We start from the raw sequence: 141350 nt of genomic DNA on the forward strand, positions 1-141350 counted from the left end.
CCCAAGCCTGGGTTTGGGAGTCGCTTTCTACAGAATGACTGAGGGCTTCAGACCAAAGTCTGGGGTGGAAAGAAACTTCAGGAACAAGGTTTTTGAGTTTCCATGGAACCCAATACAACTATCTTCTCAGAAGGTGAGACTTAGTGACATTCAAACCCAGGACATTTGAGTTTGGTGAGGCTAGGCAGTTTTGACTCTCCCCAACCTTACCTACTGGTTTGGGTGCTGTATTCCGTTAGTCTGCTCCCCAGCCAAAGGACATTACCCTATTTTGAACCCACAGGCTGCCTGGTAGGAGGTAAATGGTTGAGTAGACAGCTAGCTTCCTGGCTCACCTGGGAGGTAAGAAAGCAGTGAAGAGTTGGCAATGGAGCCAGGGACACACAACTAAAAGGCTACATTTTGGCCTCCTTTGCAATTGGCCCAGGCTAGAAAGAGGTTTAGGCCAAGAAATTCAGAGCAAAGTGATAGAACTGAGAATGATCTAGCTGGAAGCTGAAAGGAGGGTCAAATTTTACCTTGCTCTGGGAGCAAGGACCCTGCCTAACTCCACTCAGACTGAATTAGTAAAGACTCCCAGGAATAAGAAACTCATTGTCGTTAAAAATCAGCTAAGCTAGTTTTAAGAAATAACTACATTTGTCTGAAAAATGTTTGTACTTCTCAAACAAGCCCAAATCCTTTGGTTCTGTCTCCGGCTCGTCCCCAGATCCTTGGCACTGGTGGCTACAGATGCACACTGTGACCTGGATGCTGGCTGCCTTCCCACAGACACTTTGCTTTTAGTTGCTGGGCAAACATTAACTTTGGTATTTGATGCCTGTTGGGCCCCAGCCCTTAATTTTCAATAAGAGGAAAACCTCAAGTACTTTGGTTGTTGAGGTGTCATGGCTAATCATTCTTTTCAACCTGACTGGGTTTTAAAGCACCTAGAAAACAAACTTGTGTCAGAGCTGTTTCCAGAATGATTTAACTGAGTTGTGAATGTGAGTGGCATTATCACATGGGCTGAAGTCCTGGACCAAATAAAAAGACCATAAGTTGAGTGCCGGCATTCATCTCTGCTTCTTGACTGCGGGCCCTCACTCTTGGCTCTGTTTTCCGTCATGATGGCTGCACCTTCAACCTATGAGCAAAATAAATCCTTTTTTCCTTGCTTTGATGGGGTATCCTGCCTTAACAAGAAAAGTAACTAATACAAGTTGTGATGATGATATGAAAACACAAGTTGCCAGCCACCTCTACCTTAACCCATGTGGCTGATGTTTACATAGACTCACATTTGGGGCTGTACCTCGAGTCCATCCTATAACCGAGTTAAGTTCACAGCATGCTTACTGCCAAAGATGAATGCGACTTCTGTATATGTACATTCAGACTCCTTAGAGCACCTTTCTTACCTGGAGCAGGCAGAGGCTGCACTTCCTACTGTCACGACAAGGCAGGTTTTCCTTCCCAGCCCTGGGAAGCTACCTCTGAAAGCACTACACATAGGATCATAGGATAAATCCCCTTATACAGTCCGCATGGCCCACCAGCCAGCATACCTCTGCCCCTTCCATTCATTCAAGTAGCCCCACACCCTCCTCTCTGCAGTAGCACTCACTCCCTGGCAGGGCTTGCTCCACATGCCTCTATGGCAGGTGGAAGAGGAAAATCCTCATCTCCCTAGTACAGAATTCTGGATATAGCAAAGTAAGAAATTCTAACTGGAGAACCCAGCCCCTTTCTGAGCTGGCCAAGCATTTCATCTCCCCTACAGTGTTTCTGATCTTCCAACATCCACATTCCCATCACATCAACTGTTGGCTTCTTCAGTTTCATTTGCTCTTCTTTGTCTTGTTTGGTCCTGGGGCTTCAGTTAAGTCTTTCACATACCTGCTCATCTTCAAGGACAAGTTTGGTCATATCCCTTAACTAATGCTTGTTCACTGTTTCCTCCCCATTTCTATGGCTTATGGCTTAACAAAAGACCCTTCACTGAGTAAAGAATCCAAAATGTTGGCTACAGAAGGCAGGCCTCTGGTTTGAGATCCTTCCAAATGATCATGTGAGATGACCATGTTTCTAGTACTTTTCCCTAAGGACTCCTCCTTTCAAGATTTGGAGTAAGAATAGCTCATCGGTGCCTGCATAAAAGGGCCTGTCCAGCTGGCTGGAGCAGACCTCTGAAGATGACCTTCCACCCTGAAAAGTGATTAATGACACTACTGGGACAGAGCAACCCTTATATCCAAAGGCACACTATAGGCTCTATCCACAGATGAGTGACTCTCAAAATATGTGCTATTCCTGTACTTCCAGCTGAAGGCACCGCAGTCTCTCTAGGGCCAAAGGAATAAAAATAAAAATTATAACTAAAAAAAGAAGAAAAAAAAAAAAAGATGCAACAGGAGCTGGAGAGATGGCTCAGCTGTTTAGAGCATATATTGCTCAGAGCATACAATGCTCTTACAGAGAGGCATTTTGGTTTTCAGCAACTGTATCAGGCAGCTCACAACCACTTATAACTCAACTGCAGAGGATCTGATGCCCTCTTCTGTCCTCCACATTCACTTGCAGTAATATATACAAACCCACATATAGACAGACACACACACACAGTTTAAAATAAAATCTTAGCTGGGTGTGGTAGAGCATGCCTTTATAACATTTGGGAGACACAGGTAGGTGGATCACTTTGAGTTCAAGGCCAGCCAGAGCTACATAGGAAAACCCTGCCTCAAACAAACAGGCAAACAAACACACACAACATGAAGCAGGGAGGCACTGGGTGGAAAAATGGGACCTGGAGCTGGCTGTGCATCATACACAGTGGCTGTACAATGAAGACAGAAAAGGCAGCCCAGGTGGCCTCAAGACTGCCTTATTGCTAGCAGAAAAAATCAAAATAACTGCTGTGCTTCTAGAATTTCACTATCATCCTTGGAATCCCACTCAAACCAATCACGAACAAAGGCGGGATACTATATACTCTCCAAGAAGCAAGACCTTGACTACAGCTACCACACAGAATATGCATGTCACTTAGGTCTGCAGCCAATGTGGAGTCTACAAGGGGTGCTGGGCAGCTGGGCAGAGGAGAAAAGTAGACCCAAACACATCTTTCTTCTTAGATTCTACTTTATTTGGTAAAATTCAGAAACTAACAACCAATTCACAGCCCCCTACCTCCTTCTCTGTGAAGAAGGGAGTTCCCCGAGACAAAAGGGCTGTGGCTTGGGAATTATCCACCATCCCAGGTTTCCACTCAGGCAGCCCATAGCCTGACAGGCCTCCAGGCTGATGTTCTCAGAGGCAAAAGAAGAAAGCAAAAGGAAGTTCTCACTTCAAGACGAAACCCTCTCGACCCTCTTCCCCCTAACTCAACCTCCCCACACCCACAACCTACATAAGACAGTAGAGGACAAAGCATGAGTGTGAGATAACACACACACACACACACACACACACACACACACACACAAAGGTGCACAGAGCTGTTTCTTGGCCGAAGAATGACAAAAGTCCTCCCCGGAAGGAGCCAATTGGTAACACCATTCAAGGCTTGGTGGTCCAAGGTGATGGCTGGTAAAAATCCAGGGAGAAAATATTCCACTTTCACCCCATTTCTAGGTCTCTAGTGAACTGGTTTTAGTTATAAAAAGCCCTGTTTCCACACAGGTCAGCTGTGGCTCTAGGGGCAGGCGGCTTAGGAAAAAGCCTCCCATGCCAAGAAAACAAGGGTGGGAAAGGAAGGGGAGGCAGGAGGGCAGCGCCTTTAGGGAGGGTCAGGAAAAGAGCTCCTGCCCTTGGCTAATGGATCCGAGTTAGCTCCTCCACGACTTTGATGAGGTCATCTGCAGTCGCCTCTCTCTTCATACCACTGCCATCATCAAACTGAAACGAGAGAAGAAGGGCCATGTAGACAAAGTACTCTCACCTCAGCAGAGATGCCCACTGGCTACCACTGCTGCAGCAAGGAAAAGGATTTCAGCAAAAACCTGGCCTTTAGGGATCTGGTAAATCAAGCTGGCTCTGAGTCCTCTACTACTGAATATTCCCTCCCAAGAGCACCCTTCCCAGTGAGCCCTCCAGAACTCCAGAATTGAAAAACCTTACTTCCTGTAGGAACCCAACTCTACCTTCTTTCTACCTTCCAGTTTTGCTCAGGCCTCTTGCTGACGTGAAGGGACTAACTTGAGAAGAGTTCTCAACACAGGAAGTATCCATAAGCCTCAACTACACCACCTTTCCCTTTAGATTCCTCTTTAGGTGGTGAGCATTATGGAGGGACACAAAAGGCCACTGGGTCCATGAATTCTAAGAGAAAAACCTGGAGTCATCAAGTCTCCAAAAATGACACCTGTTTAAAAGGCCTAGTGTGAACATAGCACAACTTACCTGCAGGTTTGCCACAACTTCCTGCATCTTGGGGCGGCTGATATCTAGGAAACTTTCAATCAGGTCACCGTCGATGAAGCCTGTGGCTGGTTCTGTCTTTCGCTCAGTGTGAAAGGATCTCCAGGTGGACAAGAGAGTTAAAGAACATAGCTTATCTGCAAATACCCCTACTCTCACTCACCCCCACCACTGAGCAAGAGGGAGACAGAAGTAAAATAGGAAACAATCTCTGTTTCTACTAATACTCATCCTACTTTTAGACAGTTTTGGAATTCAAAGTCATGTAAAAACAATTGCTTAATCCAACTGTTATCAGAGTAGCCTTTAAAAAGTTTTGGAAAAGCCCAGACAAATATGGACTCAAATTGCTCCAGGTGTATTTGATGTCTTACAGCCCATCCAAGTCTAGCCTCAAGAGCCCTGAATAAAACTAATGCTTAGACAGAGAACAGGCTACCCAAAGTCCTGAAAGTGAGCAAAACAACCAGACAGTGCTCTCCCTGGGCCAGTCACCTAGGTAGGAGCTTTTCCATGCCTTCCCTGAACTGCTCCTGTACAGGAAAGGAACCTGGTATCCTTCAACTGCTGATCCTTGTAGTTTCTGGGGTTACAGCCTCTTTACCCTCTCCTGCTCCTACAGGGACCTGAGCTCTCAGGTAGGCCTGGTAGAAGAACTTAACATAAGTGTACATGCCAAGATGGAGCCTCACAGCTTGGTGTGACTCACTACACCACTACTGATTCACCACACTTTACTACTGTGTGCCTGAAATTTTTTACACACAAAAATTGCAAAGAGAGGCTGAGGAAACAGCTTGGTCTGTAAGGTACTTGCTGCATAAGCATGAGGACCTAAGTTTGACCCCAACACCTATGTAAAAAGCTGCGCATGGGGAACAGGCTTGTAATCCCAGCACTGGGGGGAGGTGAAGACAGGAGGATCACTGGGGCTTACTGGCTAACCAGTCTAGCCTACACAGTGAGCTTCAGGTTCCAGTAAGAAATAATGTTTCAAAAACCATGGCAGACACCTCCTGAGGAATGATACCTGAGGCTGACCTCTGCCCTCCTTATACACACACGTACACATTTTAAAAAACAAAACAAAAAAAGCTAGCCTGTGCAAAAACTAGTAAAACATTTCCAGAAACAGCTCACAATAAACACATTTGCTGGAATGAGCTTCCTAGCAGACAGAGATGCTCTGGGAAGAAAGGATATAAGGAGTGCTCGATCTTGCCCACACTTTTGATGACCTTATTGAGTCGGTTCTGCATATCTAACAGGAGGTTATACCAGCTCTCTGAGAGGGAGGTCACCAGCCCTGAGAAGAAAGAAGATAGTGAGCTACAGAACACTTTGGAACCTAGACAAGCCAGGGATGAGCTTTGCTGCAGGTTGGCGTGCCCTACAGGAGTGACCTTACCTATCATACCGTTGACTGTGCCAAAGAGTACCGAGCCCTGTGTAGGGGTAGAAGTCTCGCCCAGATTCTGCATAACTAGGGAGCCATGGCAGAACACATTGACAAACTCGCCCAGGTGGAAGAGACCAACCTCCTGTAGGTGCTGCCGCTCCTCATCAGTGGTGGCAGCACTGAAAGACATGAGATGTCACTTTCTGAACCCATCTCCCTACAGACGCCTCAACACAGGACCACAACTGACAAAAGATACTATGTGCTTGAGTATCCTGGGAAGACCATCTGGAGGTCAATCTAGAAAGACTCTGAGTCTTACAAAAGAAATTCTACCTATCAAGGGGCACACTTGAGACCCATATATGATCCCAAATGCCCAACCCTACAGACCCAGAGGCCTAGCCCTAGCCATGTTCCTGCAAAGGCCACTCACCTGTCCTTCTGACACACAAACAAGTTAAAGGCATTTTCAGCTCCCAGAAAATTATCATCATCCAAGATTTCCACTGCACTCATCCAATTGGGATTAAAGTCTCGGGCAATCTGAAAATAGACAAGGAATAACTACAGTCTTCAGTATGCCTGGAATCAAATTCTGAGATTCATCAAGCTTTTGGTCAGAAGCCAAGGTCCTACCCTACAGAAGACGCAGCCCTGTGAAAATTAGACACCTTAGAGATTACCACCCAGTCCCACCTTCTCCCTACCTCACCCCACCCTACCCTACAACTAGCCAACAAAGGCCATTTGGTTGTAATTTCCCAGAGATAGAGCCTATTTGATTTCAAGATGAGCAAGGTGAGGGTAGGGAATCTCAAAATGGACAGAGCGTAGCTAAGGGGTTACACTGTATGCAAGAAGTCTGTGCCCAAGTCCCTGCACTACCTCTTCAAAGTTTCCTTCCATGGGCTTGTAGGCAAGCAGCAGCACTGAGCGCATGAGGTCGCCCACCAGGATGAAATCACCCTTGGTCTTCAGGTAGAGAGCCATGATGTTGTTGTAGTGATTACACTCAGTTCGGAGCTCCTTTTCTGTGGTCCACTCATAGAGCCGCACCTGGAAAGGCACGATGAGTAAGCCTGGGGGCTTATTAGGCTTTGGAGAAGAACTGTCCCCCATTTAATCCTCCACTCCCTACAGAGCAGGGTGGGTTAGAAAATATCAGCATAGAGGGTTAAGAATAGAGTAATAACTCCTCAGTTATTGTATTGTGAAGCCTATTATTACACAAATATAAAAGTGTCAACTGTTTGTGTGATGGCCAGGTTTAGAGAAGAGACCCAAACAGTTTTATAAAAATAACTGTAACAACTCCTTCCTAACTCATCAGCACTAAGAAGGAGCACCTTCCAAGCTGCCCCTCAGCTGTTTGCTCAGATGTACTCCCAGTGCTGAAGCTTACATCCTGACACACTTTCAAATACTCAGCTAACTCTCACCCTACCCCATACAACAGGGCTATAATCCTTGCTGACTTTACATCTTTCCTAATAATACACTAGTATTTAAAGGACACTGAAGATAACATGGGTTGGTTCATTTTGTTTAAATGAAATATTCTTTTGATATGGTACATCTCACTTCAGAGGCCCTTTGCTTAACCTCCACAGCACTCAGGATCTAATAAACATGGGGGTTCCTAGACACAGCATAGTGGTGCATGCCTTTAATCTAAGCACTCTGGAGAAGGTAGACAGATCTCTGTGAGTTCAAAGCCAGCCTGGTCTACATAGTGAGTTCCAGGACAGCCTGAGTTACATAAAGACCCTGTCTCAAAAAATCCAAATCCAAAAGTAAAGCAAACCATGGAGGGTCCCATAACCCTCTAAAGCCCAGTTCAACTTCAGTTCCCTAATTTCCAGATTAGAGTCCATTCTCTACTACCACACTACTCTGTTGACCCTAACAAACATGCAACCCCTAGCAGCATTAACAGAGAGATGTTTTACAGACAAGAGTGTACAACCTAAAGTACGAGACCATATGTTATGGACCTCACCGTGCTATTAATGCTGGCAAGCAACTTCCCATTAAACTCCACCATAGAGTACACAGCCCCTTTCACTTCCTTTTCAGCTACGGTCTGTAGTTTTCCTGAGGGAAAGGAGGAAAAATACTCTTTAGTCTTTTTATAAGCCTACATCTTACCTAGAAAAGTGCATACCCTGGTTGCCCCACTGGCTTGAATTTTGACCCAACCCTCGCACTTGAGAAACCAAGAGGAACTGGGAGGAGGGGAGAGAGGGTAAACTGCAATTATAGGATGTAATGTATGAGAGAAGAGTAAGAGTTAAAAAAAAAAAAAAAAAAGAAAAAGAAAAACCACAGAAAGTCATCATGTACTGAGATGAAGCACTGCTTGAAGCACAAATCCCAAGGCAATGGGAGTATCTCCAGAGGGTCCTAAGATATGGTGCCCATTCCAAGTCGTTTTGTTTAGGCTCTGAGATCTTCAGAAGCTACCTGCTTTCCCAGGATTTCATACCCCTCATAACCCAGACTGCCCACTCACCATCAGAATACTGGAAGACCACAATACGACCCTGCTTGGGCTCCGCCTCTTCAGGATACACCATGGCTGTACCCACAATAAAGTATGTGTTGGGGTCTTTACCCAACTTGCAGGAGACCAGGCTGAGGGCATACTCGTTTTGTAGAAACTGATGGGCATGAAGCACTAGGAGAGGAGAGAGGAGAATGACTGGTGATACTTGCCCCCATTCCCGCTCACAATCACATGCTTCTGTGAGGCTGTGGTTAGGCAGTTTAAGAACAGGAGCCACTTGCTGCCCTTGACTCTTCAGACTGTTCATCCCCACTAGCTTGTGCCAGCGAGGATACCCAATGCTCCTGATTTACTGCAACTAATACGTATCAGTGGTGTTTTTCTCTGCCCCATCCCCAATTTTGCTTTTTCGGAGTCTACCACCCTGATAGGCTCCAGAACATTCTGAACCCAGAACAGGCTATCTTATAAAGAGGATGTAGGTGAAAAGGACAGAAAAGCTCATCTGCACCTTCAAAGGTGTGCTGGTCAATGATGAGGAGGTTGTGCACCTCCACCTCTTCTCCGAAGGAGGTCTCGTGAGGAGCAGTACTGCTAGAGAATAGCTTGCTGGAGCTGACGCTGCTGGACAGGGCCTGCCAACAAAGAAAAGGCATGCCATCCCTCTTAAAGCAGAACAGGGACTGGAGGTGCACAAGGCAGAGTGTGAACAAGGCTCATGCTGGCAAAGCAGCAGAGCCAGATGAACAATTTTTCATAGAGTACACTGGGATCTGAAGGTAGAGAGCCAGGTCACACATGACATGCTGGCCCCAAATCTAAGGATCATGGAAAACAATTCAATAGCAATGCTACCAGTAAATCTTGCAAAACTAAAAACACTAACTCAAACAACCTCCATAGTAATGGACTCCACCAACAGAAAGAGTCATTTCATATAAAAATGGAGTGAAAAACGAAACAAAACAAAAGAATAACAACAACAAAAAAAATAAAATGGAGTGAACAGGCTAAAGAGATGGCTAAGCAGTTAAGAGTACTTGCTGCTCTTACAGAGGACCCAGCATCCACATGGAGGCTCACAACCACCTACAACTCCAGTTCCAGAGGATCTGACATTTCGCCTGGCCTCTTCAGGCACCAGGCACACACAATGGTACATACACCTATGCTCAGACACTGAAGACCTGTGTCCTCTAGATTAAGGGAGGTAATCCTATCAGATGTGTAGAGAAAGAATGGAAGAAAGTGATCCACCGCTATCTCCATGGAGTTAATTACCTACCTCTTAAGGTCACCTATTACAGCCCTTGTTTCACAGACCAAAAAAAAAATTTAAAAATCCTGAAGGCTAGTTTTGCAGAACTAAGGTTACACAATTAACAGTAAACCTCAAGTTATACCACTCTGTCCTCAACTACACACACGGTTCAGAGCATTCAAACTGATAAAAGAAGAAACTGCTAAGGTTGTAAGGTTATCAAGTAATAGCTGTCAAGTCTGGGATGAGGGTCGTTTCAAGCCGTGTATATGGAATTAGGCATGGAGGCCAGTGTCTATACAATGTAGTCAAGCATTCTTCCACCAAGTTACATGACCACCTATCTACGTAGAGTTTTATCACAACTCAACTAACCGCACTGTCTTTGAGGCTACAGCAGTAAAAGTGGATAGTTGGGATAGGATCCATATAGCTTGCAAAGCCAGAATATTTTCTATCTCACCCTTTGAAGAAAGCCTGCCCATTGCTACTGCTACCGTTCCTTGACCATTGTGCTCACCTGGGTGCTGGCACTGGGCCTCAAAGCAGTTGTGCCTCCACTGGTATCCTGGACTTCAATGCGGCTGGAAAGGACCCCAAAGCACTGAGACACTTCCTGATAGCAGATCTTCCTGCAAAACAAGTATGGAACTATGCCACTCAGAAAAGTCTGAAGTACTATCTACCAGCTCCCTCTGCAGCTCCCCTTGTCTGCCCTCACCTGGGAGATTCGTAGAGGGGAACTGTGCGAATATGGAGTTTCTGGATCTCGTCAATGGTGCCAATGGTGAGGGTGCTGTTATTGGCCAATGCCAAACTGTAAAGAAGAGTTGCAGTTTAGAGCAACTTAACAAGGAAGGATCAAGACAGAATTAAACCAGCTTGCGCCAAAGCAGGGCTTTAACCCCAACTCATGCCGACATTCACTTGAGAAGACCTTTTTTTTTTTTTTTTTTTTTTTTTTATAATGTATACAGCATTCTGCCTCCATATGTGCCTCCTCACCTGAAGAGGGCACCAGATCTCACTATAGATGGTTTATAAGCCACCATGTGGTTGCTGGGAATTGAACTCAGGACCTCTGGAAGAGCAGCTAGTGCTTTTAACCTCTGAGCCATCTCTCCAGCCCAGGAAGACCTAATTCTGATGCCTGGGTCCACCAATGAGATAGTCATATAAAACTAGTCTGGGTAGACTTAACAGCTTTTGCCAAGGTGTAGATGAGAATCACAACTCTGGGTAGGAGAGTGAATCAATGTCTTACTGGCTGGCCCAAACCCTCAGTGTTTTTAGCAATGCATTTCTATCAAGCACTCTCCACTATGGCTGCTGAATGGAACTAAGTACATACTGATCACTAAATCTGGAGTTCTAAATGAAAATGCCAGATGTGGTGGCGCATACCTTTAATGCCCGCATTCAGGAGGTAGAGGCAGGTTGGATCTCTGAGTTCCCTGCCAGCCAGGGACACAGAGTGAAACCTTTCTATACCTCATGCTCTTCCCAGAAAAAGACCCTATCTAAACTTAAATAATCACGTGACTCATCTGAAAACTCCTGAAATGTACAGATTCCAGTTTAATAACCTCAGAATGTGAGGACTCAAAAAACCCTATACTGTACCTTTTAGAATTACACTACCCATTATACTACCTCACATATATACTTACAGCCTTGCATAAACCTTCCAGATGTTTCTAATAAAAACCCCTGTTCCACACTTCCCACCAGTTATTTTGACACTAGGGTGAAACCTAGGTCAGGGTTGGTGGGTGGGCTGAGGAGGGTGGGAGAAGCAACATGATGCCCTCAGTCAGTGACTCCTGCTTAGGAAAGAAAACAGGCTCACCTGTCAGGATATCCATCAGAGTTGAGGGGACACATATAATTCACCTCCTTGAGGTTGACATTAGAGAAGACCAACTTGTGGTTGCTGCTATAAATGACAGTGGGCCGGTCCGAGCAAGCAAAGACGTTGGTGGTAGAAAGAGAACGGAATGTCCTCAACACCGTAGGCTGGGTGCCCAATGTCACCTTTTTACGGTCACTCAGTAAGCCTACAGAAAGTATGGCATGAGAAGAAAAGAAAACAGAACAATAGTTGCCTGGTTAAGACTCAAAGCCACACTCCAAGACGAAGAACACTGTGCCACCAACACTCCCATATTTCTGAAAGAACCCTCACTCAGTATTTTCCTCACCTGTCTCGATATTGAGCCCAAAGTAGAAAAGCGCCCCATCTCCCAAGGCACAAAGAAGGTAATGGCTACTCTCAAAAGTGGTCATCAGAATAGATCGAGGAATGATCTCTGTGGGAAAAGAGGGACTTTAAATTCTTGTTCCACATTCTGATTGGGATCCTAACCCAGGACACCAAAAGCACATACCTCCACCCAGCATCTCCTTGTGCAGTAGTTCAAAGGATGGGAGCTTCAAGATACGGGCAGAGATGTCTGTCCAGAGGCCAATAGCACAAAGTGGAGACAGGCCATTGCTATCCCCTAATGGGGTGATATCCAAGCAAGCCACTTCATGTTCCATTTCTGTGTGGCTGAACAAAGAGAAATGAATATGGCAGAAGAAGGAATCTAAGGACCAAAGAAGCTCCACAGAACAGAGAGGATACTAAGCAGACATAAAGATATTCATGCACCTGATTTGCCGGAGCTCCTGAGGATGGATCTGAAGGTAGTATAGTGCCCTTCCCACAGCAACAACCACCTGGTTGCTGTTGCAGGAGGCCACACTGATGTTCTTGCCCTGAGGCTCTTTCCACTCACTGACCAAAGCTTTGGGCTCTTGAGAGACCAACCTCACAGATGCTGAAGTGATCTAGAGAAAGAACAGACCTCTAAATATCTGCAAGGATCTTTCCAGAAGTGTAAAGGGGGTTCAGTGCTGTCCCCCAACTGCAACACCAATAAACTACAGTTCTTCTACCATACAGTCAAACCACTGGTTCCAGGACCCTCAAGGATACCAAAATCTGCAGATGCCCAAATCCCTCCTATAATGGTATGGTATTTGCACATTAACCTATGCATAGCTTTCTATATCCTATAAATCACTCTGGATTAGTTGTTCTGAAGCTCAGGATTAAACCCAGGGCCTTAAATGTTCTGCCACTGAACTATGTCCCCAGACCTCTAGATTACTTTATAAGACCTAAGACAATGTAAATGCTATATAAACAGCTGCTATTCTACATTGCTTAGGGAATAATGATATTACTAGCCCACCCATACTACAATATGTATGTGTGTGTTTAATAGGAACTCAATTCACAATTGTTTTTTGTTCAATCCACAGTTAAATACATGAATACGACTAATGAACATGGAAAGCCAAATCTATGTACTTTTCCCAAAGTCTCTCAAAAATTAACTATAACAGACATCATCTTTACTGAAGGAAATAGGCCTAAAGCTACTTAATATGCTTATACGTTGTACGTATGTGTGTGTGTGTGTCTATTTCAGAAGCTTGCTGGAGCGATGGCAAGTGCTACCCTCAGCAAGGTATCAATGGGCTCAGATGCAGGGACAACCAGGCTCAGTTTTTCGTAACACTAAAATCACACCTCTAATATATACATGTATTTTTACTGATCATGAGTCAATAAAATTATTTAAAGTAGCAATGCCTGCAAAGCTATACTACAGAATATTTTGTGGTGCTTGGGTCTCATGCATGCTTAAGCACACACCACCGTTTAGCTAAACCCTAATCCCTAAAATGTTGCATAAAATTATTCCACTACTGAAACAGAAAGAATGACATTATTATTACTAATTCATCTTACCCATCATGACTAGAAATGAAAGCTTTTTAGTAATAGATGAGCTGGTCTATCTTCACACCAATATTCAGGTAACACCAACAAAGCAAGCACTCATATCTGTGATCCTCCTACAACTGGCCCACAAACCTACAGAAGTTCTGCTCTGGATTTTTACCAGCCAGCTGGCTAAAGAAAAACCAGTGGGTAAAGATAAATTGCTATTTAATACTAAGGTATTAAAGACCCCTGAGAATGGCAAAGAGAAAGAGTACAAAAATTGAAAGGGCACCCCAAACTTGAGAAGATGGATGAGTATTGGGAAGATGCTCAGAAACCAAATTTTCACGGAAAACAAGAGACAGAAGGTCTTTTGCCTCCTGAAGACCTGTCAAGCAAGGACCAGCATAGAGCAAGTGCTTTGCATAATTAATAAGTGCAAACACATGCCAATAGTCATGTGGGTGTTAATGAACGACTGTTGTTTTTTTTTTCCAATTTATTGTGCTTTGCTATCTTCCAAATTCTTTTCAAATATTCTCACATAGGGCTGAGTGTAATGGCACATGCCTTTAATGTCAGCCAGGTCTACATAGTGACTCCCAGGGTAGATAGGGCTATGTAAAGAGACTGTCTCAAACAAGTAAAAACCATTATTTTTGTGTCGGTGTTACAATGAAGACAAAAAACAGTGTCTCAAAAGAAATGACATAATTAGAGCTACAGACAAATAAAATTATATTCATCATAATCCCAGTCTATAGAAGAAAATGTAAATTGATATCCTGGTGCTGATAAGAGGAAAATAAGGCTAAAAGGATTTACTTAAAAGAGTTACCTCTTTATAACAAGAAATCAGGTATTTTAAGGCTTTTTTTTTCCCCCTCACCTAAAACTTCTACATTATTTTTAGTGCTATAAAAATGGACTAATATAAAATCTAGTAGCAGCTACTCCTGCCTTCTAGGTCTGCATTCTAATTCATGGTCATTTGTCCCCTCTAAGCCTTTACCTGGATAAGTTGCTGATGAGCCACATTGCCACAAAAGAAAGTCTGCTGATCATCCACAAAGCCCATCAGTTCCGTTTCTTCCACTTCCTCTCCGTTTAGCATGAGAACTCTGCAGCAGGAAGGAAGACTCAGATCAGCCTGGGACCAGCTTCCCAACCTTGTACCTTCATCCCATAAGCACAGCATCACCAGATCTGGGCTTACCTTGTCTGGCCCACAAAAGACAGTACCAAAGTGTCATCAGTCTCCCGACTGGGGTCAGACCGCAGTGGCCATAAACCTGGAACAAGGAGTAAAGCATAAAAAAGTACACCATGGACCAGCACCCAAGAGGTGTACTAATTCTATGACAGGAGAGGGGCAGAGAAATCCTTGAGTCATAGTCCTGAGTTGAAATCCCTTGTTCCCTCCTGCTCTTTAGACTGGATCTTAAAAATTGAGACTAATGTTTTCTATTTTTACCTTGACTCTAGATAGTGTACTATTTTCATGGCACAAACTTAAAATCTGAATTTCAGGCTGTGAAATAAAGCTCAGTGGTACAACATTTACCTAGAATGTGAAGCACCAGTTAAATCCCAACAGCAATATTTTTCAAGTCTCACCTTAGCTCTTATGAACCCCCATTTAGTAATCAGCAGGAGTTATTGTTCATACGAATGTTTTCATTAGGGAAATAGGATTCATATTACAAGCAAATACAAATGTGAAACTGCTTATCATACAGTGTGTTACACCTTGCCTTTTAATTTTACACGCTACAGCTCTACCAAAAGACTGTAACTGGAGAGATATATGTATCAATAAGGAGTAAGTTTCCATTTCTCTCAATTTATGTACATGAAGGCCATGGGAAAGCTGTAGGAGAATCACCAAACTCACCTAGGTGATAAAAGTCCCTCTCTAAAGAGTGTAGGAGCATGTTTTACTTCCTATTGCTGTTTCTTTTGGGAAGAGCCTGGGGCATGCCAGGGACAAGGTCTCACTGTGGAGCCCAGGCTGGCCTCACATTCTCCATCCTTAGGCCACACTTTGTTTGTTTTCCCCTTTGGTTTTTCAAGACAGGGTTTCTCTGTGTAGCCGTAGCCCTGGCACTCACTCCGCAGACCAGGCTGGCCTCAAACTCAGAGATCCACCTGTATCTGCTTCCCAAGTACTAACTAGGATTAAAGGCACGTGCACCACTGCCTGGCTGCTCATTTACTCTTGTTTTGTATCTTTCTTTTATTGTAGGTGAAGCCTATTAAGTCTTTTGCCAATCTGGGGACAAGAATTTAATGTTCTTTTTGTAAAAATCTTTTAATTTACAGAGATAGGGTTTCTAAGATGAACTCCAACTATTTTATCTAAATTGCCATTTCTAACTTAGCAAATTGTTTTTGTTTTGCTTCTGAGCAAGTCTTGATGTTTCACAGAGCTGAATTTAACAATCTTTTGCTTCCGTATTTGTTGACCATTACACATGTGCAGAGATGCAAGTACATGAGTATGGAGAGGCCAGAGGTACATACTGGGACCTTATGTGAGGAGAGTGACTTCTTCACTCTCCCAATCTCTTTTTTGAGATAAGATCTTTCAAGACTGGAATATAACCAAGGGGAAGAATATTTGTCGAGTAGTGTAGGTAAAGCCCAATAGTCAATCTCCAATATTGCAAATAAATACATAAATAAATAAATCTTTCCCACTCCAAAATTATGAAGAAATTCATAAACTTCTTTTCCTAGCTCTTTATATAATAGACTCAAAGATTATCTTTCCCAAATGGCTACAATCATCCCAGTCCTATTTATTGAAGTCCCAATGGTGTCACACTTAACTGGAATGCCACCACTGATTACACATTTTCATGTGGAACTGTGTCTTGTTTCTAGACTTTTGAATCCCAATAAGACTCTATCTATGCACCAAGCCAACCATTTTAATTTTAATGGTTCTTCTTTGTTGCCCAGGTAGGCTCTGACAACCTAAGGTCAAGCAATCCTGTGAGAGACTTGGAGCAGTTGGAGCACCACGGGTGTGTACCACCTTTTGCAGTACCAGGGGTCAAAACTAGGACATCATCTATGCTAGCAAGTACTCTCAGCAAGTACTCTACTACTGAGCTGTATCCACCCCCATCTCCTAACTACAGCTTTCATTGAGGCTTAGAAACATGTTTTAGTATGCAGGACAAGCTTCTTCTCATTGATCTTTTTAAAGTTTTTCCTCACTACTCTCTTTCTCTATGTGGACTAATTTAGATCAACACAGAAAAAAAGCTATAGGTATCTTTACTGAGAGGCATTAAGGAAAAAAGGCATTAAGTCAAAAGAACATGTTTATAGTTTTTCTTTGTAGACTTGGCATATCTTTTTACTGGATCACTCCTCTTTTTGAGTATACGCGTATTTATAGCCAACAAGAGTCCATGTGCTTACTTGTGCCTTCAGAAGATTGAAGTCAACACTGCAATCTTTCTTAATAGCTCTCTACCTAATTTTTCATTTTTACTGAGCCTGGAGCTGGCCAATTCCTGCTATTCTAACTAGCCAGCTTGCTCTTGGAATCCTGACTTTGCCTCCTGTCAAACCTACCTTTTCATAGGTCCCGGGGATTTGAACTCACACACACAGGACAAGTGCTTTCTTCACTGCGCTATCTCCTTCGATCAACCTACTTTTCAATCCTTTAGGAGTCAAGTTCTTGTAACAGCCTTCATATATTCCTTGGGTTTGGGGATGTTTCTGCTTTGGTGCACGGGGGAGGTGGGTAGTGGTGGTGGTGGATTTTGTTATTGTGAATTGCCTCTTTTTCTCAATTCTAATGAACTGTGCTCACATGAAGGCTGATTGTTTCAGCCTGTTCTTTTCTTTTCTTTTTGAGACAAGGTTTCTCTGTGTAGCCTTGGCTGTCCTGGATTTGCTTTGTAGACCAGGCTGGCCTTGAACTCACAGAGATCCACCTGCCTCTGCCTCCCAAAATCTGTTTAGAATATGACTTGCTTTTTTAAAGCTATGTCTCTTGCACACATCTCTGAGCTGGTTTTTGCTGTATGATTTAGTAATCATTTTTCCTTTGTAACAGGTGACACTAGCTCACTTACACTTGCTGATGAGACAGCTGTTTAAATTAGTATCATGGTTTTAGGTTATTCTCTTTCTCCCTTTTGAAACAAGGTTTCTCTACATATCCTGGCTGTCCTCGAACTCTCTTTGTAGAGTAGGCTCACCTCAAACTCAAGAGATCCCACCTGCCTCTAAATTAAAGGTGTGCATCACTATGCCCAACTTGTTTATATCCAAAAAGTGTCACTATGTAGCCTTTCCTTTTTCCATTGGTTCCCTTACATTTAGTTCCTGCTTCTACATTCCTCTATACTAATATCCAATTTTGATCAATACTTTAAAGTTTTCACTTGTACTTTAAACACGAACATCTATGCATGATCTGTCATTATGACTTTCCTTACTCCTCATTTGATGTTTTCTTTTAGCTCTCACCAAAATGCCTTCACAACATGTAATGAAGCCAAAGGCCAAAGTCACTCAAGTAAGAGCTGCATCCTTTGTCCACCAGAGGCTACCTTTGATGCCTGGTAAGTCAATGCTGGCATGCTCATGGATTCCAATTCCGTTCCGGATGATCCGCAAGGAACCTTCCTTGAAAGCCCCAGAGCAAGTGACCAGCTGCAAGTAGAGAAAAGGTTTCTCAAGAACCCTTCAAGAGACTTGGGCAGTTATACCATGCCAGCCCTAAATCCCATGACCCTTACTGTGGAACCAGATTTGAGGCTGCAGACTTAGGAGAGGTTGATCTCCAGAGCCTCTCAAATTTACCAAGCAGATAAGATAACCTAGTCCAAAAAGCAAAAACTTCCTATTGCTGTTCCTAGCAAGCTTGCTTAGATCCTGGAACCTGGTTTACTAGAAATAACTGGAGTCAAACATAACTTTCTACTAACAAGGTGACCTTGGGCAAATTACTACATCTTTCTCAGTTCTAAGTTTCCCCACTTCTGGGATAAGCAAAAGAACATCTAACAAGGTGCTCGTGAAATTACAGGAAATGAATGTACAGTATCTGGCACACCAAGACAGGCACACAGTAATGGTAGGTATCCTTGCATCATCAGGATTAGTAAACAGGCTTCTTATATTATCTTCAGTGTACACTCTTTTTACATAAGCAAGCAAGGACAGCTGAATAGGCAACCAAGCATCTATTTCGAGGACATCCCCTTACCTGACCCTGTCCCTGCCTCTCCAGGTCCACCACACACATATCCACAATGGGTCCTAAATTGGTAAAAGTTTCCATGGCCACTACATAAGAGCCTTGTTCATTGCTGTCGACGTTGAGCTAAGAGGAAAAAAAAAACAAAAAACAGTATTAGTCCCAGAACATCCCCAATAGAGCCACATTATTAAAAAAAAACAAAAAGCAAAAAACCCTCTCAATCCTGCTAGAACTGTCTTTTGTAGTCCAAAAGATTCTTCTAGGATGGGACAAAGCTGTCTCCACTAACCAGTCAAACCTAGAGTCCCATGCATAGGGATCACAGAAGCAGTACATTTTTCAAAATTAAAATGTTTAGGCTAGGTGTGTTGATGCATGCAGGCAGATCTCTGAGTTCAAGGCCAGCCTGTTCTAAGAGTGAGTTCCAGGACAGCCAGGACTTCTTAGAGAGACCCTGTCTTAAAAACAACAACAAGGGACTGGAGAAATGGCTCAGTGGTTAAGGGCACTGTGTCTGCTCTTCCAAACTCCCAGCACCCACATGGCAGTTCACAACTGTCTGTAATGCCAGTTCCAACGAATCTGATACCTTCACACTAATGCACATAAAATAAAATTAAATAAATTATTAAAACAACAACAACAAAAAGAACAAAAAAGAAAAAATATAAATTAAATTGAAATGTTTAAAAGCATGTTCCCTAAGGGGATTGTCTGGAGTTGGTCTATAACAGAGGGAACAATGTTATTACGTTAGACCTTTAACCACTGGTGGGTGAAAACTGGGTCTTGTTCATCATTCAATGTATAGGGACCTTTACTCTGCCAGACATGTTTACTAGAAAATTATTAAGACACAGGTAAGAAGTTAAATTAATAAAGTAAAGAGGTAGATAGTGTGCTGAGAGAAAACAAACAAATTTAATGAAGAGACTAATGAGCACGATGAAAAGAAAACCATGAAGATGTTTTCTTACCTTTACAAGCTGGGAGTCACCTAGGCGAGACCCAACAAATACAACACCATTATCGAGGTATGTTAAGCACTCTGCAATGGAGGTCTAGAAGAAAGGCAGCAGATCAGGGAAATTAGAATCAACCTTTATGGTCACCAATATTGTCCTACCCAATCAAGTGACAGCTGGGAGACTAGCCCCACAGCCATAATTCACTAAACAATTCTTTAGATCCCTAGGACACATTAATCACGTCTTAACACTGTGACTGTCCACTTCTCAGACTGTTCCACCCAGAAAAACCCGTATTTTGTAGGTGATAGTTCCAAACAGTAACTTCAAACCCAACACCTCTATTTAGCACAAAATAATTAGATACCTCTCAAAGTCACTACTTAAGTATTAAGCTTTGCCAGAAGAGGGCTGGGGGAGAGGCTGAATGAGCAAGGTACAATGACACATATGTATAGCTTTTAGTAAATGTAGCTTTTTAGTCTTTATCTTTAGCTACTTTGTTTGTGGGTTCTTCATGGGTTTTTATGCTTCAGATGTCACCTAACAACATGTAATATTCTTCAGTAGCTAACTCATTCAAAAAACAATCTTCTGCCAGGTTGTAGCATACATTCTTTTAATCCCAGCACTCAAGAGGCAGAGGCAGGCAGATCTCTGAGTTCAAGGCCAGCCTGGTCTACAGAGTGAGTTTCCCGACAGCTAGGAATACAAAGAGAAAGCCTGTGTGGAAAAAACAAACAAAAACCTCTGCAGTAGAACTGACAACCCCTTACTAAGTGTTGTGCATCCTAGTTCCCCAAGTGCAGGACCACACATCTGGGTGACTATGCACTTAGAATAAGACAGGAGCAGGGACAAGTCCTACCTCTCCAAGTAGTTCCACTCGGAGATCCTTGAGGGTGACAGTGCCGTCCATCTGCTCCTCCTTCTCTAAAAGCAGCATGAAGAGCCGTCCTTCCATATCTCCCAGAAGGTATCGTGAGCCATTAGGATCCACCCGGTTGTGGCACACAATAGTGCTTTGCTGCCAACCAGGAGGAAGCAGTCATTATAGTCAGGATCTTCCAAGCCTTTAGAGTGCTTTCCAAACCCCTGGACCACTGCCTTATCCAAACTCAGCCATTTTATCCCCAAAGAAGTCGGTCATATTATAAGACGCAAAAGACAGAAAATAGGCAGCCTTTATACTCTGAAGATAATTTTTTGAAGAGGTCAATCAATACACCTTAAACTTTACTCATATATTCTATGGAAAACAAAAACACATAGACCTGGAACAAAAGAACTGAAGTTATAACTCAGTGTTCTAGCTTTCAGGCAGGATATGTGAAATGTGCTGGGGTAACCTTCAGCACAGAGAAGGGGAAAGAAGAAGAAAGGAAAAAACCATGTATGCAGAGAGAGATACAGTAATAAACAGCCACATGTACTCACTGCACTACAAATGCTACCACAGACTACACCACACCCCTTGAAAGCCAGAAGAGGCATCAGATCTGGAACTGGAGTTATAGACAGCGGTGTGTGCTGAGAAATTTGGATGTTCTGAAAAAGCAGTCAGTGTTCTTCAACCACTGAGCCATTTCTCCAGCCCTCATTAGGACTTGTTTTTTAAAGTCGACATAATATATCAATGTATTATTTGAACCCTAAAAATACTACATTCAATAGCATTTTCTAAAATTCTTTTTTCCTTGGTGGCTGGGATTAAACCCAGAGGCTCATACATGCTAGTTATGCACTCTACCCTTGAGTACATTCTAGACCTCAAACTTCCCTTCTAAAAAATTACAATGTTTCAAAAGAGTGAACACTATTTATCCTAGTTAGCAAGCAAGCTAAGCAAAACCAAGCAAAACTCACTGTATTTTTGAAGAGTAACTAACATTTTATATATAGTGGCCAGTGTGACAGACATGTATGAATATCTTGACAGATGGAGAAAAAGGGAGGACAGTCAAGAACAAGGAAGTAAAGATACAAGTAAGAAAAGGGTAAAATACTTGCTCACCTTGATGATAGGAGGGGCAATTGCCAGGTATTTGTCACCATTGTGATAAGTGATTGATTCCTGTCCAATGATGATGGCTCCTCCAAAAGGCTCTGGGACTGCAGAAGAAAAAAACAACACCATTAAAAGACTCAGTACTTCTGAACTGCCAAGAGGCAGCAAAGACACACAGTAATTTTATTTCCACTCTTGGTGCTTTGTCGTTCAGGAGGGTAGGGGGTATTTTCAACGCTTTCCCCTAAGCACTCCCACCCCTGCCTAGCCCAGTTTCTCCCCTGCACTTCTGACCTTTTCTAACAAAAGGCTTTTACTTGTTTCCTTGTTTCTACTTATGTTCCTTAGCTTGATTCCAAATACTCTCTACATCAAGGCCACCTTTAAGAAGATAATATCATTTTAGAACTTTAAAAACTTTCCTATTGGGTGAAATGGACAACATAATGTAAGGGAGAAGAGTATAAGATGAAGAGTGACAGGCATGGATCCTAGCCGAAGCTTTGCCTCTTATGCACAGGCATGGGCAAGTCCCACTGGCCTGTTTCCTCATCTGTGAAAGAAGTCAGATTAGATAAGCTCATTAGCTCCCTTCAGTGGTCACATCTCCACGTGACACTCTGCAAATCCCTCTCAATGTTTTATAGACAATGCATGCACCCCAATAGCAAAGTTACACTTTTGGGGGGAAGAATACAAAAAGAAAATCTCAAAGTCAGAAATGGAAAAGCCATTAGAAAGGAGACTAAGGGGAGGTAAAACCACATAAGCTCAACACTGTGTATGGAAATAGCAGAAGAAGATGAGGAAGGGAACCAGATCAGACGCATGGAACACCATTTCCCCCAAACCCACCAACCTGCGATCACCATTGAAGCTTCAGCTTCTACATTCTCCTGTTTCCAAGGGCCCTTGTTGAACTCCTTCTCTCGAAGAGACACCTCATAAGTTTTCACATGCCGCCCCTGAGGATCCTTGGGTGGAAAGTGTGGAATGGTTAGTTAAGGCGACCCAGACTGTACAGGTCCTGTAAGGGACAAGCCACCACCTCCCACAATTTGATAATCCTGTCATATCAACTTTCCTGTTTTTATCTGTCAGGATACTGACAGTCACCTGCTGAGCCTGTGATTAATTTCTGGGTAGACTGCAAGGTCTAAGATGTTCTGTTTCTAATAATTCAAGCAACCAGTAAAGTTTTAAATCGAAAACTGAACCTGCCACACTAAACACGTAGCTGAGAGATATACCCTATATGCTCTTCATTTGCCCTCAAAGAATACCAAATAACTAGAGGGAAAGACACTGAAGGTAAATCTAAGAGATTAAAAAGAATTATTTTGGCAATTCCTTTCACCCCCATTTTCTATGTGTACTGGGAGGGGCACATACGCATACATATGTGTGCAAGTACATGTGGAGGTTCAACACTGATGTTAGGAAACATCCTTCAATGCTCTTCCACCGTAATCATTGAAACAGGGTCTCTCAATCAAACCCAGAGGGTATCTATGTAGCTACCTTTGCTGGGTAGCTTGCTTCTGGGGAGCCTGTCTCTACCTTCTAAGGCTGGAATTATAGGCACCTCGCCACACCCACCAGTTCTTTAGGTGGGTTCTAAGGAAAAGAACCCTGGTCTTCATGGTTACACAGCAAGCACTTTAACCACTGAGCCATCTACCCAGACCCTGTTTGACACAATTCTCAAGAGTATTCTGAAGAGGTGACCGCAGAGACAATAGAACTTATTGCTCCCTTAAAGGTAGTCAAAAATGCTTCAGTCCCGCCACTGTCAACTCCATCTTCCTCTCCTTTTTCTGAATCGTGACTCTTCCCCTCCTTTTTTGGAATCATGACTCACATCAGTCTTGGGGCTGCCAAAGTCACCTTTAAGAGGCTAAAGAGCAGGGGAGAAAACGACATTCAGCCAACAGAAGATGGCTTCAATCAAGCTCAGACCAAAGTCTAAGAAATCATGGAAGGAATTTAATCACGTGTTTCAAGGCAAGAAGCACTTCTCAGCCACTCTGACAGTCCGTGAAGTGCCTAGCTGAAGCACCTTTCATACTGCAGGTGCCCAATATTCATCAAATTTAATTGTTGGCACAAAACAGTCACTTGCAGTTGATAAAACTTTTCCATCAATGAGTAGGGAAGCACTCATCTTCACAAAAAGTTCAAGTGAAGATGAATTTGGGCCTCTGAGACACAGAGAGAAATGACGAGCATTCACAATTGGCAGCCCTGACCTGGGAACAGACAGAGCCAGAGCCAGCCCCATGTGGTCAACACTATTTTTTAATGACCTGTTATTTACAAAACTGAAAAAAGGAAAGAAATTCAACGTTTTTTGTTTCAGTTCTGATAGTTGATAAGATCAAATAAAATCATCCTCAACTACTACTTTCAGCTTTGCTCAACCTTATGTTAACCAGTCTCAGGACTATAGCATTTATGGTGATACCAAAAAATATATACAAAAACACGACACATTTCCATTACTCTGCACAGCTACGTAAGTGTTCCCAGGCACACATACTCCACCATTCTGTGTGGAAACGGACCATCATTTTCTTCCATCATTTATTCGACTACAGGCAAGTAACCTGACCTCATGCATTCTGGCCCTTTGTTAAATGCTGAGATTTTACCGAGATGTTGGCATGTTAGTCTGAATCTCTGTGCCCCACCCCCACCTAACAAATCTGAACCAGAGAACAGCTGTCCAGGATCAGCTCTGCTAAAATTTTAGGCACAGACTAAAATAGAAGTCAAGAGCCAGCAAGTCACCAGAAAGTGAGTGCTAGACAAAACATGAACTGCTTTTTCAAAGACTAATGTAAAGCACTATCAAGATACTTTCTCTTGGCCTGTAAAGGCAAGTTCTGAATCACTTTTCTACAGTTAAGTTTTTATAATCCTCTAACATGCTGGTAAGAGACTCAAACAAAGGATAAACTAGGTCACCCTATAAAATCCCCAAGGCCTACAACTGGAGTATAATCTCAGGATTAAAACCTGCTATAAATCTGAGTGTACTTGCTGCCCCCAAACAAGTACTAGTATAACCAAAATATCAGGAGGGAAAACCTGACCCTTATTAACAGTTTTGTTCAAAACATTTTAGAAAATAGTTAACACTTCTCCCTATCCTGCTCCCAAATCCAGACAGACATTCCTTTGGTTAAAAATCCCATACCCATTATTCCAAACCAGTTTCTCCCTCTCTCCTCAGATCCTGTACCTGGTAGACAAAGCAAATGGTAGGTGCTTGACAACCATACAGGAACTTGACATCAATGACATGCAATTCTTCTAGGCGTATATTAAAGGCCTTGAGCTCTTTATTGTCTCGGTCTAGTGGAATGACCTTGAAAAGGCCATCGTAGAGTCGAAGCCCAATCATCCGGCATTCAGGGTCAATGATGCCAATGATGCCAGTCTCTGACGGGCGACCAATACGGTCCTGGGGGGGGGGGGGGAACAGAATTAGAAAAGAAACTCAATAGTCAGAGAAGGAAGCAGAGGATACTGGGTACAATGCTTTCCATGGCAGATGAGGTCATAAGATCACCCAACAAGCCAGGGGGCCCAAACATCAGCACATTTGTTTTTTCCCATGAGGTGAATTATTCACTTTCCCTTGGACTATCAAAACAGTTCAAGCCATGTGGGCTTTCCCCATCTCTCTGATCACACAGAGTGATGCCCTAACAGTTAAATGTTCATCACTGAGTCATAACAGCCCTACCAGAAAAACTGACCAGCCTGAAGCAGCCACCTCACCTGGACATTGCCATGGGCTCTTGTAATGATATCAATGCTTTCGCCACTCTGCTTATACTCCAGGATGCAGGCATTGTACTTTGCAGTCAAGATGAACAGCAGGTCTTTGCTCTCTCCCTGGAATCCAACATCATATTATCAAAGAGGTTCTTTCAAAAACAGGAACAACCTATTCAGCCTTTTAAACATCATTCTTTAAGAATGCTAAGCTTTTAAAGAACTTTTCAAATTCTACTCTCCCTGTGACATGTACTAAGCTCACACACCCCCTAAGGGTATGTACAAACGGACAGGTCAGAGGCTGGTAAATAACTAGGCCTTGTTATCACAGTTCTCTATCTCTCTGCTCTATAAGGTCCTCTTAAATTCATCTCACTGTATTCAAGTTCTGAAAGAAGAATGCAATGTTTTTCCCTTACCTAAGTATGTGGAGAGAGAAAAATCTGTAGTAATAACAATGAAAGCTACAATAGATCTTTAAAGTCTTACTAACCCAGTCCTCAAAAACATTTGCGTTTTGAAGCAATTTGGATAGAGCTGAATAGTTCTAATAGTGAAAATGTTAAGATAATAGGATATGCTAGCCATGTGCCATGCGCTGTGCAAATAAATCACTTCATCTTCACAGTAATCCTGGGGAGTGAGCCTTGCTACCCCCTTTCGTAAACAGGGAAATCCTGCTTTCAAAGGTGCTTTAAGTGAGAATGAATAAGGAATGAAGCTAGGACCAATACTACAGCCTACCCTCTGCATCACTAACAACGAAGCTACCCACATTCAAACTCAAGTTCTCCTCCCTAAAGAAACCAACTTTGTAGTTTTCTCCCTAATACCTCTCTTTCCTTATAGGAAACTTGTAAAAGACTGCTACTCCCTCTTTAAGAAGAGTTTCTCTGCTCATCCCAACAGATCATGTAAAATGGGCAACCAGGGGTTCTTTCATTGCCTAGCCCAACCAGGACCACTTACCTTGGGCCTGAAAAGCTCCATGACTGCAATCTTTCCATACATGCCCACCTCTTTGACCGGCCGAAGGCCCTCTGCAGTGACCACATAGATCTCTAATCTTGTGTTTTTAGCAATCAAAAGGTTCAGATCTTCCGCTGAAGTAAAGTGTCCTGCAAGAAGAGAGCCTCTAATTTTTGTAGCTGGAGGATGGGCCTTTTGGGTACCTCTAATACAGCTACATAAGTACCTTGCCCCCTCACCAAACGCAGCACCTTATCTTGTTTCACACATTCAACAAAGCTACATCCTTTATCAGATTTTTAAACATGTCCTAAGACTGGGCAACGCCCTGTCCTTCAACAAACTATGACCACGAAAACTCTTCCAATGGCTTTCCTTTCTAAAGTACAACTGTCCACTGTTGTAATTTAGAAGCTAATGGAGAAAGTGTGTGTTTCCTTGAGTTCCCACCCAAAGCCTCCTAGATCTTTCACCAGAAAGTGAAGTTTAAAAAAACAAAAACAACAACAAAAAACTTCCCAGAGCTTTCCGTGTTGTGCGTACACACCCCTTCACCTCCCGAGGATTCTACACTACCACTCAGGCCTCTGCAGGGCTTTGAACAAGAAACTTTTGTTCTGAAATCATGATTAGCATCAACATAAATACACGAATTTAAGGGTTGAACACTTAAAAATAAGAGTTCAAGATGAATGTTCTTTGGTTGGGGATGTGAATGCCCTTAAAGGGCCATGCACACAAACAAACCAAAGCCTGAACGCTGAGCGGCCAACCAAACCTAGTTCTCCGGCAGCGCCCTCGAGTAAACAACAGCTCCAGGCAAAAGGGTGGGTCTGGAGAGGGCCTTTCACCCTCGAGGCGGGTGCAGACATCGCTCAAATTCCTCCACCTCCTGGACACCCACCGGAAAATTCTGACTCCCAAACCCCCATCATGATCGCCCCTTTCCCCTGACCACAGGAGGCCAATTTCGGGGCTCAATCAACCATGCACATACAGCTCATACTTCGCTCTCTGTCCCACCGGGCCTGGGCCAGTCCTCAATGCCAAGTGACCTCCTATGAGCAAAAGAGACCCTCAATAGCAGCTTCCGCTGCTCAAAGGGCGCGTGCTGGAACAGCTCCTTTGAGGCCGAGAGCTGAGGCGGACGTTCCGCGCCTGCCAGCGCCTTCCATTCCCGGAGCTCAAGTTTTGCGCCTGTCGCCCCCAGGGCCGCCGGCCTCCCTAGGCCTGGGTTCCCGCCCCCGCCGGGGTCTCTGGCCGGGGCAGCCTCACCAGTCACACAGCCGTTCACTGCGGTAGGCTTCTGCGCCGTTACCACGTAGTTGTACGACATATTGAGGTCCTGGGCCGGCCCGTGGGGAGCCTAGAGCGACGATAGAGATACGGGCACGAGCGAAAAGACAGCGAACACCGACTCTCAACACAGCCAACTCCGTGGCTACTGCCTCCGCCCCTGAGACACGTTGCAGGCCAGAGAGGCCAGGCGCAGAGGACCACGGGACGGCCTCACCTGGCCTCTTGGAGGACTTACGGAGCCCGAGGCGGCCAACCAAACGAGGCTCCGCCCCTGAGGCCCCGCCCTTTCTTTACCGCCAGAGGCCGCAGTACCCGGATGAGAGCGAGAGTTCGGGTACGCTAACCGGAACGGTTTCCGCTAGTGGTTCTGGACGGTTGTTCGACCACGAATATCCCTCAGAGGCCGCCTCCGGGCTCTTCTACCCCGATTCACGCCCCTTTCTCTCGTCAGATTCTGCCTTCTTCCCTCCTCCATAGCCCCAGGAATCCTTGGAGCTGTTTAACCCCCTTTTGGAGCCGAAAGGGCTGCGGAGGACTAGAAAGAGGAGAGAGGTGACAACCATCCGTGCACATCCCAGACTAGAATCCTCCTTTCCTTTGCTTAGCTCTTCCAGCTCCTCCAGATCCATCGAATGCCCTCAGCTGACCTTACAGCAACCATCCGTGCCTCACACCTCACCTGGGGGTCTTGATGCTTTACCTCTTTTAACTGTTTAGAAACAAAAGGGCTCCCTACCTAAATCGCTTGCCCGTACTGTGAACGCAAACACAATGCTAGGATTTCACAGCAAGAGCCTTAAAGACGCTGTTGGCCAGAGCAGTCAGTCCCGCAGTTCCAGGCCCCAGGCTTCATCAGACAGCCTCCACGCCCCCACCTCCTAACCCCCTACAAGGCGCCAAGGAACAACAGAAGTTGAGGCCTGAAGCATCCGCAGAATGCCAGAGAGGAGCTAACTCCCTATTTTACAGATGAGGCCGAGGCCTAAAGGGATCACTTTAACTAAAAGTCACCCTAGTAAACTGAGGTAGAAATGGGTGGGGCTGGGGCCAACAATGCTGCTGAACCAGGTGGAACTGAAGAGTGATTTATACCTCAGATTTCCCCACCTTGGACTCTGCCTGACTTTGGAGAACTGGATGATTAGTGGGAACAGTAAGCTTTGTATCAAGATTAGACATGAGCTCAAGTCCCGACTCTTACCAGTACCATCTTGGACAACTCAGTCTATATTCCAGAAGTGAAATAGGGTCACAGAGCTGGCTCATTCCTAGTGTGACCAGCCAGCAAGGTGAAGATCCTTGTACACTTTGTCCATTAATGGTATCCATGTAAGATAAGAAGTTACTCTGTGGGTAACTTTGCTTCTTGATTAGGACGCCTCCCAGGCGGAGAGGCAGCTCTGCCGGACGTGAATTGATCTGCATTCTGGCCAGGTGTGGGTGTGAACCTTGATCAGGCCCACGCTGCTCTCCATCCCTAGCTCGTGTACTAGAGTTTGGACTTGGATCAAAGTCTGGGGCAGCTCCCTAATTCTTAAGGCTCTGGAGGCATGATTATACCATTTGGCTGCCCGTGGCTCAAGTCCTTACCACCCCTGCAGGTGCTGCCACCTCCTCTCCTTCAGACCTGGTAGCACTCAGAGGACTGTCCACCCTGCGGCAGCTGGGAGCGGACGTGTGAGCTCAACTTGTTTCAGAGCCTCCCCACCATGGTGAGTCCTGTGGGGATCCCCCTTCTGAGAACCTGGGATCTCTCTATTCCCCAACTGAGATGCTACTGCCTCCTGGGGTTCAGAAGACGGAGAGTTTTACCTTGTATCTCCAGGCCTGGCCCCTGTTCCCTCTTCTGTGGCCCCAGCACTGAGCCAAAACAGGTCTGAGGTTGACCTGAGGCACTCTGAAGCCCCTGTGGCTAAGATCTCAGTCATGCATTTAGGTCAGAAAGCAAGTTACTTGCTGTGTAATAAGTCACTTCACTAGTCAAAGAGGGAACCAGGAAGAATCCGATCTTTGTTTCTCAGGCCAGGCATGTGTGGGCTGCTCCCAGAGCAGAGAACAGCAATGTGGAAGGCTCACAGTGTCCCCAGGCTTTGCTTTAAAACTGATCTTGAACAGATCTGGACTCAGATTTCAGCCTAACCTCCACCACTGTGTCACCACTACAAAGAAGGCTTGACGTCCCTGAGCCTCTCCTCTTCCCCACCCCTGTCTGAAATATGGCAGATTAAGACCTGCCACCACATGGCTGTGCAGTGTTGATCAGACTAGAATCCTAGTGACCTCACTTGGTATCTCCCTTTTCCTGCTTTGTCTTCCCCTTGGGTTAGTGGACACAGGAATGGCTCTACTGTAGGAATGGTTAGGAATCTCTTGAAGGGTGGTGCAGGAGGCTGGGCTTGGAGTTGACACCAACAGACAAGTTCACTGTATATCATGAGATCCCCCTTTCCCCACACTGTGCCCTTCTTAGAGCAAGACCTCTGGCACCCTATATCTGTTTCAGCCACTTGGGAAAACAGCATGTGGCTGGGATGAACCAGGTAGGCCTAGGCACTGGCTGGCTGTGTGACTTTGACCAGGGGGAATAATCTGGTCCTTGTTCCTCAGGCCAGGTGTGTGCGGGCTGCTCCCAGAGCAAAGCACTGCAGTACGGGAGGCCCACTATGTTGTGCTTCATTTTTTCTTTGTGTTAATCTTACCTCCAAAGGATTATTGGGAAAATTTAGTCATGTTCATAAGTTCATAGAAATAGCTCTGGTTCTTAGTGCTTGAGAAATGAAGCTCAGCTGGGCGATTGTGGTGCATGCCTGTAATCCCAGCAATCTGGAAGGCAGAGGCAGGCATATCTGGATTAGCCTGGTCTACAGAATGAGCTCCAGAACAGCCAAGACTACGCAAAGAAACCCTGTCTCAGAAAAAGAAAGAGAGAGAGAGAAAAAAAAAAGAAACGGAGCTCATCTTATTTTGCTTGCTGCCTATTGACGAGGGCTACTCCCTTCATCCTTAAGCAGGTGTTGTGGGTTTGGCCCTTGTTAAATGATGGAAAGCTGGACTGCAAGACCTCAGTGCTGCATTTTCCATAAAGGCCCATATGGGTACTGAGCAGGCTCAGGAAAGAGGCAGGAAGTGTGCTTTGCCGGGACCTGGGTCAGCTGCAGAACACTAGGTGGCGCTAGGATCCCCTCCGATCCACTGTGAGATTCACTCTTCCTGCCTCCTGAGGACAAAGGCAAGGGGCTGCTCTTTTTTTAGTGAGCGTTTTCCATGAAACTGTTACAGGCTGTACTCTAGTAAATCACTGTTTCCCAGAGGAAGAGTTGAGCCCACAACAGATGTTTTCTTTCTGAGTTCTCTCATAGCTAATTACAGGCAGGAGTGGTATTTGATATCAGGTTCCACTGACTGCTTGAGCTCTCACTTTCTCTGGTCCCCACTTAGCTCCCCTCTGCACACCCTGTAAAGACCCAGCTGAACCCAGAGGTATTTTCCATAATTTTTGGCCAGCCATTGTACACCTCCCTCCTGAGTAGGCCCATAGCTCATAGTGCACTACCCTGGCAGGAATGAAGACATTCTAAAGAGAGACATTTGCACCCCTTCCTGTTAGCTATCAGACTGTTAATGCTCCCGACCCCAAGGAATTGAAATTTCCCCAGGAATCTCATGCTGGAGGCAGAGACAGATGGGTCAAGAGCCATGCCTTAACCAGGACTGATTAGGCTTTTTATTTGTTTCAGCTTTTGTTTGTTTATTTGTTTTGTTTTGGTTGGTTGGTTTTGGTTTTTTTTGAGGCGGGGTTTTCTCTGTGTGGCCCTGGATGTCCTGGAACTTGGTCTGCAGACCAGGCTGGCCTGGGGATCCACCTGCCTCTGCCTCTTGAGTTCTGGTAGTAAAGACATGCACCCCACCACCTGGCTTGTTTCAGTTTTTATGTGTCTGTTTGGGATACATGGGTCTCTTGTAGCTCAGGCTAGCCTCAAACTTTATATGTAGCCGATGCTAACCTTCAACTCCTCGAGCCTCCACCTCCCAACTGCTGGGATCATAGTCATATGCTACCCCACCCAGCTAGAACTGCTAGATTATATGTACCTCTTGCTGTCTATTTAAACCTAACCTTGTATCAAGTGCCCTGAAGATGGACTTGGACACACAGTTGTTCCTGCACCTCTTTATTTGCTCCTCTTCCCAGTGAGGATACATTGATAAATTGGTAAATAATAAATAATTTGATAAACTAATAGATTATAATTTATTGTAAATAAATAAAAAGATAAATCTTCTTTCTCTGCTTTTTACTATTGTTTCTTTAATTGACCTATTGAGTATATGTAGCTGAGTCTAGTTTGTTAGGCTCGCAGAGCTGAGGCTTTGCCCCTAATAATTCCTTTTAACAAGATTCTCCCTGTGGCTTGTGAGTCCCCTGCCTTGCTCTCCCTGCCAGCCATATTTCTTAGATCACTGATGCTTCCTGGAACTACTCTGCTGTTGCACACCTCCATATCATAGCTTATGTTTCCTCCTGCCCAGAGCACCCTCCACTTCCCAGTGCCTACATATCTCCTGCTTGTTCTTCACAAAGGCTTCCCAGATCCGTTTGGGAGTCTGAGGTCCTTCTATTATGTGCTGCCATACACATGTGAGTGTCTCTCTCATATAGCATATAAAAATGATATCCTGTTTCCACGGAGGGCAGGAAGAGCATTCTACTCTCTGTGAGCATACAGGGCCTAGTACTGGGCCCTGCCTCCCTGCATGAGAGGTCCAGCTGGAGCACAGACAGCTCAGTTGTAGCATCAGTCAGGTGGCTGTGGGGCTCAGGCTCTTCCCTGTCACAGCCTAAAACTTACAACCTCCTCAAACAGAAACAGACTGAGCCCCAATTTCTTTTTCTTTTTTCTTTTTTTTTTTCTAGTGAGGACACCAACTCCCCCATTTGCTTTCCATCAAACCTGTTTTTCAGGATATATAGAAACAAAAAGGCTTATAAGTTAAGCACTGAATGAAAAATTGAAAGTTGAGAAGGCACAGGCACATCCTCTTGGTAATGACACAACTTGAGGCAGCACTATGTCCTTAGAATTCCTAGGTGGTTTCTGTAGTTCCTCTCCATGCATGAGATTCCTGGGAAAATTGATGCAATAATGTGTCTGAGCAGGATGGGGGTGCCTGGTGACCACACTTGGAACCTCTTCTTTCTTGCTCCTGTTCCGCAGACCTCCAAGAAGCTGCTGAATTCTGTGGAAGGGTGCGCTGATGATTCCCTTGCTGGGTTTGTGGCCTGTAACCCTGACCTGCAGCTCCTGCAAGGGCACCGTGTGGCCCTGCGTTCTGACCTGGACAGCCTCAAGGGCCGGGTGGCACTTCTGTCAGGTGGGGGCTCGGGCCATGAGCCTGCCCATGCTGGTGAGTATCTTGTGTTGATTGTGAGGGGTGCTGGCCAGAGCAGAGTAGGGCTCCTGGGACAACTTCAATGCTTTCTGACAGACAGACAATGCTGAGGCCAGAATTAAGACTGGGCCCAGTCTCCATCCTCTCATGCCCTCCAGCTACCCCACAACCAGTCACAGCCTGTCTCTGCACCTGGATTCTTACAGCCCTAGAAATGCAGAGTTGCTTGAGATAACCTCGGAGGCTCTGCCAGCCTCAAGAGTTGGTAATTTCGAAAGTCCTCCTGACCTGTTTTTTTCAGGTCAGCTGACCCAACACCTCCAAAAAACTTTTCTGACTCTGCAAGCACAAATCAGGACCCCTCTTCTGTATTCCTACCATGCCTTTTCCCACACTGGAACTATCCTAGCTGGTTTCCTGTTTTTTGCCAGGGACATGAGCCCTCATTAGGAGCCCCTACAGAGGCCTCAGACTTCGTGTCATTTGCACCTTTCCTATCCACCCTCAGTATTGTGTTTATTCATTCGGCACATATTAGAGAACCTACTGTATACCTAGCCCTATACAGAGCATGCATCTGAATCAGGAGAGATCCTGCCCCTACAGAATTTTAATTCCCCACTCTGGGAAAACAGATGTGAATAAGCAGTTCAGAGAGCCAGAGGGTTATAGCAGGCAATAGAATAAACAATGAGGTGCAGGAAAGATGACTCAGCACTCAAAAGCTGAAGAAGACCTGGGTTCAGTTCCCAGCACCTACATAGATGCTCTCAGCCAACTGTAACTCCAGTTTCAGGGGACCCACTACCCTCTTCTGACCTCCACAGGTACTAGGTACACACATGGTGTCTTACAAGTTATATATATATATATATATATATATATATAACTTGTAAGACACTCAAAACATGTTTTTTCAAAAGCTTTATGTAAAAAAAAAAAAAAAACAGAAAATGGTAGGAGTAGATAGAGTTCTTCAGGGTGGGAGATCAGGGGAAGTACCTCTAAGATGATGTCTGTGGAGGGGATGAACCATAGCACAAGCACACAGTAGGGCTTACCCAAACATGGAGCTCAGGTGTGTGAGAAGCCCCAGGGAGAACAGGCCTAGATTCTACCCAGCATCTTTACTTCTCTCCATCTCCAGGCTTTATCGGGAAGGGAATGCTGACAGGAGTCATCGCAGGATCCGTGTTTGCCTCTCCAGCTGTGGGCAGCATCCTTGCAGCCATTAGAGCTGTGGACCAGGCAGGCACAGGTCAGGCTTGCAGGTGGGAGAGAATGCTGTGCGTGGGCACTTTGTGGGTGGGTGAGGTTAAGGCCTAATGACACAATGTTACTGCTCCTACAGCGGGCATCCTCCTCATTGTGAAGAACTACACTGGGGATCGGCTCAACTTTGGATTTGCCATGGAGCAGGCCAAGGCCGAGGGCATCCCTGTGGAGATGGTGGTAATTGGGGATGACAGCGCCTTCACTGTCCTGAAAAAGGCAGGCCGGCGTGGCCTGTGTGGCACAATTCTTATCCACAAGGTTAGCCTCCCCTCCCCGGAATACCAGCCATTTCTTTGCCCTGACTCACCAGTCCCCACCATTACCTCAGCCATTAAGTCCAGAATACAGGCATTCTCCACACATGGTCAGTCACCCTCCTAGCACTCCTTCCAGTGCAGCGCACTCCTCTTCATATCCTTCCCTAACTACCTTCACCTTGGATGCTACTGCACTCGCTGCGCTCCTGTTTGCTTCTTGCACTCCTGCCTTGTCAGTCAGTTGTCCACACTGCCCCCAGAGGTGTCTTTTTTAAATTACATAAGGCTGAGACTGGAGGGTTTTGAATTTGAGGCTAGCTTGGATAACTGTGTCAAAATAAGAGAAAAGGTATATATGCCCAATTTTCATCTCTCAGAGAACCCCTTGTGTTCCCACAGTCAGCTCAAGCCTCTTGGTTGGGGGTGCACATCACACTCTTTATTTATTTGAGGGGTGGAAAGATGGTTAAGTAGTTAAGCACACTGGCTGCTTTTGCAGAGAAGCTGGATTCAATTCCCATCACTTACATGGTAGATCACCATGGTCTGTAACTCCAGTTCCAGGGGAAGCCTGAAGAGGGTGTTAGATCCCCTGGAACTGGAATTACAGAAAGCTGTGAGCTGCCATGTAGGTGCTAGGAACCAAACCTGGATCCTCTGCAAGAGCACAGAGTGCTTTTAACCACTGAGCTGCCTCTCCAGCCACTCCACCACCACACTCCTGTCCCCCCTCATTAACTCCTGGTTCTACTGCCCAGCATTCCTCCCTTTCCCTTATGCACTGTAAACACTGGGTCCCTCCCTGTACCTGCTGGGCTGGAGCTCATCTCTGTGGCTTTACATCTGCCACATCTCTGCCATGCAAAAATCCTTTCCTTGACCAGTCGTCTGTGGCCTGGATCACTCCTGACATTCTGTAGGTGGTGCTGCATGCGGTACCCTGCCTGATCTTCTCAGCACCCTAAGCCACCAAGAAACTCCTCACCCATGTGCCACCCTGCAGTCATTTTCAGTGTGTCTCTGCTTCTCTTCTTCAGACTCCAGGTTCATTGAAAGCAGGACTGTGATTCAGCCATCCTTCTTCCTTTCCAGCTCAGTAGCAAATAGCTACATTGTATGCTATGGGAGAAAGGTCTAAGAATCAGGAAATTGATCAGCAATGGGCTGTGTGACACTGAACACATAGCCTCCCTCTCTAGGCCCCTTTTTCTCTCTTTGAAGTCTGTTCCAGCTCCACAAGACTGGGAGGGAGAGGAAGAGAGAGAGAAACAGAGAGACAGACAGACAGACAGAATATGAATGACTATATTTTGTATGTGTTTTGCTGGGAATGGGCTTGATGCATGCTAGACAAGCCTTCTACTATGGATCCACACTCCCATCTCCAAACACAAAACTCTTGAAGACTCTCAGCAGGTATGCTGTGAATAAGGAGAGGACATTCTTCTACTCTAAATGTGATAGACCAGGTTTATTGTAGAAATCCTGAGATTCTCCCTCCCAACAAGGACATTCTTCCCATTCTCTGTTTGGCAACCATTGATCCAGCGACTTCTCTACCCCCTCCCTGTCTCTCTGTCTCTGTCTCTGTCTCTGTCTCTGTCTCTCTCTCTCTCTCTCTCTCTGGGTGGTTACAGGTGGCAGGCGCTCTGGCTGAGGAAGGTGTGGGGCTGGAGGAAATTGCAAAGCGAGTGAACAAGATTGCCAAGGCCATGGGTGAGTGCCAGCCACTGGGATGGGAGGATTGTGGCAGACCCGGGGACTTAGAGCAGGCTCCTGCCAGCTACACCAGGAGCTTTTTTTCCATGTTATTCCCAGGGGTTGGGTGAAGGTCTCCTGGGAGGCCCTGGAGCCTAACAGCCTTGAGTACCAGAGTTTAGACTCTCTTCCTCACTAAGATGAAGAGTTGGGCAGCCTACTTAGAAAGAGGATGCCTATGGCCATGGTATTGATGCCATCCTGGCACCTGCTGCCAGCAGCAGAACCTCCATCTCTTTTATGATTCATTTTTTTCCAGGTACCCTGGGGGTGAGCTTGTCTTCCTGCAGTGTCCCTGGCTCCAAACCCACCTTTGAGCTTGCAGATGATGAACTGGAACTAGGCCTGGGTAAGCCCATGGCCACCATGCCCCTGCCATTCCTGTTCTTTGCCTTGAGTTTTGCCCACCTCTAAGGTCCTGGAGTTGTGTACCTGGTCCTCCCTGTTTATTTGATGTCGCACAGGTGGTCTCCGGATTCATACGTGTACACTTGAGGCACAGCCTAGACCAACCTACCTGACTTTATCCACTTTGCCATTTTGCCCATAGAGCACCGTGTTCCTCCTACCTCACTTTTACCCACATCATTCCATATGCTCCTGCTCCAACCCCAATGTATAGCCCTTTTGGTCCTAAGGACTGACAAGTTCACCTTTTCCCTGTGTGTGTCTTAACAATAGGCATTAGTGTCCTAGGCCTCTGTGACTTCCCAGGTAGCTCTACTGCCACACCATCTGCTGCCCTGTTTTTGTTTTTGTTTTTACCAAATGTCCATACCCATTGTGCCTAGCCTAGTTCAAGATAGCTGAACACTTTATGTGTAATTGATAAAAGCATGAGAAGTAGCGGGCCCTGGGCCTGCCAGTAATGACCATGTCTGTACAGGAATCCACGGGGAAGCTGGTGTTCGTCGGATAAAGGTAAATAGCCTCCCTGCTCAGCCCAGCCAGCCCCAAGGCCTCCCAGGCAGCGCAGCTCACCTATGCTTCTTCTGACAGAGGGCACCTGTTGATCAGATTGTCACTCTCATGCTTGACCACATGACAAACACCTCCAATGTATCCTATGTACCTGTAGAGTCAGGTGAGTATCCTGTTGTCCCAGTCTCCAAGACCTTCCTGCCCCTTTGCACAAAAACCACCAAAAGTCTCACTGAGGGTATCACATCTATCAACAGGTTCTTCAGTGATACTGATAGTCAACAATCTGGGTGGCCTGTCTTTCTTAGAACTGGGCATCATAGCTGAAGCTACCATACGCTTGCTGGGTGAGCAACTACAGGAGGACCCTTAGCCCTTTGTTTATTTGGTTTTTTGAAACAATGTGTCATTGTTTCATAGTGCTGGCTAGCCTGAATTTACTATGAAGACCAGATTGGTCTTGAACTCAGAGAAATCCTCCTGCCTCTGTCTCCATGACTAGCTCCCCTTTGAACCTGGTTTGAATCTGGGCATAAGAAAAGCAGCTGAGGAAGTGTCCTATCATAGCCCAGAACATCAGTCACACAAGCTTGAGCTAAACTGTCAGTTTTGTCACTTAGCTGCTGGGGTCCTGAGTCTGGAAATAATCATAGCAATACCTGCCTTTATAGTGTAGTTATGAGAAGTAAATGAGATTATATATCATATCATAAGATTCCTGGTGCCTACTAAGAACTCAGTAAACAAGTTCTGTTACTCATCAGCTGTATCCTCAAGAAGGGATACATCCAGGAATGTGGTAATGGGCTGTTACTGAGGGATGCTCTGAGGAAATCAGGCCATTTCACTACTCATCAAAGGCCTCAACCTTTTAGGTCCTTGTTTTACTTTGTTTGGTTTTGTTATATGATGCTCTGAGTAGTGCCCTTCCATGCTCACAGGCCTCTGTGCTTGGCATTGCAGAGGACCGTGGGGTGCAGGTTGCCCGTGCCCTGGTGGGGACCTTCATGTCAGCACTAGAGATGCCTGGTGTTTCTCTTACCTTGATGCTTGTGGACGAACCCGTGCTGAAGCTGATAGGTGAGCCCTGGATCCTTGAGGCATTGCTAGAAGGAATCAGCATCCATCCACAGGTTCTATCATAGGGACCACATAGGGCTGATGGTGACACTCTGGGCTGTAGCCCTATGAAGAGGCCTTTTCTGATTTTTTTGGCCTTCAGCTTTCACCTAATTCTGAAAAGTCAGTGTTAGTGTCTTCCTCACATCTGCCTTACTCTCTCCCCAGGGCATGCCTCTGCCCCAATATGCAGTACACACTCATTATATATCCTTATTGGTTTGGACTCCCTTCTTGCAGACAGCTTAGGGAACCAGTCTTTGTGGCCAGGAGGGGAGTCCAGGCCCCACCCCCACCTGATCTTATCTGAAAAAGTTATGTGGCTACCTCTAGATGCTGAAACTACTGCAACAGCCTGGCCTCACCTGGCCAAGGTCCCTGTGACTAGGCGGAAGCGGATCCGGACAGCTCCCAGAGAGACTCCAGTAGCCCCTGAAGCTACTGCAGTAGGAGGTACTGAGCCCTGATGAGGAGGGGCAAGCATCCTTGGTGTTCAAGACTTTGGCGTGTGTGTGGTGGAGGGGAATCTTGACACTTATGCCTCCTACACTGGTCAAGTTTGGCTGTGAGAAGGTCTGACTGGGCCTCTGCATTCTGTCCTCCCTTTCTAGGTGTAGCATCAAAGCAGATGATGCTTGTGCTGGAGCGGGTATGCACCACCCTGACTGGTCTGGAGAAGCACCTGAATGCCTTGGACAGGGCTGCTGGAGATGGAGATTGTGGCACTACCCATAGCCGTGCTGCCAAAGGTTGGCCTCTTTGGGATGCTCAGGAGCACACTAGCTCTTAGATTTGGACATTCCATGAAACAATTTCCAGAACATTTAGGAGCTTTCATGGTGTTCTTGCCTCCCTTCACCAAGTGAAGCCATATGCACACCTTGGCACACCCCTCACCCTGTTTTCCCAAAAGAAAGAGTTTCTCACACTACTAATGGGAGTGATTGCGGAAGGAAACCCCATCCTGCTGCCCTTAGCACTCTCCATTGCACACACCACCAGAAAGTTTTGGTTGTCTAGCTGTTTAAGAAAAATGCATTCAGCTCAGTGGTAGTGGCACGCAGCCTTAATCCCAGCACTCAGGAGGTAAAGGCAAGCAGGTCTCTTGAGTTCAAGGCTAGCCTGGTCTACAGAGTGAGTTCCAGGACAACCAGGGCTACAAAGAGAAATCCTGTCTTAAAAAGCTGAGAGAGAGAGAGAGAGAGAGAGAGAGGAAGGAGGGAGGGAGGGAGGGAGGGAGGGAGGAAGGGAGGGAGGAAAGACAGAAAGAAAAGAAAGAAAGAAAGAGAAAAAGGAAGGAAGGAAGATGTATTCAGTACCTAACTCAAGCAAGCAGCTCTCCTCTCTCTATGGTTACAGAAGTAAATGAAACCAGGCAATGGTGGCTTATGAGAATTTCCAGACTGACTTAGGGTTCTGGGAGAGAGAAGAAAGGGAAAAAACAAAACAAACAAACAAACCCAAGCACACAGAGAGCACATCCCTCAGTAAATAAGACTAATCAGGAAAACACTAGCAGAGACCAGGGAGAGAAAATGAAGTGGACAGTGCCTCTGAAGGGCTACCTGTGTCTATACCTGCAGCCATCCAGAGCTGGCTAAAGGAAGACCCAGCTCTAGACAGCCCTGCCCAGGTACTCTCCAAACTGTCTGTCCTGCTGCTGGAGAGGATGGGAGGCTCATCTGGGGCGGTGAGTAGCAACAGGCCCTGGAGGGACGGACTGATGGAGAGGGATGCAGGCTTGGTTGGGTACAGGCCAGCTCTATGTACTCAGCATTCTGGTCCTCCCCAGCTCTATGGCTTGTTCCTGACTGCAGCTGCCCAGCCCCTCAAGACCAAGACTGACCTCCCATCCTGGTCTGCTGCCATGGATGCCGGCCTAGATGCCATGATGAAGTGAGCCAGGGCCCCATGTCTTTACACCAGGGGTGTGCTGGAGAGGTGATTGATAGATGTTACCTGCTCCCAGCCATGCCCTGTCCTAACAACTAATGTAACCACCTTGCTCATTCTGTCAGGTATGGAAAGGCTGCACCAGGAGACAGGACAATGGTATGTACTCAGGGTATAGCCACCCCCTGATCCTTTAGAGTCCACAAGCCCTAAAGCTACCGTAAGTAGGAGAGCTTCTTCTCAATCCCCATCTCTGACCTTGTCCAGGTGGATTCTCTGTGGGCAGTAAAACAGGAGCTCCAAGCCTGGAAGAGTACAGGGGCCAGTTTCCTTCCAGTCCTGACTAAAGCAGCTGAGGTGAGTGAGGCTCAGCTGGACAATCAAGGAGCTACCAAGTTCCAATCTCTAGGTGGCCTTAAGCAAGTTAATGGCCTATTTTCATCTTCATTTTCACCTATAGGGGTGAGTACCTAGCTCAGAAAGTGCTAATGTGGCTAGGAAGATATATTGAGCCTAGCCTAGTACCTGGGCTTAGGAACAGCAAACATGGGCCCCTTTCCTTGCTAGAAGCAGATGAGAGGTGACCTTTCCACTTGGTGATGGTACAGAGATTATGGCAAAATGGAACAAAGGGTCTAGGCTCAGATTTCAGGGCCCAGTGGGAAAGGAAAGACTGAGTGTCATGTTCTGAAGCCTCCTACCACACTTTCCTAGAGTGCTGAAGCTGCAGCCATAGCCACCAAGAACATGGAAGCTGGTGCTGGAAGAGCTAGTTATATCAGCTCGGCACGACTGGATCAACCAGACCCTGGAGCAGTGGCAATTGCCGCCATCTTCCGTGCCATCCTGGAGGTCTTGCAGACACAGGGAGAATGACTGCCTTTTTCCTTCTCAGCGACTTTCCCTATGTGTTCCTTCCTCTCACCTTCAGATGCTCACCTGTCCCTCACTCAAACTAGTGCCCATCCTCTGTGTGGAGCAGGACATCGTCCGCCACACCTCCAGTACTGTTCCATGAAGATAGTGCCTGCCTGGGTTAGTCACATGCCCCACCAGCACCGTTCTTTCCCTCCTCAGGAAGACGAGTCCCTCAGGTCATATCCACCCCACTGCAGCCAGCTCTGGATGTCCATGATAAGGTTCTTCCTGGGTACAACACAGACTCTAACTGTGTATATCATTTTGGTTTCAAGACTCCAGGCCTCTTCCTCTGGAAGGCCACCTTTACCTAGTCAATGTGTGAAAAAAAAGCTAATAAAACCCATTAAAGCCATAAACTTCCACCTCATCTTTGGGAATTTATTCCTGGTTATGGTGACCATGAGCCATCTCTTGGCAGGCAGTTCATCACCCCGGGGGCTCCCCTGCCCTGCCCTGCCCTAGCACACAGCATGCCAGTATATAGCAGAGTGGCAAAAAAGGCTTTTCTAAGTACCAGATCAACAACTGAGATTCTTCAGAAATTACACAGGCATTGGGTCTCCAGAAGAAATGGACTCGTGTATTGACGCTCTGGTACAGCTCATACACAACAGTCATAGCAGCCCCAAGGTCTCGAGAGCAATCACTACCTACTCCCTGACCGAGAGGCAGATGACTGGTGTCTGGGAGACACCATACATACAGCTTACACCAGGCATGACTTCAGTATAGAGAGGTGATTCAAGGCACTAGCAAGTCATATCCATGATATGAAGTCTGGTTCTGTTTTAAGCCAGCAAGATGGTTCAGTGGATAGTAACCCGAACACCTAACAACTTGAATTTGAATTTGATCACCAGATCCCATTAGACGGCTGGAGATAAAGTTGTCTTCTTGTCTGCACATGTGTCGTAGCCATGAGTGTGCCTACACAAAGTAAGATTTTTTTTTTTTTCAGAATGGTAATCATCTCAGGGATGTGAAGACTCAGCTGCAGAGAGGACGCTGAGCAGCCTAGTGTTCTAGTGCTGTCACCAGAACAGGGTTAGCATTGGTGTCAGGCACACTCTCCTCCTGCTGTGTCACCATCTACAGCTGGTCATACTAAGAAAGTGACCCCATCATCTATGTTACTCAGATTAGGCATTGAGATCCTTGGCTTCTAGACCTAGAGCCCCCTGTTAATCTACTCCATCAGAAGGTGTTGGCAACAAGGCTGGGTATCAGCATGTACAGACGCATGTGCACAGCTGGGGAAAAGGCTGGTATCAAACACTGACTTGTGGATCCCAACTCTGCCATCACCCAGCAGAGTGACATCAGGTCACTCTAATTGCCTGGCCCCCTCCACTCCTTTTTGAGTCTTGTTTTCTAGACTTTAAGGCAGGGAACACTCCTTTTCCTAACATAGTGCACAAAACCATCCCCCAACATCCTAAAACCATTCATTATGAAGGACAAACGCAGATTTAAGTAGCATACAATTCCAGGAACACAATTATGGATTTCTGGTTGGCCTTCTCTGCTTCTGTAAGGGTCAAGCCTGTCCTGAGGCCTTTGTAAATTGCTGAAACTCATTTAAACCACAATGTCCTGTCAGCAAAGAAGGCTTCTGTGTTCCAACAGAACTCCTAAGCATGAAACTTTATCCCTAATGTGATGGGAATAAAAGGTAAGGCCTTGAGCCCAGTCTGGTGGCTCACACCTCTAGTCTTAGTACTCTGGAATGTACTAAGATGCAGGTGGATCTCTGTGAGTTCGAGGACAGCCTGGTCTACATAGCAAGTTCCTGGTCAGCAAGGGCTCCATAGTGAGACTCTGTCCCAAAAGTAACAACAAAAAATATGTAGGGCCTTTATAAGTGATCAGGGGTGAGGGTGGGACCAGACCCTTCTGAATGGGATGCATTCATCATTTATAAGGGTCTAGGAGCATCATGTGATGCCACAGTACAAAGATGATAGGGGAAGTGGCCCTCACCAGACACATGTTGTTGCCTTGGACATCTAGTCTCCAAAATATGAGAAATAAGTGTTTTTGTTATAAAACATTCTTTAAAAACAGTCGAACAAAAGAAAACACATTTAATGTTTAAAAACATTTAATAAAGATCAGATTCATGAAGTAAAATACCCACTCGTGAGTGAGCCAGGGGAGCTGGTCATGTCCAAGGTGCCCAGTAGTCATCCCAATGGTGTTCAGGCTTCAGTCAGAATGGGCCAGCCCTCCTTCCAATTTCTGGCAGCGGAACTGAAGTTCAGCCTGATCACTATCTGCAGGGAGTGCAGGAACCCAACTCCTGCCTGCTAAGGGGACCTGGCAGGGCTTATCTGAAGAAGGCATGAAGTGCCACAGGCCAACACAAAGGAGCGAGCCAGACTCCTCCCTCTCTAATCAGTTTCTATTCAGGAGAAGAGTAAAGTTCACACTCTGGCATATCATAGAGGGAATATGGGTGGCCTTTTGGGGAACAGAAGCACCCAGTACTAATAAGGAACACCTCTGAAGGCAGCAGGGGTTCCCAGGACTCTGCCCAGTAAATTGCTTTCATAATGCTGATTTTAATTTCATAGTAGGCCAGGGCCCTGTCAGGGGAAAGCATAACTAGAGGAGGCAGGAAAGCCCATACCCACAAGGAGACAGAAAGGAAGGACACAGAAACCTCTGTCACTCATCACTTGGAACTCTAGGGGCAGGCTGTTTGTTCTTAGGAGAACAGTTTGCTAGGGTTGGTAGGGCTACCTGAGGGGGACAGGCATGTAAGTCACAGGGAAAGGGCAGGATCCAGGCAGCAACTGAAGCAGCAACTAGAAGAAGGGGAGCCACATGGTCACAATAACACAGCACAGTGCATCAAAGTGAGCAGAGTAACTGGCACCTGACGTTACAGCAAGTGCTTGTCCTGCTGCCGCTGTCCCATTAGTTACCTCCCAATGCTGCTGCCCACCCAAACACATACCCAGGACAGAACAGAGGCAGAGGAAGCCTGCCTAATGAGACAGATGCTCCCACAGAGAGCAGACTTTATATCTTGTATGTGTAGGCTACATTTGAGCCTCAGCTTTGGCTTCTACCACATCCCTAGGAGTGGTGAGGAGAAAACAGCCCCAATTCTACAGACCAGCAGACCAAGGCAAGGAAGCCCTTGTGCAAATGGAGGACCAGAAAAATGCCAACAAGTCAAAGCCATCAAGGAAAGCAGATGGACAGCAAGTGGCTGGAGAGAGCATGCCTAGAACTGGAGTAGCAAGTTTGGACTCTGGCCCAAGAGAAGTCTGTTGCTGAAAACAACCAGGAGCCCAAGTACAGCAGAGCTTCTGAGGGAGCAGAGACCACATCGCCGATGGTTCCCAGGAGCCCCTGCCCGCTTCACTCCCTGTCATGCAACAGGGGCTGGAAAGAAGGAAGATGCATAGGGGTTAAAGACATGACTTGGAAAGAGCCCCTGAGCTTTAGGAGGCACAGCAGGCCTGAGATGCTCATATAGACCCTCAACCTGCAGGTAAATCCAGTCCAGCCACCAGATCTTTCAAGGAAGCCCAAAAGTTCCTGAGACTGGTCCATAGCACATTTTCCCACACCCGCCAGGTCCCTTAGTGGGCCAAGAACAGGCAGGGCCTGCTTTAGGCACCTGATGTGTCATGAAGCACTTGTCCCACCAGTCTAGCCACTGAGCTGGCAGAACCTTACCAGGCTCGAGCCCCTCCATGTGTCATCTCACAAAGCCAAGAGATCTTACAGGGGAGTGGGGACCTGGGTTTGGCTGCTCTGATGCTGGAAGTCCCCATCAGCCATTCGGTCTCTGCCTTCAAGCTGCTTGGCTTCCCACCTGGCTACAGGGTCAGTCTTCTCAGCAAAGTCCTTCCTGGGTCCTTTTCTAGACCCAGCCTTACCCCACCTAGAATGGGAGACAAGAATCCATACCTGTCTATCAGTCAGAGCTTCTGGATCTGGACGTTTCCATGAGGAAGCCAGAAGAACATAGAGAACCAGCACGCCAAAAATCACCACCAAGAGCCCAGTGCTGTTGGCAAAGACAGCCTCACTAGGCAGGCTGGAGTAGGGCTTGGTGGCATTTTTCCTGGAAATGACAAAATGATATGGGCCTTGAAGAGAATTTTCTAACTCTTTTTTTTTTTTTTTTTTTTGGTTTTGTTTTGTTTTGTTTTGCTTGTTTTTTCCAGATCTGGGGACCGAACCCAGGGCATTGCAAGCGCTCTACCATTGAGCTAAATCCCCAACCCCGAGACTACATTCTTATGACCTAAAATTAACACACTTTCTAAGTCCCTACCATAACAACAGGCAGGAACTGTGTAATGCTTTACCCTTGAGAAAAATGAAAATCCTAGCGAAATGAACCTGCCCACATTTACATAACTAGTACATAGCACAACCGAGATCTAAACCCCAGGGCTCATTTTCACTCTTATTTGCTGTTTACTCTACCACACTGTCTCAAGACTCAGGACAACAGTGGGTACACAGAAAGCCTAACTCAGTTCCCACTTGTGCTGTTCACTGGCTCTGTGTTTTTAGATAAGTTTCTCTGTGCCTCACCATACATTTTTTTCTTTAACAAGGTCTCATTATGTAGGCCTGCCAGGCTTGGAACTCACTATGTAGTTCAAGCTGGCCTTGAACTCACAGAGATCTGCCTGCCTGTGGTGATAGGATTAAAGGCATGCACCACCATGCCTAGCTCATTACACTCTCTTGTGTCAACAACACCAAATGGTGTGGGGTGCCGAGGAGGATTAAGGGTGAGGTACTTTGAGCAGTTTCTGACCAATGGAGGTGCTGTATCACTTGGTGCTCAGCATTGCCAGTTTACCCATTTCAACCTAAAGACAGCTAATTCTGTCATCTTCCAGATTAAGAAAGGACTCAAGCCCAGAGGCTCGCCTCTGCTGGCTGAGTCCTGTGATTATAGGATACATCTCCTGAAGCCCCTAGCCCCTCCCATAAGCTTTGGTGTTAGAGACCCCTTAGAACTTACAAAACAAAGAAAACCTTCTCATTTATGCCGGAAATAACAGATGTGATGGACAGGGAAAGGATGCAGGCTCCAAAGAAGACGTGCACAGGCTTCAAGAGACTTCGAAGCCACTGGGATGCCCACGGCAGAAGAAAGACGGCAAAGCCCAGGAACCACTGTGGACACAGGAAAGAAGGCCCTGGAGCTACAGGGTGACCACAGTTGTGCCCATCTGTAGCCACCCTACCCCCACCACACAGTGCCTCCTGCTGGCTACTGTCCTTTGGCCCTTCTTTTTCAATTCAAACATTCCCACAATGCACAGCCATGACCACACACCACGCCTTACTGTGGTCTCCCCATTTCTATTACACAAGCAACCAGTGTGTGAAAGGCTTGGAGCAATACACTCAGAAAACCTAGCCATCCTCTTTAGCCTTGGTTTCCTGCAGTCCTGACCCATAAATAATTAAAGAACAGGACAGGAACTAGAATACTGAAATCACATCTAGAACTGCTTTTGTTTCAAAGAGGGAAGAGTGGAAAAAGTAGAAAAAAGGCTGTGCTGGAGTCAGCACAACAGATGAGATGACAAAGTCAGGAGGACAGAAGAGCAGTGTGACAGGTAGAAGAAACAAGGTAAGTGCAGAAACCCCAACTCTCACAGCCACTTAAACAGCCAAGTCTACAGGATATGGTGCTCTTTCCAGACAAAGGGTAGAGAAAATACTTGGAGCTGAGGCTAGTGAAACCATACCCATGCCCACAGTGCCTACATGAACTCAGAAGGAAAAGGCAGAGGGTACCTACCTGGCAGGCGAAGAGGATGACGGTGGTGATGCCCAGCCAGCTATGCAAGGAGTAGAGGTGTGTGATTTTTGAATGGTTGTGAAACTGAAAGACGGCAACCAGTCCCACCACAGTGAAGGTGAAGACCAGCAGGTGCAGTGCTGCATGGAGGATTTTCCAGGGCAGCTTGGGCCCCACCCATGAGGAGGGCAAGCGGTACACCAGGGAGGCTGCAGAGAGAACAAACCACGGCCTAACAATCCACGGCCCGGCCACATAGTCTTCCACTCCCCTCATGTGACCCGATACAGCCTCTCAACAGGAAGAACTAAGTGCCAGGATATCAATTCCTGTCCTGGTTGATTCCTTGTCAACTTGACACAAGCTAGTTATCTGAGGAGAGGAAATCTCAGTTGAGAAATTCTCCCCTCATCAGACTGCCTACAGGCAAGTCTTTAGGGCATTTTCTTGATTAATGATTGATATGGGAGGACCAAGCTCACTGGAGGTAATATCATCCATGGGCTGGTGGTCCTAGATGGTATAAGAAAGAAGGGCTGGAGAGATGGCTCAGTGGTTAACAACATTGCTCTTCCAGAGACCTGAGTCCAATCCCCAGCACCCATATGATGGCTCACAGCCATCTGTAACTCCAGTCCCAGGGGGATCGACACCCTCTTCTGGCCTCCAAAGACACTTGATACAAGTAGTCTACAGACATACAAGCAGGCAAAACAACCACACACATAAAAACAAAGATTAAAAAGATTTTTTAAAAAGAAAGAAAGCAGGCTGAATAAACCCAGTAAGCCCCCCTCCTCTCCAGCTTCTGCTTCAACTCCCGCCTTGACGTCTCTTTCAAGAAGATTAAAAGTGCTAGACTAAAAGTATAAGGTGAAACAGATTCTTTTCTCCCCATGTTGCTTTTGGTCATGCTGCTTTATTACAGCAATAGGAACCCTAGCTAAGACTGCTCAGCACCTACTACCTCCTCTTATTTTTGGGAGGCAGTTGGCCAGGAACTAACGCAAGAAGGGCCAGTTAAAATGGGAGGAGCATTTCCTGGACCACCCTGTCTTGATTGTGAATGCAGCTTTGTGGGCTGATGAGGACTGCCTCTCCGTGGACTCCACACAGCCAAGGCTGGTTAAAAACCCAGGCATGAGAGCAGAGGGTATAGCACAGTCTCCTCCTGTCATGTGCTGAGCCCTGGCGTCAGCTCCACTCCTGCCACCACCAAAAGCTCAAAGTAGAAATCGAAAGAGCTCAGGCAACAGGGGTTCAAACCTAGTATCTGGTTAACCGTTTGCCGCCTTCTTTCTGTAAAATGGGGGTGACAACAGATCCTACCTCACAAACTGGTTCTAACAAAATCGAAAGCAAGCATGGTAGTACATACCTACACACTCAGAAGGCTGAGACAGAAGGATGCTATGCTGGTCAAAGCCAGGCTGGGCTATGTAGAAAGACCCTGTCTCAAAAAGAAGAAAGGGAGGGGGGCTATTGACATGAGGGATGGCTCAGTGTTTAGAGTGCTTGTTGTGTGAGCATAAGGACCCAAGTTCAATCCCCAGAACCCACATAAAAAGCCTGGTCAGGATAGCACACACTTGTAATCCTAGACCTAGGAAAGCAGAGATAGGATCCCTAGACCAACCCCAGGCCAGTAAAGAGACCCTATCTCAAGAAACAAAATGGGGCTCTCAAGATAGATCAGCAGGTAAAAGTACTTGCCACATAAGCCTGGTGACATCAATTTGCTCTCTAGAACCCACAGTGAAAAGAAAGAACCAACTCCTAAAAGTTGTCCTGACTTCCAGATGCATGTCATAGCATGCTGTGCCCACATCCACACAGACAGACACCACTACCACACCAATAATAAACAATATAGAAACAAATTTATGGCAGGGCATAGTGCAGAGGGGCACAGAGGCAGGTGGATCTCGGTGAGTTCAAGGCCAACATGGTCTACATACTGAGTTCAAGGATAGCCAGAACTACATAGGAGGACCCTATCTTGAAATTTTTGAAAAAAAAAAAAAAATTTAAAGGTACAAGGTGCTTAATAATAGATGACACCAAGCTTGTCCTGTAGCCTTCACACACATACACAAATGTACATGCACATTCATATATCATATGCATCATTAAAAAAAGGCAAGAGCCAGAGAGGACGAGGTGTGAAGTATACATGGTAAACAGCTTTTGCCATCACTATCATCACTCTCATTCTACAACTGGGAAAATGGGGTTCACACAGATTTGAATGCATGGGCAAAGATGGATCCTCAAACCAACTGTAATACAAGAGGCTTCAATTTCTTGTTCTCTAGAGCAGAAGCCAAACTATAGTGCCAGGCCAAATCTAGCCTGCTGCCTAGTTCTTTAATAAAATTATACTGAGACACAGTTACACTCGTGTGTTTTATGTACTGCTCCCATGATATAATGGCATATCTGAGTAGCTAAAATACATATTACAATTATACCATTATAGAGCTTGAAAAAAAATTATGGTCTGGTCCTTTGCAGAAAGTTTTGCTGCCCCTGTCTCTGAGTATCTGGAAAGCTGTCCCCATGCTTTCCACTTCTTCCCCCTAAATGATAGCTGGTCCTAGGGACAACCCAATTCACCCTATCATGGTAGCCTTAAATTCAACCTCCCAAAAGATAATCCTCGGTGAGGGTAAGTGCTGCCCTGCCCAGGCCTAATCATGCCTCCCACACTGTGAACTTACTACTCACCAGCGCCATAGAGCACCACCATGCCAGAAATCATAAGTACCGGGTGCCAGTTGAACATGTGCACACTGCCATCCCAAGCAAAGCCGCCACGCCAGTACTGCATCCAGTAGATGGTGAAGAGGATGCACATTGATCCCAAGGACCCCAGGACCATGCAGGACAGGTAAAACCTTCCTGAAGCCATTCTGATCAAGAACTCCTAGAAGAAACAGAGGTCACATGTCCTGGCTGACTGTGGTGAGCCCACACAGTAGCTAAAGGAAGTAACACTGACCTCTCTTTCTGCTTGTGGTATGGAACTTTTTGCTTCAGTTCCCCTGTCCCCAGTGGCCTCAATGTTGAGGTAAGCTGACAATGAGTGAGACCCCACCCCTGCACCTGGCAGAGCACAGACTAAGTATAGTGCTCTAATGAGATGACAAGGCCCTGGGCTCACAGCCTTGGTACTGATTAGCCTGCCCACACAGAAGCAGATGAAAAATGACTGCCACATCCAACCCAGTAAAGGGACAAATATTAAAACCCTAACCTGCCTAGACCACAAATTCCCTGGGTTCCAACATGAGGCAGGAAACCTACAATCTAATGGTGTAAACACATTCTAGGCTGGGTACATCTCGGACAAAATGACTGGGTGCAGGGGCTGCAGAAACAGCTCAGCAGTGAAGATCACTGGTTGCTCTTTTTTCCCCTGTGTAGCCCTGGCTGTCCTGGAACTCATTCTATAGACCAGGCTGGCCTTGAACTCAGAGATCTGCCTGCCCCTGCCTCTGCCTCCCAAGTGCTGGAATAAAGGCATGCACCACCACATGACCACTGGTTGCTCTTATAGAGGACCCAGGTTCAATTCCCAACACCTATATGGTAGATCCCAACCACCTGTAACTCCAGTTTTAGGAGACCCAATGCCTTCCTCTAGTATCCATGGACATCAGACATGCAGACTAACATATGATGGCAAACTATCTATCTATCTATCTATCTATCTATCTATCTATCTATCTATCTATCTACCTACCTACCTATCTAATTTTGTGGTTTTTTTTTAAATTTTTTATTAATTACACTTTATTCATTTTGTAATTTTGTGTTTTGTTTTGTTTTTGGAGACATGGTTTCTCTGTGTCACCCTGGCCATCTAATTTTCTCTGTAGATCAGGCTGGTCTTGAACTCAGAGATCCGTCTGCCTCTGCTTCCCAAGTGCTGGAATTAAAGGCAAGAGCCACTGCCTCCATATGATCTGGTATGGAAGAGTTGTAGATGAAAAAGGGTTTTAGACTTGAGAATGTTTGTATATTGTATGTTTTGAACAACCATTTTGGTGACCAAAAGGTTTTAGGTCTGGCTAGGCATAGTGTCACATGCCTTTAATCAGAGCAATCAGAAGGCAAAGACAGGAGGATCTCTCTGTGAGCTTGAGACCAGATGGTCTACCAAGCAAGTTCCAGGATAGCCAGGGTTACAATTAGACCCTATTTCAAACTGGCTTAATAAAAAAACAAAACAGAGGCAGGCAGATCTCTGAGTTCAAGTCCAGCCTTGTTTACAGAGTAAGTTCCAGGACAGCCAGGACTACACAGAGAAACCTTCTCTTGAAAAACTAAACAAGGGGCTAGAGAGATGGCTCTGACTGTCCTTCCAGAGGTCTTGAGTTCAATTCCCAACCACCACATGATGGCTCACAACCATCTATGAGATCTGATGCCCTCTCTGGTGTGCAGGTGTACATGCAGACAGAACACTGTGTATAAAATAAATAAATCTTAAAAAAAAAAAAAAAAGAAAGAAAGAAAAGAAAAACCAAAACCAAAACCCCAAGTTTTAAGTTTCAGAATCTTGTGGACTTTTGTGTGGGGATGCTCAGCCCCCTAGTATATGTCCCCTGTGAAAAAGCTCTATGTGCTCTATTTCTATCTAAAAAGGCCTTTGTTGTAGAGGATGAACTCCATGGGGCCAGACCTCAAGGCCAGAACCCACCATTCCTCTCCTTGAACAGAGGGCATCCCTTGGCTGTTTCTACACCTGGGACTTACTTCTGTTTTCTGTTCTCTAGGGAAAGTACAGAGGAGAAAAGAGGAAGTAAGAACTCATGGTCTAGAAAGTGATTATTTTTAAGTTTCCACCAGGAACCAACTCGGCTTTCTGGCATTCTATGGTGAATATTTATGTCACAGACAGTTATTCTTAAAAACAGGAAAGGGGCTATATTTGTAGCTCAGTGATAGGGGCAGTCATGAGTTAGATTCCCAGTGACACACACACACACAGAGCCAGGCATCAAAAGGGCAAAAACACAGGGCCTGTCCTGCTTCCAGTAAACATATGCACCACCACACGGCCATATGACCATATGACCCCGTCTGCTTCCTGGGTCCACACCAAGAAGGTAAGAATATGATTTCCTGATATTAGTGACTATCTCTGTGAACCATCTAATAGGAAGAATAGCCAATAATTCCCAAGAAGGAACACTATATAAATCCTTATGTTTAGATTCAGCAGACAGCTCACAGCAGGGTGTCCTGACCTTGATTTTCACAGTCTGGGCATCCCGAGGAAAACACTTAACATTGCAAGACTTGTTCTCTGAAAGAAAAACGTGGCAACAAAATTATTAACAGAACACCAGCTATGAGCACTAGAAACTGAAACACGGTCTATGAGGACTATCACCCCAATCCTATACATGAGGAAACTAAATCTCAGACACACAGTAACCAGCATCAAAAACCCAGAAAGTCCACAGGAGTTTCAAACCCTTGTCTATTTAGTGTCAAAGTCTTAGATCTTTTCCCTTAGCCACAGGTTATAAGATCAAGACCAAAAAAATGCAGGGACTTTATTGATAGTCAAGTATTATAACTTCAGTTATTACTATCCTAGGACTTGAGAGAGTGAACTCAAGTGTGTGTGTATGTGTGTGTGTGCATGTGTGTGTATGAAGGTATGCCATGTGCTGTGTGTGCAGGCATCCACAGAAGCTAGAGAAGGGTGTTGGGTTCCCTGGAGCCAGAGTTACAGTCAACTGTTAACCTCCCAACTTGGGTGCTGGAAGCCTGTGGAAGAGCAGCAAGCATTCTTGCCCACTGAGCTATCTCTGTAGCCCCTATCACAGGATTTTACCCTAACCACTAACAAAACCTAAAGCTAGATAGGCAAGGTGGTACCTATGCCACTCGCTACTTGAGAAGCTGGATCAGGAGAATCATTTGAGTACAGGAGTTCAACACTAGCCTGAGCAACATTGTGAGACCAGCTCCCCCGACAAACAAAAACCTGAAGCTCATGGTTCCCATGCCTGGCCAGGCCTCTCAGTAGCCTTGATTACATCTCATGCCATGCCAGCTTTCCATCCAAACAGCAGCAGATGCTGAGCTTGCACAAAGAAGGAATTCAAGTTAGTAGCAATCTTTGAGAAAGGGCAGCAGAGGGCTAGGAGGAAAAAACAAACAGCAACAACAACAACAACAAAAAACTCTCGACCAAGCTACTAGGTCCAGAGATTTGTTACCCAGCCTCAGAGCTGCTTCCTTAATTCACAAAAGAGCAAAAGAGGTTTTGGGGTTATCACGTATCTGCCTAACACAACCTCCACTCCTCCAATGAGATGCCCCAGTCATCTGATAATAAGAGAGCAGTCCCTTTGTCCATTGTTCACTCTCACCCCTTGAGAATGTGTTCTATACAATGTTCTTTCTGAACACTGTCTACTTCATTCCTTGAGCATGCCCCCACTTCACCTTGCAATAAACTCCAGATATCTTCTATATTGAAAGGTAAAATTGGGAGTCATTGTACAAGCCTAAAATTCTAGCATACCAGAGGTAAAAAGCAGAAGACTCAGAAGTTCAAGGTCATCCTCACCTACATGTATATATTTGCGGCTAGCCTAGGCTAAATTTAAAAAAAGGCAGGGGGTGCCATATAAAAAGAAGGCAGTTAAGATGCATATTGGTCTTGCAATACACCAGAGGTAAGTTCCCAGGACCCAGACTAGACAGCTCACAGTTGCCTATAACTTCAGCCCCAAGGGACCAAATAATTACTTCTAGACTCCATTGGCACCTACACACATGTGATAGTCACCACACACACACACACACAGAAGTATCCGAGGAAAAAAGAAAAAGGAAAGACAGAACACCCCAAAGAGACTATATTACACACACATACACACCCCTTTACAAGTCCCAGATTAGCACTTTGTGGCAGACTTAGAACAGATGGTTGGGGCACTTTGGCGACAGAAGGCAGGAAAGTTAGTTACATGGCTGCCTACAGTTCACAAATAAGCCCTCTCTTTTCCTAAAATAGCAAATGCAAGGGAAAGAACAAATGCAAATGCTGACACTCCACTCTCACTTGCACTAAGACAGCAGTTTGGACTAAGACATCAAGACATGCTAACCACAGCGGGGTCTCTCGTCCTCACTCTGCGAGCTCCATGCTCAGGAAGGAAACTCTTTAGGCTTTTTAGGGCTTATAGTCTCTGTCACAACTGCATTCATTCTGGGATGATGTAACACAAGAGAGCAGCCAGGAGGAGTATCTTAACAAATGAACATGATTGTGCCTCATTAACACTTTATGGACACTGATGTCTACGTTTCATATGATTTTCACACGTCATAGAATACAGCCCCACCCCACCCCAATAGTTTAACTGTGTAAAAATCACTCAGGGTTAGATGTGGCCTATGGGGTGTAGTACTTTATCCATCCTGATTTAACCTCTATTTGTTTTCCTCTATTCTCTGGGTAAAAAATTCTCATAGGCTGAGCTAAATCAGAATCAGTCCCAGGGATAGGAAATAAACCTTCCATTCAGTCTTTATCTCTCAGGAAAAGGTTGTACTCCAAATGCAGTTATTTTTAGAAGCTGCGAACAGACCAAGGGGCAGTTTGTGGCTCCCTCCTCAAAGACAGAGGGGAGAGTAAAAAATTCTGGGGACCAGAGTTAGAGTGCAAATCCTATAAGCCCGTATCTTACAATTCAAAAGTACTGCAATATTGGGATCCAAAGGAAAGTGACTTGGTCAAGACAAATGGCAAGCCTGGTACAGGCACCCAGGTCCTGTCCTCAGTTCCCAGAACTCATTTCCAAAGGCAGCCCCTCCAAACGGCAGGACTCAGGAGTGAGCGACATAGAATATCCCACTTAGGAATGTGAAGAAAGTCCACCTTAGTATAAGTGCTCACAGACCGGTCGTTGGTCCTTCGGGACAGTCGGATCTATTCCAGGAACACGGCTTTGATCAAGTTGGTCCTGGCAAGTCTTTCGATAAAACGCCTTTTGAAAAGCATCGAAGCCTCTACAAACACCACCTGCAGTGTGGAAGGGGAACGGCAAAGTGTCCAATTCTTAAAAGAAAAAAACAAGCCGAACGCCGGGTTATGACAGCGGAAAGGAAGGAAGGAGCGGAACCACCACTGGAACCCATGTCCCGGCTCTCCCAGCCCGGGCTCTTCCTCACCCCTAACCACACAGTGGGACACCTTGGGGGCAGGTCCTGCGACCTGCCTCAAGCGCAGGAGCTGCCACTCCCCAGGTTCCTCTTAGACTTTGAAGAATTGACTTTCTGGCAAACCTGTAGAGACTGCACGCAGGACCCGCTACAGAGGGCGCTGCTACCTGGGCTTTTATAGGCTCAGAGCACTTCCGGTGGTGAGCTAGGGCGTCTGGGAAATGAGGTTTACGAGCTATGGGGCGATTTCTTGGCCCAATTCCTAGGAGTGATGCGTCCAGTCGGTCTTGTCTCTAGCCCCAACCCCCAACCCGAGGAAGGCGAAATGCTGGAGTTACCAGCCTCTCGCCTACGGTTGGCTGTCAGCGAGGCAAGCTGGGAGAACGGGTCACAGGGCGCCTAGGAGAGGGAAGGCCCAACCGTGGCGGGCACAAAGCCATCTGCTTCCGGAATTAAAAGTAGGCTTCCGGAAGCCGAGACGGTGTCCCCATGACAACCGACGTTGGTTCTTTGAGGTGAGTGTAGATGATGAGCCCAGCATAGATGGCTGGAAGTCTTTTATGTTGCTGTTGCTCTTGCTGTGAACTTTTTGCCGAGGCATTCCGGAGCCTTGGGAAGGGTGAGGAAAACTGCGTTAAATTGGAGGGTTATTGTCCGCGAAGCTAGAGCAAGGGTCTTTTCTATCGGATGCTCACAGTGGCCCTCGATGTAGCCTTGCAAAGTGGTGCCTTTGGCTCTACTCACTTGTGATCTTGAGGGAATGACTCTGTGTGTCCTTGCCTGTAGCCAGAGCGTAATTCTTTCCTACCATGTAGATTGTTATGAGGATTAAAGAAAATTCTCTTGGTTAACAAGATTATCTTGGTGCTGGTACCTAGGAAAGAGATTATGAGTGTGAAAACTCACTGTCGGAGAAACTACATGATTCATACATCCAAAAACATGCAGCATTTCTACCATGGGTGGTAGACGGGGCCTAGACCTCTCAGAACCTCTGCAAAATAGGTCTTAACATGCATTAAAATGGCTGCTTTTCAAGTCCAGGGATTAAGTAAAGTTATAAATATGCACCCCTTACATGATGCTGCTGTTTCTGTCATCACCTTATAAAGCTCTTTTTCGGAGAGAGTACTGCGTCCTCTCAGCTCTTTCTGTCTGTGACACTGCCCATTTCTATGAGGACATATCCCCCACCTACTTAGATAGCTCTCCATCAGTTATGAAGTAGGCTAGTCGTATAGTGCTCCATCAGAATACCACTCTGCCATTTATCAGCTGTGCAGTCTTGGTCAAACTAGTTCACCTTGCTGGGCCTTAGTTTTCTCCTTTATGAATTGGGGAAAAATAAGAGTTTATTACCTTCTCCATGAGGTTATTGTAAGATTTAAATAATGTCTGTGATTGGAACAGTTCTCAGAGTGTTGCATGTAACATATAAGGCTTTATTCCGACAACTATTACTACTTCCATGTGACCAGGCTGTCACTTCTCTGTAGTACCCCTAAATATTCTTGGTTAGACTTGTCCATTTGTCAGGTGTGGTGCTGCATTCCTGTAAAACAGGCACTCAAGAAGCTGAAGCAAGAGGATTAAGAATTCAAGACCAGGGAGCTAGAGATATGGCTCACCTGGGTTTCAATTCCCAGCACCCACATGGCAGCTTACAACTGTCTGTAACTCCTGCTCCAGAGGATCTGATTCTCTCACACAGACATATATGCAAGGAAAACACCAATGTACATGAAATAAAAATAAATTTAAAAAATTTCAGCTAGGTAGCAATATCTGGTTTAAAAAAAAACACGAAGGAAGGAAAGAAAGAAGAAAAGAGCTGTGCATTTAGAAGGATCATGGTGCAGAGAAAAAGCTGATGTTTTTAGTCTCAAGAAAGCATGACAAGTTCAGGAGCAGAGTTTGGATGGGTTTTGTTTTGTTTTGTTTTGTTTTGTTTGGAGAAGAGTCTTGGCTATCATAACCCAGACTGGCTTCAGACTCTCAATCCTCCTGTTTCAGGCTCTTGAATATTGTGGTTACAAGTGTGTGCCACTACACATGGCTTTAGCTGGGTTTTTGTTCTTATAATTGTTTTTCATTCATATATCCTAGTCACCTAGAATGGTATTTTGCTGATGCTCAGTGAATGTTTATTGCTAGACTTTCAATATTGCCTTCCTTATCCTTCCTTTCTTGCATCTCTCCCCTCCAAGCAGGTCCTTGCATTAGAGTCAGGGAAACATCTCTGATTTGGAAAAAATAGACATCTCTCACCAAGTACTGGGCAGAGAACCAGAAGTCATTTCCTACAGAACTGTGGAATGTGCACTTGGAAGTCCCCAAAAGCAGAGAGAAGATGCTCCAGACCAGTAACTACAGCTTGGTGCTTTCCCTACAGTTCCTGCTGCTGTCCTATGACCTGTTTGTCAATTCCTTCTCTGAGCTACTCCGAATGGCTCCTGTCATCCAGCTAGTGCTCTTCATGTGAGTGTAAGAGACAGGCCTGAAAAGCTGAATCCAAAGAGTTTGAAGGGCCTGACAGTGGTAGTTGTATATTTTAAAGTTATTAGTGTGTCCAGAAGTCTGTGTTGCCTGGGTATTTGGGGTGACTATATCATCAAGACTTAGGACTATCTCTTTAGGGCTGTCCTCACATAGCCCCCATTGGCTATACCTTGTTTTCTTTGTCTACAGAATCCAGGATATTGCAATCCTCTTCAACATCATCATAATTTTCCTCATGTTCTTCAACACTTTCGTCTTCCAGGCTGGCCTGGTCAACCTTCTATTTCATAAGTTCAAAGGGACCATCATTCTGACATCTGTGTACCTTGCCCTCAGCATCTCCCTTCATGTCTGGTTCATGGTAAGAGTTAAAGCTCTGAACTCCTACATATTTAATTTTTAAAAATTTTATATCGCTGTCGTGTTGTATCTATGTGTAGGTGGATAGAGCTGTATATGAAAGGATAATTTGTGGAAGTCTATTCTTCCACCATGTAGGTTCTGGGGATTGAACTGTAATCATCAGGCCTGGTAGCAAATGCTCCCAACCACTGAATTATCTCACTGTCCCTTTCACACTTTTAAAGAGCTAGAAGTAACTGGACATGGTGGCTAACACATGTAATTCTAGCACCCGAAAGCAGGAGGATTACCACAAATTCAAGGCCATCCTGGATCTACACAGATAAGTTCTAGGCCAGCCTGGAATATAGTGTAAGACCTATCTCGAGGTGGGAAATAAAGTATAACATAGCAACATATACCTGTAGGCTTAGTTCTCTGCGGGCCGTGACAAGTTCATTCTCGGCTACATATAACTTCAAAAGCAAGCCATGCTGAGCCACTCCTCCAACTCAGAACTTTGAGTCCACAATGAGCACATGACAGTTCAGATGTTAGGAGCACATGCTGCTCTTACAGAGGACTTGGATTTGGCTCCTCACACCCACATCTGGTGGCTCACACCCTTTGTAATTCCAAGGGATTCAACTCTTCTGTCCTCTACTGGTGCTGGTACATATGTGGTACCCATTACATACAAAGGCACTCAGACATACACATAAAGTAAACCAATTGCCAGACATGGGTGGTACCCATCTGTAATCCCAGTACTTGGGAGGCAGAGCCAGGAAGATCTCTGTGAGTTAGAGACCAGCCTGATCTACAAAGATAGTTCCAGGCCAGCTAGGACTACATAGTGTTAGACCCTGTGCCGATAAATAAGTAAATAAATAAATCTTTTGTTTTATGTTTAAGAAGCATATGAAAACACATGAAATACACAAAGAGATGGCAGAATAGGGAAGCAGAGGTCAGAAGCCATGAATCACATGTGATCTGGGGCCTGTGTAAGCTGGCTGCTTTGTAGTCAGGCTGTTGATCTGATTACATTCTAGTGTATAAAGCCTTGACACAAAATGAAACAAAACACAACACAACAACAACAAAAAGCAAAAGCAAAACACCAGAAAAATAATGGCAAGGGCTAGGGAATACAGCTCAGTGACAGGACATTTACTTGGCAGGCTCCGTGCCCCGGGTTTGATCAAACCCTGTCCTGTCCAAAGAAAATCCAACTACGAGTTTCTAGCCTCTGGAAACCCTGTCATTCTTTGACATGCATGTGACATGTAGAAAGTAGGTAAAATGAAGGTGTCCTGGGCCGGAGTATAGGCATGTGACAGTTCATAAGACACTTTTACCCAGCTCTCTGTGTTCAAGAATCCAGGGACTTGTCTATTTGTAACAGTAACCTTTGCCCCAAATAGGCCTACCAGAATTAAAGCAGGAAGTCGGGATGGTTTCACCATCAGTTATGTGGGTAGGTGGTGTTGACAGAGGGTATATTTAGGTGTTAGTGTCCCATGGTTAATATTACAGGCATTGGGTGTTTCAGGGAAGCAGCCATGCAAGAGTGTTGTTTTCTTTTATGACCAGTGTGGAGTCTCTATCTTTACACCAGAAACTCAGTCCCCAGATGTTTCTCTTTAGTTTTCCTATAAGCCCCAGGTCAGATCCAGTTCTTATGACTTCAGATTACTTTTTTAAGAATATAATTTGAGGCGCTGGAGAGATGGCTCAGAGGTTAAGAACACTCACTGTTCTTCCAAAGGTCCTGAGTTCAATTCCTAGCAACCACGTGGTGGCTCATAACCATCTATAGTAAGATCTGGTGTGCGGGCAGAATGTTGTATAAATAATAAATATATCTTAAAAAAAAAAAGAATATAATTTGAGGGTCTGGAGAACTGGCTCAGTGGTTAAGACTACTGTCTATTTGCCCTTCCAGAGTTCCTGAGTTCAATTCCTAGCAACCACATGGTGGCTCACAAATCATCTGTAATATGATCTGATGCCCTCTTCTGGTATGCAGGTGAACATGCATATAGAGCACTCAAATACATAAAATACATAAATCTTAAAAAAGAAAAAAATATATATATATATATGTAAGCTGGATGCTTTGTCAGGCTGTTGATCTGATTATATTCTAGTGTATAAAGCCTTGACACAACACGAAACAAAACACAACACATCAACAAAAAGCAAAAGCAAAACACCAGAAAAATAATGGTAATTCATATATATATATATATATATATATATATATATATGGTGCAACCTTTAATCCCAGTACTCAGGAGGAAAAGGTAAATGGATCTCTATGAGTTCAAGGGCAGCCTGATCTACAAATCAAGTCCAGCAAAGCCAGGGATATTACATAGAGAAACCCTGTCTTGAAAAGCCAAAAAAAAAAAAAAAAAAAAAAAAAAGAAAGAAAGAAAGAATACTATTTGAAAATATATGTGAGTGCATATGTGAATGAGTGTGTGTGCATGGATGTGCACCTGAGTTTGTTAGGTACTCTAGAAAAAGGACTTAGATCTATAGCTGGAATTACAGGGGGTGTGAGATACCCAATATGAGTGCTAGAAACTGAATTCTGGTTTTCTAAAAGAGCTGCAAATACTTTTCTTTAATTTTTTTTATTTATTACAATTTAATTCACTTTGTATCCCAGCTGTAGCCCCCTCCCTTATCGCCTCCCAATCCCGCCCTCCCTCTCTCCTCTCTTCCCATAGCCCTTCCCCAGTCCACTGATAGGGGAGGTCCTCCTCCCTTTCTATCTGGCCCTAACCTATCAGGTCTCATCAGACTGTCTGCTGCAAATGCTCTTAACTGTTGAGCTATCTCTCTAACTACACTCTCCTTCCATTTTTACATTTATATGAGTTCTGGGAAGGCCTTGCAGGCCCTTATTTGTTTCACATCTGTTTTATGATTTCTTCCATCTCTTTGGATAGTTCATGTGTCCCCTATATGCATATTTTGATGAAAGTCATTAAAATTCATGACTCTGAGTATGGCTCATGGGTAGAGCTCTTGCCTAGAATTTGGGAGGCCCTGGCCTTTGTTCTCAGCACCACATCAAAACAAAGCAGAACCTTGGTCTCTAGTTACTGTTTTGCTTTTCATTGGACCCACTGTCTGGGTGTCCGAGTGCCACAGAAGAAGCAGGACTCACAGGATAGCAGTGGGGCAATGTACAAGGGTCAAGGGAGCATCCTCTATCAGACTCTGGGCTCTACTTCCTGGAGTCCATATCAGGCTGGTGATGTGATTAAGCCCTGAGCCTAAAGGCACCCTGAGGGCTAGACAGCGAGCAGAGAAACTTCTGAGGTCATTTCTCCTTGACAAAAAAATACCTCAGTTCAGGCTTAAAGGAGATTCCTTTGAGACAAAAAATCAAAAGGGGCAGGAGATGCCTGAGAGCTGCCAAGATGTCTAAGCAGGTAAAGGAACTTCTTGCCAAGCTTGACAACCTGAGTTTGATCCCTGGACCACCTGATGGAAGGAGAGAATTGGCTCCTCTAAGTTCTCCTCTATCTGTGCATGCAGGGTATGGTACACACACACAATTTTTTTTAATTAAAAAAAATTTTTTTGGCCAGGTATGGTGGTGCATACCTTTAATCCCATCATTCAGAGAGGTCTTGAGGCCAGCCTGTCTACAAAGTGAGTCCAGCATAACCAAGGCTCCACAGAGAAACCCTGTCTTGAAAAACAAAACAAAACAAAACAAAAAATGTTTTGTTTTGTTTTGTTTTGTGTTGTGTTGTGTTGTGTTGTGTTTTGAGACAGTTTCCTGGCTGGCCTGGAACTCATATAGGCCATGCTAGCTTCAGACTTACAGAAATCTGCCTGTTTCTGTCTCCTGGGTGCTGTGATTAAAAGGTATGCCATGCCCAATTAAAAATTCTACTTATTTTATGTGTACAAGTGCTGGCCTGCATATGGGCATTATGCATATGCCTAGTGTCCACAGATGCCAGTAGAGAGCATTGGATCCCCAGGGACTAGTTATAGGAGGTTGTGAGACATCATATAGGTGCTAAGAACTGAACGTAGGTCAGCGCTCTTAACCACTCAGCTATCTTTCCAGCCCCATTTAAAAAAAATTTTTTTAAAGGAGGAGTTTGAAGCTCCCTTGAGAAATACACTCGGAGCTTTTGAAAACAAAGGAGGTTAGTATGATTATCAACCAAGTGGCTTTGCTGCAGCTAAGCAAGTTGGAGATATAATAGCCTCACGTAGCTGTTAACTGTTCCCTTTCTACTCATGTCTCTTTAGAACTTGAGATGGAAAAATTCCAGCAGCTTCATTTGGACAGATGGACTTCAAACACTGTTTGTATTCCAGAGACTAGGTGAGGATAGTACGGCTTTAGGTGCACTCACATCCTGCTGTGTCTCTGGCAGCATAGCCTTGATCCTGGCTTTCCAGCTCCAACAGGACGGACTGGGATGATTGGGTCAGCCACTCAAAGGAAAGAGGAAGGGCTGCCTCTGCTCTTTCTGGGAGACAGCAAGAACCCCTGGGGCAGTGCTGGGCTGGCTGGGCTTGGTTTTCCCCTGAAGGGAACACTGAGGACGGTCCCTGAGGCTGCTCTCTGCTTTTGTCCTCAGCCGCAGTACTGTATTGCTATTTCTACAAACGGACAGCTGTGAGACTGGGTGATCCCCGCTTTTACCAGGATTCAGTATGGCTGCGCAAGGAGTTCATGCAAGTCCGAAGATGACCATGTCATGTCACATTGATGAATGCCTTTCCTTCCTGGTAGAAGCCGCCTGGGCTACTCTCCAAGGAGGAGGAGCCCTTGGCGCCAGGAAACAGTTGGACTTCCTAGGACATGCTTAGGCCAGCTGTGCTCAGCATTCAAGAAGGAAGACATTTCCAACCAGGCATGGTTGGAAATGGAGGCAGGAGAATTGCTGTGAGTTTAAGGCCACCCTAGGCCTACCTAATGAGTTCTAGGATAGCCTACAGTGGGCTTTTTGTCCTGTCTCAAAAAGAAAGAAGGCCTTCCGTATTGCAAATTAAAGTGTTTTCCCCAGACTGTGGTACAAAGTGCAGTCTTGCCTCCTACCTCAGTCCACCCACTTCCTTCTCTTGCTGCTCTGTACCACTCACTTTCTTTCCCTTCCTCCTTCCTGAGGATTCTGCAGCTCTGAACTCCTGCTCTTCGAAGCTTATAGTTGAGCCTTTTAAGCAGCAGCCTCCCAGCCCAACCCCTGTTCTGCTGATAGCAGAGTTGAGTGACTAGATGTAGACAGTGACAGGCACGTCCTACTGCAGTCAGTCAGTCACCTTAGCCATTTAGATTTTATATCCAGCATACTTTTTTATAGTTCTAAAAGGAAATAAATTGAATTCTTTTTTCGTGAATGGCAGAGTCTGTCTGTCTGTCCAGGTGTCTTCATGGTGAAGAGGTATACCAAGTCAGAGAACCTCAGGATCTCTTTGGCCCATGGGCCAAATTGAGCTATAAACTGGATACACACTGTGCCCATTTTGAGTCAAAGTGCTGAGTGGGTGGCTCACACTTGGGGAGGACTCAGCAAGAGGGCTACATAGTGAATTCTAGGCCAGCCTGGACTATCATATGAAGACTATCTCAAATGAAACAAAACTTTTGGTACTTCTTTGGAAATTCAAGAATTCAAAGAATTTCCAAAGGTGATCTGATGCCTACCCTAACCCTGAAGTTCCTGATTTCTGTGTTTCCTTCAGATTCTATGTTTACTAATAACTGAAATTGCCCTCAGGAGAAAAAACAAACAACAAAACACAACACTTCAGAGCTTGTTTGGTAAAGAAAGTCTCAGAATTCATGTGCTACTCTCTGTTGCTACAGTAACACATAACAAACAATTACCAAACTCAGTAGCATGAATCACGTGGCTAGCACGTGGTGGGCTTAGCTGATCTGGGCTGGTAAGGGTGATTTCTGGGCCTCCTCAAGTCTGTCTGTGGTCAGCCATGATAATCTTGGACCTTTAACTTGGTTAATCTAGGATGACCTCAGGAGGAATAGCAGTTTCCTGGGCTATGGGTCTTAGGATTCATCTGTCAGATGACTACTCCAGGTCTCTGTGCATCATGCTGGCCTAGAAGTGTGTTCCTTTGCATTCATACGTCAGTCCTCTGTTTCCTTCCCACTGGGCTTGTGACCTAAAACAAGGTCAAAGTAGGAAAAAGTACAAAGTTTCAAGGAAGAAGGTTTGGAAAGGGCTGGGAGTGTATGTAGCTCACCGCTAGAGCATGAGTACAGCATGTACAAGGCCCTGGGTTTGATCCTCAGTACCAGAAGAGAACATGAATACAGGAAAGGACAAAGAACTGACTATTAACCAAATCAGTCCACATCTCATAGCTGTGTGAAACACACAGAGTGTATAAGCACAGGGCTAACATACTGAAAAGGCCAGGTAGCAAATACTGATACTGAGGACTACTGGACTGTGACACTGGAGCAAGAATGAAGCCAAAGATGCTACAGTACCTGCATAAAAACAGCTATGGTAAAACTAAAAAATACACTGAACTTTTAGGTTTTTTTATTATTTGCATATATCAGAAAATACTTGGGGCCTGGAGAGATGGCTCAGTGGTTAAGAGCACTGTCTGTTCTAAAGGACCCAGGTTCAATTCCTGTCACCCACATGGCAGCTCACAGCTGTCTGTTAACCCCAATTCCAAGGGATCTGACACCTTCACACTAATGCACATAAAATAAAATTAAATAAATTTATTTAAAAATACTCCTTTTCATTTTTTTTTCATATAAATAAATTTTTACCAAGCCAAGCAGTGATTTTAAAAGCCAAGTTTTTAATACCAGCACTCAGTTGGCAGAGGCAGGTAGATCTCTATGAGTTCAAAGCCAGCAGCCTGCTCTACAGAGCTAGTTCTAGGACAGCCAGGACTATACAAAGAAACTATCTTGAAAAACAGAAACAAACAACAAAAACAAAACAAGAAACAAATTACCAAAATTTTGAGGTTGTTCAGCCTGGGCCTGAGCAGGCCTGATAAGCAATCTAGGCTCAGCCACCCATCCGAAGTACACCAATTAAGGAGATAAGTAATAGTGAAAAGTAAAGATGAGATTATCCAATGTAGTCACACTGGAAGAGGATACAAAAAGGGGTTCAGTAGCCCTCTAATTCCATTTTCAGAATATTGGATATGGGGTTTAAATTTAAGTAGAAAAGGAAGGCAAGATGGTTCAGCAGTGAGAGGGCATGCTGTTCTTCCAGAGGGGCCCAATTTGGTTCCCAACTCACAACTGCCGATTACTCTACCTCCAGAGGGATCCAGCACCTTTGGCCCCTGAAGGCATGACTCACACACGTACTTAACATTTTTTTAAGTTTAGAGAGCAAGAAGTGTATATAACAAAGCAGTCTTGGTCAAGGTATGTCCCGTGCATCATCAACCCATTACTGTCTTGCTCTAAGTGTCCTGTGTGGAAGGTAGTCTGGCAAATTGGCAGAGCTGTGTGGACTGTGGCTCCAGACTTCAACCCTTCTCTTCCCTTTGCAGGAGATTCTTGGGGGAAGTTTGATTCTTTGGAGTTCATAGTCTGAAAACACAAATGCCTCTTTAAAATTACTCTCCTGAGCCAGGCAGTGGTGGCACATGCCTTTAGTCCCAGCATTCAGGAGATAGAGGTAGGCTGATCTCTGTGGGTTTGAGGCCAGCCTGGTCTACAAAGTGAGCCCAGGGAAGCCAGGCCTACACAGAAAAACCATGTCTCAAAAAATCAAAACAAAATAAAAAATTCCTCTTCTGTGAATTGGTTATAAAAATGTCAAAGGCCATGTATGGTTTCCAGCACCCACACCAGGGGTTCATATATTTTGTAATTCCAGCTCCAGGAAGAGACAGTGTTCTCTGGTCTCTGTAGTCACCTCCATGCACAAGCACATAAATTCACACAGGCACACACATAAATTTTTTTAAAAGGTAGGAGAGAACTAATTCTCAAAAAGTTGTTCTGTGACCTTCACACATGTACACTTTCCCCACCCCTCTTCTCACATGCACACAAAATAAAACCTAATAAATAAACAGGCAGAATGTATAGACAAATTTCCAAAGTAAAAACAAAATTGCCATACCAGTAAACCCTACCTAACTACTTGGAGCCTGCTCATGTCTTGTAATGCCTTTATAGAAACATCTAGAGCTTAATGCCTAGTGACCCGTGGCCTTATTTATCCCCAGTGTTCAGTCTCAAGGAAGATAACTAGGGATGTAAAATTTACTACTTAACAAGACCATCAGATGTCTACCTACCTCTGCAGACTCCGTATAAAAGGCACAAGAGATAAGGGCAAGCAACTCCCCTTAACTGTATAAAGGAACCCCTCACTCCTGCTCCCTCTTTAGTCTTTCCCATGTCAGTGAGCATGATGGTGCACACTGTCACAGCATGGGAGTTGGGAAAGACTTGAGACAAGGCCAGCTCAGTAAACATGCTGAGTTTCAGGCCAGACTCAGATTCAGTAGGGTACTGGGCTGTGACACAGAGCATTCAGATACAGTGCGTAAGGCCTTGAATCCTCCAATTGGACCAAATGGTCTTAACACTAACCAAGCTACCACCTGAATTCATCATGCTTTGTCTGTGGGAGAAAAAGAAGGAGATAGAGAGGAGTGAATAGCCTGGTTTTGAATCTTTTTATAATAGCTCTCCTGGCAGGAAAGGAGATACTCTAAAGAGAGATAGTTGTTCCCCTTCCATGGGCTATTGACACAATGGACCCTAAAGAATTAAAATTTCCTCAGGAATCTCATGCAGAGAAAAGAAAAGGACTGAAACCAAGAGGAGGCACCTGCCTTCCAGGAAGAAGTTTCACAGCTTTCAGACCACCTTGCAGGATAGACTGCATCAGAGACAGTGGTGGATCAAACCACACCCTGACCAGGACTGCTTGGTTAAACAAACCTCTTGCCTTCTGTTTAAACTAAAACCTCAGTTCAGACTTGGAGGTCACTGGACCCTTTTATTTATTCCTCTTCTTGGTATGGGCCACACTGAATATTGTGGTGGCTTAAATAAGAATGGCCTCCATAGGCTCATATATTTGAATGCTTAGGGAGTGGCACTATTTGAAAGGATTAGGAGGTGTGGCCTTGTTGGAGGAAGTGTGTCACAGGGGGTAGGCTTTGAGGTTTCAAAAGCCCAAGCCATGCCCTTCTCTTATGCTACCTTTGGATCTAGAAGTAGAACTCTCAGCTACTTTTCCAGCATCATGTCTGCCTGTGTGCTGCCATGCTTCCTGACATGACAGTGAACTAAACCTCTGAAGCTGTAAGTCAGCCCCATTAAATTATTTCATAACAGTTGCCTTAGTCATAGTGTCTCTTTATAGCAATAGAACACCGACTAAGAAAAAATATATCTCTGTTTTTCATCATTATTAGTTTTTTGTTTTTGAAATTTAATCTTAGGTGCATGAGTGTTTTGTCTGCATGTGTCTGTGAACCATGAGTGTGCAGTACTCACAGAAGCCAGAAGAGGGTGTCAGATCCACTAGAAATGAAGTTATGGGTGATTGTGAGCCACTATGTGGGTGCTGAGAATCGAACCCAGATCCTCTAGAAGAGCAGTCTTAACTGCTGAGCCATTTCTTCAGCCCCTATTACCAGTTTATTTAATTTGTATGTTGGGGACAGGACACACAGGCTACTTTGTTGGAACTACGGGAGCCCAGGCTTTGAGTCTTCTTAGTGGCTCTGGTAACAAGCAGTTATAGAAATGTTATAATCCCTTTGCTCATCACAATCCCTTAAAGACAGACAATTTTCTTTGTCCCCCAAATGAATCAACTGCATTGTTTACAGCAAGTGAGTACAACCAATTACCTGCTTCTCCCAGCCCTGTGACTCTCCAGGTGTGTTTGTGTGTGACTATTTCCCTAACAGTGTTGAAACAGGAAATGGCATCTAAGGGAGAACAGTCTGGTTCCATAGAGATAGGCACTGAGGCAGCACAGGCCTGCAGCCAGGCTGCCCCTAATTCCCCAGCACAGGTTGGGTGGGAGTGGAAGAAGGGGGTATGGGGAAAAACTGTGTGACCTTACCTCAAAAATGTGGGGGCAGTAGAGAAGAGAGATATGTCTAGTTAAGATGTGCACATTATGCTGGCAGCCCTCTGATGACTCCAAGCCTGGCAGCCTCAGCCTACATACTTTCTTGGGAAGTGAAAATTAAATGGGAACACCTGCTCTTCTCCCAGAATCCCTCTACCTGGGGCATCTGTTAGAGGGTTTCAGCTTCACTGACAGGCACTCATCTGTAAGAAAGAGGCTGCCGAAGTGGGCGGGGCCTGATTAGCCCCTAATAAACTAAATATTTAGTTAAAAATATTTAGACACTCACCTGGTACAGAATGCAAGTTATAAAAACATTTAATCTAGGCACAGTGGCACACATCTGTAATATCAGCCACTTTGAAGGGATAGGCAGTCTAGTCAGTATAGCAAGATCATGTCTCAACAAATAAATACATGCACGCATGAATACATACATATTTTTAAAGGCTTGAAATACAGCTCAGTGGTAAAACTAGCTTCATGTGTGAGGCACTGGGTTCTATCCTGAGCCCTGCAAAAATGCATAAGAAGGAATACATCACAATCTCCGTTAAGATCCCCAACCCACTTGAGTCTTTAGTCCCCCTCCTTGACAATCTGTATCTACTTATATAACCCCATCCCCTTTTGTTAAAGACAGATTTTTCTGTGTAGCACAGACTGGCCTTAAACTCAAGAGCCTGCTGCCTCAGCCTCCTGAGTGTTGTGATGCACCACCATTCCAGGTTTATTTATAGCCTTCTTATAGACAATACAGTAACAACCAGAAATATTTTACAAAGGAAAAAGTGCTAGGATGCTGTCTCAGTCATTTTCTTCAAATCCTTGACACTGTGCATATTTTATAAGCACTTGTGGTGTGGAGAAGGGCTCTTCTCCACAGTTGGTCTCTGCCCTGTTTCCTGACAAATCCCCTAAGACCCTTAGAATATCCAAGGTGATGTCATTTTGGATGCCTATGAGCTGGGGGTGTCTGGGAACTCCTGGATTGCTTTACTGATGGGGTTGGCTGCTTGTGGAACTCTTGTGATTGGCTGGTTGGATTACCAGCCCCACCCTGACCTCTGAGGAAGAGAGGAGTGCTGAAGATTGGGCCACTCACCATCCACCAATAATTACTTAGTCATGCACATGTGGTGGACCCCTCAGAAGCCTTAAATGACAATTTAGAGAGCAGCTAAATTGAAAACCACATCCAGGTACTATGAGGATAGTGCCCCACCTGGAGAGGGAGTGGGCGAGCCTCACTCCAGCACTTACTGTCTGAGTGTGTTGTATTTTGTTTTGTTTGTAACAGGTTCTTTGTAGCCCAAGCTATCTTGGAACTCACTGTACCTCTCAGGCTGGCTTTAAACTCTTGTTGAGTTTCCTGCCTCAGCTTCCTGAGTGCTCGGCTCTTAGGTGAGTCAACACACCCAGCTTCTGACTCCATTATATTAAACTAGTAATATATGGAGTCAGCTATTTGCCTGACATCTATAAAGGTAAGACACAGCAGAAACAACAATAGAAGTTACATCAGAACTCTCCAAGCAGGTACCAGCTGCACAATTCATAAAGATAAGATGGCAAACACTGGGACACTTATGAGAAAAGGGCTAAGGGAAACTTGAAGTAACAAGCTACCAGGCCAGCAAGATGGCTCAAGAGGTAAAGGCACCTGCAGCCAGAACTGAGGACCTGGGTTAGATCAGATCTCCAGGATCTATGTTGTGGAAGGAGAGAACTAACTCCCACAAGCTGTCTTCTCCCCAACCCAACACTTCTCCCTCATCTGCCCTTCTGTCTCTGTCTCTCTCTCTCTCTCACACACACACACACATACAAATAAATAATAAATGTTTAATGTTTTTAGGAAATAATCTGTTACTGTTGTCTAAAGAAACATATGTATCTGGTCTGGGGATGTACCTGAGGACAGTGCTTGTTTAGCATGCCCAAAGCCCTGGGTTTGATCCTCAGCATTGCATAAATTGGATATAGTGGGCCCTTGCCTGCAATCTGGGCACTTTGGAAGTATAGACAGAAGGATCAGAAGTTCAAGGTCATCATCAGCTAAATAGTTGGAAGTCAGCCTGGGATACAAGAAACCCTTTGTCAAAAAAATAAAAAAATGTTTATCTAGTTCTACTTTTAGTAGATTAGAGTTGCTTCTAGCTGGCCAATGCTCCAGCCAGGAACTAGGGAAAAAAAAAAACAGATAACACACAAACAAATATTTTCCCAACAGTCTTAGAGAGAGATGTTTGTAGCTTGGTGGCAAAGTGTGCGCTCAGCATGTACAAGCTCTGGATTCCATCCAAAAACTCCATACCCCCAAACACACACTCCCCCCCACAAACACATACACACCATACATACACATGCCACATCCACACATACACTCACACTTATACACACATTCACACATGTCTACTCACACCGCACATACACACTAACACACATACCACACGCACACATAGAGTCATCAGGCAAGATATTCCAAACAGACACTTGTACCCTTCCCTTTGGCTCTCAGATTATTTAAGCAATAGGCCCCCAGATAGTAAATTTCCCTAGGAATCCTATGCTGGGGAAGGGGAGGTCTGTAGTGCTGGTGCCAGCCTGAAAATTTTGCCTCTCCAAAAAAGATTTTGCACAGTCTGATTTGAAGGACACACTGGAGCAGAAGCAATGATGAGTCAGTGATGGCCAGGACTGCACCTTGACCAGGACTGCTTAGTTATGCACACACTCGCCCCCTCTTTACGCCTAAATTTTATGTCAGATCCTAAGAGATGGGCTTTTGGAGAATCACTGGGCCTTCCCCCCCCCCCCCCGCCCTGCCATTGTAACCATACTGAATAATTTTTTTTTTTTTTTTTTTTTACTGTTTCTCACTATTAACTGTCTCTTTAATTGGTATATTGAGGATGGATGTCCCAATGTAGCTGGTTGGTATTGCCAGAGCTCAGAATATGACTCTAACAACTACAGTAACAGACACACATATATTCTATGTGTATGTGTGGTCCCAGCCACTGCTGAAGTCAGAGGGAACAGAGCCTACCATTGCAGAGCAGAGCTAATCACAGAAAAGTGAGCCAACAATTGCAGGAGCTTTTTCCTGGGGCTTATTTGCTATTCTGAGTTTGAGAAAGAAGATAGGAACCCAAGGATGCACCTGGACACCAAACAAGCCTGTTGCACTGAGTGGCCCCAGGACATTGGAGGGATAAAACTGGGGACTTGAGGAGCTCTGAAGGGTAACAAACTTTGCCTTGAGATATTTCCAAATTCTAAGACTAGAGTAAGGCCAGAGGCTGAAAATATGTAAGCTTCAAGCCCCGAAAAGCAGCCAGGGTTTAGGCTGATAGTGATAACTAGAATCTGTCAGCAGTCAGGAAGAGGAAGGTGAAGGCTCAGGTCTTCTAACTGGGACAAGAGGACACATAGAGAGAGGCGTGTTCAGACTGCAGTGATGGCTGCACATGTTTGCCAAGCACAAGCATACAAGACATCCTTGGTTCCATCTTGGGAACCATGGTTTAGGAAATGTGGCAGTGTAGCATCCATCCTGTTTGGGTTAAGGTGATTAGTTCTCGTCTTCTCTAGTAGAAGAAGGAATGGGAGTGAAAAAAGTCAGGAGATACTGTGTTTTTATGCATCAATAAAACTATAAGTTTTAATGTATCTAGCATAGGTTTTTATGTATCTACCTATTTTGGAAGGCTAGGGAAGAAGACTCAGTGGATTAAGACTCCTTTTGGCAGATGGGAATCACCTTCACAAGTTCCAGAGAAAAGCTGGCTTCTATCTAACCACCAGAAACCATCCTATAGTCCAGTTTGAGCTTATTTCTGGATATTTGGACAGCCTGAGATTTAACTGTGCCTGTAATCCTAACACTAAAGAGGCAGAGGCAGGCGGATCTCTGTGAGTTTGAGACAGTGAGTTCTAGGACAACCAGGCTACATAGTGAGACCCTGCCTTAAGAACCAAAACAGACTTAAAGAAAAGAAAAAATGGGAAAGAGGTGTGGAGATCTGAGTTGAGGTACAGCTCAGTATCAGAGAACTTGTCTGGGTTTTACCCCCAGCAATGTAAAACTTAAGCCATGGAAAACTAGAAGACCTCAGGATGGTTTATGCTGTGACCCAAACAAGCTAATTGTCTGGTAAAGGAAATATCACTTTTTGGAGAAAAATAACAGAGGCCAGATGACTTTAGAATCTAGTAATTAATACTGCTGCCATAAAGCCGGGTGTGGTGGTATATGCCTCTAATCCCAGCACTCAGGAAGGTAGAAGCCAGCAGATCGCTGTGAGTTCAAGTCCAGCCTGGTCTACAAAGCGAATCCAGGACAGCCAAGGCTACACAGAGAAACCCTGTCTCAAAAAAACAACCAACCAACCAAACAAACAAACAAAACTGCTGCCATGTAGAATGATTTGATTCAGATACTGAAATTAATGAAGATAGTAAAAGCCTTGGTGAAAGCATGCTCTCAAGTGAGTAGAAAGATAGGCAACCTCTATAGAGAACAATAAATGATTCTTGAAATCCTGGAAATGAAAGTTACACAATGAGGGCCTAGAGAGATGGCTCAGAGGTTAAGAGCACTGGCTGTTCTTCCAAAGGTCTTAGGTTCAATTCCTAGCAACCACATGGTGGCTCACAACCATCTACAATGAAAGTGCTACCAGTTTTTTCGCTCTTAAGTACAATGGAGCAGGTCAGCACATAGAAATGTAATTGGATATAATGAGTTACAGAAACAGTCTGGGGCAGAAACACAGCAAAGCCTGCCTACTCATTCTGAGCCTTCCATTGCTGCATTCCCTCCACCCCACCATGAAGCAAGGCCTCTCTGGAACAAGGGTCTTAATTTGATGGCCAGCTGTTGCAAGAAAAAGCTAGGGAGTGGTGAGAGGAATATTTTTCTGCTTTATAGCTGGCTTTGGGGAATCAGAGTTCTGCTTTCTGCGATCTTCAAGAAGAAAATTCTAGTTTCTGTGGCCTGCCCTGGGGGCACTATGAAAGGTGAAAGAGAACACTGAAGAGACTTTTTGCTTTTGAGGCCTTCATTTTGGAGTTTTGTTTCCTGAGCCCTGATACTGTTAGTGGCTCTGCTTGCTCTGTAAACACTGAAGGTTTTATTTGGCCAGATAGGAAATGAAAACTGAGAGAGTCAGGTCCTTAGAAAGGAATATAGAATACTGTGTCCATGAGAGGCTCTGTGCTGTGTGACTTTTCTATGGATATATAAACTAACATCTACCCCATCAATTCAAGAATATTTCATTTAAGTTCATCTTTGTTGTTTTAAACAGGGTTTATTTTATTCTACTGTAGCTCTAGCTACTCCAGAACCTGCTATGTAGATCAGGCTGGCATCGAACTCAGAGATCTGCCCGCTTCTGCCTCTTGAGTGCTGGGATTAAAGACACATGCCACAACTTTTGGCCCTCGAGTTTATCTTGAATAAAATGAGTTTACTAAGGGTTACCTATGGAGATACACAGGCAGCTGCATTTTCTCAAAGTCACCAGCCCCTTTTCCCTTAGGAAGCTCTAGTTTGCTTTCATTTTTAATTGATTTACTTATTTTGTGAGTTGGGCATGGTGGCACACATCTTGGAGGCAGAGGCAGGTGGATCTCTGTGAGTTCCAGCCCAGCCCGGTCTACAAATTGAGTTCAGGACAGCCAAGACTACAAGGAGAAACCCTGCCTTGAGAAAAACAGAACAAACAAACAAACAAAAAAAAAAAAAAAACTGCACTAAATGGCTGCAAATCTAGGTTCAGAGCGCTACCTAGTGTTAAAGTTCTAGAGATGATTGCAGGATCAGACAGTATAAGGCACAGACAAAACCGGAGACTGGGAAAGTTCAAGGATTTGCTTTGCTGCCCTCTGACACACAGAAAGATTAAATGGCAGGCTGCTGCAAGATGGAGCTACTCTGCCAGAATTCAGAGGACCTTGTAAGTCCTGGGTTCAGTTCCTAACATATTAAAGCAAAGCAAACAATCCCAAAATACAAATGGCATCAGGAAGGAAAAAGAGATGTCCCTCTGACTTTTACAAATAATCAAGAGCATGATGAATGTGTGAAAAACTTCACAGCCATGATATTTGAAATTTTGTTTTAAAGAATGGGAAGCTTGGAAAAATAAGTGTATCTCAGCCTTATTCGAGAAGTAAAAAAAAAAATTCTAAACTGTGTTAAATACATTAAAAGAACTTAGAGACATTAGCAAAAAATATATATGTATGTATGTATGTATGTATGTATATATTCCAGATTTGGCTTTGCCAGTGAAACTTCACAATTATTTAAGGGAAAAAAAGATACCTACTATGCTTAATCTCTTTCAGACACTAGAAAAAGAGAAACTTTTGCTTCATTTTATTTATTTTTAAAAAGTTCATTTTTACTGTTATTTTTAACTATGTGTAACTGTATGTATCTACATGTGGATGTGAGCTACCTGACTTCAGTCCTCTGAAAGAGTAGTAAGGGCTCTTAACTGCCTAGTCATCTCTCCAGCCCCCTTATTTGTTCATTTTGAGACAGTCAAGCCCATGATGGCCTTGAAGTCAGATCATCCCACCTCAGCCTCCTGAGTACTAAGCTTACAGGCATGCATCATCATGCCCAGAAATACTTTTTTTCCCTCCTTTCTGTGGCTGAGGATTGAACCCAGGGCCTACCATATACTAGGCAAGCACTGTGTCACTGAGCTACATTCTCAGACCTTGTGTCATCTTATGAAAGCAATTTAACCTTAATACACAATTTGACAATGTCCGTACAAGAAGGTAAAGTTACAGACCAGTTTCTTTCATGAACATAAGACCTGGAAAAAACATTTATCGCAGCAGAAAGCCCTTTTAAAAACTCTATTTGGGGTGTGTAGGCCTCTACCTCCCTTCCACCAACCCCCAACCTTAAGCAGGAGAGAGAAAAGGTTAGTGGAGAGAGGGGACCCAGACCTCTTTCCTTCTCCCTGCTAGTCAGGGTCAAGGTGTACTTTTAGGGTTCTATACCAATCTCCGTCAACCACAGATGCAGCCAGCAGTCTCCTCCACGATGCTGCTCCCTGAAGCGTTTCTCTCCGTCTGTCTGCTCCAAACCACCACACCGTCTCTGGTCTCTCCAAACTACTATACACCAACACCAAATACCACACAGAAAGCCCCCACTTCTCTTTCTCCCTCTCATATTTATATCCTCAGAGTCCTAGACCATGCCCTTCCCTGCCCAGCACCTGGAAGGCCATTACCAGCTGGCAAAGATCATATCACACGTGTGACAATTAACAGGTGTGGACAAACTATAGCCCAACTAAAATCCCACACTTGGGATTAAAGCAAAAGTATATTTACATAACACACACAAAAAAAACCCCAAAACCTCCACTACACATTAGTAAATGAAATTCAGCCACAGGTACAGAAGAATGAATCAGTCTGGAAAGATGACTCACAACACTTAACTGCTCCTTCAGAGGACCCAGATTTGGTCCCCAGCACCCACAGGAAGTTCAGAAGCATCTGTAACTCCTGTGCCAGGGTATCCAATGTCCTCTTCTGGCCTCCTCAGGCACTGCATGCACATGGCGCACACACACAAAGGCAAAAGCATTCATGTACATAATATAAAAACAAATCTTTGAAAAGATGACATGTCTATATCAGGAGTCCCCAAGACCACAACTAGTTTCAATGGTTCACTAAGAGAAAGCACAGAACTTGTCACTGCCCCCCAACACTCACGAAAATAAATATTAAAAAAACTTTTAAATCAAGAGTTGACTGCTATACTCCTGTTATCCAATCCCTAATGAGGTAGAGACAGAAAGATTGGGACAGCCAATCTTTGATCACATAGCAAGTTCAAGGCCAGTCTGGGTTATATGAAAGCCTGTTTCAAAACAAAAAAAAAATCTACTAAAACCTATTCAAAATAATAGGTGTATTCAAGGTTCTCTGGAGAAACAAAACTTATAGAATGAATATCTATCTATCTACCTACCTAACCTACCTACCTATATCTGATTTGTTAGAATGTTTTACAGGGAGGGTGTGGTCCAACAATAATTGTCTACCAACAGAAGGTTTAAGAATCCAGCAATTGTTCAGTCTATAAGGTCAGCTGGTCTTCAGCATACATTGGAATCCCAAAGAAGTAGGCTCTAATGCCAGTAACGGAATGGACTTGCTAGTGAGAGTGAGTGCGAGCAGACAAAGATGGCAAGCTTCCTTCTTTCCTGTCCTTTATACAGGCTGCCAGCGGAAGGTGTAGTCCAGATTAAGGTGTGTCTTCCCACCTCAAAGATCTGGATTAGAAGTGGGTCTTCCCAATAAGCCACGCTGGGCAGGGAAGCAGGTAGGCTAATTGTAGTTCTTCCCCCCTCTCGCTCTCTGTTTCTCCAAATCCAGTTCCTCAGCTTCATCCCCAGCTCTGCAGCAGAACACATACTTCAGCCTCCCTTCCCCTTCTGCATCCATCTCCAGCGGGTCACACAGATCTTCCTCCATACCCATTGCTTTGTCCCAGCCCCCAACTCTAGCAGGCACTCCCTGGGAATTCATAGGACACCCTGACTAGGAAAGCAGGTGAGCTAACTGGAGATCTTCACCTCTCCCTCCTTTCCTCCAAGTCCAACCCCTCAGTCTCATTACCAGCTCTTTAGCAAACTTTCTGCTGTGGCCTCTCTTCACTCTTTGCTCCACTTCTCAGGGTACTAACTAAGCAGATCCTGTTAGGACACCCTGATTTTCTCTCTCTTGTCAAGCCCCTTTACCACCCCCAGCCCTTCTTTGTTTCTAAATCCTGATCAGGTCCCTATTCCTGATCAGTCCCTATTCCCAGAAACACATTTTACCTGGAACCCACAGTGTCCACACCCATTAGGACTCCAGAAGATGTTCCTGCGGGCAACACACAGCCACCACACACCAAGGAACAAAACACCCACCCAACAAAGACAAGACCAGACAGTGGCACCTGGAATGACAATCCTAGATGCCTAGATGCCATAGTAAAAACACAATAAATAATAGCCAGGATAAAATGTCTCTAGAGCCCAGCAAACCTACTACAACAGGCCCTGAATATTCCAACATAGCTGAAGCACAAATAAAATACCTTAAATTAGTCTTTATGAATATGATAGAAGTCATTAAAGAGGAAACAAATAAATCCATTAAAGAAAACTATGAAAAAATAAGTAGCAGAAGGAAATTAATTAAGAAACTTATACTTGAAAGTAGAAATAGAATCAATAAAGAAAACACAAACTGGGGCTCAGTGGTTAGGAGCACTGGCTGCTCTTCCAGAAGATCCAGGTTCAATTCCTAGCACCCACATGGCAGCTCACAACTGTAACTTCAGTTCTAAGGGATCCAACATCCTCACACAGACATGCATGCAGGCAAAACACCACATAAAGGCACATAAAATAAAAATAAGTGAAATCTTTTTTGTCTTTTTTTTTTTTTTTTTTCTCAGAGCTGAGGACCGAACCCAGGGCCTTGTGCTTGCTTGCTAGGCAAGTGCTCTACCACTGAGCTAAATCCCAAACCCCAAGTAAAATCTTAAAAAGAAAGAAAACCCAAAATGAAGGTAATCTGTAAATGAAAAATTTAGTAACTTGAACAGAAATCACAGAGGCAAGCTTCAACAGAATACAAGAGATGTAATAAAGAATCTCAGGCATTGAAGACACATTAAAGACATGGATACATCAATTTAAAAAAATGTTAAATCTAAAAAACTCCAGACACAAAACACCAAGAAAAACTGGGACACTATGAACAGAATGAATCTAAGAATAATAGGAATAGAGGAAGAAGAAATGCAAGTCAAAGGCACAGAAAATATTTTCAACAAAATCATAGAAGAAAAATTTTCTAACCTAAAGAAAGAGATGCTTATCAAAGTTGAGAAGCTTATAGACTCCTAAATAGACTGGACCAGAAAAGAAAGTCCTCTCAGCATATAATAATCAATACACTAAACATATAGAACAAAGAAAGAATATTAAAAGCTGCATGAGAAAAAGACCAAAAACCATATAAAGGCAGACTTCCTAGAATTATACCTGACTTCTCAATGGAGACTCTAAAAAGCCAAAAGGGCTTGGGCAGAGATATGTTGCAGGCTTTAACAGATCACAAATACCAGCCCGGCTACTATACCTAGCAAAAATTTTGTTTCTTCCTTCCTTCCTTTCTCTCTTTCTTTCTTTCTTTCTTTCTTTCTTTTTCTTTCTTTCTTTTTCTCTTTTTCTTTTTTGTTTGTTTGTTTCAAAACAGGGTTTCTCTTTGTAGCCCTGGTTGTCCTGGACTTGCTTTGTAGACCAGGGTGGCCTCGAACTCACAAAGACCCACCTGCCTCTGCCTCCCTGAGTGCTGGGATTACAGGTGTGCACCACCATGCCTGGCTTCCAGCAAAACTTTCAGTCACCATAAATGGAGAAAATAAGACTTTCCATGATAAAGTCAAATGTAAGTAGTATCTACAAATCCAGCCCTACAGAAGGTGCTTTGAGGTAAATTCCAAGCTAAAGAGGATAATTATATCGAAGAAAACACAGAGAATAAATAATCCCAGATCAACAAAGTCAAAGAAGGGAAGCACACACATACCACCACCAACAACAAAATAACACAATCATTGGTCACTGATGCTTCTCAACACCAGTTGTCTCAATTCCCCAATAAAAAGGCACAGATTAACAGAATGGATTTGAAAACAGGATCTATCCTTCCACTACATCCAAGAAAGATATCTTAATATCAAGGACAGACATCACCTCAAGGTATGAAAAAAAAAAAAAGACATTTAAAAAAATGGACCTAAGAAACAAACAGATGTAGCCATTTTAATACCTGACAAAATAGATTTCAAATAAAAACTAATTAGAAGAGATAGGAAAGGATACTACATACTTATCAAAGGAAAAATCTATCATGAAGACATTTTAATTCTTAATATCTATGCCCCAAACACAAGGTCACCCAAGTTTATTAAAAAAAAAAATACTACTATAGCTTAAATCACATATTGGTCCTCACACACTGATAGTGGGAAACTTTAGTACCTCACTCTGGCCAATGGACAGGTCTCCAGACAAAAACTAAACAGAGAAATTCTGGAGTTAACTGAGGTTATAAACCACATGGACCTAGCAGATATTTACAGAACATTTCACCCAAACATAAAAGAATATACCTCCTTCTAAGTACTTTGTGGAACTTTCTCCAAAATTGACCACATACTCAGACACAAAGCAAGTCTCAACAGATACGAGAAAATCAAAATAAGAGTCTCTTAGTTCACAAGTCGATGCACTAGTCCTCTCCTAGGTTGCTTAGCCACCTGTGAGGTCATCATTGGTCGCTGCTGCCAGGGGCCTGGGATAATAGGACCTCTGCCTCTTACCTCTTCTCTCTCTCTCTTTCTCGCTTTCTCCCCCACCCCATGGCTCATTCAGGCCCCAACTCTCCTGCTTCCCTTCCTTCGAATAAACTTTTTCATATAAGATTGGTTGTGTACATGGCATTTTTTTAATATAAATACTAACAGACTCTGCATCCCATCTGAGCAAATTAAAGCTGGATATTAACAATAGAAACAACAAAAAGCTTACAAACTCATGGAAACTGAACAACTTTCTACTGAATGAAAAATGGGTCAAGACAGAAATAAGAAAGAAATAAAAAACTTTTTAGAATTGAATGAAAACGAATACATGATATACCCAAATTTATGGGACACGATGAAGGCTGTTCTAAGAGGCAAGTTCATAAGTGCTTACATTAAAAAGTTGGAGCTGGGCAGTTGTGGCACATACCTTTAATCCTAGCACTTGGGAGGTGGAGGCAGGTGGATCTTTTTGAGTGTGAGGTCAGCCTGGTCGACTGGGCAAGTTCCAGGACAGCCAAGAATACACAGAGAAACTCTATCTCAAAACAAAACAAAAATTGGAGAGATCTCATAGTAGCAACTTAACAGCACACCTGAAAACTCTAGAACAAAAAATAGAAATCATACCCAAAAGGAGTAGATGTCAACAAACAATCAACTCAGGGCTTAAATCAATAAAATAGAAACAAATGAACAAAAACAAACAAACAAAAAACCAATACAAATAATCAATGAAACAAAGCGATGGTTCTTTGAGAAAATCAGTTAGATTAACAAACCCTTATTCAAATTAACTAAAAGGTGGAGAGAGAAGATCCAAATTAACAAAATCAGAAATGAAAATGGGGACATAACAACAGACACCAAGGAAATCTAAAGAATCATAAGGGCATACTTTAAAAACCTGTATTCTGCCAAATTGAAAAATGTAAAAGAAATGAATAATTTTCTTGACGCATACCATTTACCAAGTTAAATCAAGATCAGATAATCAATTTAAATAGACCTATAACCCTAAGTGAGAGCCAGGTGTGGTGGTACATGTCTGTACTCCCAGAATTACAGACCAACTTCCCTTATGAATGTACATATAAAAAATACTCAATAAAATACTTGCAAATTAAATCCAAGAACACAGAAAAAAGATCATCCACTATGATCAAGTACGCTTCATTCCAGAGATGCAGGGATTGTTCAAATACGAAAATCAGTCAATGTAATACATCATAGAAACAAACTGAAAGACAACAACTACATAGTCATCTCATTAGATGCAGAAAAGGCCTTTAACACAATTCAACTGCCTTTATTATGTTGAGGTATGTCCCTTGTTTTCCTAATTTCTCCAGGACTTTTATCATGAAGCAGTGTTATCTTATATTTTATTTTGTTGTATTTTTAAAAATGAAGAATGAATGAATGAATGAACCAATGAACGAATGAACAAACAAACAAACGAATGAATGAAAGAAAACCTAGCCACTAGAGTAAAGGTTAACAACTGAACTGTCATTTATACATGCTGGGAGAGGAAACATCTGTTTTCTCCAATAGAGTGACACTAGGTATATCAACCACTACAGAGCAGGCCTCATGTTCAAGAGTAATTGACCAACATATTAGCAGACTTCACTGTTTGTTTGTTTGTTTGTTTGTTTGTTTGTTTGTTTTGTGTGTGGTTTTATTTGGTTATGGTTTAGTGTTTTGTTTGTTTGTTTGTTTCTGTTTAGGTGTTGTGTTCTTGATTGGCGGGGGGTTGTAGGTTGAGTTTTTGATTGTTTTCTGAGAAATAACTTAAAATTGGATGGTTAAGGAGGGAGAGAAGATCTGGAAGGACTTTGGGGAGGGGACTAATATGGTCAAAGTATATTTAAATTTAAAAGTTGTTTTAAATTAAAGGGGAAAAAAGTGGGAGAAATAGTCTTCCTCATAAAAGAGTAGGCCAATTAATTATCGAATGGGCTTACAAAATGGTAAGCCCTGGAAAGATACATACAAATAACATTATACAAATTGAGTAGGGTTGTAATTAGAAATATATATGTATATGTATGTACATATATGCATGTAACAGTTAATGAAAAAAGAAGTCATGAATTTGAAAGAGAGCAAGGAGGTGTATATGGGATGGCTTGGAGGGGAAAAAAGAGCGAAATGATGTAATCCTAAAAAATAAAATAATAGAAAAGGGGAAATGAGAAGAAGAAGAAGAGGAGGAGGAGGAGGAGGAGGAGGAGGAGGAGGAGGAGGAGGAGGAGGAGGAGGAGGAGGAAGAAAATGAATCCCTCCTGGACTTTTGGGTTTTAGATGTAGTCAGTTTGCCAATCAAGAATAGCCATCACAATGTGTTAGTTGGTCAATGGATAGTGGAATAAATTTGCTTTGGGCCCTAAGAGTCCTTGTCCTTCTAGCCAATGGTGCATGGTCCTGAAAAGCCTTGATATTGAATATAGGCGATTAAGTAGGTCAATTTACTATAGTGAGACTGTTCCTCAGCTTTATTTGTGGCTTACTAAAGAAAAGTATTGAAAGGCTAGATAGAGCTCAGTGTGAAGTGTGTTTCCAGCAGTCCCAGGCCCTGGATTAGAATCCCAGAGGGCAGGTGACCAGGCTCCTATACTGAAGTTCCTTCAGTTTAGTCAGTCTGATCCACTTTTGGCACCTATGGAGTTGTGGCATCCTGACATAGAATAGCATCAGTTTTCTTAAAGTCCTGGTGGTATTAAGGCTATAGACTACAGAATTTCTGTTGACAATGGGTAAATGAGTTATATGTGTACCCAATACCTAAATGTGTGGGAAAGGTGATTTAAGATCTTTTATTTATACAAACAAGCAACTAGCCCACCTTCCTTTCATCTGAGGCTCAAGGCAGGAGTGTGCATAAAGGTAGGTGCAGATGGAGTGTAGGAACCAGGGTTCTTTTCATCACCTCACCTTGTTCTGGCCCTTTCTAGAATGAACCTAAAATTTCCATTTAAGATCTGCCAGAGCACTGTAGCAATCACTTGAAATCCCAGAACTGGACAGGAAGCAGAGGCAGGAGAATCTGAGGGCTGCCTAACCTACATAGGGAGACCTATCTAACTAAACTAAACTAAACTAAACTAAACTAAACTAAACTAAACTAAACTAAACTAAACTAAACTAAACTACAACAGTGGAAGGCACAAGCAGAGGTGGGAAATGGTGGAGGGAGGTTTTCTATTTAAATTTTTCTCCTCAGGTGAGGAATTGCTTTTGCCGTTACCCTTTCGGTCTCTGATCAGCAACAATTACTGCCTTTATCCACACTCCTAAGCTAGCTAGGGGTATAGCACTTTCATTCCAGGTTAGTTTACTCTCTCCAAGTATTTGTTGCCTGCCTGCTACACTCTTAAGGGCTGGCTGCTGAGTCAACCTGAGTGTTTTCAGAAACCTCACTCTTCCACTCTGCTGCTTGCAACAAGCTTTTACTGCTTCAAATTACAATCAGGATTCATAGCTCAAACTTGTTGGAAACGTGGGTGTATGCTGTCTCCTTTCAACATCCTTGCACTTTTTTGAGTCGAAGAAAAATCACGTTATAGCTCCACTGTTTTTGCTTGTACTCCTAGAAAGGACATTTACCTCTGCTGTGGTGTCTCCAGCAGGATCTTGTTGACCCTGGCAAGTCTACAGCACAACAGTGGCATAAGGCGTTTGTTTTTCACACAGGAGTGAGAAGAGACAATGGTGGGCCCAGGGCCGATCTTCCGACCACACTGCCACACCGGACCACTCAGGCCCAACGCCGTGACGCTGGGAAGGGAGAGTTCCGTTCGAGAGCTACTCAGGGCTCCTGGGATCTCAGGCTTCATTCAAAAACTCCACACTCCCTCTAGACCACAACAAGCAGATGACGACGGGCGCTCTTCCATGCGCGTGCGTGGCCGGCGGGGTAACCATAGAGTGGCACTGGCGGGTAGAGAGGCCAGAAGCCCGGGCGGCTCCGTGTCCAGCTTCCGGCAGCACCACACTGCTCCGGGAGCTGCCGCGTACCCAGTTTCCATGGGGACTGAACATGGCGCCGCGAGGTGAGACTTTGGAGGTGTGTGTCTCTGCCCCTATCCCATAGGTACCTGCCAGCCTCTCCATCTCTCTGCTCTCCAGAGCGCGACCTAATACCCCCTTCTCAAAAGTTGGAGTCTTACTCTTCTCTTGTCCGAATTGGTATGTGTTGCCTTGACCACCCTAAGTGTCTGCATGTGTAAACTACTGTACCCTTAGAAACCCGGCCCTATTCCCGGATGGCTCAGTTACAATCCTCTAGCCATGGACAGACTTAAAACTGACCTCTGTGCCCCAATTTTCCCTTAAGTAGTGACAGGGTTGAAATTTTGAGGTGCATCTTAGCTGTGATGCTAGCTCGACCTAAAAGTGATTCCTGGGAAAGGAGGTCAAAGGCCACCTCCTTCACGCCAACACTCTCACTTCATTAGCAATTACAAGTTTCTCCCTCATTCATCATGACCTTGTGTTTTCTCCAGGTTACACAGAACCCCACAGGGAGTAAAGCTCCAGTTGCCCTTCTGCTCATTTTTTGTGTTGCCTTTTTTTTTCCCCCAGATAAAAGGTTGTCCTCAACCCCTCTCGAAATCTTGTTATTTCTGAATGGGTGGTATTATGCTACCTATTTCCTGTTGGAGCTCCTTATTTTTCTGTACAAAGGTAAGGCTGGGCTTGATGACTGCCTCTGTCCCCTTTCCACTTTAGCCTAGTGCCAACTCCACCGAGAACCTTCTTTCACTCTTTTCTGGCCCCTGCAGCATCTCTCTTCACTGCATGGCAGAAATCTCAACTGATGTCTTTAGAATGATTTAGTAGGAAGTCTTTCAGCAAGAATATCCTGAGTTTGAGAAATGTGGGCTTCTCCATCCTGACTTTCCCCCATCTTTCTTCGCTAAAATATTCAGATCTGTGTACCATTATAATTCAGTCATTGGGTAGTCAGGACTTCTAGACTTAGAGCTGCAGCTGCAACAAGCCACAGCCCTGTAACTGGCTCACGGGAAGCTGAGACTTGTGTCCTTGTGGGGGACTGTTAGGCAGTGTTTGCGACTCTGGCTTTTACACCGGCAGGTCTCTTGCTGCCATACCCAACTGCCAACCTAGTCCTGGACGTGGTGATGCTGCTCCTTTATCTTGGCATTGAAGTAATACGCCTGTTTTTTGGTGAGTGCTATCCAGAAAATATTTCCATTCCTCATGAGACATGCTGGAGCCTGTAACTTGATTAACAAGACAAAGAACATAACCTAGGCTATCAGAGGTTGGATCTGATAATGTATCCCCTTACTGGCTTCAAACTACTACTTTATATTTTGGGTCAAGACTTACCTGTGTGTTTCTGAGTGAGGCTAGCAGCGGGCATTGGATCTTAGATGATCCCTCTCCAGTTGCCTAACAGCTACAAGAGTTCCTGCTTCTTCTCCTTGCTTTGTCTGAAGAGTAAAGCAGTTCATTCCGAAAGAGCTCTAATATTCCCTCCACTTCTTTAAACAGGATTTTTCTACAAGAGGTTTTTAAACCCCAGAAACACAGAGCAAAAACACTTATTGCTTAGAACATATCACCCCAGTGTTTAAATTACAAATGAAAGGCAGGCAGGTAAGGGAAACTAACAGTGAGTTCACATAAGTCACTACAGAGGACCAAACACCTTGCTAAAGTGAACATGATGGCACATGCCTTTAATCCAGTACCACCAGGCAGAGGCAAAGGGATCATTATGCATTTAAGGCCACATAATGGCCAGGCCAGGCCAGGGCTGCATAATGAGATCCTATAGAAAAAAAAGAAAAGAAAAAAAGACAAAACTTGCCAATGTGCTCAAATTTAATAAAGAAAAGCCAGAAAAACAAGGCACATTTTTTTCCCACATATCACATTAGCAATAGCAAGAAAGATTATATATATATCTATATATAGATATATAGATATAGATATATAGATATAAATAAATAAATATATATATAGTTATATCCGTATTTGGCTTTTGGAACACTTAATTTTTATTTATTTTGGTTTTTTGAGCCAGTGCTTCTCTTTGTAGCCTTGGCTGTCCTAGACTGGCTTTGTAGACCAGGCTGGCCTTGAACTCACAGCAATCTGCCTGCCCCTACTTCCCTGAGTACTGGGATTAAAGGTGTGCGCCACTATGACCAGCTCATATTTTCCCCCCCAAGACAGGGTTTTTCTTTGTAGCTTCATATTGTAGACCAGGCTGGCCTTGAACTCATGAGATCTGTCTGTCTCTGCCTCTCAGAATGCTGGGATTATAGGTGTGAGTCACTGCGCCCAGCAGGAAAACATATATTTTTTTAAGTTAAACTATTATTATTTCATGTATATGGATGTTTTTGTTTTTGCCTGTATATATGTATGTATGTACATATATATACCACATGTATGTCTGGTGCCCACAGAGGTCAGAAGGTGTCAGGTTAGAGAGATGGCTCAGAGGTTAAGAGTCTTACTGCTTTTGCAGGAAGACCTGTTTGTTTTCCACCAATAATATTAAGCAACTCACAACTGCTTGTAACTCTAGCTCCAGGGGATTCAATGTTGTCTGCTGGCTTTTGTGGCCATACACATCCACTGGAACTGGAGTTACAGATTGTTGAGCTGTCATGTAGGTACTGGGAACTGAACCTCGGTCCTCAGTACCATTCAGCCATCCATCTCTGTAGCCCCAAAGAACAGATATTTTTAATGCATTTCCTAAAATTACTTTTTATATTAGTTGAAAAGTTTTTAATGTATATATTCATTTACATATACACATATATACATAGTAGGTATTTTACATATGCAATGTATATATACATGTGGATATAAACACATGTATACATAGTAGATATTTTACATATGCAATGTATATATGCACACACCGAGTTGGGGGTTTTTTTTTGGTATTATTTACTCTTTATACAGTTTATACTACATAAGCATGTATGCTTACAGGCCAGAAGAGGGCACCAGATTCACTATAGATGGGAGTCACCATGTGGTTGCTGGAATTTGAACTCTGGACCTCTGGAAGAGCAGCCAGTGCTCTTAACCCCTGAGCCATCTCTCCAGCTGTCTTGGTTTTGGTTTTTTGAAGTAAGGAGACCAGGATAATTTTGAGCTCTCAATTCTGACACCTTAGCCTCATGAGTGCGGAGATTATAGGTGTGTGCTTCCATGCCTGGCTTGTATTATTATTTTTTCTTTTTTGTCTTCTTTTGTGAGACAGGGTCTCTTTATGTAGCCCGGGCTGTCCTGGAACTCTCAATGTAGACCAGACTAACCTCAAACTCAAGAGACCCTCCCCAAATTTTTTCCTGATGCAGAATCCTGTTCCCCGAGTAGTGTGAATGGAAGCAGGGCCTCTGGAGTAAAGACTTTAGTCATGTAACACCCTGAAGCTTCAAACTTAGTTCAGTGGAACTTCACCTTTAAATATGACATCCCCACTCAAGGTAATTTTTCTTTCTTCTGTCTGTCACATCCAGACACTTCCTGATGTGAGAAAAAGTAGGGCCAGGAAAAGCATTCACTATTCAGAGGTGACTCTGGGCTGTGTTTTATAGGTACAAAGGGAAACCTCTGCCAGCGAAAGATGCCCCTTGGCATTAGTGTGGCCTTGACCTTCCCATCTGCAATGATGGCTTCCTATTACCTGCTGCTGCAGACCTACGTGCTCCGCCTAGAAGCTATTATGAACAGCATCTTGCTCTTCTTTTGTGGCTCAGAGCTGCTGCTTGAGATGCTCACACTAGCCACTTTCTCCAGGTATTACTGCTGAGGTCTGGGTTCCCACCCAGATATGAATGCATTGCTCTTTGAAGGCCTGACAGGTGTAGAAAACTGGATTTAAGGGAGTGTTAAATGGGATGCTTTTCTTATTTCCAGTACGTAGAAAGGGTCTCTATAAGTATATGGTCTGCATTTTATATGTTCACCTGTGTATATCCACAAATTTTTAGAAGTACGTGTGTATGCACACATGCATGCAGACCAGACGCTCATGTCAGGTATCAATCACTTTCATCAATCACTTTCCACTGTATATATTGGAGGATCTTTCACTTGAACCAAAATGCTCTCCAATTTAGCTAGTCTAATTTGTTTACTCTAGGAAGCTCATCTCTCCTTTCATGGATGCTGGTCCTCATGCTTTGGTGGCAAGTACTTTACCCGCCGAATCATCTTCCCAGTCCCCAAAGCTTCCTTCCTAAGGAAGAGAGTCTTCTGGTTCTTTTGAATCAAGACTTCTAATAACGCAGAGTTCAAGCTAACAGTTGTTGGTCACTGTCTTTTCTTTTTTTAATGTGCATTGATGTTTGACCCACATTTGTCTGTCTGAGGGAGTCAGATCCACTGGAACGTGAGTTACAAGCAGTTGTGAGCTGCCATGTAGGTGCTGGCAATTGAACCCAGGTCCTCTGGAAGAGCAACCATTGTCCTTAACTGCTGAGCCATCTCTCCAGCCCCATTCACTGGTCTTTTTAACAGTCTCTTTCTTTCTGCCTTTAGTATGGACAGAATCTGAAGTACAAGAATTCCAGCTGGTACCCATCAGAGTAAGAACAGTATCCTTCTGGTACTTCAGCCACACTTGTGAAAAGTGGTCATGCTGGCCTGGGAAAGGTTGTGTGGTTTTTTCTTCAGCACAGACACCTGGGCATTGAGCACCTACCTGAGGTCAATGGCACTGCCTTTAAACCAAGATCAGCAGCAGGAGACTCCTACCTTTTGCTGTAAGGAAGGGCAAGGCTGTTCCTATCTTGGTCCACCAGCTTCCTACTGACCTCAAATTCTCTTCCTTGGTCATCATGGCCAGAGCTCCTTGTGTGAACCGTCTAGGCTTATTGGGCTTCTAGCAGGACCTGAGCCACAGCATCCTGTGGCTACATGTACTGCATCTGTCCTACATGAGCATGGAATGCCTCATAATGGTAGGCTCCTGGACAATTCAAATGTTTCGTCTATGTGACCCACCCCCCGCCCTGCTCTATTCAAACAGAAGATAATCCAGAACTCTTTAGTAGTTCATAGTATTATTTTTCTATTCTGATCATGATGCAAACAAGATTTTATAATAAAAAGTATTTGACATGGGGCTGGTTGTCTTTTCCCTCTGATACCTGTCTTTAAATTTCATCTCTTCTAAGTGAGAGCAAGACTATCCCAACAGCGTGTTCTGAGGCTGTGTTTAGTGGTAAACTGTATGACAAAGACAGTAATGAAGGTGTCCTACTGATCTTCTCCCCAAATGCCCAAGTTGCAGCCTAAGTACCTTGTTTGTCTTTGACAAAAGAAATGCTCTGCCTCTGCTCCAAGTTTTGCTTGTATGTCAAGTCTTTCCAGCATAGCCCATGTGTAAATAGAAATGGAAATAAACCTGACCAAAATTCTTTTCCTTATTTTGAGTTAGCTTAAAAGGAACATGTATGGGTCAACATCTTGTTGAGTATTGCCATGTATTTTATACCAGGAAGCGACCATGAGTCATGAAAGACTCTATACTTTAGGAGATTTTGAGGTCTCTGTGTCAGGTGGATCATGGAATATCTGTTTTCCTGTTTGTTTTTTTTAACTTTCTTAAGGCTGTCATTCCACGGGCTCCACTGCCCAAAACACTGCTGCTTTTGTTTTCTCTGTGCCCTTGCCTCCTAGCTGTTTTTATTGTGGACAGATCAACCACAAAAAATAACAAGGTCTAATAGGCACTTACTTCCCTGATGTTTCCATCTATCTCATGAACAATTTTCTCTTCTCATGCTTGCTTTCTCTAGCTTTGCTCTGGTTAGTGGCACTGGATGGAGAAGAACCCATTCTCTGTGATGTCCTGCCTTCATTTAGATGTTCATCAATTTCAACACCTTTCTAAGGAACACAAATGAACAGAAAGCACCTCATACCTTTAATCCTAGCTTTCAGGAGGCAGGCGCATCTCTTTGAGTTTAAGGCCAGCCTGGTCTACTTGGTCGAGTTCCAAGACAGCCAAGGCTACAAAGAGAATCCCTGTCTTAAAAAAGAAAAACAAAACAAAAATGAACAGAAAGCTCATCTAAGTGGAAGTGGCTTAGAAACATCTAATTTTTAAAATTTAGAGGATCCTACAAGACTTTACTCCTCTACTTTTGGGCTCTAGAGGTGAGGAAATAAAGGTACAGTGGAACTATATAAGCCTGTCTTACAAGTGAACTCAGAGATACAGTCAGCGCATAAGTGATATGCACCCACAGTGCTACTGAGGATGAAGTTTAATGGCTGAACATGCTGATTAGGACTTTTAGGATGTCACTTCACATTACAGTTATGTGGAGGCTTAGTCCACAGCTTCCCATGAGTGGCTTCTTGTTGTTTTTGATGCCGTTGGAGCCACTTACTCATACACGAGAAATCAAGACATTGCTAGATGTGGTTATACACCTTAGTCTCAAGCACTTTGGAAGCAGAGGTGAGAGGGGCACAGCTGTGCGCCTGGGTTGTCTCAAGACCGAGCTTTAGAAGCTTTAGAAGCTTTTGTAGACCACAGCATTTTTACTGTGATCATGAAACAAACACTGTAATACAGACATGTTTTTACATTTTTTTAAAAGACGGAGTTGTGTCTCATGTTTAGTTAGTCTTACATGACCCTGTTTCAAACTCCCAAGTGCTAGGACTGTAGGCATAAAACTGTATCTGGCCTGATTTTATTTTGAGACATAGTCTTTTTACTTAGTCTAGCCTGACCTCAAACTATCCTCCTGCTTCATCCCTTTCGATGCTGAAATTATCTGGCCTGCAAAGTGAGTTAATGTGGATAAAAGCTATGCTTTTAAGAATGAGGCAAGCTACTTTACAGACCTGGAGGTACCAACATCTTGAGACAGTATATCTTTGGAGGCATTAAAAAGTAGATGGCTGGGGCTAGATAGCTCAGAGGTTAACAACACTAGCTGTTCTTCCAGAAGTCCTGAGTTCCGTTCCCAGCAACCACATGGCAGCTCATAACTGCCTGTAGTTCCGATTCCAAGGGATCTGGCACCTTCACAGACATACATGCAAGCAAGACACCAATGAAAATAAATAAATCTAAAAAAAAAAAAAAAGTAGGTGGCTGGATATTAAATGCATGGAGCAAACCCAGTACCTGGCAAACATAGAAGGCAACTGAGATTCAAGTGACTGTTGACTCCAACATGAAAATACACATCTTAACAGCGAAGAAATTCTAGCCCTTCTAAGGAATTTGTTTACCTGCTTTCCCCAATAGCAGTATACACTATCATCTGGTCTGCAGTCTGTCTTTTTGTCATGTAAGCCTACTCTTCACTTAAAAAATTAAAGTGACTTAACTGGGCATGGTGGTATATGCCTATAATCCTAGCCTTTGGGAAGGAAAGCAGGAAGATCAGGAGTTCATTGTCAGCCTAGAATATAAGAGACTGTCTTAAAAAAAAACAAAGTAAGGACTGGGGCGATGGCTCAGTGGGTTAAGGTGCCAAGCCTGACCAGAGTTTAATTTTCCAAGAAAACCACAAGATGGAAAGAGAACAAAACAAACTTTGCAAGTTGTCCTCTAACCTCTAGACATAAGCCTATGTGCATGCATGGAGACAGGGAGACATACATGCACTAAAAAGTACCTGTTAAAACAAACAAACCAAAACCAAAAAAAAACAAAAACAAACAAACAAACAAAAAAACCCAAAAACCAACCAAGTGATTTTAATGGATGTATTCCTGACTTATGGATGTTGAATATGATTCCTCCATTCAGGTTTAGATACCAAATTGAGTTTTAGAGACCAGCTCAGCAACTCCTTGGGTAGCAGAGACATTTTAGTACTTGAATTCCTTCCCGTCGTATTTATCCAAACAGTACATTGGTAAGATGCAACTATTTTGCCAATGGGCCTTTATCTATGCTACTTTAAAAGGACAGCTCTTCTAGAAATCCCTCAGTATTTCTAAGCTTTCTAGTTTCTATTTCTCATATTTAAATGGCAATTCTGTTCACAAGTGATTCCTAACACTTCCTTAATATAAAGGCAGAAAAGCAATTATTCTCCTCTTTGATGAGACTGAGGTCACACTGGTTATCTATGGTTAAGGAGATAGAGGACTTAGTACCAGCACCCATGCGTTTATCCCAACTCCACAGGGTAGGAAACACAATCTGTAAGTAAGACTTGGGAACTGAGTGGTCAGGAGCTCTGACAGAAAGTATAAACCCGTGAAAGGTACAAGTAAAGGTTCATTTGGACTCCTAGGGGGCTCACCATGTCAGCTACAGCTGTGGAGAAACTACCAGTCACTAAGTTACTGTTAAGACCTGAGGTTTCCCTACATCACACAGCATCTACATCAGTCCACACCCAAGCCCCAGACACCTCAACAAATCTATTCAATGCAGAATCCGTAAACAGCTCACACCCCATTTATTATTTAAAAATAATTTGTTACAAAAGGAAAAAAAATACAATGCAGTATAAAAGATTGACATCGTCATCAAGTTTATTACACAATTTTCAACCTATCAGAAAGACAAACAAATCACCGACAACAGGGGGACGGGGCCTTGACCTTTTGAGGGTTGGGATTTTTTTTTTTCTCCTTTTGCTATGAGGAATAAAACTAAAAATTGTGACACCAGGTAAAAATAAAAGTGGGGAGAAAAGAATTCTCTGGGTAAATGGATTTTCTGATATTCTATATGGTTTTCCCTCAACTGTCACTTTCCTTGGTTTTCTACATTTTAAAAAGACACCCCAAGCTGCTTTCAAGAATAAGCACATCACTTAACACTTGGCCAATTGGGCAGGGTGCCATATTCTGAAGTGGATTAGGGATTGGTTTAGGAGACAGGAAAATAAGCTACAATTTGTAGCCCCTGTCCAAGGGAATATGCCTCTCCAACCCCGGGGGCACTCCCTCAGTGACTGAAGGAGTCTAACAGAAGTATGCTGGGAAGAGAGGAAGGATCCAATTCAGTCTCTCTCCTCTGAGTCTGAAGGGTTTCCAATGACCACCTCACATGCCAAGGCTCATCTCACATGTCAAGTCTCTTTTCACATTAGATGTCATAGGCCCTGCAGATGCATGCAGAAGGAACATCTCCCTAAGGTACTCCAGGACCGTGACTGCCTCCATCAGGAGCAACCTATCACAATTTGGACACTAAAAAAAAAAAAAAAGCAATTTCATTTGCCTGTGCAGAAAATGGCCACCAGTTTGCCAGTCCTTAGAACTCTGAGCCGAGTTCACTTAAGTCATGCTCTATTTCTTCTCTGTTCTTTGCTAAAGGCTGGAAGCACCTCCAGGCAGAGTGACGAGGGAGTATTAAAGTCAAAGGATTAAAAAAACAAAAACAAACAAACAAACAAAAAAAAACATTCATGACTTTACCTACCTACTAGTGCTGAGTTATCCCACAGTAAGTCAAAGTATGTACCTTGGGGATGCAAGCCTACGCTTACATTGAACCTGAAAAAGAGCCCATGTGAATAGGCCATATCCTGCCCAAATTGCTTTCTTCCTCACACTTCTGGTACTTTATTAACTAAGGGTCCTCATTACTGAGGTCCCATGATACCCCTAAGTCCCAAAGGCAGTGCCTTCCTCTAAAACAAGGAAGAAGCCTTCTTGGGGAAGGAGTCCATGTTAAATGGAAAGCCTCAGGGAAAGGGAATACCTAAGAGCTGGTTATTGCAACAGACAACCAAGCCTGAAGCAGCAAATGGTGGTAACTGGCCGGACTAGGCTTCCAGCAAAAAGCAACCTCCTGGGTTCTGCTTCGGAGGGGAAAGTCCACTGAGGAGTCAGATAGCAAGGAGTCAAAAGGATTCAGCCCTCTAGGAGGCCAGGGAAATAAACCGTCAAGAGGAGAAAACCCAACAGCAGCTTGTCACAAGGTAGTTTCTGTTCTCATGGTCCCTCCTCAAAGGGCTAGGAAAGGAAAGGATTTGAACAATGAAGTGGTATGTTAGCAGGGTTTGGACCCTCTTGGCCCCATCAAATCTAGTACTGAGGGCAGAACCCTGGGCATTTTTGGCACACCCAGTCACTCTCCTAAGATCCCACATAGAGGATCCATTTTCTCTGGGAAGGAAGTTTTCTCTCAGTAACCTCACCATTGACTGCTCCTGGGGAATCAGAAACTCAGGTTTCCTTGGACAAAGCACCATTCTCTATGGAGACTATGGGCTGGACATGTTGCTGTCTTCCTGTCTGCCCTCATTCCCTACCCCATCAAGTCTTTAGGTTCTTCTCCCCTGGCACACAGGAGGTGTGGGACTGGAAGGGCTGCCAAGCCATCTTCAATCCTGTAGGGCAGAGGGTATTGCCTGGAGGAAGTTAGGGTTTTGGAAGAGGGGAAAGGGGTGGAGCGGCCTCCGTCCTTTAGTCCTGATCAAGGTGAGGAGATGCAAGTCCATTAAAAACAATTTGCTTCCACCCAGACTCCTGCAATGAAAGCACCAGAAGAGAACACCAGTTAGAGGCCACTCTCATCAGTAGGGGCTTATATGAGATACACTGGCATTTCCCAAAATCACAACCTAAGTCAGAATGTAGGCAGAGCAAGCAAGCTTAGCAAAGTAGACAGAATAAAGTGGACTGTCTGACACAGAGAAATGTGAGGGAGTGGCTGGAGAAAGCACAGTGAGGAGAGATTACGAAAAATCAAAATGGTGGCATCTTACTTTAAGGTTAAAAGGAAAAAACAGACAATGGAATGAGGTCTTTGAAAGCACTTTGAGAATATTTTAGCTGGGAAAGATAGAAACTAATATTTCAAGAAATGCTGCAGGGAAATACAGCTCCTGAAAATCTACTGAGCAATCACAGCTTACTTTAAGGAGAAAGAAAGAGGGACGGAGGGGGGTGTAATAGCAAGAAAACAAGATTTAACCAAATCTATCAATTCCCAAACACCCACAGGCCTTAGCAGAAAGCGTGCACTCCCATAGCAAACTCCTTAATATCGGTTTTCTTTTCAAACAGCCTTATTAAAACAGACTACAAAACCAAAAAGTACACAAGTACACACACCAACCAACCAACCAACCAACCAAAACCTCACAAACCAAATCATAACACAGACTCCAAACAGTGTGCTTATGCATGTGTACATAGACAAACAGCATAAGAGCCTTTCTAGATTGTACTGAATAAAATACAAATGACTTTAAGACTTTTCCTAGGTTAACTGTTGTGGGTGAGAATCTAAAAGTATAGGAACACAAAACAGGAATGACTTGACTAAGAACCAAAAGCAGAGCATGAAAGAAGGAAATTGAGCCAGGCATACAGGTGCACACCTATAATTCCAGCAGGCAGAGGCAGAGGCAGGTGGATCTCTAGGAGTTTGAGGCCAGCCTGATCTACAAAGCAAGTCCAGAACAGCCAAGGCTACACCGATAAAACCAAAAAGGGAAGGAAACAGTATAAGTTATCATCAAAAACATCTGACAGCCTTACCCAATAGGAAGGGTCTCCTATGCCTCCTGCCACATTGCTAATCTTAAGGTCCCTAGCACCTGAAACATGCAGATGGTAGTATGGTCACCTGATATAAAACAGAACCAACAGCAAAAGAAAAGGGGATAATTAAATTCAGGTATAGCATGCTTACTAAACTGAACCTGGAACTACAGCCATACACAAATGCTTACTCCTTATACAAGTACCTTTGTAAAGAAGCTTCATAAATCCTCTAAGAGCCATTCAAGACAGATGCACTAACGCACACTCACTCGAAGAAGACATCTGTATGCTGCCTCATTCTCCTAATCCTGGGATGGCACTATTTTCAGCCTGGTGCTCAGAATTGGAATGATCTTCGTCTTGTTGGTTTCTTTAAACATATGTGCAAGTATTTGTCCTACTTTCTATAAAGAAAAACTAAAGCTCTTAGTGCCTTCTTGTTTCCTAACACTTGGGCTTCTGAATATTGTTTTCTGCAGACAGACTCCTGCTGTGTGGCTTAGGCTTGCTCATGATTAGACTTTAGTCTTCTAGGCATGTAACACCACAATTGCTGAATCAAACTTGAACAGAAAGCTCAGATTTCAATGGATCAGGAGATTATGAAGTGAGAATGACTCTATTTCAAGTAAGAAACACCCTAAAGTAATGGGACAATTACAGAGTTGAAGACAGACCACCTATGAACACCCTCGAACTCCAAAGCACACACATGCATGCCCCGAAGAAATGGCATTTGTGAAGTGTCTTTATAGAATGAGATGTAGAGATAACTAGTATACCAAGGGAACTAGTGTTGGCAGTTGGCAGTGTCTGAATGTAGACAGAAGCCAAAGACCTACTACTTTAGTCGGCCCATTAGCTTCAAGCCCCAAAACTTTCCTGAGGAACAGAAGAAGATGTTGCTGTTCCACTGATGCCTCTGCATAAAACACACCTTTCCTGGTCAGGGAACACTTCACTTGTTCATAGCCATACAATTGTTTTTAAGTAAAGATGCTATATAAATGGGCTGGAGAGATGGCTCAGCGGTTAATAGCACTGTCTGCTCTTCCAGAGGTTCTGATTCCAGCGACCACATGGTGGCTGACAACCACCTATAATGGGATCTGATGCCCTCTTCTGTCATGTAGGCATACATGCAAAATATAGTGCTCACATGTACAAATAAGTAAATCTTAAAAAAAAAAAAAAAAAAAAGGATGCTGTAAATGCTGTTTAAATAGCTTGGAGGATTAAGGGTTTGTTTGTTTGTTTGTTTCTGAAACAGGTTTGTTTCTTTAGCAGAGTCCCGGCTGTCCTGGACTCACTCTATAGACCAGGTTGGCCTCGAACTCAGATGATCAGCCTGCCTCTGCCTCCAGAGTGCTGGGACTAAAGGCATGTGCCACCACACCCTGCTGAGGATTAAATTCTTTACAGACAGACTTGTGCATCACTTTCCCAACATGAAACCTTCTATACTACATTCTTTGCTACTTTCTGCTACTTTGATAGTGGGTTCTTCTCCTGCCTTAGTATCTTCTCTGGCTCTGGCTTAGCCCAGCTTCTCCTGGCTCAACTGTCACTAACTGTCTTCTCTTCTCACTCTGCTAGACCAATTCACTTTCAACTGTCTCTTATCTTTACTCTGCTCAACCTCTTCTCTTGCCCTACTCTTTCTTCTTTCTTCCTGCATCAACTGTCTTCTCTGACCCTACTCCTGTCTACTCCCTAATCGTAACCCTTCTCCTCTCTCAGCTTTTTATATCCTCTCCTGTTCCCAGAGGTCTAAGAGGCAACTGAAGGGCACAGAGTCCTTTAAAGGGCCAGGCACCCCAAATAAATCCTACAGCTTAGTAAATGAAGACAAAATTCAGACTACCATAAAAATCCAAGACTTTTTTTCTTATTTTTGACTCTCTGAAGTGTCTGATTCACTTGTACATGTACATATTATGTTAGGGGAGATCAGGAAATAAGAGATGTGGAAAACTAACCCAAGAGTGAGTTTTCCTCAGTTCATTGCGGGCCTATACCAGTCCAAAGGAGGGGGAAAATAAAAAAACAAAACCAATAGAGGACTTTCAAATTGATAATGAATCTTGCTGGCAATTTCACTGTAAAAAGGTTGTCAAAGAAGCAAAGCCAGACGTAAACATGGTGGCACATGCCTGTAATCCCAGGAGGCAGAGGCAGGTCGATCACTGTGAATTCAAGGCCAGCCTGGTCCAGGACAGCCAAGGTTCCACAGAGAAACCCTGTCTCAAACAAAAAAGCAAACGCAGCAGAAATGAAATGACATGAAGTTGTATATTCTGGTCAGTACACTGAATACGACTCCAGAGACAACTGCTGCTTTATACTGACCAATTTACATTTCCTGGTCAGTCTTTTTTATTCTTGGTTTTTCAAGTTGTGTGTAGTTCTGGCTGTCCTGGAACTTGCTCTGTAGGCTAGACTGGCCTCCAAGTCAGAGATCTGCCTACCTCTGCCTGCTGAGTGCTGGGATTAAAGGCGTGCACCATCCCTGGCTCCCCTAGGTCACTCTTATCCCAACGAATTACAAAAACCACATACTCACATCATGTGAGGTGATGGCTTTTAGTTTGTTTGTTTTCTGAGACAAGGTCCCACTACATAGTCCTGGCTGACCTTGGAATTTGTAATCTCTCTAGGCTTCCTATTAGCATTACAAGTCTGATTACAATACCCAACACCTTAACTGTCCTGGAACTCACTCTGTAGACCAGGTTGACCTCAAACTCACAGAGGCACACTTGTTTCTGCCTCCTGAATGCTGGGACTAAAGGTGTGTACCACCACTGTCTAGCCAGCTGTTTGGATTTTAAGTAATGTTTCAAGCGTGCTGGTTCAAAAGAGAGAAGGCGATGCTGGTACTTAACTGAAGGAAAGGGATAGACCAAGACATACCCAAGCCCACCTTGCCCATCCCCAAAAGGAAAGAAGTCCAAAGCCACTTGTGGGCTCCATCATCATTAACCTGAATTTCCACAGGTTATGTACGTTTATGTGGACAGCTTTCAAAACTCAAATCTGTTGTAAAAATCTAGAAAGACAAACACAGAACCCATTTAGAGTTTAACAGTTGGCTCTATGTGGATTATCTGACATTTTAGAATTCTGTGAAATAAGTAAAGAACAGATAAAGTATTGGTTTGTTTTCTACCCCCACCCCCACCCCCCAAGAAAAAGGGAAAGAAGGCATGGAATTTGATAGGTTGGGAGGATCTGGGAGGAGACAAATGAGGGGAAATCATGATCAGAATATACTGTGCGAGAAACATTAAAAAGACAAGATTAAAAAAAAGAGAGAAACATGAAGCTTATTTAAAAAAAGGGTGAATAAAGAAAGGTATAGATTGAAAACATTAGTGATTCTTATAATTTACTATATGTGGAAAATGACAAAAACAGTCTCAGCTACAAATCTATTTTAAGTGCTAGGAAGCTTTAAATACCAGCTCAAGGGGCAGAGGCAGGGGGACTTTTGTGAGTTCCAGGTTAGCCTGGTCTACAAAATGAGCCCAGCACCACATAAAAAAGGCCCAAAGAAGTTAAGGCAGATAACGCCAACAACAAAGCAGAGGGTAAACACAAGTGAATGCTTTCTTGTCTGTTAGTAGGTTGTCCCTAGGCAGAATGTTGTGAAATTTTCAAAAGGTTTGAGTTTACCAGGACCTATGCATAAGAGGTGAGGGTTCCAGTCTCCTCCATCCAGTCATCCATAGTTAAGAACTACAGAGCCTGCTCAACTACATTACTTTGTAACAATCATGCAGACAACAGCCCAGACAGAGCCTCTTAGCCATATCCTGGTCTATTTCTATATTTCTACAGAAATAGAAGCAACCAACACCCACTATTTCTTATACTACACACAATCGTAGTTAGCAGCTTTCTTTTAGTTGAGATTGCAAAATGGTGGGATATAACTCAAGAGCTACAGGCTCGTCCTCCCAGATTCTGTGAATGAAAACATCAAAGAGCAGATCGGAGAGACAGGAAGCCTAAGTCCTACTGACACGGTCCCAAAGACAGACATCTGACCTACCTTTTCAATCACCCAGGAAAACAAAACTCACTAAAACCAAAAATATCCATTATAATTATTTGTAGGGTCTCTAAAGCTATTAATAATTTATCAGAGTGGTTTTCTACTCTAAAGCTGTTAATAAATATAAATTGCTGAATTTTGAATATTGTATCATGAAAGTAAGTTAACAGTCTCTTCTGCTTTGGTCAGTTTTCCCTTTTACTTGAACATTGGGATTAAAATTTAATAATGATAGTAACAATGGTTTTCATTTATTAAGAACTTGTAAGAGGGCGGGACATCTCTATTACAAATATCTTTTTTTGTTTTGAGACAGGGTCTCACTTTGTAGTCCAGGCTACCCTTCAAATCATGGCAATCCTCTTGCCTTGTTCTCCCAAGTGTTGGGATTACAGGCATGACCCATCATGCCCAATTAACAAAGATCCGCGGGCCAGAAATAGGGCTGCTTCCCACCTTTCTCAGTGGTGCCGGTCCCGTTCTCTATCCCGGTGTCTCTCATGCTCCCGGTTCCTCTCTTGGAAATAATCATCATGCCGGTCTTCATTATGAAGCAAGTCTCGGTGCCGCCTGCTGCTCTCCCGGGACCGGCTGGGTGACCTCTCCCTGGACCGATGTCTTTTCCTGTCAGAAAGATCCTTTAGCCTCAACTCAGAGGACTTACCATATTCTTTCCACATAAGGTTTTGTATCTCTCAGTGCTTGCCTAAATATTTTTATTTTTATTTTTTATCACCAAGTACTGCCTAAGAATCTTAGCTCCTTGAAGCCTAATCTTTTTGGGATAAATGACTGACAGATTCGTCAAGACCTTACTAACGTATTAAGAGTATTTAGAATCTTGCAAGTATGATTTCATCTTTACAACAGTCTGTAGGTAAGTACTAGGACTTTCTCCCTCAAGTTCTTAGAAAGTTGCTAACTTCCATACTCAAGATGGTCATGTAGGTAGTTAGCAACAGAATTGAGATTCAAACCATAAGCCAATGATTAAAATCCCTTGTATCCACCTAGTCCTATTCCTCTTTTTCCTTAAACCCATGGTGCTGAAGACTGAACCTAGGACCACATTAATACTTACCAAGAAGCCTTCTACCTCCTCAGCCCTGATACCTGTGTTATTTATTAGTCTTTTTCTCCTAAATAAGGCCACTGAATCTACTGAACACAGGCTCCAGACATTAATAATACTTAATTAATGAAAATATCTCAATATAATTTCTTCTCCTTAAAGATGTGTGAGATCTCTCTTTAATCCAGACCCTTATCAGATACCCCGAGTTTCCCTTTTTTCTAACTACACTTAAGGAGAGTGTTAAAGGCCAATCAGCCCCCAAAGCAATCAACTCACCTGGAAGAGCTTCCACTGGCACCCACACTGTATGACTTGGCCTCTATGCCATGAAGACAGTCCTTAAGAGAGGAAATGAGGACACGGCAACGCTCATCATTGGCAACTCGGGACTGTTTGATAACTGCAATGGCTGTGAGTAGTGTCTCAATGGCATCACTGTAATCCCCTGATAGGATAAAGGGAAAGGCCAAAGATGAGCAGAGGCAGTAACCAAATTGGACCAAAAAGAGAATATAGGAGGACATAAACTGCGAGTAACTAAGTGTTCTAAAGAGCCATAATAAAATGGACAAGGCAGACACTGCAGGTATAAAACTATGTCTAGTTTGAAATCTGACTTAGGGTAGTGGCCCTATAATCAGTGCATCACTATTCAAGGCCTACTGGACCATACTGATGAAAATAAACTCTCCTGGGGCTGGAGATGGCTCAGCTGCTATAAATCACTTGTTGTTCTTATAAGGACCCCAGGTTTAATTTCCAGCACCTAAATGGCTCACAATCACTCGTAACTCCAGTTTCAGGAACTCCAACAGACCCCGTGGTCCCAAGAATCTATGTGGTATATATACATAGATAAATGCATAACACATACATATTAAATAAATCTTAAAATAAACCGTCCCTACATTTGAGCCAACAATTCTAAAAATTTTCTGTTCATAGAACTGTGTATGTTTACCATGTTTTAATAATATTTGTTTATTGTTTTATCTTTGCTAGATTACATAAATTAAGGAAGAGTGGCTTTATGGATTACTACTTGTTAAAATTATGAGGTAAATCGTAGGCATATAAAATTATCTATTTAAAATATTTAATACGTGCCAGACACACAGTAGGGCTCAACAAATAATAGATGTTAAGATATACTAATAAGACAGGTGTCTGGGCTAGAGAGATGGCTCAGTGGTTAAGAGCACTGTCTGTTCTTCTAGAGGTCCCGAGTTCAATTCCCAGCAACCACATGGTGTCTCCTCTGGTGTGCAGGTGCATATGCAGATAGAGCACCCATACATAAAATAAATAAAATCCTAAAAAAATAAAAAGAGCATTTTTTGTTTGTTTGTTTTTTCTGTGTGCGCTACTTTGAGCACACTAGGCAATTGCTCTATCACCAAGCTACATATCCAGCCTTGTAGTTCATTTTTGCAAAAACAACCAAAATTATACATATGTTATAATATGCGTATTTCACCCACTAAAACTGGAGGAATAGCCACCAATCATAGAATGTGGTCTTGGTGGTCCTAGAGGATTTTCATTTATCTTTTTAAACACTGTATTAAGCCTACGGTTTATTATTTTTTCTTTTCTTTTTGTAGTAACTGAAGCTATTTAGAGTTGAACTCTGAGTGCTCGAGTTAAAGGTGACACTATGTCTGACTGAGTCTACACTTTATTGTTTGTTTGTTTGTTTTTCAAGACAGGGTTTCTTTGTGTATAGCCCTGGCTGTCATAGACTCACTTTGTAGACCAGGATGGCCTCAAACTCACAGAGATCCACCTGCCTCTGCCTCCCAAGTGCTAGGATTAAAAGTATAGCCACCACAACCGGCTTACACATTATTTTAAATTTATAATCACATTATAACTCACACATCTATTATATGTTCATGTAATATATAAAGTCTATGATGTATAAATGTAATGTGTATGCATAATATATGTGTAATAATATGATGTGTACATGTAATATACAGCTTTTTTCAGGATAACATACAAAGAAAAACATACTAAGAAATTTGCTGTTAGGTGGTTTCATCATTGTGCAAACACCCCAGACTGCACTTGCACAAACTCAGTTATGGTCTCACTAGATGATACACATACACACAAATATACATAAGGTTCTATGGGATCACTCTGGTGTATAAACTGCGTAAAATATTCTCTCTCATACACCTACACCTGTACATTTAAAACATCATGCTCCCTTCATTTCCTAAATGTGAACCTGACTCAATGATCCCACATAATGGTCCCCTGAAAATGAGAACTGGGTGGCTTTCTTTATGCAAAGTCTCAAGGACAGAATGGACAGAAACTATGAAGGAAGTGTGGCACTGTGAAAGACCAGGGACACTGGCACAGCAGCTCCACACAGGCAGGGAAGTTCTGTCTGTTTTAGAGGCACAGTGAATAAATATTATAGTTCCTTTGACTGGAATAACAAAGAGAGAGGGAAATAAAGACTTAGCAGTCATTTCAGTGTGAAAGGACTGGCACTGAAAAAGGAACAAAGACTATTTCATTTAAACTCCTCTGTATATTGTATAACAATGAGCACGCATTTCTTTTTATTTTAAGAAGTCAAGGTACATTTTTCTGGTGAGAGAAGAACTGACAAGAACATAAACTTTTTGTTTTTAAACTACTCTGTAGACTCAAAACTGAAACCAAAGATCAGAAATTATGGAAAACAGATTAACAGTCAGTGCTAACTTACTTCTTTTGAGTACTGAGAGTCTACATACATTTAGATCCATGTGGGAAATCCCCAGGAAGAAAGTGAGCATGACTTGGACCAGAACCCCCAACCTTTCTATTCTAGTATGGCAGGCCATTGCTCTGCCCACTGAGTTACATCCATAAACTTTCGATTCTGTAGCCTCTTCTTTTATGTCTAGGGCTTCCAAGAATCCTAGTTGCTGATTCTGCAGCTAACGCTGAGAGCAGGGCAAGTTAGTGGAAACGGTGCAATACTCCTTAGGATGAACACAGACTTGCCTGTCTAGGACAGGCTACCCATAGGCAACCAGCTCTGCCCAGACTTAGTATAACAGAGCATCATCTGGCTGAGGCAACACTAGATGACCAAGAGCTTTTAATTCTACTAGGTATTAGAACTACTGCATAGACACAGGTCTAAAGACCACTTCTGAGATCCAAGATCTTTCCGAGGCAGCAATTACATTCTACAATACATACAAAAAAGAAAGAGTGGCTATTACTCCTAGTCTAGGCACGGAGTTAGTTTCTACAGAGCAAGTCTAGACTACGACTTCCACAAAGCCAAAGCTAAAACAAACAAACAAACAAACAAACAAACAAAAAAACAAGTCACATACTGCTTTTGAAGTGCACATCTTCTTACATTTAACTCCAACTTAACTTTACAAAGTTTTCCAGATGGAAATGACACAGAGGAAAATTTTAAAGCAAAGACAGTAAAGTAAGAGTTAATTACCTGCACTAGCTCCAGCCACTGCTTTGGAAATGGCACTGCTGGAAATTGCTCTGTTTCGCTTCATTATCTCTTCAAATTCAGCTTCACTCACTGTAGAAAGTGGAGGGCCCGAATCTCTGCTGCAGAAAGACAGTAACATGCCTGACTGCCCACAACCTTTATTATTTTCACCATAGTCTATAATATTCAACTCTAAGGTATATCTTCAGTGTTTCACATGTTCATTTTTTTTCCTTCAAGGACAGGATTTATATATGTTCATAATTTTGGCTTGACTCACAGTACTAATTATTGTAGCATTTGCAGTAGCATTATGGCAATGAGTTTAAACAAGTTGCTTATGAAAGTTATGATTTGAGTCAAGTAGTTAAGATGAAAACGGAAAACACTAAATAAAAAAAATTGATGGAGGTGGGGGAAAAAACTTGGCTTGATAATACTTGTCACAAATGAGGACCTGAGTTCAAATGTCCATCCAGAGCCCAGATAAAAATACCAGACATGCTTATAATCCCAGGGCTAGAGACAGGGGTATCCCTGGGGCTCACTGGCTAGCCAGTTTTATATACTTTGTGAGTTCCAAGCAATGAAAAGACTGTCTCAAGCAGGTGGACAACATGCTTGAGGATGATACCAAAAGCTGTTCTTTGGTTTCAAGTGTACATATACAGCACACCACATGTATCTGCACACATACGTGCACTTGTATATACAGGCATGCAAAACAAACCTCTGACAGATACTAATCTATGTTCCAGGACTAAATATCACAACAAGATCACAGAGGAAATGTACCAGCCTTCAGTACTCATTCAGGGAAAACAAATGTCTAAAACACTCTCTACTTCTTTTTTTTAATATATTTTTTTTCCTCCTGTATGTGTATCTTTCATGAGGGTGCCAGGTCCTCTGAAACTGGAGTTACAGACAGTTGTGAGCTGCCAATTGGGTGCTGGGAACTGAACCGCGCCCTCTGGAACAACAGTTAAGTGCTCTTAACCACTAGTCATCTCTCCAGCCCCTTTGTTTTTGAGACAGGTTTCTTTGTGTAACCCTGGCTGTCCTCAAACTCAGAGATCCACCTGCCTCTGCCTCTAGAGTGTGCAGCCTAAAAGTGAGGACTACCACCGGCAGGCAAAATACTGTCTACTATTGCTGGGAATGGTAGCACATGCCCTTAATGCCAGGGTGCCCCGGAGGCAGAGGCAGGTGGATTGTTTTGAATTTGAGGCCAACCTGGTCTACACAGGAACCTTGTCTCAAAACCAACCAACCAACCACTGCACTTTACTATCTTGGCTCAAATTTGCAGGGAAATAGTTTTTACCTGCCATGGTGGTTATAGGGTGTTGAGGCCTTCATGTAAGTATCTGGTGGAGGCCCCACTGTAGCATTTGGTGGGGGGAAGAAGGCTGGATTGAGGTGAAGGGCTGGTGGGATGGCCCCAGGGGGAGGTACAGCCAGATGAGGAGGTAATCGAGGAGGGGGGGGCATGAGATGCTGGTAGTGGATACCAGGAGGAGGAGGAGGGACACCAAAGCTTGAGGAGAGAGGTGGTGGGGGTGGAATTGGGGGTGGGGGTAGACCCATCAGGGGAAGGGCTGAAGGAGGACGGTTAAAGTAGGGCAACACGCTGGGGGGCTTATCCACACGAGCAGATGAGGGCACAAGGTTCTCAGAAGGGGTTGCCCGTCCATCAGCAGAATCACTAGAATCCCGAGAGTGGGCCCGTGGAGGTATTCCTGGAAAGCAAAACAGAGCTAATGTTACTGCTCAGGCAGGCTTTGGACATATAATAGGACCAGCTCATCCCTCAGCAAGTCATCTGGCACCACCATAAAGACAATAAGTGAAGGAGCTGAGGAAGAAGAAATAAATCACTTGGTGCCTTTCCTCAGAAGAAAGATCAGAAGTATCTTGGTTAAGACAAACTCAAAAAGCAACATAACTATTACATCCTATGTCAAAGGATACTCTCATCTAGAATTGTCAAAGTGCTTAGAACACATTTATCCCTTAAACTTGTTTCCTATTCTCAAATACACAGGCTCCAAACAACCCATGGGAAAATGATAATGTTTAAGAATGCTCACTGATGTTCTGCTGGATTCTACCTGCCCTGAAGTCCTTCATCCCCTAGTAGTGAAAGAAAACGAGGCTAGTTGTTTCAGGTAGGGCCTTGCAGGATAGCTACACCTTGTAAAGTCAGGATAAGCCAACAATGGTCCTCAGGTTTAGAAATCTGATTGTAATAATTCACCCGGCATAATCAGACCCTAGGAGACTGAATTATGCCATTCGAACTCATAAGAAACTGATATGTAAACCAAAATGTTTATTAGTTGATAATGACAAACAGTCACTGCCAAGCAGACTGGAATACCTGTTGGCTGGCCACTACATCCTCTTCCCAGGAGGAGAGCCTCACTAAGAAACCAAGGTAGTATATCAGAAGGTGGTATTTGAACAGAGTCAGATTAAAGGGAGTAAGGTGGACTTAAGGGATCAAGCTAACACAGAATGCTGCACTTAAAAATAAACTACTGTGATATACTTGCCAAACCCACTAAGTATTCAGTAACTGTAAGTATTCCCTTTAAGACAACAACAGAGAAACAATGCCTAACTTTTAATACCTAATGCTTCTTATGGTTGATGTCCACAAAGCACACCAAACACATTCTCACAATAGGGTCATAGTCACTTTTGTATACCTTAATTACACGTTGGGGTGTCTGCTTTTTGAAAACTCAGAGAACCACATCTTATTTAAAAAGCAAGACCATTCATGATATGCCCATTTATTGGAAGAATACAGAATTGACAGTTGACAGGCACTTTAATAATTTTTCAGCTCAGATGGAAAAGAGGCCCTGAGAAGTGAACTGACTTAAGGAATACAGAAAAAGGCAGAACCCAATGACAACACAAACTAGACTCCCAGCACTGTGTTGTTTACACAAATTTTACTCCTAGGCCTACTCATTAGTTGTGCCAACAAACCATAAGCAACAGCATCCGAGTCCTCCACATCACACCAACAAGCCCACAACCACCCCCCATCATACAGATGGTCTCCACGTACCCCCTCTTGGGACTCGGACGCACTCACGTTTCCGAGCCTGAGCCTCAAACTGTGATAAGTTCTGCCGGGTAGCCGGCCTCACATCCACTTTTTCTCCATTAAGAACTTTTCCTGGCAAGAGTTCCAGCAATTTGTGGACAGAATTTTCAGAGGCTACCACCACCTCAGCATACCTTGAAGAACAAAGTAAAAAGGAGTAAAATATTTAGACACTGGATAAAGGAAAAAGCATCTTGCTAAATTAAACACTCATGCAACCTATCAGCAACAAGAAGGTGCCACCCTATAGATTTCCTGTTTTTTCTTACTTTTTGGAATTTAAAATTAGCATTCTTTCCCTTCAACAAATAGATGTTCAATTTCATTCCAGCTAAGTATCCAATCTATGGTAGTTTGTCAAAACCAAGGTAGTAAGCTAGGCTGGGATAGAAAGGGGTTAGAAATCAAGTTCAATATATTACAGACCAGTTACCCTAATAAAACTAAAGGGGGCTCCCCAAATCCAGACCTCACCCTTTAGACTGGCCATTTGCACGGTTCTCTGCAAATTTCAACTCCACCACATCATAGACTCCTATAGAGCGAATAACCTGGATCAGCTGCTGGTCTGTGGTCCACTGGGGTCGGCAAGATGGAAAAGGGAGAAATGTCAAGAGCTACATGCCTGATACCCACCCACCCGGATGTCCCAAGACCTGTTCCCAAATCTAGGACTCCACAACCATGACCGCCCACAGGAAACCCCAAAGCACAGCAATATTTCAATCAGTGCAGGCTTTTTCTATTGTCCTAAACTCTAATCCCACAACCCCTATATTTGGGGATTAAGACTAAAATTTATTTTACTTTTGACTGACATGTGGGCTGGCTGATCATCATTTCAAACAGATTGCTGGCAACTTTAATTACAGAACTGACAGGCTGGAGTTGACCATGCCAGGAGCATCCCCATCAGTATATACATTTCTTGATTTGGCATCCCCCACCACCAGCCCAAAAACATGTCACACAGTAACTTTTACAGACTAGTCAGCACATATCCCAAGTACACTAGAGCTATCAAGGTCTTTGATCCCCATCACCCACCATTATCACAGGACCATCTAATGACCACCAAGAGTTCAAGGTGTTCACTCTGAAATCTCGTCCCATAGATGACCCTGCTAGACATAAAGCCCCAGGGTCAGGGGCAGTAATAAGATGGCAGAAAAGGCAACTACCCACTTAATCAATGCTTTCTTCGGCACCAGTACGTCCTCAGGATAGTTCTCTTTCAGAGATCAATCCAACCTGATCCCAGGAAAAAGAAATCCAACCCCATCAGAGCACAAAACAGTGCAACAGTGGTTTCTGAAAATGCCATCACCTCCCAGTGCTCTCCCTCCAGCCCACCCTCAAGACTTTTGGTTATTCTTGCTTACCCAGGAGAAGCTGCCTACATAGACAGCCGCTCGTCTGCTCCGCAGGCCACTGTATGTATACAGGATTGCAGGGGTCTTGTTGTTTGGCTTGGGAGCTGGCTCCTGGCGAACCGGAGGGGGTGGTTCTGTGCTACTGCTTCTGTCATCTGAGGGCTGTGAGGCAGCCGTCAACACATCATCATATAGGTCAATTTGATCTGTATTGTTGAACTCTGAGTCCTAAAAATGAGGGATTGACAATGGAGTCTTTAAACTTCTCATTTTGTTTCTTCTGCTTCATTCTAGTTGATTTAGAAGCTACATTTAAATGCTTTGTAAAGCAATGCACAAAACCTCCCTGTCTCACTCTAGGAAAAGGAAAAAGGGTTAGAAGTGTTGGGCAAGTTTCTGACTTTAGCCTCCTGTGAAGATCAAAGGTAAACGATAAATAAGTCAACAAACCAATAATAAAGAGATACAAATGCTATTGTGATCAATGATGTCAGATTCAAACACTCCATCTAAGATAAAGTAATATCTGTATCTATCTGTATACAGTATTTTCAGTATCAGGTCATATACTATTATTGCATTTAATAACATTACATATTTAGAAATATAAAGTAGGTGGAAAGAACATTAAAGTGTGGAGGCAACAAAATGAAACAAACAAACAAACAAAAACCCAAAAACTGGGAGTTACCCTTTGGTTTATACAAATGACCCAGGGAAACTTTCAAACTCATAATATAATCTCTTTATATTATCTGCTTTCTTTCTATCTATTTACTTGTTTTTTGTTTTTGTTTTTTTTTGAAAACGAGTTTCTCTGTGTAGCCTTGGCTGTCCTAACTCACTTTCTAGACCAGACTGCCTCAAACTCACAGAGATCCGCCTGCTTCTGCCTCCCAAGTGCTGGGATTATAGGCATACCGCATCTGGCCAATCTCAGTTTTCTAAGTCATCTAAGAAATATTAAGAAGAAAGAAATAAAGGACTGGGCTATAGCTCAGTTGTAGTAGAGTGCTACCCTCTCACACACAAGGCTCTGGGTTCAAGTCCTAGTACTTATGTGTCAGGTACGGCGATTTGCCCGAATAATGACTTAAAACTGGTATAGTGGCACATGTGCATGTAATCCCAGCTTTGGGAGGTAGAGGCAGGAGGTCAACAGTTCACAATCAACTTCATACTGAATTTGAGACCAGCATGGGTTGCCCCAGACCATCTCCTCTCCCCCACAATACAAGGTTTCTTTGTGTAGTCTTGGTTGTCCTAGACTCACTTTGTAGACCAGGCTTGCCTCAAATTCACAGAGATCCACCTGCCTCTGCCTCCCCAAGTGCTGGGATTATAAATGTATGCCACAGTGCCTGGCTGTATCAGACCATTTAAAAAAAAAAAAAAAAAAAAGGCCAGTGAGATGACTGAGAAGATGAATAGACTTGCTTTCAACCATGGTGACCATCCATAACCCATGTGGTGGGAGAAAAGTTTTGTCCTCTGACCTCAATATACACTCCATATATAAAACAAATCTAAGAACAAATCACCAAATTCCCAAACAAAAAGACTCCCCCAAAAGGACTTGATGGATCCATCCCATTCAATGGTGTAATACTCAGAAGCCACTAATCTTAGCCCTCCATATCTGTCAGTTTCCCACCCACAGACTTAACCAGCTAAATATCAGCTGAAAAAATTCTTTTCAAAAAATTTTTAAAGATGGGGTAGGAGAGATAGCTCAGTGGTTAAAAACATTGGCTACTTTTCCAAAGGACCTGGGTTTGATTCCCAGCACCCACTGACAGGTCACAACTGTAACTTCAGTCCCAAGGGATCTAATGCCCTCTTCTGGCCTCTGAAGTCAATGCATTGTATACACATGTACAGACATGCATACACATTAAAAACAAACAAACCACAGAGGTAGAGCTCTTGCCTAGCAAAAGGCAAACCCTGGACCAACCCTTCAAAGACAAATAATCATTATCATCATCTAGAGATGTTTTTGAACTATATCTTCCATTTTTATTTTTTAATTTTGAGATTAGGGTATGACTAAATTACCACATTATCAAGAACATGTGATCCCTTTTGCCTCAGCCTTCTCAGTAGCTGGGATTACAGGCCTATACCATCAGGCCTATAACATAGACTTAAGAACCTGAAGATTTTGAGACCAATCCCCCAAAGATATTAAGAACTAGACTTTATACCACCCACCAAGGCTTTTTAAAAGGGGAGCGGGAGTTGGGAAGGGAGATTTTCAAATGAAGCTTAAAGGCAATAAGGAAATAACAGTATTTTATATATTCAAAGCTGGTAAACTAGGATTCCTTTTATGCAGTATCTGTAATTCAGAGATGAATCTAAGAGTTATAAACAAAAGTCATCACCAAAACTGGCTAGTTAAAAAAAAAAGTCAGTGAGCCAATATGAAGATTTCAACTTGGGGACCAGACACATCAGTGGGAACCTTTTCATGCTGTTAGCTTAAAGCTAATCAATGGGTTCTCCCTAAATCCCTAAAAGAACAAACAAACAAAAACCAGAATCAATCCTGAAGGACTTTGCTTGTGTAGATTGCCACTTCAATGGTCTATCCAAGCCATGGAACCCCAGTTAAAAATGCTAGCAGCAGCCAGCTGTGGTGGCACACGCCTTTAATCTTAGTACTCGAGGCAGAGGCAGGCAGAGTCTGAGGCTAGCTGGTTCTACAGTGAGTTCCAAGACAGCCAGGACTACAGAGACAAAGCAACCCTGTCTTGAAAAACAAAATAAAACCCCACCTTTCCCACTAAAGAAGCAAAAAACAAACACACACCCATATTTTGTAGGTGGCAACGCTACAATTTGTACTATAAAAAGTTTAAATTGAAAATAAGCATTCAACACTAAATAAATATCTCAACAAGAATTTTGTGTTCAAGGACATACACAAACCCCTATGTTTGTGCTGTGAAACTTCCTATTAGAAGTTTGATTTTGCCCTATACTATGCTCAATGTTTCTACCTCTAGCCCATTCTTGGTATCCAACCCAATGAAGTAACTAACTTGGATATATTTTTCTCAGTAAAATCACCTTGATTGTTGGTTACTTTTTTTTTTGATTTTTTAAAAGGCCACATCAGTTCTGGCCCTCACACTCACAGCTCCCCAGTTCTCAATACCATCTCCCTGATCAGTTACCCATTATTCTGCATTGTAACTGTCCATTGTTACTGTCGCCTTTCGTTGTTGTTGTTGTGTGTGTATTCTGACAGTCTGACACTGTAGACAAGCTGGCCCCCAATTTGTAGCAATGCTGTCCCAGTCTCCAGAGTACTGGTATTATGGATGTGCATCACCACAGCCAGTCAGTATCACTTTACTTTTAGCCACTAGCAATGGCGCCTATTTTTTCAGCACAGGGATTCACATTCCCTCAGCACCTCACTAGCTCTAGCAGTGAGTGATCAGTAAACAAAAGTAGTTCAAATCCTTCCTGATATAGAACCTATTTCAGCATAAGAAGGAACAAACAAGAAACTCAGCAGAGTGGCAGTGCTGTCACTTTTTTAGTTTGCCCCTGTCCAATAGAGCGGTGGTCCCAGGGCTCCCAATGAAAAAGCAATTAAGTAACTCTGCAAAAGGTTTTTATAGCACATGCTGCCAGAGATCAGAAAAGTAAATACGACAGGGTTCCATGTAGTAAATGTGCTATTTTTCCTTGGGGAGCAAACTGTTCTTGAGGCTAGCTTGGGGCAAATCAATAACTGTCCAAAGACATCTTAAGCCAACTCTGAACAACTCTACTCAGACTTTTTAAACATTTAGCAGTTCTAGAGTACATTAAAAACAGCTTTGCCAAAAATTAACCTATGGGGGTAGGGTGCCCCTTTCTCTACTTTCTGAACATAAGACATTCAAAATTTATACTTGCTTCAATTTTCCTGTATCAAACATTGCCTGTGTAGTATAAATAAGAATCCACATACTAATTTTAGCTTTAGACTAGAAATCATCCCTCTCCCACTTTAAAAAGCTAATTAATGAACAAATTACTGAGGCTAATAATGTCTACCTTACAAAGTAGTGACCACTGAATAAGCCCGGTCTATGACTTCTAAGTTATACTGCTTAACCAATTATTAATTTCTTTTTGGATCAAATATGGCCCGTGGTCAAAGTGAATCAGTTGCAGTAGCAGTCAACAACACAGATTCAGATCTTTTAGTAAGACAGAACTAAGAGAGTCTTGTTAATGACAATGACATAAAATTCAAATGGTGGAAATATGATTCAAATAAGTAAAGACTCAGGAAAGCATGACTGAAGAGAGGGCTCAGTAGTTAAGAAAACTTTGTTAGTTCAAAGGAGCCGAGTTGGGTTACTAGCACCCACATCAGGTGGCTTACAACCACCAGCTCCAGTTCAAGAGGTCCACACAACTGTGCATCTTGGACATCTGCATATAACTACACACAAACACTGACCTTAAAATAAAATAAGGGGACATTTTAGACTTTTTTATTGCCTTCTACCAAAGTCAGGGTCCAACCTAGACATTCTACTTCTTTATACTATTCCTTCAAGGTCTTTATGTGTACTGTTGGAATACGTCAATGAAAAAAGAACCTGCTAGCTTAAGGAATAACAGTACTGGAAAGAACCCATGTAAGATAATTAAAGTTTTAAATAGAAACCCTCCTTTAGGCTTTGACTTCAAGCTCAAAGAACTCAACCTCATACATCAGTAATTTAAAGGACACTTGTATAAGTTCCCTGGTATTGTAATTAAAAAAATGTAAAAAAACAAACAAACAAACAAACAAACAATTCAAGCTAGGATGACCAAGTTTTTGTCTTGCCTTTAAACTTTTTTTAAACCTTCCTTCCACCCATACCAAAATGCCTGCAGACTTGGCAGTCAAGCTATTTAAAAAGACTGAAAACATCCAGAGTGCAGCTGGAACCCCTTCTTTAATATACTAAGTATACCGTGTCTTTCAAAGTTATCTCTTGTACTGTCTGCGCCACTGGGAGGAGTCTAGCAGGGGGAGGGACTAACATTCTGGAGCCACAAGCTGAGAGAAGAGCTAAGTAACAAGTATCAAAATTATCCTCACAATAGTGCAACAAATGTAATTTTGATTTTTAATTATGGTTAGTCATTTAACTTTGGAATGACTTGGGGAAACAAACTCCACAGGCTGATTCACCATTCTATTACACTTGGTTTTTATTTGCTCTTAAAGCAAACCGTTTAAAACTGAAGCCTGGAGGTTCAAATTAACATAAAGAGGAATGGTCAGTCGTCTTCAAAGCCTCCACTAGGGGGAAACGCTTCGATACCAAGGGAAATTATTTTGAGCTGAGAGAGAAACCACTGCCAGTAGACTGATGGAGGAAAACCCAACGCTGCTGCTGCTGCTGCTGCTGTCTCCTCTCACCTGGTTGAACTCTTCATCAGCGTATATATCAATCAAGTCCACTCCTTCTGACATGGCTCCGGAAATACGCTCTCGAGTCCGGAGAACGGACAAAGTAAGAAAGATGCCACTACGGTATTCAGAAAAGGGTAAAAAATTTTAAGGCACGAGGGTTCCAGGCTGGGAGGTGGGCCATGGTCGCCAACCTCTTGTCTCCAGAGAGGAAGCATCCCGGCAGCCCCGAGCCCGGCCCCACCCGCTCCGCCCCGCCCCCAGCCTCGCGCCGCCCCCAGCTCTCCCAGGCCGCCCGGGCTCGCGGGGCTCTCTGCCCATCACCCGCGGGCCCAAGCCGAGTTGCGCCGAGCCGGCGCCCGTAGCTGCCTGTGGCGCCACCGCCAAGTCCAGGCCTCGACTCTTGAGAGGGCCCTCGGGCCGCGCTGTGAAGAACCACCGCGGCGAAGGCCGCAAGCTCAGCCCGCCGCACCTGCTAGGCCTAGGGGGCGGCCCAGGACAGAGTCCCCCGCGGGCCCGGAAGCTACCGCCGCCTCCACTCCTACCGGGCCCGGTCCTCGCCCTCGGCTAGGCCTGCCCTGCTCCCTCCCACAGCCCCAGGACCTCAGCCCCTCCCTCAGAGGCCCGCGCTTCCCTCCGCCCGCCGTCAACTCAACCGACCCCCTCCCCGCCGCGGCGCCAGCCCCGGCCCTCCTTCCGGTCCCGCCGGTCCCCGGCCGCGCGCCCCCGTTACCGGGAATATGGCGGCGGCCGCGGAGAGTCCCGACTAGGCCCGAAGCGCGCGAACCGCTCTCCGCCCCAGGTCCCGCCCCCCCTGCCGGCGGCGTCACACGCACTGCTACTTCCGCCATACGCTGAGACGGGTCTTCCGGCTTGGGGTCCACCTCCGCCGGTGAAGTCCGCTGGTCAACCGCTGACAGTTCCCGGAAGTGGCGCGGCGTCCAGTTTCCTTTGCTGTTGGGAGGAATGGCGGTTGTCACCTTGATCCCGACGCTGGCGCGGGTGAGAGAGCCGAAGTTTTACCGTTCAGGCTGGGCTGCCGTTAGGACTGTTTCGTCCTGCCCTGTGTCGTGGAGACTGGAGGGAGAGTTCAACCCATAGCCCAGGGAAAGGTCCCTAAAGGCGAGGTGCACACTGGCTCTGAACATGCAGGTCCTTTTCCATTCTTTGCTGAGTCCACGGGGTGCTCGAGAGAGAATACTTGGTAATATGTGGTTAAGTGACCAGTCATCCTATCGTGCGAGGTCCAACTCAGATCTCACTTACGTCCCGAGGCACAACTGCCTAACCTCCACGGAAAGCCCCCTTCTAGCTACCTATTCTTAAAGTCTTCGGCGACTTCCCTCTCCCCGTTTTTTAGCCGCTCTTAATTTGTTGCTAAGGCTGTCTTCAAACTCGCAATTCTCCTGTCTCATCCTCCCAAGTCCTAGGATTTTAGGCTTGAACCAACACACTTAGCTTATTATTATTATTAGCGTAGGCATTTGCCACTATAAACTCCCATCTTGCTACTATTTTGATCCCATCTCCACTTTTTGTATGGTGGACTTTAATTTGCCTCGATATTTAAAAAAAAAAGTTTCATTACTTTGGCATTTTGGTTGTTCAGATGTGTGGTTTTAAATGCCTGCATGTTCGTGAATTTTTCTGGTTTTTGTAAGCTGTTGGTTTCTGGTTTTATGCTAGTGTTGTTGAAAGATGGTATAGTTTATCTTAAATTTGTCAAGACTTGTTTTGTGGCAACTTGTGACCTCCTGGGCATGTTCATCTGTGCATTTGATAGGAATGTATGTTCTCTTGTGTGGAATGTCTGTTTATCACAGATATACTTAGCCTGGAGTGTTATTCTGGTTGTCTAGGATTGATTCCCCGTCTGGATGTCCTATTCCTTATTGAAAATGTGGCATTAAAATCGGTTAGTTGGGCTGGAGAGATGGCTCAGAGGTTAAGAGCCCTGGCTGCTCTTCCAGAGGTCCTGAGTTCAATTCCCAGCAACCACATGATGGCTCACAACCATCTGTAATGAGATCTGGTGCCCTCTTCTGGTGCATTCTGGTGCATTCTGTCTTCTGGCATGCTGGCATACATGCAGGCAGAACACTATGTAACATAATAAATAAATCTTTAAAAAAATCTGTTTGTTGCTTTTCCCCCCTTCTATCAGTGTTTCATTCATATATTTCAGTGCTCTATTGTTAGACCCATATATATTTATGATTGTAATATTTTCTTGCTAACCTTAATACTATATAATGTTCTTTATCTCATTTGACAGTTTTGTTGATTGTGCTAAGCCAGAGCCTTGGCAGGTTAGGCTATTTCACTGTCTTTCTTTAAATTAAAAACATATGAACATTGGGAGGAAATAAGGGAGCCAGATACAGCTGGGATACAGAGTTAATAAAATGTAACTAATAATAATAAACAAAAAAGGAATTAAAAAAAAAACATATGAACATTTGTTTATGTGTCTTTGTGAGTTTATGTCAACAAGTGTATAGGTACCCATGAAGGCCAGAAGCAGAAGAGGGTGTTGGATTTTCTGGAATTGGAGTTATAGGTGGTTAGAACCACCTCGTGTGGGTGTTAGGACTTGAACCTCAGTCCTTTCTGCAAGAAGAGTAAATGCTCTTAGCTGCTGAGCTATTTCTTCAGCTTCAGTAATCTCATTTTCTTTTGAGTATCTTCTACAGGAATTTTCTTTGTGCTATAATGGGATTTACATTGAATATGCTTTGAGTGTACTTAAATTGATAACTTTAACTGCATACAAAACTGCTTTTTTTACTCCTTGTGAATGGGTATTGGTGCCACAGAGTTTTGTTGAAGACTTATTTAAAAATATTTTTAAAATTTTTATTTATTATGTAGACAGTGTTCTGCCTGCATGTACACCTGCAGGCCAGAAGAGGGAACTGATGGTTGTGAAGCACCATGCTGTTGCTGGGAATTGAACTCAGAAACTTTAGAAGAGCAGCCATTGCTCTTAACCTCTGAACCATCTCTCCAGCCCCAAAGACTGTGTGTGTGTGTGTGTGTGTGTGTGTGTGTGTGTATGTGCGTGCGCGCGCGCACATGCGCGCATGAAGAGGAGAGAGAGAAAGAGAGAACATGTACCCACTGAAACTGAAGAGGGTGTTGGATTCCCTGGAACTGAAGTTATATGTGGAGAGGTAGTGGCCTTATATATCTGGCTAGTTTTAGCAACTTTTTGAAGCCTTTGAATTGTTTACTTCTTGAGCTTAAGGAGCATCCCTGTAGGATGGGATATATAACCTTTCTTTAGAGCATACTGTGTATTGGCTGGGTGTGGTGGCATAAGGCAGAGCAGAAGAGTCTCTGAGTTTGAGACCAGCCTGATGTAGATGTCAAGTTCCAGGCCAGCTAGGGCTATGTATTGGAGGAGGAGGAGGAGGAGGAGGAGGAGGAGGAGGAGGGGGAGGGGGGGGGGGGGGGGGAGGGGGGGGGGGGGGGGGAGGAGGAGGAGGAGGAGGAGGAGGAGGAGGAGGAGGAGGAGGAGGAGATGGAGATCCGTTTCTTAATGCACTTCTCTCCAAAATGGAAGGCTTTATCATGGAGGAAATTGCTATTTAACACTTATCATGCATGAACATCCTGGGTTTGATTCTCATACAACAGAGTGTAGTTGGCATGTGTGCCTGTAGTTCTAGCACTCTGAAGTTGGTGAAAGGAGAATGTGACGTTTAAGGTCATTCATTCTTGGTTCTTTAGCTAGTTCAGGGCCAGCGTGGTGTGCTGCTATGATGAGATGGAGACAAGAGAATCCCTGGAAGCTCACAGGCCAGCTAGGCTGGCACACACAGCAGAGAACAACAAAGAGACTCTCAAAGCAAGGTGGAAGACAAGAACTGACACCTGGAATATTCCTCTGACCTATACACATGCACCACTCTTGCACACATAAAGATGTTTTAAAATGCATTTTTAAGTGCCTTTTCTTAGAGATGCTGGTCTTAGGTTTATTAGACTGAACTTTCACGGCATGCTGTATTCATTTACTGGAGCTACCTTACAACAGAAATTTATATTCTCCAAGTTCTGGAGGCTGGGAATCCAGGATGAAGATGTTTTCTCTAGTGGTCTCACTCCATAGCTCTCAGATAGCTCCTTTTCCATTGTGCCCTCATGTGGTCTTTCTTTATACGTGCACAGTTCTGACTTGTTGAACATTTATGCCTCGTGTGGATTTCCTTAGGTTCATGATCCTTGAAGTCTCTTCGGCTTCTTGATCTGAACACCCATTTCTTTCTCCAAATTTTGGAAGTTTCAGTCTTTGTTGTTGTTGTTTTATAAGATTGTGTGGGGGCATGTGTGTGTGCGTGTGTGTGTGTCTGTCTTTAGTAGCATAGAACTTGTGTCCTCTGGCTTGGCAGCAAGCACCTTTACCCTCTATCAGTTTTTAATCAGTAACTTCCTAGTAACCAGTGTAAGTTTTTCAGAATTCTCTCCTTCCTTCCTTGCCTCCCTGTTTTTGAGGCGCAGGGGCCCTGCAGTGTCACAGTAGTCCGGCTCTAGCCTCCCAAGTGCTGGGATTACAGCTGATTGCTCTGTTCTCTTATTCTCAGTAGCTGCTGGACTAATAGACTATGCTGGCTCTATTTAGTGTTGCAAGTTGTTCAAAACAGAAACCAACCATTTCCTTAGGCACTGCCAACCCTATGCTCCGGAACATTAGCCATACACTCCAATCTTCACTGAGCCTTGGGGAAGAGGCTCTTAAACAATACTAGATTTTGTCTTGCTTTGTCTGCTATGGTCCTCTGCACCAGAAGTAAGCAGCTCAGCTCTCTTGGTCTCTTTGGTCTCTAAGCGTCTGGAATGGGCTGTGTCCTGTTCCTGCTCTGAGATAAGAGAGAGAAAAAACAGCCCCACAGACAGCCCCCAAGAAGCTGGAGCATTAGATGGACATCCCAGCTCTGTATCCCCAGGGAAAAGTTGGGAGTTGTGGGGGTTGTTGTTATTGTTTTTGTTTTTATTCTGCAGTAAGGCAGGATGTGGAACACAGCAAGTGAATGCTGCTGGTGCAAACCATCACCTTTGCCTGCTGCCGCTGCAGAAAGGTGCCCTTTGCTGTAGCACTTAGATTCAGCCTAAGCAAAAGCTGTTGTTTAACATTCCAGGAGTGTCACCTTTCCCTCCTGGGAAGAAGCCTGGTGCTGGGCTTCTCCACATCGTCTTGTGCTTTGAGGGGCTTAGGAAAGACAGGACTGTGGCATATGCAGTTGCACTCACCTGGGGAGCAGGAACTTGTTTTCCAGACTTCTCACAAAGAGAATGGGTCTGTGAATTATTGAATCAGTATCTCCTCCATTTGCTTGTGCTTTCTCTTTCTTTCTTTCTTCCTTTCTTTCTTTCTTTCTTTCTTTCCTTCCTTCCTTCCTTCCTTCCTTCCTTCCTTTCTTTCTTTCTTTCTTTCTTTCTTTCTTTCTTTCTTTCTTTCTTTCTTTCATCTATTTATCTATCTATCTATCTATCTATGGAGACAGGGTTTCTCTGTGTAGCCTTGACTGTCCTGGACTTGCTTTGTAGACCAGGCTGGCCTCAAACTCACAGAGATCAGCCTGCCTCTGCTTCCCTGAGAGCTGGGACTACAGGTGAATGCCAGCACGCCCAGTTTTGCTTGTGCTTTCTAGAGCAGTTACTGTGTTGCTAAAGTTACAGATATTTATACTTCTCTCTTACACTCTTGTTCTGAGCATCACCATAAGGCTAATTCTAACCCTAATGTCTTTATGCAGGTCAACAGTATTACTAAAGTATTTCTCATATGCTGTGCTCTTGGAAGGGTTTGGTGGCAAGGATGATGCGGGGCTTCCTATTCTGCCATCTTGCTGACATCACCATCTTACCATTGCGTATTTTTTAAAAATTGTGTATTTGTGTGATATATGTGTATGCGCGCATGTGTGTATGTGAGAGGGAGAGGGGAGGGGAGGGGAGGGAGGGAAATGCTTGCCTCTTGTTATGTGTGGAGGCCAAAAGTCAACATCCTCTATTTTCACTTTATTTTCACTTTATTTCTTCAGATAGGATCTCTCTGTTTTGGATAGACTCCCTGACCAACAAGCCTCTGGGATCTACCTGTGTTGGACTTACTGATGACTGATGCATGATGTCGTTCTCAGCCATGGTTGGCTTTTATGCTAGTGCTGGGGATCTGAACTCAGGTCCTCATGCTTGCATAGCAAGCACTTTATCTACTGAGTCATCACCCAGTCCTTCTCATTATATGTTACAGTTTGTAATCTTAGGTTGGGAGTTTTTAGGAGATCTAGGTGTCCTCAGGGTTTAACAGGTGAGTGACTGGAATACAACTATGCTGTACAGTTTTAAAGGAATGCAAAAGAAGACAGTGTTTCTGCTGGGATAATTTCTGAAAAGACAGGTTAACACACATCTGAAATACTCATTCTGTCTTTTGTCTAGAGTGAGGTGTTGCCCAATTTATGAACATGTGTCTGTGGTTCTATTTGGATGACTATCCTCTCTAAGCCTTAGATTCATTGGTTTCTGGTTCCTTGACTATAAAGGGACCAGAATCAGCAGAAGGACTAAGTGAGATCTAATGCATTTAGCACCTTATATGTTGAACAAATAACAGTGACAGTAATCATTGTCTTATAAAAATGTTTGTGGTTTGTTTCAGGTACTGTCAAAGCACAGCCTGCTGTCTCCTTTGCTTAGTGTGACATCACTCAGACGCTTCTACAGAGGTGACAGCCCAGCAGATTCTCAAAAAGACATGATTGAAATCCCTTTGCCTCCATGGCAGGAGAGAACTGATGAATCCATAGAAACCAAAAGGGCCCGATTACTCTATGAGAGCAGAAAGAGGGGGATGCTGGAGAACTGCCTTCTCCTTAGGTAGTGGGGAAGAGGGCTCTGGGGTCACTTCTCTTTGACAAGCCAGGCTTGTCATTCTCATTTTTTTTTTTTTTATCATTTTTAGCCTCTTTGCTAAAGAATATCTGCACAACATGACAGAAAAGCAGCTGAACCTCTACGATCGCCTAATTAATGAGCCAAGCAATGACTGGGATATCTACTACTGGGCCACAGGTATTCACATGATAAGCTGCATCTTGTGATGCAAGAGTAACAAGCTATTTGAGAATCTAAAATGATATCTAGTATCTTAGCAAGTATTTTTGTGGGTTTTCCTTTTATTTTTTGAGACAGGGTCCTTAGCTATCCTGGAACTCTATATAGACCATGCTAGCCTTGAACTCACAAAAATATGCCTGCCTTGGCCTCTGCCTCTGCCTCCTGAGTGCTGTAACTAAGACATGCTAATAAGTCAAGCCCTGTTTTTATTCTTTTTATTCATATAATAGATATCAAACACAAACACTGTTCAAACTTTTCCAGAATGTGCAAAATTTGTTTAATCGGTTGTTTCTTTTAAAAACTGTTCTTTTAAATTTATTTATTTACCATGCCTGTGTAAGCTAGCATACATGCGCATGTGTATTGAGGTCAGAGGACAATTTGAAGGAGTTGGTTTTCCCCTTTCACCATGTGGGTCCCAGGGATCAAATGAAGGTCATCAGGCTTTGCAACCAGCACCTTTCCTGCCCTCAGTTAAAGTTTTTTGTGGTACATACAGAATACAACTAAAAAGGGACTGTAGTAGTGAGCATGTAAAGCTCACAGGATCAAAGGGAAGGTTGAAGAATACGTTGAGAACGAGGTGAAATATGCTGGGCTGCTTGCTGCAGGACAAGCCAGTTCAGTTGAGACACAAGGTGTCAAAGTAAAGGCAATATTTTTGGGCTGTTTTGTCTTTTGAGACAGGCACTCACTGTGCAGCCCAGGCTGGTCGGGAACTTGCTATATAGACCAGGCTAGCCTTGAATTCATAGAGATCTGTCTGTTTCTGTTCCCTGAGTGCTGGGATTAGTGTCCAGGCACTTGTTTTGTTTTGAGAAGTGACTCACTGTGTGTCCCTGGCTGGCTTTGAACTCAAGATGTTTCCATCCCAGCCCCCTTAGGGTCCAGGTCCTCCCTCTCAGACCTCTCCTCTCTGATTTCTTTCTAGACTCCCTCCCACTTGCTTCTTTCTCCTCCCCTCCCTGGACCAGGATGTCCCACCCTATTCTCTCCATTGCTCAGCACTGGCTGGTTGTTTTACTGACAATACAGAGAACAAATGGTGGCATGTTTACACAAACTTGAGACAGGTGATGCTTAGAATAAACATCACAATGCAGTGTCCAGATTGAAACCAGATAGTGGTGTAGATAAATCAGCATTTGAATGAACAAGTAAGGGTAAATTGTATACATTCCACAAGAACATTATACCAATAGTTCATTCTTTTGTACTGTTTAATAATGTTCCAGAGTGTGGATTATACCATAGTTTATCCATTGACCAGGAAAGGGATTTTAAGGCTTTCAGTTGTAGGCAGTTATGACCAAAGCCATCATAAGCACCTGTGTACAGGTTTTGTGAACGTAGATTTCAGGTTTTCTTGGATAACTACCCAGAAGAATCATTGGATTATGAGTGTGTTTACCTTTATACCATATTTTATCCATATTGGCCAGACAATATGGCCATATTGGTCATATTGGTACTGCAGGCCATATGGTCTCTTATAGCTTTGTAACTGCATCTGTATTGTGCAATTAACTACAGATAGCAGATGTATCTACAATTAAGTGTGCCTGTGTTTTAGTAGATGTCACTCATGGACACTAGGTTTGAACTTCATATACTTTCCAACCATGAAACACTATTCTTTTGACTTTTCCCCCTCAACCATTTAAAAATCATTCTTGCTGGTCATGGTGGTGCACACATTTTGATCCCAGCACTTGGGAGGCAGAGGCAGACGGATCTCTGAGCCTGAGACCAGCCAAGACTACATAATGAGACCTTGTCTCAAAATAAAAAATAAAAATCATTTTTCACTTACAAGCCATTATAAAAATAGGCAGTTAGCCATAGTTTAGAATTTTTTTCAATATATCTATTTAAATTTTATGTGAATTGGTGTTTTGCCTGCGTGTTTGTCTGTGTGAGGGTGTCTGATTCCCTGGAACTGGACTTGCACCTGATGGTCTCTGCTTTTCACTAGTGTGTTTAGACCTTTTATATTTACCAAATTCTCAGTGTGTTTGAATTAAACACTACTATTTTTGGTAGTTCCTTGTTTCTTTCATCTGTTCTTTGTTTCTTTCTCCTCTTACTTGTTTTATGTTTGTATGTTGGGAGGTTATTGCCACTTTTGGTTTATTTATATCTTTATAGGTTTTTAATGATTGCTGCTGGGTTCACAGTATACAGCTTTAATTAATCATAGTCTGATTGCAAGACATGTGAGCCTCATGTATAACGTAAGGCCTTTACAACCGAGGGTGCCAACCTGCCACTGCCTCAGCTACTGTGTTGCTGCCGTTCTTTTACTTTGACCTTTACTCTAAGCCTGGAATACATTTCTCTTGTTTTACTGTGGGCAGTAAAGGAAAATAATTCAAAATATATGTTCTACTCTCATTAATTTTGGCTGTTTCTGAAGGTGGTTGTTTCTTTATACAAATTTCTGTTCCTATCCCACCATAATCCCTCTGCTGAAATTTCTTTACTGTTACTTGTAGCACAAATTGGCTGCTTTGAATTATCTGCTTTGGGTATGAAACTGAAGGCTCACAGGTTTGTTTGTTTGTTTGTTCAGCACTTCATAAAGGTGGACTTGTTTTGCCAGGCTGTCAGCATGTAACTCTAGTTCTGGGGGTTCTGGCACCCACTTTTGGCCTCCATTGGTTCCAGGCACACATGTGATATACATATACACACAGGCAATACACTAACATGCTTACAAAAAAAAAATCCAAAATTAAAAAGACACTTTAAAACTTTAGGAGATGAGATCTTGCTGTGCTGCCCAGGCTAGCCCTAAACCCCTAAGCCTCCACCAAACCTCATGCCTCAGCCTCCTGAGTAGCTAGAATTACAGATGTATACAACCAGGCTCAGTTTAGAAAAGGTTTGGTTGGCTCACAGTTTCGGGAGTTGAGTCTCTGGGTGCTGGGCTCCAGAAGTAAGGTACATAAGTGAGGCACATGATGCAGCAAGTGTGTTATAAGCAGTGGTCACTTCCTGGCCAGGAAGCGTTTGTCAGGTGTGTTGGAGGCAGGGAAGGGAGGCTCTGGATCTTATTATTTTCTTTTGAGATTGTATCTCCAGTGACTGGAAGACTTTCTAGGTCCCCAAAGTTTCTACTACCGCCCAATATCACCAAGCTGGAGATACATGGGGGACATTGTCCTTAGAGGAACAGTCCCCATCCTGGCAATAGCAATATTGTCTGGGTGTTTGTTTTGGTATGTTGAATCTGGGTTTTTATGTCTTGGGTTATTGTTGGGAGAGTCTTCAGTCTCCTTCATGCTCTCTTTTCCTTTTGCAGTTCTCACTGCACTTTGAACAACTTGTGTCCACGGTTCTTGGCATCTGTTCTCTGTGCTTCTCTCTTCTCTTTGTGAAACAGTTTGGGTCTTTTGTATTTTGCAGCATCTCTTGGCCTATCTTCACTGATTCTTTCTTTAATTGTATCGGATGTCACAATGAGCCTCTAGAAGTCATTTTGCGTTGCCGCTGCTGCTGTGATTTTTATTTTTAGCATTTCTTATGACATTTAGACTTTCTAGCTCTCTGCTAGATTCCTCATCTGTTCTTACATTTTGCCTGTTTTTTCCACTGGAGCTTTTGATATTAGTCATTATTACTTTAAGTTCTTACTGGGAGTCCTGACGTAAGTTATCCCTGAGTCTGTTTAATTTTTTGCTTTCTTGTTGAATTTTCCCTCTTTCTGGGTTTATTTTTCATTTGTGTGTGTGTGTGTGTGTGTCTGTCTGTCTGCCACATGTAGGTGCAGGTGTCAGTGGAGGCTTAAGGCTTTGGATCCCCCAGAGGAGGAGTACAATTGGTTGTGAGCTACCTGACATAGATGCTGGACTGAAACGTGGGTCCTCTGGAAAAGCAGTGCATGCTCTTGAGTCCTGAGCCATCTTTCTAGCCCTTGCATCACATTTTTTTTGTTTGTTTGCTTGCTTTAAAAAAAAAGTATGCATGTGTGTGTGAGAAATCGAGACATACATGTGTTGCAGTGTGCATGTGCAGGTCTGAATGTGAAGTTAGTTCTCTTACCTTTATATGGGTTTTGGGAATGGAATTCAAACAGAGCAAACAGCTTCCAGGGATTCTCTGCCTTGATGAAGGAGCACCAGGATTGCATATGTGTGCTTCCATGTGTGGCTTTATGTGAGTTCTGGATAGTCTAATGTAGGCCCTCATGCTCATGTCAGGTACTTTACTCACTTACTGTTTTCTGAGCCCTGTTAGCTTTTTGAGATGAGTTCTCACTATGTATCCTAGGCTGGATTCAAATTCTTTTTTGTTGTTTTTGTTGTTGTTGTTGTTGTTGTTTCTTTTAAGACAGGGTCTCACTGTGTAGCCCTGGCTATCCTGAAACTTACAAAGATCTGCCTACCTTGGCCTCCAGAGTGCTGGAATTAAAGGCAAGCTCCACCTGACTTGACTTTGGTTTTAAATTCTTGATCCTTCTGCCTCAGTTTTGCCAGTGCTAAGATTATAGGTATGTGCCAACACACCCGTGTCTAACTCAATGTTAGCTACCATGGGTTAAACATTGGAGACCAAGATAGATTTGTGTCTTGAGGAGCCATGCAGCATCTAGGCTGTTAGTGTAGGGAATCAGGTTAGTGAGCTTGCAGTTAAGCTTAGTCTAATTATGAGTTTGCTGAGGTTATGTTTAGGGCCACAGTAGCCCCATGTAATGGTGTGCTGGGGCAGAAGTTGTTTCCAAAGAGGATTCTCTGTTTCTCTTCCACTTCCAGCCTTTAGCCTTCCTGTGTTTCTGGGCTTCAGAAGGAGTCTTTCTGCCTGCTCTAGCCTTCTGCAGTACTAGAGTCCTGTGCCTTCCATGTGGCCTTGCTAGTTGAGGGGTAGTGAGGACAGCCTTTTCTCTTGTTCTTGTCCAACCTTGGTCTCAGACAACTGTTATAGCCTGGCTCTCAGAGCTAGAAGTGGGATTTGCTCAGTGATACTGTCCCACCCTCAGACCTACATGTTTGGGTTTTGTTTTGTTTTGTTTTGTTTCTTATTCTCCTTTGACTCTTTCTGCAGCCCATATCAGACAAACAGGGATGACTTACCTGTTGTCAGTTACAAATTTACCTTTGTTTTTTCTGAGAGGGGGTCCCAGTTGAGAGCCATGGTCTTTGACCAATCGGAATGTGCTCCTCCTGGCCTCCTATTCTGAGCCCAGACTTCATCAGGGCATATGCAGGGGAGGCTTGTGAAAAAGAGCCTCTGAATGATGCCAGCTCCACTTGGGAGTGTGGGCCCTGCCAAAGCCTTCCATTCTTAGGCCAGCCCATACTAAGCTTTGAACAGTTGCTTAAGATGTAGCTGATTTTTTTTTTTTTAAGTTACAAAAAGTTTTAGTTTGGTTTGTTTGTTTGAGACAGGGTCTCACTATGTAGCCTTGGATAGTCTGGAACTCACTGGAACAGACTGGCCTTGAACTCACAGAGATCTGCCTGCCTTTGCCTTCTAAGTTGGAAAGGATACCATATGCACTTTTAACAGTAAGAAAAAGCCTGAGAACAAATATGATTTTTCTTGACATTGTCAGCGTTGAGGTCATAGCACAGCAAAGTATAAGGAGTAAGGAAGAGAAGGCCATCAACCAGGAAACTGGATATGAGCACTTGTTCAGCTGTGACAGGAGGAGCCACTGGGTGTAATACAAACAGACAAGAACTTACATTTTAAAGGGAAGCCTAAAACTTCTGGGTTTGACTGTCACACAAAACCCAGAACATGCCTGGGCTGTTCCTCCCATGTGGCTTAGTAGGTGAACATACTTGCCTCAAAAGCCCGAGGACCTGGGTTGTATCCCTAAAACTCATGTAAAAACTCATGCAGTGGAGCATGTTTTTTATTGTTTGTTGTTGCTACTTGTTTGTTGAGACAGGGTCTCATTATGCAGCTGTGGCTGGCCTTGAACTCACAGTGATCTACTTGCTTTTGTGCTAGAATAAAGGCTCACACCAATCCAAGTGGTACATATCTGTAATGCCAGCACTCTTAACAGCAAATCCTCTGGAAGTTGGTAGGCCAGCCAGCCTAGAACATCCAGCACAGAAACAAGATGGGAAGAGAGAACCAACTCCACAGCCACACTATAGCGTGCAAGTGCCTGCATATACACACAGAAATACAATTTTTAAAAGAGAATAGGGGCTGGGGAAATGATTTCATGATTAAGAGCACGTGCTTTTCTTGCTCAAACACAGGTTTTGTTTCAAGCACTTACATGGTTGCTCACAGACAGCTGTAATTCCAGTTCCTGGAGATTTGTTGCTTTCTTTTGGCCTTTGCGTGGCACCAGTCATGTGCATGGTACATATATATAACTGCAAGTAAAACACTCATACAGAAAAAAGAAATATTAAGGAAAAAAAATTTAAACCCCCAAATCCAAAATAACAACAAAACACCCAGAACACTCACTGGGTGTCAGGCTCTGGGCAACAGAATCTGTCTTGGTTTAAAATGATTCGTTCTGGCATTTTATTTAGTCTTCTGGAGCCTGCCACCTAAGCTTTACTAGTAGGAGGGTTTGCTTATAATTGGCATCTTAAACAACAATCTCTAGGGTGAAAAGAGAGGATGAAGGTGACAAGTGCTGCTGGACTCCTGCCACTAGACAAAATTGGCATTCTTGTTCTTGTCTTGTTGCCTTGTTGAGTGTCCACTAACACCTATCTCATTCTGCAGGTGTATGCTCATTCTATGGGCCTTTCATTTCTTCCCATTTACTTAAGTTTACAATAGTTAATTTCTGTCACTTGTAACCAAAAATCCTTAGCTGATGAAAGGAAGAAGCAGAGCTTTTATTTCCAGAAGTTTGTAGCTTAGAGTGAGAGGGCTGGAAATGGAGCTCAGTGACAAAACACTTGTATAGCATGCATGTGGCCCCATTTGGGTTCAGTCGCCAGCACCACAAAATACAAAAGAGGAAATACAGTGCTGTAGCCTCTCTTTATTTGTAATGAATTCATTCTAAAATCCTCAGTAGATTCCTGAAACTGGATGATACCAAGCCGTATGTAGCTCATGCTTTTCCCCATATGCCCTGCAGTGTTACCTGGTACACAGTGCCAGAACTAACCTGTTCACCCATGTCTGTGCCCCAGTGCCTTCTTTGCATCACTGTTGTGCTTTGGGTCTCTTACTGAATTTTATATATATATATATATATATATATATATATATATATATATATTCTATTTATTTATGGTTACATAGCCATACATAGTGGCTCATGTCTTTAATCCCAGAACTCAGGAAGCAGAAGCAGATGGATCTCTGTCTGTCTGAGGCCAGCTTGGTCTACCTAGTAGGTTTCAGGACAGCCAGAGCTGAAAAAAACAAAACAAAAACAAAAACGGGCAATGGTGGCTCATACCTTTAATCCCAACACTCAGTACAGCCAGGGATACACGAAGAAACCTTGCCTCAAATACAAAAAAACAAACAAAAAAAGAAATATGGTTATTTAAACATAAGCCTGCAATACTTATACAATTACTATATTCCCAAAATAGAGGTGTCTAAGTGACTAATGAATGGGTAGCATATACGGTGTGGATACATGGGACAAATGATTCATGTGCAAGATGGACAGAGCAGGATGGTTTAAGAATTTATCAGCCTACTAAGAATAACATGTTTGAAACTCACAAATTATTTCTGGGATTTAGTATTCGTCAAACTGTAGAGGATCCAAGGTAAATGAGACTGTGGATGATAAAACCACAGATAAGGGGAAAACTACTCAGTGTACCCAGAAGACAACTGAGGCCAAATGCAAAGCAAAGCAAAGCAGTACAACCAAGATTGCACAAGCCAAGGGTCATCAGGTTTGTTCCTTCAAGACCAGATAGTAAATATTTTAATCATGAGGTCATATGAGCTTTGTGGTTTCTCAGCTCTGCCATTGTAATACAAAGTAGCCTGGATCATAATGCAAGCAAATGAGAGTAGCTGTACTAACAACACTACAAGTATAGGCCAACACATTTTGCCAGCCCTGATGTAGCCTAGAGTATCTGGAGGAAGAATGGAGATGGCCCATGGTCTATTTATCATTCTGTGGTTCTTGGCCATTGCCATTTTAGCTTGCTTTTTGTTGTTGTTTGCTTTTAGATTAAAAAAAAAATACTTTCTCTTTAAAAAATTATTTTTATATTGCATGTGTGTGTTTGTCTATGTGTGTACATGGTCACAGGATAACTTGTGGGAGTTGATTCTTTCTACCATGTGGGGATCCAGGGATTGAACTCAGGTTATCAGGCTTGGTGGCAAGTGTCTTTATCCATTGAGTCTTTGCTGACATTTAAGATTTAGCTTTTATTTTTATTGGTATATGTGTGTAGGTGTCTGTGGGTGGCCAGAAGAGGCAGATCTTCTGGAATTGGAGTTACAGGTAGTTGTGAGCAGCCTGATATGGGTGCTGGGAAGAGCTCTCTGGTCCCCTCTAGAGCAACAAGCTCTAATAACGGCTGAGCCATCTCTCCAGATTGTTTTTGTTTTTTGAGATAGGCTAGTTTGGAACTCACTCTGTGGCCCAGGCTGGTCTTGAACTTGCAGTAATCATCCTGCCTTAGGCCTCATAGGTGCTGGGATTCTACGGGTACGAGCGCTGTATACAGCATAATAGCTCCATCTTTTACATGAGCATTGACTATGGCACAATTGTCTCTGCCCACCCTTCTGTTGCAGAAGCAAAACCAGCTCCAGAAATATTTGAAAATGAAGTGATGGAACTGCTCAGAGAGTTCACCAAAAACAAAAACAAAGAGCAGAGACTACGTGCTCCAGATCTAGACTATCTCTTTGAAAAGCCTCGTTAAGCTGTCTGCCACTCTCTGCCAGATGGTCAGTATATGCTTCTGAAACTGCTCTGGTACTGACCTTGGCTTCCTGCTTCTCCTTAGGCACTTGAACCTCTCTTCCAGGACAGATATATAATGTGCAAGATGACTCATTCTAACCTGTGCTTATCTGTACAGCACAGGTCAGACTCCTTACCCTGCTGCTTTGTGCTGTGATACAGGTCTGCCACAAGAGGGCACTGTAAGGGAAGCAAATCAGCTGCTTGGGCCCCAACAGTACAAAAGGCACAGCCATTGTACAAAGAGCAGCCCACCCCGCCCTCCTCCACCCAGTGGCTCTGGGCTTTGTTAAACTGCCCCCTTCCAACGTGATACAGTTCTCTTGCCAAAGAAGGCCGATCCAAGCCCCTGAACTGAGCCCATCAAAGGCACAGCAAGCTGAATTCCACACCAAGCAGGAATGATGTGGGCACACTGCCTAAGTCGACATCCTCATCAGATTTTCTTCACAACGTGCACATTGTAAACTGAAAGATAATTAAATATTGAAAGATATCAAGAGAAAGGAATTGACAGTTCTCTAACCCTCACAATTATCTTCATTTTGTCTGTTTCTTTGCAACCCATAGTCATGTTTATAATGGGGTTTTACAAGCTTATAGTCATAGGTTTTCTGACCTTTGGTACTATGGCAAATTTCCCTCCTCATTTCTACAAGCCTTTCAAATTATTTTAAACAAAATTAATGACACATAAAATATCATATTAACCGGGTGTCCTGAGTCGTTCCTATAATCCCAGCCCTTAGAGAACTGAGGTAGGAACATCATTAAGAGTTTAAGGCCAACCTAGTCTACATAGTGGGTCCGTTGAGGCCAGCCTGGACCACACTGTTAGAATGAAGTAGCTAGGAAGGCTATGCATAGCTCAAGGTTTTCTCCCTGCAGGAGCTCTGTCCTCAGCTGAGGAGAGGAAGTCACTCTGGCTGGTGTGTGAAAGTGTTGGCCAGATAAAGCAGGCCAGAACTCATAAGCATGGGTTGGTACCTATAAGAACTGTAGGCAAAGAAGAAAAAATTTCCCTGGCTAGGGAGGGAAGTGGGGGAACCAGCTGTCAGTTAACTCATAGCACTTCCACAGACAGATAGCATTAGGCCTGTTATAGATAAGAGAGTTACTCTGGAAGGAGTCAGTAATACATCCATGATCAAAAAGCCAGAATTTGAAGCTGGAGAGATGGCTCAGTGTTTAAGAGCACTGGCTATTCTTCCAGAGTACCTGGGTTCAATTCCTAGCACCCATATGGGAGTTACACAACTGTCTGTAACTCCAGTCCCAGAAGATTTGACACCCTCACACAGACATACATGCAGGCAAAACACCAATGCACTTAAAAATAAATAAATCATAAAAAAATAAAAGAAAAAAGCTGGAATTTATTACTGTTTGACCTATATCCAAAGCCCACAAAGTTTGTGGTAGACAGCACAGCTTTACTGCTAATAATTAGTACTAATCTTCACTTCTGGATATTGCACTGGGAAATTGAAGGCAAGTAAGTAAATGACAGTTCTGAGACACAAGCTGTGTGTTTCTCGGTGGTGAGTAGGAGGCCGCCAGCTGCTTCCCAAAGTGAAGCGATTCCTCCACCTTGGCCACCTAGAGCAGCTCTGATAAAGGAAGAAGCACTGTAGCATGATGGTTGTGAGTTTAAGCCTTTGCTTCATTCTTTAGCTGTTGGATAAACTCACTGGCCTAAGCTTTGGTTTCTAACTAAGGGTGATAATCACTTCAGTCTCAAGATTGCTAGGAGCTATAATAGGTAATACTTCAATGGTGCCCTGCACACAGGATACCATAGGAAGATTGAGCCTTTGCTCAAAGCCTTACCCTGAGATTTAGAGGCTGTCTTCTAACATATTGCCTATTGTCATTTGCATGCATACATGCAGGGCAGTCTTACCTGAAAGTCAAGAGGCTGACCTATTAAAGTAACCACAATGTGCTTTAGCAGAATGAAAATGAAAGGGGGAAAAAAAAAAAAAAAAAAACCCTACCCCAGTGACAGGTCCTTTGATGGAAAAGTCTAGCACTCAAGGAAGGAATGGGCATGAGACCTGGGGAGGAGAAGCAGGAGCTTACAGAGATGCTGGCCCTTTGTTTGGGCTTCTGATGCCCTGTGGGGGAGTGCTAACAGGCAGGGTTTATAAATAGAGACATCTGGACTGTAAGGAGTGCACAGGAATTGCGTAGCACCTTTCCCATTTATCCTGGGCATGTTATACAACGAGCCCCAGAAGCCAACTACTCAGTGTGGGCTCCCCCACCTCGGCTCTGATCCCTTCTTACCCTCATTTCTTATTTCACATAGTGTTCAGCTGCTGTCACTTGCACCTGGGAATGGCATGCTTCTAAAGGAATTGTTTTCCTTCCAGCCTGCTGGCTTATGTCATCTTTGAAAGTGAAGGATCTTGCTGGCTTCAACTGCTCAGTGTTCAAGCCCAAGGATGCTATGTCAACATTTTTCCCTTTTATTAGACATTAAGTGAAACTAGGCCAGCTACAGTGCATTTTTTTAAAAAAATTAATAAACATATTGCTGGGGCCAGCAACTCCAGAGGACCCACGAGAAGCAACAACTAGACTCATTGTTCTCAGTTTGACATGTTGCTGCTCACTGACCTCATTCAGAGCCTGCGTCAGGCACATGAGCATCTGACCTACCCTGACGGGTCTGAAGTGGACCTGTGAATCCCCTTGCATGGGCTCCTGCAGACACATCACACCAGGTCAAGGCTGCTTCCTTCTCATCAGCTCTTCATTGTTTTCAGTTGTACCCATGCTTTCCATGACAGGTAAGTGGCTTCAATTGAAGAGGCACCTCTTACTGGCTTGAAGCACCATCTGAAGTTCAGTTTCTTCAGCCCCAGCTGAGGTGACAGTGGCACAATCTAGCTGATATTTTTAAGCATCTTCGGGGAAGGAGTCTCCTGAGATGGTTGAGAGCTTCCCACGCATCCTTCAGTCCATTTGCTACTTGGAGGCTGGACAGGGAGAGGAGAGCTTTGTAATATAAGTCCAAAGCCAGTCATGGTGGCACCTGCCTGTAAACCTAGTATTCAGGAGACTGAGATAGATAGCTGCGAGTTTAGCAGCTTAGTTTAGCCCAGGCTGCATAGTTAAATACCAGCCAAGCCAGGGTTACAGAATAAAACCGTGTCTCAAAAAAATGAGGTGAAGAGCAACTGAAGACACTGGATGTCAACCTCTGGCCCTTGCATACATGTGTGCGAACCCACTCACACAAACGTGCAGGTACACCAACACCAGTGAGGACACTCATTCTTACGCTAAAGTAAGCCAAGCAACCTTATATGGTGAGCAGGCCAGTGAGACTGGAAAGCTGAAAGTTCCCCTTGATAATTTAGCCCATCAGCCACTTGATGAGACTGTTCAGATGCTAGCCAAAGCACCTGATGGCACCTGAGTTCCCCAGCAAGCTCTGTGTAAGCCTCTTCCCCAACCTAGGAAGGCTGAGTGGATAGCTTTAGGCAGGGGCACTCTTTTTGAGAAACATTTAGCCATGCCTGGAGCTACGAACCTGTCTTCCTTTCTACTCAACAGAGAAGTGCTGGAGTCTGGGAGTCATGGGCCAGCCTGAGCAACACAGTGAGATCCTGTTTCCAAAGAGGAATTAAGAAACAAAAAATCAGTCCATTGGAAGAAATGTAGATATCTAAGCTGAGACTGTCAGTCTTGAAAAGTGGAAATGTGCAGAGAATTCTCACCCACAATGATGAAAAGCATTAAAGCCTGATCCCAGGCCACACCTGAATTTAGAGATTTCCTGCTCAATAAGAGTATTTTAAAATATAAACTAGGCACACCATTTTATGTGACTAGCCAGCACAGCATGTATCTTTGTTTTTGTTGCTCTCTCTCTCTTTTTTAAGATGGAGCCTCATGTAGCCCAGGCTGGCCTTGAACTTGATATGACCTAAACCTCCAATCCTCCCACATGTTGAGACTACAAGTGTGTGTTATGAAGTCAGTGAGATGGCTCAGCTGGTAAAGTGCTTTCCACCAAGCCTTAGAACCTGGGTCAATCTCCGGGATCCACACGTAGAAGAAGAGAACTGACTCCTCCAAGTTGTCCTCTGACCCCCACATCCCTGCTATCACACCCAAACACTCACATAAAATAAAAGTGTGTGCTGCATACACGGCTTGTTGGTGTCTAATTAGGACATTTGGCTGTGGGGGCTGGAGAGATGGCTCAGTGCCTACTGCTCCTAGCACCCATGTTGGGCCGGTCACAACTTCCTGTAACTCAGCTCCAGAGGGATCCAACCTCTGGCCTCCCTGTGCACATATCACACACAGACCCATAATTGAACATAATAAGAAACGAGAGATGGCTCAATGGTTAAGAGCAATTGCTCTTCTTGCAGAGGACTTAAGTTCAGTTTCCAGTACTCATCAGGCAGCTCATAACCACCTGTAACTCCAGCTCCAGGCATCTGCCTTCCTCTTCTGATGGGAGATCAAGTGCACATGCGAGCATGCGTGCAACATACAGTGACAAGAACAAAGCTGTTAAGAGCAGATATTGGGGGGTGGGGGTCAGGGTATGGCTCAGTGGTTGAGCATTTGCCTGTTGTACATGAGATCTGGGTTCAATCCCTATCCCTGCAACTAAACCTGTAAACCAAGAGCAGATGTTTGGGAACTCATGCTCAGGTAGAATCCTAAAACTGCCACTGATTAGTCAGCTGACCCTGTTTCTTCTCCAGCTTCTGCTTCTCTTTTGTTGATGTGAACCTGAGCCTAACCTTCTAGTGCAGGGATAAGGACCAAAGGAAGAATACATAGAAAGTGCTCTGTGAGGTACCTGGCGCCCTGGTGACACAATAGTACCCATTATAGTTAACTCTGAACATGTGCCAGATTTCTAAGGGCTTTATGTGGATCTTATCATTTGATCCTTGTTTACCAGTTCTCCCAATTGGTAGGAAATAAGGCTTGGTAGGATGGGTTATTTGTTCAGAGCCACAGGTAGGAGGTGATAGGACTAGGGACTGAAAGGAGGCAGTGGGTCCCCAGGGCTACCATGGGCCACACTGCGTCATGACATAAGCTGCTTCATCTTGCCCCTTTGTGGGTCTTGCCACAGTCTATGGAAGGCTACTGATTCTGATGACTCAGCCGTAGCTACCCTCCAGTGGCTCCCTGCAAAACTGTGTTAGTCACTTCTTGTGAGAATAATGCCTGGCATAAATAACTTAAAAGGAGGCAGGGTTTGTTTTGGCTCACATTTTCAAGTTATGTTCCACAGCTGACTGACTCTGTTGCTTTGGGGCTGTTGAAGCAGCGCACCACAGCAGAAGGGCATGGAGGGGCAACATTCCTCATCTCATAGTAGCCAGGCTATAGGCAGAAACAGACAGGAAGGGACAAGATGCATCCTGGGTATGTCCCCGGGACCTACCTCCTCCTTCAGGCCCCACCTCTTACTTTTCACTACCTCCAAATAATGCCACCATATAATAACTCCATAAGGAATGAGGTCAGAGTCCTCAGGAGCCAGTCACTTCCCAAAAGCCCATCAGCTGCCAATGCAGTCCCCCGTATATAAGCCTGTGGGGGATATTTCATATTCAAACTGTAACGAGTACCCTGGGGCATTGATTTTCACAGAGAGATGGTCACAGCCTTAGCCACTGCAGACTTAATTACTTAAGCCCTTCAAGTAGGACACACAGCCAAGCTCTCTTGCTGACATTTTGAGCTCAGACTTCCTTTGAGCTTAGGGAGGGGAAAGCAGGAGGGAAGGATTAGTATTCCCATTTTGCTTTGAGTGTTTCTTCCTTTCCTTGGCTACAGAGACAAAGTTTGAATCTTACAGGGTTGTCCTGTCACTGCCTGGCTGTTTCCTCAGAGGGGGGAGGGGGGAGGGTTGGGTAAGTATTGTCAGGAAGCACATGAGGACCTCATTTCAGGGTCCCCAGATTGGCTTTCACCCCATCACAGCTCCTGCTCCAAGGCTGTTACTGTCAAGCCAGCACTGGTTCCTCCAGAGGCTAGAGATCTCAAGGCTAGCCCTCATTTGAGCTGGACACTTGCTCCCTGACCCTTGCTGCGCCCGGCTCCCATCCCTCAGCAGGGTCATGCCATGGGGAGTTTTAGTGGCTACTGAATTAGATACTGTATCTCCTGTCTAAGTAGAAACAGAGTGATGCTCAGAAATCTTATTGGAAAGATATACTGTAAAGGTTTTCACTAGACCCTGGGGATGGAGAAGAATGTGTCTCTTCTTTCCTTGAGGTACTCACTGTTTTCTTCTGTGCTTTATTTCATTGATTGCCAAGCAGTGTGCTAGACCCAGCACCAGACACACAGACGGATCAATGAATGAGATACAGCTCACACCCCAGGGACTACTGAAGAGGGATGGCTAAATGGAAGGCATGGGAGACCTCATCTGTGTGTCTCCGTCACTGGCCCCCTAAGGCAGTAGCAAGACAGATGCTAGCCTTGGGTGGGAGGGAGGTCTGTCTTTGCAGTAGTGATGAGGGCACCAGGCCACAGGACCTTTAAGGCTAGACATATAATTTCCTTGTTCTGAATTCAGCTCACCAACTGAGATTGCCAAACAGACTCTTAACCCTGGCAGCCTTATCTTTTGCTGTGCAGCTGTCACGGGATCAGCCACAGGCCTGGCATTGGCCACAGTTTGTCAGTGATCATGAAGCTCTCATGAAGAGTACTCACTCTAGTTCTTATGCCTCTGCTGCCACCCATCAACCTGTCCTGGCATGTGTGTGGAGAGTGAGGGACATATGTCTAAGCCACCCTCAGTCTCAACTAAAAGGTGAGTCTGGTAAAGACAAGAGTTGGGCTGAGCAGCTAAGCACAGCCACTGCTCTTGCAGGGGACCTCAGTTGGGTTCCCAGCAGCCACATGGCAACTCACAGCTGTCTGTAACTCCAGTTTCAGGGAATCCAGGATCTTTCTCTGGCCTCCTCAGGAACTGCACACACATGTACATAGACATACATGCAGGCAAGATACTCATAAAATAAGGAAATCTTTAGAAGGAAGAAAGAAAAAAAGCTCAGAATTAGCTACATCCACTCTTCATAGACTCTGGATCATTAGTTCATCCCATCAAGTTTTGGACTGATCCGTCATTGCCACAGTTGGTAATTGATGTAGGTGGGAAGTTGGGCTCTCCATGTGGCCTTGCCTCCAGGGAGAAAAGCCATTGATGGGCCAGTGTGAATGATATTCCTGCCCCTTGAACTGGTGGACTTCCCATTCAATTTTTGTTAAACTTTAAAACTGTGCATGCGCACATTTGTGTGCATGCGTGTGATGTGTGTATGGCAGTCTTTTGTGTGGAGATCAAATGACAGTTTGGGGAATATCAGTTCTCTCTCCCCACCATGTGGGTTCTGGGGATTGAACTCTCCAGGCTAATGATATTGCTGGAGCAAGCACCTTTACACTGAGCTATTTTGCCAGCCCTCAATTTTTTTAAAGTAGCTTCTCAGTATCTCCAATGCTAGGGACTTAGTACAGCAATCTTACCTGAACACATCCAGTTTCTCCTTTGCTGTTTGAACAGCAAGTGACAGACATTGAGCTAGCAGTGGGGTCAGTATGGTAGTCATAGGAACAGCTTGCTCTGCTGCCTACTTCCTTACAGCCAAGGGTTAGGATGGCAAAGGAAGACCCCCACCCACCCAGAGAGAAGACCTGGGCCAATGGGGAGAGTGAAAGAAGAGTCTAGGCGCTCGGCAATTGACTGTCCCAGGTCTGCAGGTGGCCAGGTCTCTGGTGGCTGAGTGGCTCGACAAAGAAGCTACACAGCATGAGACAAGGCTTATCACTATAGACTCTAGACTTTGAGATGGACATAGGAGCTTGGCTTGGCAAACAGAAGGACTGACAGCCCCAGAGATGAGAGTGTCTGGCCATTTCCATTTTCTACATCAATTCTGCTTTCTGAGTAAATGGCTTACTGGGGTGTGGGGAACTTCCTAGGCACACAGGAAACCAGGGGGAGCTTCAGTAAGGAGGTTGGTGCTGTGTTATCAGTCAGGCCAAAGGGATGTGGGCCTTGGCCCCAGGATCATCCAAGATGATCTTCTGCCTGCCATTTTACTGCTACTGATTTCCAAGAGGCCACCGGTTCAGGACAGCGGGCTATACAAAGCAGGAAGGCTAATATTCTTTCAAAGTCTGAGTGTAAAAAGAGCACCATAAGCTGAAGATTTGGCTCAATAGTCTCTTTCTTGTCATTGCTTGTTGCAGTCTGACTGACACATCTTAGGCCAGCAGGCTCATGGTGTGTCACCATCCCATCTTGGTAGGACAGACTCATCATGTGTCATCAGTGCAACCAGGGACAGGGGACTCATGGTGTGTCACTAGCTTTCTACCTCCTTACTCTAGGAATAGTATCTCTTCCCAAGCACAGCTCTGCATCCTTAAACCGAGTGGACCTCAGGTGTCTGTTGCCATTGCTTCTGGCCAGTAGCAGAAGCCTCCACATTGGCTTAATGAGATGACATTTCCTTGGACTTTCTGGCTTCTCCAGTCACATCTTTGCCTCTGTGAGTCATGTCCAAGTCATAGAAAAGGATGCTCTTTATGATGCTAACCTCTTCTCTCTGGATGCTCTCAATAGTGACCTCATCCACAGCAGGGGGCCCTGACCACTTGTATGTGAGTAATTCTCCTTCAAACCAGCCTCAGGGCTGACTGTTAATGTGGCACCTCTACTATGCCTTAACAACTCAACAGAAGAGAAGAGGAAGGGAGTGCAGGAGAGAAAGAAAAGGAGGAAGAGAGAAGAGGAGGAAAAACCGTCAAGATGACCTCCAAGAGCTCCTTGAAGTTGCTGTGGTTTGGATGAGTAGTCCCCAAAGCCCACACGTTAAAGCCTAGGTGTTAGTCTGTGATACCAAGATATTGGTAAGAGTTGGAGTCAGTGGAAAGTGGAGCCCTGAAGGAGGAAGGACATTAGGTACCTCAGCCCTGTCCTTTCTCTTGTCTGCTTCCTGGCTCCTGTGAGGAGTATGCAATCACATGCCGTTCACTTTACATCCTACCACAGATCCAGGGGCAATGGGGCCAAATGACCATAGACTGAACCCTGTAAAATAATTAGCCAAATAAGCCTTTTTCTTCTCTTAACTTGTATAGCTTAGGCATTGCAACAGAGACAGAAAACTAAGGAAGACAGATTAAATGTCATATCTCTTTTCTTGGCCTTGCAAGGTTCAAGATGGCTTGAATTCTGTAATTCAGGGAGGCCTTGAATTTGCAATCCACCTGCCTCAGCTTCTGCAGTAGTTGGAATCACAGACCCCTGTCAGTGGACTGCGATATGCCTCCGTTTTAAACCAATTCCTCTCAGATTCTGTGCTTCAGTTTCTAAGTTGCACCTAAAACCTCTCAGCTTTTTCAAAATGTGTCCCGCCACAGAGCCTTTGCACAGGTTCTTTCTCCCTTCCCTGCTTCATCCCTCTCCTCTTCCAGCCCTGGGTGCAGGTACCAGTTCCTCACAGACACCTTCCTCAGCTCTCAGGTTTAAATCTATCTACTGATTCTCTAACCAAAGTCTGTGTCCTTGTTGGATTTTAAGCATCACAGACCAAGGCTAGATCTGGTTCGTTGTGTTGTTGTTTGGTTTTGTTCCCCTTAGTTAAATAGAGCCACATTCATTATCTGACACACAAAAGGGATTCCTAAATTACTTACAAAATTACCAGTTGAATCAGTGAAATGACTCAGCAGGCAAAGGCACATGCTGCCAAGCCTGATGACCCGAGTTCTATCCTCAGGACCCACGTTGTAATGGAAGTTTTGGTTTCTTTGTATGTATGTAAATATGCTTTTGTTTCAGTCTCAACTGTGGGATTTTAGTTGGACTACAGTTTGTCCACACCTGTTAATTGTCTCATTCAGGGCTTGGCTTATACCAACTGGTCACAGCCTTCAACGTGGAGCATGGAGAGGGGCGTGATCTAGGACTCTGAGAGTATAAATAGGAGGGCCTGGAAAGCGAAGGTGTGGCATGGCAGTTAGTGTGGCAGTTTGGAGCAGACAGACGGAGATAAACACTTCGCGGCACAGTGGCATGGAGGAGACCGCTAGCTGCGACCGCAGTTGCAGAGATTGGTAGAGAGTCCTAAAAGAACCCCTTGACCCTAAATAGCCAGGAGAAGTAAAGGGGTCTGGACTCCCTCCCCCCACTAACCTTTTCTCTCTCACACTTAAGGTTGGGGGATTGGTGGAAGGAGGCAGAGGCCTAAACACTCCAATAAAGGAGAACTGTAAAAAAAAAAAAAAAAAAAAAAAAAGTGATATACTACATGGTGGTAGGAGAGAGCAGATTTCCGAAAGTTGTCATCTATCTTCTCTACGTAGAAGGTGGGAATGCACCTACACACATACACAAAAATTGATTGATTGATGAAAAAGAAATGCCTAGAGGCTGGAGGAATAGCTCAGAGCACTTGTTCTTGCAGAGGAACCCACATGGCAGCTCATAATCAACCGTAACTCGTTCCATGGGGACCTGGCATCCTTTTTTGGACTCCATGGGTGAGAGGCTCACACATGCCGTGCAGGTATACATGCAGACAATATGCTCACCCGCATTTTAAAAAAACATTAAAAGAAGAATGGACTGGAGGCCTGCACATGCAGCTTAGTTCACCAAGTGCCAACCTATCGCACTGGAGCTAGTGGGCTTCCCCTCCCACACTGTGAAAACGGGCACAGTGGTACGTGTTTGTAAGCCCAGGCGTAGGGAGCTGAGTCAGGAGGGTGTCTGGCTGGAGGCCAGCCTGGGCTAAAGAATGAAAGCTACAGATAGGAGGATCTGATTTGAACCCCAGAGTAAACTTTCTAGCAGTGAGAATCGAGAGACTCTCTGGGGCTGCTGGGGTGGGAAACTTGACCCTTCTCCAGTTACAGTGGTTCAGTGTGGGGAAGGGAGCCCCAGCTTTCCGGGTAGCTCACTGTCCTCCACTTCCACAGGGAAAGGGGCTTTAATGAACGAAACCTGTCCCTCTCACCAAGAGCCACACACTTGGTTGTCTCCCTGGCCTCTGAAGACACAAAATGCTAAAAGAAGCTAATTTTGGGTCCCAGGTGTGCTTCAGAGAACAGACATTACTCCATAAGGCCCTGGAGCCCCAAGGTTCTTGGCTGCAACCAACCCTGCTAAGGGTGGGCAGGATCCTTCTCAGGTGGACAGAAACTGCTGGCTAGCTTAATGGCAGGAAAACACACACACACACACACACACACACACACACACACAAAGGGGCTGAGTACTGAGGCCTCCCAACTTTACTGCCCCTGGGTTGTCTTAGTCAAGTCACCAGCCAGAGCCCCATGTATGGAGGTGGAGAAAGCAAAAGAGTCAAAAGATTTCTGTTGCTTGCTCTGGCACAAGTATCCAGACTGTTTTGTTTCAGTGATGTGTATGCAGGTTATAGTTTCCAGAAAACCACAGAGACCCCAGCCACCTGGCAGGCCTCTATGCAGCTTGGCAGGAGGCTCTGGAGCTGGGATCCTAGGTCACATGACCTACTGCCTAGTCAGTGACAGGAAGACAGCCAAACAGTATCTCCCCCCCCCCCACACCCCTAATTTGGTTAGTCAACACCTCCTGGAGCCTGAGTCTGAGACCATAGAGCTGAGTAGTGCTTGACATGTGCCACTAACATATCTCATCTCTCATACAGAAAAGCAGAGTGCTCTTATCACCCCCACTTAAGCTGGGAAGCAGGGGCAATGAGATATCCCATTCTTGCCCATGGTGTCTCTCTGGTTTGTCTAGATCACTCCTGAAACAGCTGGGAGCCGTCTCCCATCGGATGCGCCGCAATACTGTTTG

The 141350-nt window shown here is 44.0% G+C and overlaps 7 protein-coding genes across 19 annotated transcripts; 4 read left to right on the plus strand and 3 right to left on the minus strand.

Moving 5' to 3' along the window:
* Positions 1-2623: 2623 nt before the first annotated feature.
* Ddb1 (damage specific DNA binding protein 1) lies at positions 2624-27789 on the minus strand. Its single transcript, XM_055613881.1, has 27 exons — positions 27585-27789; positions 26310-26458; positions 25341-25457; positions 24799-25020; positions 22414-22528; positions 21561-21658; positions 20415-20573; positions 19556-19639; positions 18585-18701; positions 17926-18028; positions 14565-14640; positions 14361-14469; positions 12224-12402; positions 11958-12121; positions 11772-11879; positions 11420-11627; positions 10292-10387; positions 10091-10202; positions 8821-8944; positions 8316-8480; positions 7803-7897; positions 6689-6859; positions 6237-6346; positions 5810-5979; positions 5605-5707; positions 4384-4507; positions 2624-3879 (listed from the first exon to the last, which is right to left on the minus strand). The coding sequence occupies exons 1-27, from the start codon at positions 27643-27645 to the stop codon at positions 3796-3798; spliced, it is 3423 nt and encodes a 1140-aa protein (XP_055469856.1). The 5' UTR covers positions 27646-27789; the 3' UTR covers positions 2624-3795.
* Positions 27790-29144: 1355 nt separating this feature from the next.
* Tkfc (triokinase and FMN cyclase) lies at positions 29145-41499 on the plus strand. The gene is made up of 17 exons (XM_055613882.1): positions 29145-29320; positions 32825-33014; positions 34147-34257; positions 34351-34532; positions 36169-36247; positions 36549-36638; positions 37176-37210; positions 37289-37373; positions 37468-37557; positions 38174-38290; positions 38663-38782; positions 38941-39078; positions 39913-40019; positions 40122-40225; positions 40348-40381; positions 40490-40579; positions 40937-41499. The coding sequence occupies exons 1-17, from the start codon at positions 29318-29320 to the stop codon at positions 41096-41098; spliced, it is 1737 nt and encodes a 578-aa protein (XP_055469857.1). The 5' UTR covers positions 29145-29317; the 3' UTR covers positions 41099-41499.
* Positions 41500-43226: 1727 nt separating this feature from the next.
* LOC129681753 (lysosomal membrane ascorbate-dependent ferrireductase CYB561A3) lies at positions 43227-55307 on the minus strand. 6 transcript variants are annotated; one of them, XM_055613883.1, is made up of 8 exons: positions 55248-55307; positions 54841-54984; positions 52187-52245; positions 49659-49857; positions 46932-47140; positions 46143-46297; positions 45068-45224; positions 43227-43950 (listed from the first exon to the last, which is right to left on the minus strand). In XM_055613883.1, exons 4-8 carry the CDS (start codon positions 49840-49842, stop codon positions 43882-43884), a joined length of 774 nt encoding a protein of 257 aa, XP_055469858.1. In that variant the 5' UTR covers positions 49843-49857; positions 52187-52245; positions 54841-54984; positions 55248-55307; the 3' UTR covers positions 43227-43881. The 6 variants fall into 6 exon arrangements, with proteins under 6 accessions (XP_055469858.1, XP_055469862.1, XP_055469863.1 ...); XM_055613887.1 differs by lacking the exons at positions 52187-52245; positions 55248-55307 and adding an exon at positions 55134-55211 and having other exon boundaries at positions 54863-54984; XM_055613888.1 differs by lacking the exons at positions 52187-52245; positions 55248-55307 and adding an exon at positions 55134-55211 and having other exon boundaries at positions 43227-44536; positions 54863-54984.
* A 24-nt stretch (positions 55308-55331) lies between these two features.
* Positions 55332-63350, plus strand: Tmem138 (transmembrane protein 138). 2 transcript variants are annotated; one of them, XM_055613891.1, is made up of 5 exons: positions 55332-55639; positions 57335-57602; positions 57813-57984; positions 62256-62331; positions 62591-63350. In XM_055613891.1, exons 2-5 carry the CDS (start codon positions 57475-57477, stop codon positions 62701-62703), a joined length of 489 nt encoding a protein of 162 aa, XP_055469866.1. In that variant the 5' UTR covers positions 55332-55639; positions 57335-57474; the 3' UTR covers positions 62704-63350. The 2 variants fall into 2 exon arrangements, with proteins under 2 accessions (XP_055469866.1, XP_055469867.1); XM_055613892.1 differs by lacking the exon at positions 55332-55639 and adding an exon at positions 55658-55743.
* A 20115-nt stretch (positions 63351-83465) lies between these two features.
* Tmem216 (transmembrane protein 216) lies at positions 83466-88908 on the plus strand. 2 transcript variants are annotated; one of them, XM_055613930.1, is made up of 5 exons: positions 83466-83539; positions 84072-84173; positions 84585-84677; positions 87080-87281; positions 88026-88908. In XM_055613930.1, exons 1-5 carry the CDS (start codon positions 83527-83529, stop codon positions 88039-88041), a joined length of 426 nt encoding a protein of 141 aa, XP_055469905.1. In that variant the 5' UTR covers positions 83466-83526; the 3' UTR covers positions 88042-88908. The 2 variants fall into 2 exon arrangements, with proteins under 2 accessions (XP_055469905.1, XP_055469906.1); XM_055613931.1 differs by having other exon boundaries at positions 83515-83553.
* Positions 88909-91907: 2999 nt separating this feature from the next.
* On the minus strand, positions 91908-114331 carry Cpsf7 (cleavage and polyadenylation specific factor 7). Of its 6 annotated transcripts, none has more exons than XM_055614214.1 (10): positions 114218-114331; positions 113494-113602; positions 108078-108296; positions 107170-107273; positions 106657-106829; positions 104899-105313; positions 103572-103690; positions 100379-100547; positions 99484-99651; positions 91908-93947 (listed from the first exon to the last, which is right to left on the minus strand). In XM_055614214.1, exons 2-9 carry the CDS (start codon positions 113545-113547, stop codon positions 99489-99491), a joined length of 1416 nt encoding a protein of 471 aa, XP_055470189.1. In that variant the 5' UTR covers positions 113548-113602; positions 114218-114331; the 3' UTR covers positions 91908-93947; positions 99484-99488. The 6 variants fall into 6 exon arrangements, with proteins under 6 accessions (XP_055470189.1, XP_055470192.1, XP_055470191.1 ...); XM_055614217.1 differs by lacking the exon at positions 114218-114331 and adding an exon at positions 114145-114207; XM_055614216.1 differs by lacking the exon at positions 114218-114331 and adding an exon at positions 113957-114020.
* Sdhaf2 (succinate dehydrogenase complex assembly factor 2) lies at positions 114311-130208 on the plus strand. Its single transcript, XM_055614218.1, has 4 exons — positions 114311-114486; positions 120152-120369; positions 120455-120564; positions 129322-130208. The coding sequence occupies exons 1-4, from the start codon at positions 114451-114453 to the stop codon at positions 129450-129452; spliced, it is 495 nt and encodes a 164-aa protein (XP_055470193.1). The 5' UTR covers positions 114311-114450; the 3' UTR covers positions 129453-130208.
* Positions 130209-141350: the final 11142 nt, after the last annotated feature.

Source organism: Psammomys obesus, unplaced genomic scaffold (assembly GCF_907164565.1).
Source record: "Psammomys obesus unplaced genomic scaffold, mPsaObe1.curated_primary_1811, whole genome shotgun sequence".
NCBI lineage: Eukaryota > Metazoa > Chordata > Mammalia > Rodentia > Muridae > Psammomys > Psammomys obesus.

Coding starts and splice junctions, on each gene's coding strand:
- Tmem138 (XM_055613891.1), top strand. CDS start 57,475: ATGCTCCAGACCAGTAACTACAGCTTGGTGCTTTCCCTACAGTTCCTG. Junction 57,603..57,812: donor ATCCAGCTAGTGCTCTTCAT/GTGAGTGTAAGA, acceptor CTTTGTCTACAG/AATCCAGGATATTGCAATCC. Junction 57,985..62,255: donor CCCTTCATGTCTGGTTCATG/GTAAGAGTTAAA, acceptor ATGTCTCTTTAG/AACTTGAGATGGAAAAATTC.
- Ddb1 (XM_055613881.1), bottom strand. CDS start 27,645: ATGTCGTACAACTACGTGGTAACGGCGCAGAAGCCTACCGCAGTGAAC. Junction 12,403..14,360: donor CTCATCAGCAACTTATCCAG/GTAAAGGCTTAG, acceptor TTCTTTCTCTAG/ATCACTTCAGCATCTGTGAG. Junction 7,898..8,315: donor GGTCTTCCAGTATTCTGATG/GTGAGTGGGCAG, acceptor CCTTTCCCTCAG/GAAAACTACAGACCGTAGCT.
- LOC129681753 (XM_055613883.1), bottom strand. CDS start 49,842: ATGGCTTCAGGAAGGTTTTACCTGTCCTGCATGGTCCTGGGGTCCTTG. Junction 46,298..46,931: donor TCATCCTCTTCGCCTGCCAG/GTAGGTACCCTC, acceptor CTGTGTCCACAG/TGGTTCCTGGGCTTTGCCGT. Junction 45,225..46,142: donor GAGAAGGTTTTCTTTGTTTT/GTAAGTTCTAAG, acceptor TGTCATTTCCAG/GAAAAATGCCACCAAGCCCT.
- Tkfc (XM_055613882.1), top strand. Junction 37,374..37,467: donor CTATGTACCTGTAGAGTCAG/GTGAGTATCCTG, acceptor ATCTATCAACAG/GTTCTTCAGTGATACTGATA. Junction 38,783..38,940: donor TGAAGCTACTGCAGTAGGAG/GTACTGAGCCCT, acceptor CTCCCTTTCTAG/GTGTAGCATCAAAGCAGATG.
- Cpsf7 (XM_055614214.1), bottom strand. CDS start 113,547: ATGTCAGAAGGAGTGGACTTGATTGATATATACGCTGATGAAGAGTTC. Junction 106,830..107,169: donor GCAAATGGCCAGTCTAAAGG/GTGAGGTCTGGA, acceptor TTGTTCTTCAAG/GTATGCTGAGGTGGTGGTAG. Junction 105,314..106,656: donor CGTCCGAGTCCCAAGAGGGG/GTACGTGGAGAC, acceptor TTTGCTTTCCAG/GAATACCTCCACGGGCCCAC.
- Tmem216 (XM_055613930.1), top strand. Junction 84,174..84,584: donor CCTTATTTTTCTGTACAAAG/GTAAGGCTGGGC, acceptor TTACACCGGCAG/GTCTCTTGCTGCCATACCCA. Junction 84,678..87,079: donor AGTAATACGCCTGTTTTTTG/GTGAGTGCTATC, acceptor TGTGTTTTATAG/GTACAAAGGGAAACCTCTGC.
- Sdhaf2 (XM_055614218.1), top strand. CDS start 114,451: ATGGCGGTTGTCACCTTGATCCCGACGCTGGCGCGG. Junction 114,487..120,151: donor TGATCCCGACGCTGGCGCGG/GTGAGAGAGCCG, acceptor GGTTTGTTTCAG/GTACTGTCAAAGCACAGCCT. Junction 120,370..120,454: donor GAGAACTGCCTTCTCCTTAG/GTAGTGGGGAAG, acceptor TATCATTTTTAG/CCTCTTTGCTAAAGAATATC.